This window comes from Xenopus tropicalis, chromosome 3 (genome assembly GCF_000004195.4).
Source record: "Xenopus tropicalis strain Nigerian chromosome 3, UCB_Xtro_10.0, whole genome shotgun sequence".
Lineage (NCBI taxonomy): Eukaryota > Metazoa > Chordata > Amphibia > Anura > Pipidae > Xenopus > Xenopus tropicalis.
This window is the reverse complement of record NC_030679.2, coordinates 57,026,167-57,139,627: the sequence shown is the minus strand read 5'-3', so window position 1 is coordinate 57,139,627 and position 113,461 is coordinate 57,026,167. Positions and strand designations below refer to the sequence as shown.

At 38.2% G+C, this 113,461-nt stretch overlaps 6 protein-coding genes across 13 annotated transcripts; 3 read left to right on the top strand and 3 right to left on the bottom strand.

Moving 5' to 3' along the window:
* The first annotated feature begins 15,694 nt into the window (after window positions 1-15,694).
* On the top strand, window positions 15,695-30,519 carry hal.1 (histidine ammonia-lyase, gene 1). Of its 2 annotated transcripts, NM_001127093.1 has the most exon segments (20): window positions 15,695-15,977; window positions 16,784-16,844; window positions 16,952-16,979; window positions 18,246-18,320; window positions 18,406-18,478; window positions 18,573-18,639; window positions 19,393-19,430; window positions 20,285-20,410; window positions 20,978-21,117; window positions 23,065-23,112; window positions 23,215-23,362; window positions 23,785-23,880; window positions 24,297-24,355; window positions 24,704-24,784; window positions 25,499-25,564; window positions 25,654-25,819; window positions 26,389-26,523; window positions 28,389-28,497; window positions 28,580-28,649; window positions 29,777-30,514. In NM_001127093.1, coding segments are annotated over 20 exon segments (1,974 nt in total). In that variant the 5' UTR covers window positions 15,695-15,730; the 3' UTR covers window positions 29,918-30,514.
* A 490-nt stretch (window positions 30,520-31,009) lies between these two features.
* rxylt1 (ribitol xylosyltransferase 1) lies at window positions 31,010-38,864 on the bottom strand. 3 transcript variants are annotated; one of them, NM_001126976.1, is given in 7 exon segments: window positions 31,010-32,013; window positions 33,432-33,602; window positions 35,119-35,208; window positions 35,211-35,433; window positions 37,413-37,515; window positions 37,898-38,071; window positions 38,582-38,808. In NM_001126976.1, coding segments are annotated over 5 exon segments (720 nt in total). In that variant the 5' UTR covers window positions 38,766-38,808; the 3' UTR covers window positions 31,010-32,013; window positions 33,432-33,602; window positions 35,119-35,172.
* A 5,528-nt stretch (window positions 38,865-44,392) lies between these two features.
* On the top strand, window positions 44,393-58,599 carry hal.2 (histidine ammonia-lyase, gene 2). 3 transcript variants are annotated; one of them, NM_001278528.1, is made up of 21 exons: window positions 44,393-44,462; window positions 48,880-49,173; window positions 50,109-50,169; window positions 50,278-50,305; window positions 50,989-51,063; window positions 51,153-51,225; window positions 51,432-51,498; window positions 51,898-51,935; window positions 52,183-52,308; window positions 52,965-53,104; window positions 53,369-53,416; window positions 53,981-54,128; window positions 54,204-54,299; window positions 55,463-55,521; window positions 55,947-56,027; window positions 56,533-56,598; window positions 56,676-56,841; window positions 57,434-57,568; window positions 57,767-57,875; window positions 57,970-58,039; window positions 58,196-58,599. In NM_001278528.1, the coding sequence occupies exons 2-21, from the start codon at window positions 48,927-48,929 to the stop codon at window positions 58,355-58,357; spliced, it is 1,995 nt and encodes a 664-aa protein (NP_001265457.1). In that variant the 5' UTR covers window positions 44,393-44,462; window positions 48,880-48,926; the 3' UTR covers window positions 58,358-58,599. The 3 variants fall into 3 exon arrangements, with proteins under 3 accessions (NP_001265457.1, XP_012814301.1, NP_001006832.2); XM_012958847.3 differs by lacking the exon at window positions 44,393-44,462 and adding an exon at window positions 47,625-47,781; NM_001006831.2 differs by lacking the exon at window positions 44,393-44,462 and having other exon boundaries at window positions 48,829-49,173.
* Window positions 58,600-66,301: 7,702 nt separating this feature from the next.
* amdhd1 (amidohydrolase domain containing 1) lies at window positions 66,302-76,315 on the bottom strand. Of its 3 annotated transcripts, none has more exons than XM_012958873.3 (10): window positions 76,213-76,315; window positions 75,468-75,640; window positions 73,733-73,839; window positions 73,027-73,091; window positions 72,517-72,794; window positions 70,518-70,743; window positions 69,251-69,375; window positions 68,649-68,742; window positions 67,642-67,802; window positions 66,302-66,649 (listed from the first exon to the last, which is right to left on the bottom strand). In XM_012958873.3, exons 2-10 carry the CDS (start codon window positions 75,602-75,604, stop codon window positions 66,544-66,546), a joined length of 1,299 nt encoding a protein of 432 aa, XP_012814327.1. In that variant the 5' UTR covers window positions 75,605-75,640; window positions 76,213-76,315; the 3' UTR covers window positions 66,302-66,543.
* A 7,977-nt stretch (window positions 76,316-84,292) lies between these two features.
* On the top strand, window positions 84,293-100,306 carry ccdc38 (coiled-coil domain containing 38). Its single transcript, XM_031898914.1, has 14 exons — window positions 84,293-84,354; window positions 85,201-85,271; window positions 86,727-86,892; window positions 87,475-87,542; window positions 88,761-88,924; window positions 89,015-89,095; window positions 90,662-90,840; window positions 91,850-91,937; window positions 93,618-93,672; window positions 94,747-94,898; window positions 95,682-95,802; window positions 95,892-96,094; window positions 97,073-97,166; window positions 100,114-100,306. Exons 1-14 carry the CDS (start codon window positions 84,306-84,308, stop codon window positions 100,219-100,221), a joined length of 1,599 nt encoding a protein of 532 aa, XP_031754774.1. The 5' UTR covers window positions 84,293-84,305; the 3' UTR covers window positions 100,222-100,306.
* Window positions 100,307-100,626: 320 nt separating this feature from the next.
* snrpf (small nuclear ribonucleoprotein polypeptide F) lies at window positions 100,627-103,679 on the bottom strand. The gene is given in 4 exon segments (NM_001005083.1): window positions 100,627-100,871; window positions 101,494-101,558; window positions 102,554-102,679; window positions 103,549-103,679. Coding segments are annotated over 4 exon segments (261 nt in total). The 5' UTR covers window positions 103,552-103,679; the 3' UTR covers window positions 100,627-100,804.
* Window positions 103,680-113,461: the final 9,782 nt, after the last annotated feature.

The following is a 113,461-nucleotide window of genomic DNA, read 5'->3' as shown; positions in this document are numbered from 1 at the left end:
ACCATTAATGTGGGTATAGTCTTAAAAGCTCTTGTGTTAACATGGGTGTGGTTTAAGTGGGTGTAGTTTACAAAGGGGGAGTGGTCAGACTACTGCCCTCTACTGCATTGGCCAGAAAAATTCCGGCCCTTGGTACCACAGGAGTTGGACAGCACTAAAATAGATGATACATAATTTAATGACTTATAGTATGTGGTCCTAGGAAACATTTATTGATCATTCCTTTGTATATCAGTAGATTCCATTATGCTTACTACAGTTGTGTTCCAACAATACCAGTCTAACCGTGCCTTAACTAGCATACAGTAGACATCACAACCATGGGGGTCTGAGAAGATATGTGTCTGATTAAGATTTGCACTATAGGGTGTACTGGACAGATTCGGTCATTTGGCCCAAGACTGAATCACAGGGCGCGAATGCTGACAAATACTGCATTCACATCCTTATGTGATGATCAGCATGCAATGTTTTCTACCTTGCTGAATTGATATCAGTTAGTTTCCAAACATATATTGCATTTTTCAGTCCCTCTAAATGCAGGGATAGTTGAAAACTGCCAAATCAATAAATATACTACTGTGTGTTTGGCCAACTTCTGAGGTCAGTTATATTACAATGAATATAAGTGAATATTACATTAAAAAAAAAGAGTCAAAACCAGAGACAGTTCTTTCATATCAGGGACATTTGAAAGCCTTGAGAATAGAGCTTTTATGGCTGAAAATATTTTGTCTCTTAATAATATTAATCCAGTGTGTGTGATACAATATTATTAGAGGCACTCTCTGATATTTACTTTATACTTTGGAAGGCTGATTAGCTTTTAAACCGATATTTTATCAACATTTTTTTATGAATTCGCAGTCTAGCTCTTATTAAATCTGTTGCTACCATCAAACCAAGTCCCACATCTATATGAGCCTTGGAATAAGTTTTTTTTGCTAGTCATTTCACTTTCCTGAAGGGTAATTTTAGTTTGCCTGGGAAAACTAGGCAAAGTGTCTGTGTAATTCCACTTCTGTAACAAAATTTAAGGGTCTAAATACCAACAAAAATAAATACTATTTTGTATAATATGGGGATATATATCACAAAAATTATTTAGAAATCTGCATGTTTCATGAATGTGCCAATACCAAATAGTATAGTTTTATGGATCTTTATGACATGTATGCGTCAAAAACTCAGTAGATTCACCCCAGGAAACCATATATTTTTGAAAAGTATATATAAGGAGCCCAAAATGGGTAAATATGGCTTTCTATTTCAAACTTCCAAACCACAAAGCTTTCCTTCATTTGGGGTCTTGAAATGCAACATGGATTTCAACTAGGAACATGCACACAGTGTCAAACTGGTGTATTTGGGGGCTCATGGGAAGAAGTTAATCAAGGGCCCACCCCCTGCACTACTCTACCACTGCACTACATCTCTGCCCCCCACTGATTACCAGTCAACAGCAATTCAGCTCCCCCAGCAAAATGCCTGGTTAAAAGGGGCCCAACAGGACTAGGGCTCACTAGGTTTTTACCACAACCAAAACTGCAGGCATTTGTGGATCCCATGAACAGGCTTGTATAAAAGAATTGCAAACTTTATTGTAGGCCAACAGAAGACATAGCCTCACAAGTTTTGTGCATAAAGCACTTAATCATAGGCTTACTAGGTTTTTTCCCAGTGCTCTGTTGGGTTGAGTCCAACCTTGAATTTACACTTCCCCAATATCCAAGTTTGGGTGCCAGTGTGCATGTGCTGCTTGCTGATCACCAAGATGGCGGCTGGGAACAGAAGGGGTACAGCTAAGGTGGTGACCAGTGCTGCCAAGCAGCTCTGTAGTTTTGGACATGCTATGGGGGCTCAGATAAGTTAGGGCAAGTATCAGTGAATTGATTAAAGAGGGGGCACTGCTGCTAAAACTAGAACATTTGCCTAAGAGGCTTTACTTTTCCTTAAATAAAGATTTATACAATATATTCACTCAGAAAGTTATTATTGCCTCATTCTTTAAGCTACTAGCATAATAATCCAAATGTGAATTAAAAACTGTTTATATACAAAATTGCATAAATTACACTTTTTTCTTTAATCAATGTTTTACTTGTTTATAAAAATGTTAATGAGGCTTTTTGCACCTATTGTTCTAGGGTTAGACAGAGATTTGTCTCCTGATAAAAGACTGCTAATCTCCACTATTATGCTAATGATCCCCCAAAAGGTGCCCCTACACAAGATGTGAATTGAAGACTGGGTGAAACAAAGCAAAACAGAAGAGCTTTGAAATGATCTGACAGATTTACTCTGAGCTTTACTCCTTTTTGAAAATGTCAGGAAATGGTGTTTAAAACGTTGTTTATAAGACAGATTCACAAAAGTGTCTGTAAATTGTCTTTCTTTCACCAAAAACTGAAAAGTGGCAGTTGAGTTAAACTTTAGGCAGATTTCTGATTGTAAATATGGAGAAAGTGTTTTTCACCAGTTTTACCACCACTTTTACTCCAAAAAAAAAAATTACTTTTATGAATTCCCACCAATATGTATTTTTCTAAGAAACCATGCTTTTCTTAAAGTGACAAAAAAGAAAAAGACTGGGTATTAAAGGGACAGTATATTAAAGGGGCAGTATATTTGTTTGTCAATAAGTAAGGATTGTACTAAGCATCATTTTTGCCTATTGTTTTAATTATGAAGAATCTATGGTTCTTGTTATTTATTGAGATATGCAGTGCAAGAAATTAAAGCTCCTCCATGTTTGGTCTTCGTGCAAGGCAGGTAATTAAATTACTAGTGTACAGATAATGCCTCTGCATTTTGGCTTTCTGCTTTTTTATTAAGCGTGAAGACACACGGAAATACTTAGTAGCCGCTACTTGTAACGGCTACTAAATGCCAGAAAATACTCTGCCATAAACAAACAGCGCCGGATTTGATTTTGGGGACAGGATTTGCTGAAGTATTTTGCACGTCCTATCCCCAGTGCTCTGTACGTGAGCAAATTTTATTGCGGCTGGATGGCATGCTGCCCATAAATTTATACCATCCAAGTCACTCCCTGGCCACTCTCCTACCTGGGAGCTGGCGTGGAGCGGAGGTTTACTCTATTGTTATGCCACTGTATTCATATAAGGATTTTGGTAAAGATTTTGTCATTGTCTGAGGTCTAAACATTAGAGTCTACGAGGTTCCTTGAGTTTTTTAAACAAAAAAAAATCATATTTATTTTTCCAGATACTGTAATCCACTGTTTTTTTTATGTTCAGCTAAATGTAATATCCCAGTCAAATGTGACATTTTTATTATGGCCTTTGCTATCTTTTTATTTTTACCGTAACTTGATAAGTGTCACTTAGCCAGCAAGAATACACATCTAGAAAAAAAACAGAAAAACTGACAAGAAAATGACATATACTTATCTGCTTAGTGTTCCACTATTGGTTTCTAGTGCTGTAATTACCATACACATTTTATGAATGTTGGAGCTCTCTCTAGTGGACATCTTTGTTAGACCTTACTGCTTAAACTGTGTATGGAACATTTCTAAGCTATAAATATCTCAAATAACCCTAATTTTTAAAAATATATACATAATAGGGCACATTTATTTACCTTGATGAATGTGCAAATTTCAAGCACAATCACCATTTTTTCCCCCAAAGTGCCACACTTTCCATAAAATTCTGATGACATTGCAGATGTTATTCTTATGATGCAATTGCACTGAGCCTACCACAGCTGTGTCTGAATTAAAACCAAAATGGATGTGACTGTGTATGCATGTCATCACAAATCTGGTGTGGTTGTACTGAATACTGAATTACTGGTGTCATTTCTGGTGTTTGGCGTGCAAGTGACATGTGCGCCTTGTTCTTTCAAAGTAAGTTCGCTGTGCCTATTTACACTGTGCTTTGGAAGAACCCTGGAGCTACCACCAGGTCAGGAGGTGGTAATAGCTCCAGGCTTCCCATGCCTCAATAGGTGCAACAACACCTGATTCATAACGGAAGGTGCAAACAACTGGCGCCAAACACAAGGATATGGAAGTACAAGGAGGGAATTTTGACACAAGTACCTTGAGGGTTTTACACTATGTGCAGCTGACTACAGGGAAAAGAACAAGCTGCCCACTGCACTTGTGGATGTAAATGAGCCTTATTGGTGCCATCTGGGCACCTATTGGTTGCTAACAGGGCACACATTCTCTGTCAGGGTACCCACCAAGGGCCAACTCAACTGCATGCCATTTCAGTTTTCACATAACAGCATTTTCTCTGTCTCATTCAGGTACTCTCTACTTGGGCAAACAAATATGGACATTGTGCTCTGGGATAAGGAAAGCGGGCTGGCTAGTAAGTTGTATTTGGGAGAACTTATGTGAAAATGGGGCAGCAGCCAAGACAGTATTGTGAGCTGTTTGGCAGACAGTAACAATTTCAGAGGTAATTAATGAACTTATATTTTAAAAATCTAAATACATAAAGCATAATGTACATATAATTTAAAGAGACATTACCAGAATGAAAGATCCAGAGACAAACATAGAACTAAATCTGACTACTTTTCTTAAAATTTTAGGTAATTATTTAATATAAAAGCCAATAATTGTTCTCTTACAGAACCACTAGTCGTTTAAGTATGAAAAGTATTCCTGTCCTGCAGTGCTTTGTTTTGTTTTTTATTTTTAAGTTCTTTGTTTTTGTCCTCCAAATGGTTCCCAAGTGTTTTGGCTGTGACAGATTTCATTCTACTTGAAAGCAACTTCCTTCTTTTTACTTCTAGACTTGTTTTGTGAAAGGTTTCAAAGCAACTTGGTTCTTTGTACCAAACCACAGATGGCCTTGCACTGCAAATACCGCTGTGTTCAAAGGGAGTAATGGACAAATCATTCAATTTTTCCACAAGCAATCAGTTCTCTGTGCCAAATACTATGTTACATGACAGGCAATGTACTATTTAAAAACTTCTGCTGTTGAGAAACAGTAATATTGAAAGCATGGAAAGTAAATTGCTGATGGATAGTTGTATGTTGTTGTTAGTTAATTGTAATCATAAACAGTTCTGGTTGGTTTTCAGTGTGTTAGCACTACAGAGGGTAAAACAAAGCAGAATTACCCATGCCCTTTCAACTTTGTTCACAGAATTTGGTCAGAACTTTTGCCATCTTAACTTAAATAACTTATTACATTTCATAGATCCATCAACAGCATCTTTGCCTAGGGTGCTGAATGTTTTTTAATAAAAACCTTGAGGAAAATGAAACTCTAAGGGCTCATGTATGTATACAAGTGCAGTGAGCAAAGTGCAATTCTTAACGCAAGCTCCATGTTTCTTTCTCAACAATTTAGGGTTTTTCTCAGAATTCCAATGTTATTGCGGTTGCAAAAGAGTGATGCTCTTGGTGCAATTTTCTGCACCTAGTACAAGTGCATCTGATTCAACATAATGAATGCAACTGCATATGCAAATCAGGCACACATCGAATATGTTCTGTCTGGTGTCATTTTCAGTGTTTGCATGTGTTATTTACAGTGTTCAGCATGCAAATGATGTGTGACATGCGAGAGCTCACATTTTAGAGCCAATATCATCCGGATGTGACTGTAACCGGGCAGACACAGTGGTTCCAGGTACAGGCATGGTAGGAGGCTGATTCCAGCCGAGGTGTTGATTCAGACCCTTGTGGCATCAACCCATCTTAATGTTGTAACCAATATTACTAGACAGTGACATAATTACAGTGCTCAACCCCCTCTCTCAAAAAAATCTTTATGTGGGGCTCGGCATGCACAGCAAACCCACCCCTACTGCTCCTTTTCCTGCCTGCTTGCTCTTTTCAGTAGGAGAGTGGCTGGGGGGATTTCTATACCCTGTGGTCTGGGCCCCCTGTCCCCCAGGCCCCCTCAGTACTGCGGTCTACTTTCTCTATAAATACTTCAGTTTAAACAGGTGAAATAGTTTTGAAATTAGCCAGAACATGCCTTTAAAAGTTGCCAGAAACCAGAGATCATTATAGCCTTTCCCCCAAAACCATTTGCTATATTTTCTTGCTAGTGAATGGTTGGAGAAGGGGCTGCCAGTTTCAGAATGGTTTAAACCACAGAACTGTTATTTACATTTTTATACTGACCAAAGATATAGCTGTAAAAGGAACAATTGTTCTGTATTGAAAATATAAAATAACATTTGCTGTATTTAGCAGCGTAACTTGCCCCCCGCAAAAAAATCTTCTGAGGGGGCCTGGAGCGATCAGTCCCTCCTTCCCTGCCCACCACCCTCCCTTTCCTGCTGCACCTCCCATGCCTGAAAGTGCTGCTATTTTAAAGGTATGAGTGGAGCTGGGGCACTATGGTTCAGCAGACTGGGCCCCAGTTGCTTGGGACCCCCCCGCAACTGTGGGGTCTGGTGTATTGATAGTTACACCACTGGCTATACTCACATTTCCCTGCAGGAGAGAACATTACAACTTCTATTAAGAAGGAGAAGGGCTACTGCAAGATGCGCTTGGGCCTTGAAAGGAAACGAGTTATAAAAATACTGGTTTATTGAAACAAGGTGGAAGAAAAGTGAGTGAAAGTGAGCCACTCCTAACAGGGAGCAAGTGGGTTCATTTTTATCTGCACGGCTTTTATTTGCCATATACATATAAGAATTGGTACCATTAGGCTGTTGGCTATTGTTTATTCTAAGAAAATATTTTGTTTTGTCACCCGCTTTGACTCACCAACTTTAAAAGATTTGACAATTGCAGTATAGGAGTATTGAAGCCAGGGGCAGGCCAAAGCACCTTGCCCCTGCACCATAACCCCCATGTGTGTGCACGAGCGCACATGCGCAATGCTGTTGTGGGGGGGGGTCATTGCCCCATGCTGCGCAATGACAAGCGGCGGAGGCAATGACAAGGGAGAGCTGACTAGGGGTAGGCAGGAGAGGAACCTGTCTGCACCTCCCATTGTTGCACCCTAGGCTCGTGCCTCTTCTACCTACTCCTAATTCTGGCCCTGATTAAAGCATTTTATTACAATTTCAGGGATTTTTATAATTTTTCAAAATATTTTAGATAAATGAACTGAATGCTGTTTGTTTATCTTTAACAATGAGCCCCGATCTAATGTTCCTAAGGAATATGGCCAAAAGGCCATAATTTTGGATGCTTTTAATGTCACATTTTTAAAAAGCTTAAACATGTCTTTCTGAGCGCTAAAACTAGCCCTTGCAGCATTACCCTAAGGCCAATATATCATTATTCTTTTTAAAGGAGAACTATACCCCCGGGTGCAAAAAGCACCCATAATTATCACTGCTAAGACCCCCTTACCTCATCCTTATCGCATTGTTCTTAAGTTTAATGTCTGTCCCTATCACTAACCGCTAGTTAAAAATGCAGAGAAGTGCAGCCGTGTACCTCGCAGATATCTTCTTACCAACTGCAGACACTTTGGGTCTCTCCGCCGATACGAACCTGCTGGTTAGGTGTCGGCGGTGAGACCAGAAGTGTCTTCAGTCATTGAGAAGATGCCAGGCAGGTAGGCGATAAGGGAGAGGTAAGAGGGGTCTAGGCAGTAAAGGTTATGGGTGCTTTTTGGGGTATAGTTCTCCTTTAAAGAGCCATTAACATCAAGTGTAAAATTCTCTCTTTCTCTCTCTCTCTTTGTATATATTTATTTATATAAAACAAATGCTTTGGTTTTATGTAGGGAAATCTGAATAATATTTGAGCCTCTTATTCAATAGTTAAACCACGTTATTCTAAATAGCTCCTCTGCTAATTGCTGTAACTGCTGTAATTGCCGCAACTACACTGCCTACCCACCTGCCTGGCAACCTGCCTGCCTGACGCTCCTTGTCTCCTGCACGTGCATGCTTGCCCACCCCCTACTTTGTTTGTTCTTTTACTCGCTGGGAATTAGGGACTCCTGCTTGTACAGTGCTCCAAACACAGATGCCGTTGGGGGGCATGCCACCCCTAGTTTTGTGCCACCCTTGGTTTGGGCCTTTGTAGCCTTCCTACAAATCAGGGCCTGTGTATGAAGTGGGCCCTGTAGCTCTGCTTTCACCCTGTTAAAAAAGAAGCATTTACAAAAAGAAGCCAACAAAATGTACTCTAAATAATACTGGTTACATCTTGACTGCACTATAAATTTTATTAAACCAAAAGCTGCTGTATTTCTAATGCATATTTTGCAATAGTTGTAGTACTAGAGGGTATTATAACTTGCAGATGCAGAATGTTGCATTATTAGCAAATTCTGAGGATATAAAAACACTGTTATTAGATTACAGGCACTATGTACTGTCAGAAAAATGCCTGAGAATTAGATTTCTGTGACAAGAAGCTGACTTTAACACCAGATTATTAGCAGTCTGACATATTCTACCGGCTAATAGAGAAATATGTCTGTGGTTATTAGCACAATATTACATTATAGTCTTTCTGTGCTATTGAGTATTAAAGTAATGCATATTTATTGCAGATTTCATTGCACCTTTCTATAGAATTTGGAATTCTCCCTCTGTTTTGGTATATTTTATTTATAGAATATCTTATTTATATAAGGTGCTTAATGCCTACAGTCGCTAACTTGACAGACAATAAAATATAATTGTCTGGGGATATATAAACACTATTAGAGGACATCAGTCAACTAGGTGATAATTTACTGTGTATTCGCCTGATCTCTTGTGTGCAGCTGCCAGGAAGGGAGGTTAACTCTTTAAATTCTGACATATTTAGTACAGTTTGTTGTGGAATATCAAATGCTGGCATGCAAACACACACACATGTGCAACATTTACCCACTCGACTTTTCCAAATTCTACAAGGCATATCTGCAAGGCATCTACAAGTCAGAAATTTCAGAGCCCCTTGCTCACTTTTAGCACAGAGGTATACTGAATGAAAAAAAAGAATGTATTTATAGATAAGAAAGCTGGCACTCACATCTAATAAGTGTAAACAAGCCTGAGTGCAGTTTACTGCAGGAGACTGACATTTCAGGTAGCTCACCTAGCCTTTTTCATAGTGAATGTCAAACAAGGAAAGTGCCTAATAAACACTCAGTGGCGGGAAAAGTACTGAGAGCACGTCATTGTGAAAAGACAATATACAGCAACATAAAGGTGGCCACACACGTAGCGATCTGATGATGTTTCGCACGAAACATCGTCAGATCCGCCACACACCGTTCAGGGCTGAAACAGCAGATAAGGAGGTAGAAACAATAGGATTTCTACCTCCTTCTGCCGATTCAGCCCTGGCGGCAGATTTTGGTCAGGCGCCTTCTATGGCGCCTGATCAAAATTTTCTAACCTGGCCGATCGGCGAGTCGTCCGATTTCAGCAGCTTCCTGCGATATCGGTCGACTCGCCGACATGCCATACACGCACCGAATATCATATGAAACGAGGTTTCGTACAATATTATCGGTGCGTGTATGGCCAGCTTAAGAAAGAATCAATCGTGTCAAAATGTGAACAAATGCAATGTAAAATATAATACGAGATAATAGCAGCAACAAATAAAACAGTGTTACAATGTATCTGCACAGTCTGTTAGTTAAACATCATATCTGGGTAGTAGTGATGTATTTGACCCACACCTGACCCTAACCCACCCACTTTCAACCCATACCCAACCAGCCTGTAAATCTGCATCTACTTATATACCCGCCCTGCCCCACCTCTGACAGGGAGCAGACATGCACCTAGAAATAAACGATACTGGGAGCAGAAGTGAAGCACAGTTAGGTCATGGGCGGGGAGGGCAGCAGGAAGAGCTCAGCTTGAACCTGCCCGTCACCCAAATATGTTTTGTGAGTGCCCAAACCTGTGCAGCCTGGGTAAACCCTTGGGTCCTGACAATTTCGGCCCAACCTGCACATCACTACTTGGCAGATATGAATGTCACTAGTTAGTCCAAATGGTTATCTAACATGGAATGTAAAATGGACATTCTGCATATAAAAGCTAGCTTTATATAAAAAACTGCAGTGCTATCCTTTATGGCACAAAACTAAAATCTCCCCTGAATGCTTTACCACTGCAATAAAGTGAATTGCCAGTGGCAAAACATATGGGGGGCTCAGTTTTCTAAAGTAGCCTGAAGTTTCCTCATCTGATGGGAAAGCATCCAGGGGAGAATTTTTGCCTGCAGTAGCCCAGATTTAAATGTGGGCGACAAATCTCCCCATAAGCCATCAGCCTAAAATCTCCCTTTTGTCCAGCACCATAAGAGTAATACATGCTGAACAACTAGGCTCCCCCACTATGAGCAACTTTTTTTTTTTTTTTTTTAAAGTCTCAGTATTGTAGTTGAATATGTAGTTCTGATGGCATTACAACCCACCACATACCACATATTTGGAATGTGTTCCTACGATGTTATAGTTTTCCCTACACCCCAATTTTCAATATTTTCAATATGAGGCACATGTGGGCAGAGCCAGATTAAAACTAAAAGGGGCCCTAAGCAGGGTTAGTGCTTTTGGGGGCCCCACTTTTATAACTGCTTTGAAGCATTAGATAGCATCCACCTCATACCCAGTCAGAGTAAGGTTACCAGATTAAAATTTTAGACAGGGTAAGAATGGCAGTGTGCAGAGCGTGCCTCAGCAAAATTTTAGACCTCATCCACTTTGGGAGACAAGCCCCCAATAAACACCTCCCCACTGAATATATATAGATATCTTAACATCGATTTTAGCTTTTCATTAACCACAAATCTCAGCATTCTTAAACAAAATCCACTGGTCGTCAATTTCATTTAGTAAGATGAACCCAGTGGAATGTAAAACACCCCAGAACTCATAGAAGGATGAATGCAGTGGAATTTCATATAAATAAACCTGTAAAACTCATCAGGATAAACGTAGTGGCAATTTCATATAAAATACCCTGAGCCAGCAGCCCCAATGCCATGCGTTCTCTCCCGCTTTTGAGCTGAATTTTAATTTTACTGTCCCTGGTAAGTGGCTGCTCCCTGCCGCCTGAGGCAAAGTTCTTACCTTGCCTCATGGAAGGAGTGGGCCCTGCCTCAGAACTAATAGCTGCACAACACAGTGGCAATGCCATGTATAATACCCCCAAACGCATAGCATGACAACACAGTGGCAATCTCATGTAAAATACCACCAAGCAATTTGCTCAGTTGTAGTCTTGGGGGGAGATTATTAGTGGCATTGGCAAGTGTGGCAGATCTAAAATAAGTGATGTTCCAGTTATGTTTGAGCGCATGTGCTTTTTATTTGGCTTGCCCCTCCCCAACATCATGTTGTATATACGTGCAGCATCATTTGTGTCAGAATAAAGGGAAGGGTAGGCCAGCACAGCTGGAAAGTCAGTATCAGTGAGGGTAATGCTTAAAATAATGTAGTGCAGAGAATCTCTTGCCTTTCTCTAAAATGGAAAAGAGAGCATAATAATAATAATAAAATAATAACGTATAAAGGAGAAACTATAAAGGTGGTTAAAGCTGGCCATGCAAGAGCCAACATGGTCATCCAATTTGATCAGTTTGGCATACTGCCTCTTCCAATGTAGCAGTCATATCAGTTATTTTCCCAAAATGGATAACCTGGTTGGCCACTGGCAACTAATCATAGAGTGTATAGGGCTGCATTTTTCAAGTGATCCTAAAGTTCTGATCATTGTGATTTGTCCACCTGCATCTCTCTAAAACAAAGATTATTGTTAATTGGCTTTTATCAGTCTAAAATAAAAGTAGCAGTAAATAGCGTATGATAAACAATGCCATCTAGTGGTTGTTTAGATGTAGCTCAATGTGATAGCTGTGAAGAGTTTGTAGGGACTGGAAAACACCCCCAGGTGAGTCTGGGCCCGCGGAGCCCACGTGGGGACAGGGCCAACCCAGTCCCACCCTGACCCCCCTTAAAATTACAATAGGCAAGATTCTAAATCAAATCTTGGTCAGACGGCTGATAACCATTATTACTTCCCTTAAAAATTCTTGACGTAGAGCAGGGATCCCCAACCTTTTATTTCCGTGAGCCACATTCAAATGGAAAAAGTGTTGGGGAGCAACACAAGCATGGAAAAACTTTTTTGGGGCTGCCAGTAAGGGCTATAATTGGCTATTTGGTAGCTCCTATTTGGACTGGCAGCCTACAGACAGCTCTATTTGGCAATTATACTTGTTTTTTATGCAACCAAAACTTGCCTCCTTACCAGAAATTCAATAATGGACACCAACTTTGAGGCCACTGAGAGCAACATCCAAGGGGTTGGTGAGCAACATGTTGCTCAGGAACCACTGGTTGGGGATCACTGCCATAGAGGGTGTGTGTGCACGTGCAAATGTGCAACACAAAGTAAATGTACACACCCTGAGGTCTGAGGTTGGGAGAAGAAAGAAAGAAGTGCACACTTCTAGAAGATTTATCATGCGTTTTTAAAAAAAATTGCAACTGTGAATATACTGTGGAATATTTTTTAATAATGGAATGGGAATTGTCCAGTAAAAGTTTTTTTATTAGATTGCAGCGGGCACACACATTTTCTAGCTGTAGAGTGGCTATAGAAAAAGCAGATCCCATGGTCCAGGCTCCCCTATGCCCTTTCCCCCTCCATAAGGGGGTCTGCTTTCTCCGTAGTTATACCACTAGATTAGGTGCATTAGAAAACATAAGGAAAAATATAATTTCCAGATCATTTAAAAATTAGGATTTTTTATACAGTATTACATAAAGATACTGATGCCTAGAAATAAAAATAGAAATCCCTCTTTGGCAGAATATTTGCAAGGTCAACACCCCAATACAAAAAATATTCCCCTACAGTCCCGGGTGCACCCATATTCAGGTTCAAATGCAAAATAACTGAACAGTTATGTCCCATATTGCCCCCTCCCCTCAAGTCACTGGTTGGTTACTTCAGCTTAGAGAGCTGTAAAGGTACCTGCATGCAGAGCTTACAACAATATTGTCACTAGAGCCAAACCCCAAATATGTTGCAGCACACTATGGATTGTAGCTAAGTAACAGCTAGAGTCACATAGTTTGGCCATGATTGCTCTATGGGCTTCTAGTAAAGGAAGCAAGGATTTGAAGATCTTGACCTTAACTTGAAAGTCCATAGCCTGTTAGCAGTCTGATGTCTTTCTTCACCTGTCTAGGCATGGGCTGGCACACTGCAGATGTCTTTGCTGGCAATGACAACACTCTGCAACTTCTGTTTAGGTGAGATAAAAAAATGAATAGATATAGGATCCGTTACCCAGAAACCCATTATCCTGAAAATTGCTAAGGGCTGTGACACACAGGGAGATTAATCGCGCTGTGACAAATCTCTGTTGTATCAGGCGACTAATCTCCCCACAGTGCCATTTCACTGGCTAGAATGTAAATCGCCAGTGGGATGGGATACGCGGCATCGCGATTTGCCAAAGTCGCTGAAGTTTCCTCTCAAGGCTTAAGTTTCCTCTCACGGCGCCGCGTATGCCATCCTACCAGCGATTTACATTCTAGCCGGTGGGATGGCATTGCAGGGAGATTAGTCACCCACAACAACGGAGATTTACCGCAGCGTGACTAATCTCCCTGTGTGCACGACCCTAATTACAGAAAGGCCATTTTCTATAGACTCCATTAATATCAATTTTTTTTAAAAAAAAAATATGATTTCCTCTTTCTCTGTAATAATAGAACTAACTACTTATTTGCTGCAAAACCATTGGATTTATTTAATGTTAATATGATTTTTAGTAGAATTATAGCATACAGTTATGGAAACATCCCTTATCCAAAAAAAAACTAGCATACTGGATAACAGGTCGCAAACCTGTACCATGAAATTGTGCTCTCTTTACAAGAAAAATATCAGAAGTTTATTCATCGAAACAAATATATAGTTCTATTCTAGCTGCAATACACTTAAACTGGCATTTGCCATGCCTAAACTGCTAATTTGTGGATTCTGGAAAATGCCAGAGGGGTTGCTGTATGGTGCTATAGACAGTTACTGCTTATTGGGCTGGGGCACTGTTTGGGCCTCTGCATACTTATGCCAGGATCCCTGGTGCAAAGCTTTATCGACCTAGTACAAATGATTGCATAACTGATCATCTATCTGCCTCAGACAAAGTAGTAGAGATATTTTTAGGTAGGAAAATGTACAATGTTTATATAAACATAGGTAGGAAAATGTCCATGTTTATATAATAACCAATTCTTACCCCTTTATTCGTGGTCCAAGAAAGGGTGACTGCCCTGAACCTGACTTGTAGAACACATATATTGTAGCAATGGGAAAGGTGGCTGTGATATAACATGTATGGTAGGCAGGGACTTATTAACTCTATAGGGCCTGTGGGTAAAGGCCTAGGATGGGAATTTCAGAAAGGAGACACCACAAAAGGGGGAAAAAATGTCTGTTTACTCAAATGCTTGCTGCAGCCTACTACCTGGAAATTTGCATCTCTGCCAAGGGCTTGGTGCATATGTAATATGGCATTTGTACTAGGGGTAGGCAGATGAGGCATTTGCCTAGGGCACAACGATGGGGGGGCGCTGGGCAAGTACCTCTTCTGCTTGTGCTCCACTAGTTTGGGCACTGGAAGATCTAATATGCAAGATGATAAGATATGTCCAACAACTCACCACTAAGGAAGAGAGGCTCAGCTCCCTATGATTACGTGTGAACACGAAATGCGTAAGGCAATTATGGCAGAATTCTGCCTGAAGATTTGCTCAGTGAGTACCTGCTCTGCAAAAAAAACTGCAAGATCTAATGCAGGATCTTTTGGTGAAGCCCTGCACTCTCTTACCCTTTTTCCTGCTCACCTGTGTGCATGTGCCCGCTTGCGCACAAGAGGGGGGGTGTGCACTGGTTGCCTAGGGTGCCCGCTTGACTTGACCTGGCCCTGAATACACATCCTGTCTTTTGTTTTAGTTATTTTTGATGTCATTATTTTGCTTTCACAGTTATCTTACCATTCATTAGTTAATTAGTTTAATTAGATATAATGAATTCATTCTGTCTTTGTTGAGACTATTTTTGGCTTACAGATAAGAAGTAATTTATGCAAGGGTTTATTCTATGCACTTGTAATCTAATTATCTACCTTGCAAGGGCCAAATATAGGGTAGCTTTAGTTTCCCTGTTTAGCTCAAGAAATAACAATCTCCATAGAATTTTTCTGATTAAAATTGATGTAAAAGACTTGAATCACCAGCTGAAATGTTCCCGTGTATGGCCACCTATAGGCACCTTGGTTTTAACTACAGAAGAGCATAACGGTTTGAACTGGTACATAAGTTGTGATGCCTGGGAGCTCACCTCATATCTTTGCTGCATCCAAAATCTCAGTCACAGGCAACACTATATAGGATTTTATAGGCACAAAATATTTTTTTTACATATATTGATAAAATTCAAACAAAAAATCTTTAACACATAAAAATTCATTTACTCCTTGCATACCTCCCCCCCCCCCGCCATCCCATATATGACCTCTAAAACAGATGAGCTAGTATGCCTCCAAGTTTAATTGTAACTGGGACAGATTTAAAAAAGGAGGGATTCTGGGAAGGAGGCCATGCCTTGCCCCAGAACAGTCCATTTTCATTCAAATAAGGTGGGACTTTTTACAAGTGTGCTATTAGGGCGGATCTACAGTTCTAGCTGAGCCTTACCTTCCCATAGTACTTAAGACTGATTCCTAAACCAGTTTGCTACATAGCACACAATCTTGTAATCAAGAGAGGTATTCATTCCAGAGAGAATGCCAAGATACACAGTGCACGTGCGAGGAGAATGGTTAACCATTCCATGTAAAGATGCGTGTGAAACCATTAAATGGCTTGGTAAAGAAGCTTTGAGACGTTACATTAAGAACAAGCCTGATAATGAATTTCTTAGCTGTGTTGAGGATGTTAAGTTCTGTGTCCGGAGGTGTAAAGGTCTGGGCTTGCTTGATCTTGATGATGCAATAGAAGATGTTTTGGAGAATGATGAATTTCTTGAAGTTGGTAAGTAAATCAGATGTAAAACTTATCCTATTTAAAAATGCTTGATCTAGAGAAAAAATGCTTTTTCTTAATTTTGCCTGTGCACTGTATTACTTTTGTTACCCCAAATGTTATAATACTACCCAAAGCATCCCCAGTATTTGTATTCATTACAGAAAATTATTCTAACCAATTGTAGATTATGAAAACATAAACTTGAAAACATGAAATCAATAACATTCTTTATTGAGAAATACCTATGGAATTCCTATGGAATTTTTAGAAGTATATTTATCAACGTAAAAGTTAAAGTTCACTATTTAATAAATACACTTCTAAAATTCCCATAGGAATGAATAGAAAGTAGTTGAGTTTTTCCATGGTAAACTCTAATCTCATGTTTTGATAAATCTGCCCACGTCTGCCTGAGCAGAATAACATAGTGCACGAATGCTAGTAGTATTTGATTAGTTTTACTAGACCTGTTCTATACAAATAAAGCAAAATGAAAAACTACTGGTTAATGTGGTTTATTTTCCTTAAAAGGGCAAAAAAAAGCATTTTACCCCAATCCCACTTTAACAACGCTACACTGCCCCCAAGAAAGCAAAGTACACAACTTTGGAACTTGAGTAATCAAAAAATAAAGTATGAAAGCAAAGGGATGCGGTGCGTCTGGCTGGTCTGAATGTTGTAGATTTACCCACCAAAAAAGAGAGATAAAAGTTTCTGATATGATATTTTTATGTCCTGTGTTTGGGTTTGATGATGACTGAAACATAAAGTGTTATAAAGTGTTATAAGTCAGTTTTGTTTGTTTTTTACAGTTGTAGAAGATGATGTTACATCACCAGATTTCATTCCATCACAACCAGAAGGCTCCCATCTGTATCCTTTCAAACAAAGTACTTAGATAAGCAAAATATTCTAGTTTTATAATTGGTTATTGTATAAAGCTTTTGTTGTTATTTTAGTTTTCTTTAACATCTGTATAGATACAGTAAATACCAAGAGCCAAGTGAGGTAGGTGGCTTTTCTTTCTCATTATCCTTTAACATGTTAAATAGGGTGGTTATTCAGTTTACATAAGAGTGTTTTCATGTAAATATGTTGTGAGTCTAAATGTGTACAAACTGCTGACTCCCTCTGGTCTGTCAAGTTTCACAAATTAAGTTCTATAGAAACTTCTTTATAACACATTCTCATTGAAATTGCTTCCTGGGGGTTGACAGTAGGCACAGGTTGGTCCTGTTTTAAAGATAGTATGCAACAAGCTAGGTTAGTGCATTAGTAAACAATAAATAATGAAAACAGGAATCCAAGCCCTAGTTTCCATTATTACTCCATTCGCCTATATATTTATTTATTTACTGTTTATGTCTCTTGATCTCAGTATTCTCAGCCTGATCAAATTGTGTCCACTGTTCCACCCGTCGTCTTTGAGTAAAATTTCATTAGTTTTCTGCCTATTGTCATGTCTCTTACCTTGTCTCCATTTAGTCAGTATTGTGTTTCTACCACCTGTGGTTTGCTACCAGCCCTGTCTTGTGAATAGACCAATTATCTCTATTATGTTTCTACTTTAGCAGGATGTTTTATAATGCCCTTAAAGAGTCTCTTAGTTTGCAAACACTATAAAATTGTCTGAATTGCTTCTTACAAAAATACTATTTAGTTTAATCCACTCAAGTTCAATAATGATATTACAGTTGACAAAAAATACAAGATGAATATACAAGCTTACAGTTAGTACTGTAACATAGAGTACTTGTAGCCTAGAGTAGTCAGAGGGTCTGTTAGGTCTTTATCATGGCTATTCAACTTGGAAAGGGAGGCCAGTCTCCCACCAAGGTTAGGTGCCATTAAGTATTTTTTAAGTTTTAAAAGGGCAATTATTTTGTCAACCAAGAGGACCAGGAGTATATTGTTGGTGAAGTATTATCTATCTAGTGTATGGCAAAATTATTTTTTTATAGTTATTACTACATAGGAAAAAAAAGTACAATTATATGCTTAAAATGGACTCTATGGGAGTACTTTCTGGATAATGGGTTTCCAGATAATGGATGGTGAATTTTGGGCACAACCATATACAGTGGAAGAAATAAGCTTTTATATAAATACAGCTGGGACTCTTAAAAAAAAAGATAGTTTTTTTCTCAAAATGCATATGGTATAGAGCGTAAAGCTGGTTAAAACAAGTGTTCTTAGTCTGGGAGATGTTGCATTTTATTTTGTTTTATTTAAGTTTAATCATTATCAACTGAATGGTTATTTTTCTTTTTTCAGTATATATATGTAGATGGAGAGAGTTTGACACCCCAAGATGTGTTCAATTTGGGAAAAGGGCTCTACAAAATAAAGGTGAACACTTTTGCTATATAAGTATGATCCCTATTTATACTCAAAGGTCATAAACTCAAATCTATGCATTATTGTTTCTAAACAGCTTAGCCCAGAAGCTGAATTTAAAGTGAAGCAATCCAGGCTTTTAATTGAAAGTATCATCCAAGAGCATAAAGGTATTTGATACGTTTACTTTAGAAGGTTTTTCTTTTGGCCCACTGAATGCTTGCAGTGCTGGTCTAACCTTGCCTGTTTCCTTCCTTTAATCAGTGGTATATGGAATCAATACAGGATTTGGAAAGTTTGCTCGCACAGTCATTCCAGAGTGTAAACTCAAGTAAGTTTTTGTTGCACACACATTTTTCTCTCAATACAAAAAAGATTTGTAGGGAAGTAATAAAAATGCCCATTTTTAGTATGTGTTTTCTTCCTACCATTACAATGTTCCTCTAGTTTTATTCTGCTTTCTAAATTCAGTGACTGGCTTTACTTGGTCAACAAAATGTCATGAATTGCTCTATCTGCAATTACACTTGGGTTAGTTCACTTAAACAAATCATTGGGTACCTGGATTACCCTTTACAAGCTGTACCAATGTGTACTGCTTGTAAAAAAAAGGTTAACATTTTTTTTTAAATGTCACTATTTATTTTACATATAAATCCTTTCTCTCCCCAAATGTGATTTTCCCTGGGGAGAAAGGATCTGGGTAAGCCATATTGCTCAGCACAGCTGCTTATCAGTTTTCTGTGCTTCCCTCTCCACTAAACAGAATGGAGTTCAACTGCTCAAAAAAGTAGAACTCATTTTAAAAAATTGACACTGGTATCAGCTTTAATAAATGTGTTTATTGATTTAAATCTTAACTGAATGTCAGAAAAAGGAAATGTAAAATTTTGATTGAACTGTTATGAATTCTTCTGATCTATAAATCTGCCCCTCATTGTTTTCAAATACCACACAACAAATAATGCATTTTTTCCAATGGTTTTGTTTCTTTTTTTTAAGAGTACAAATGCTCTTAAAATAAGAAATTGTCTTATTTAATAATGTCAGTACTGCTTCTCATTTTTAACTTTTTTCTGTTTAGGGAACTTCAAGAAAATCTTGTACGATCTCATTCAGCAGGTAAAACTATCATTCATAAAAGGGTCATTTACTACCCCAAGTGAAGCTGAGGGCTTGCAAAGTTCACTCCTTGTACTTTCTTATAGTTGCGCTCAGCACTCCTGCCTTTGTCCTGCCTCCTGTTTTAAATCAATGATGCTGCATCTATTTAGTGCTGAACTGGCCCACCAGGATACCAGGAAAACTCCCAGTAGGCCCAGTTGTCAGTGGGCCGTCATGCTTACCCAACCATTTGCCTTGTATACCTGCTGTATATTATGGCCATAACTCAATTCTATATGACAAGAAATGGAGGAAAGGATAGATAATATTATGTAAAAAGAAGTAATTAAGAGACTAAAGAAAGTGAGTGAACATAGAAGGGGAAAGTGGGCCTAAGGTCTAAGGTTTTCTGGTGGGCCCTTGGCACCCCAGTCCGACACTGTATCTATTGATGCAGGGTAACCTTGGAACTACCACCACCTCCAAACCAGGGGGTTACGCTAGGGTTCTTACAGTCTTACATCAATTGGCTTAGCCCTGGTGCACCAAAAGAAACAGGCGCACACATCACTCTAATTCCAAACACTCAAAATAATGGAAACTAGACTTGGAAAACTTTCAGCACAATTGTGTCTGATTTGTATAGTAAGTGCATGCAAATCACTGGCCACAACTGTGTCAGACTCAGTGCCTCCTGGCAAGCATAACAACACTGGAATTCTGGTGGGGGGGAATGTTGCATTGTGGGGGAAAAACATGGTGATTCCGAAAGCACACTTTGCACACTGTGTCTCTGGTAAGTAAATGACCCTTATAATCTCAAAGATTTTTTTGCCACTCTTCTTATCCATACTGTTATCATATTATGGCAGGTGTTGGGAAACCTCTGAGTCCTGAGCGCACACGCATGCTTTTTGCATTACGGATTAATGTTTTGGCAAAAGGGTACAGTGGTATATCCCTGGAAACATTACAACAAGCCATTGATGCTTTTAATGGTAAGAAAATGTTGTCTTACATTATAAAAATACCCCTCAATATTATTATTTCTTTAAAAAAAATACAGAGAGGGAAAACATACAGATAAACATAAAATTTTATATATATATATGTATCTCGCTTTGGGGTCTGGGTATAAAAATTTCACATTTCTGCATTGGAGGAAGGTATCAGTAAGATTCTTGCTATGAATATAGTGGCTCAGTGAAAGGGGAAAGAATATATAATGTTTATGTGCATGAGATAAAGCATGCATCAAGTTGGTACAGGAATTTTAACCTATGGGTCTGGACCTAAATATAATCCATCACATTGCATGCTATCAGATCTGTTTTAATAAAGTAAGTGAATGTAAACCGGATTAAATACAACAGTTGGATAAATTAAGCTCAGTTATGGAAGGGATATGTGTTAGTCTATAGCTTGAACAGCCCAAATATGTGAATGAGCACTAATAATAATACTGTAACAAATAACCACATCAGGTTAACTGCTGTTTACATTATGCTTACACTGCCCTATAATTTAATACAAAATAACGTGATTAAATGTGTTTTGTTTTCCAGCAAGTTGTTTGCCATATGTCCCAGAGAAAGGGACAGTTGGAGCTAGTGGAGATCTTGCACCTCTCTCTCATCTTGCATTGGGTCTAATTGGAGAAGGCAAAATGTGGTCACCCAAGAGTGGCTGGGCTGATGCCAAATATGTAAGATCAATTTGATAATATCTGACAATATTTGACTGCCTCTTTCAGTCTAGCGATAGTATTCCCCCTGGTTTAACGTGAATTCAAACAATAGAACTTGTGCTAAACATACTTTTAGCATATTTTAAGCACAAGAAAAATGAAGGCTTTTGTTATCGCTTAAGCATAATAGGCAGATGGGGAGACTGAAGCTACTCAATGTTTAGTAATTGTGAAATAAATAACAAGATTACCAGCATAGAACCTCCTCCCTAAACCCTTCATTGTGACTGTTTTGTTAACAGCAGTTTATAATACAATGGCCCCTTTATTGGAGCTCCCTATAGATCCTATCACTTCTCTGTCCAGTGTGAAATGGAGAGTGGGCGTGTCCTAACGGTCCCTGCCAGAAGCACAGTAGGAGGGGGAGAGCCAATCACAGCCCTGCACTCACACAAGCAAAGACAGGCTTCAGTTCCCTATCAGGTCAGCCTAGCTGCTGATTGGTTCCTATTCTACAGAGCAGTGTACTGAGGGCCGCCGGCTCCCCAGCTCATCCAGAGAATTCAGCCAGCAAGAAGTGGAACAGATGGGCGGGGCTAATGGGGTTTTTGTGGAATTTCTCAATAAATCAGTCTGACACACAACTTTTTAAGCACAATCCTTCTATATTTAGAAGAGTATAATTCACTAGTACATTCATAATTTGTATATGATATGTCTCCTTTAAAATACAAATAATATAATACACAAGCAATCATTTAAAAATATATATTTATAAAGCCAGAAGAAAAATTGTGCAGTCACTGCTTTGCAATAACCCAAAAAAGGTACAGATTTCTGCATTATTTAATTATGGCTTCATTGCTTCCCAGATCGATCTAGCTATCTTTCTTTTGCCAGTCCCTGTATTTAGGCCCTGTATTACACTTGTACCTTGGGACCTGTTATCCCAAATGCTTGGGACCTAGGGATTTTCTAAATAGATGTCTATCTGTAATTTTGATCTCCATACTTACTACTATTAAAAAATAAATTAATCATGAAATAAAACAAATAGGGTATTTATGCCTTCGATCAGGACTAATTATATCTTAGTTAGGATCAAGTACAAGGAACTGTTTTTTATTACAGAGAAAAAGAAAATAATTTCTTATGATTACATTTATTTGATTCAAATAAATAAAAATGGGAGATAGCCTTCCCATAATTTGGAACTTTCTGGATGATGGGTGTCCAGATAATAGATCCCATACCTGTACATTTATTTTCCCCATGTCATTTTTACTTTTTTAGTTGTAACCCCTGTAGATATATGCTGTAAACTCAAAGAATTACAAGAATTACAAAGAATTACAGACAACTTTTTTAAAACAACCAATCCTTTTGGAAAGATTTTCTTACTTAGTTGCATAGTTCCATAGGGTTGAAAAAAGACCAGAGTCCATCCCTTCCAAGTAAACCCAGCACACACAAACCTATACTTACCTATCTATACACTTGCATACATAAAACATATATATCAACATCAATACTAACTGTAGATATTAGTATTATAGGCATTAACAGAATCAGCCATCACAACCTCACTGCCCACTACTTGTTTTTTTAACTAAACACTAATTAAAAGGCAAAACATGAATGTCTACTGATTTTAAAATATTGACAACGGAGCATATTTATTATAGTGTATAAGACAACATGCCCATAGCAACCAATCAACAATTCAAATTCAATGGTCACCTAAAAGATCTAAAGTTGCTATGGGCAGCTTTACTGATGATGGTAGCTTACACACTATAATAAATATGCCACTTTGTGTTATTTACATAGCTGAGAGAAGTTAGAAAGTTCTGGAAGAATATATAGGAATTATGAAAGAGAAGTCACTTAGAAAAGTCTGCTGTCTACTGACTCAAATATTTTATTATGCTTTTATTTTAAATTTTACATTAAATGTCATTTTAGGTTCTGAAAGCTCATAAACTAAAGCCGGTCTCCTTAAAGCCAAAAGAGGTAATGGCACTGTGTTTTGAATTTAGGCTCTTTAGCTGATTTGGGGTTATGATGTAATAGTTGACACACAAAACACATTTGTCTCTGTTCATTTTCATACAGGGCCTGGCATTAATAAATGGGACTCAGTTGATCACATCCCTGGGATGTGAAGCTGTTGAAAGAGCCAATGCTATTGCCAAACAAGCTGACATTGTTGCTGCCCTCACACTTGAAGTCCTCAAGGGCACAGTAAAAGCCTTTGATGCTGGTTAGTATTTAATGTCCGCCTGCTCCATAGCTTGACAATAATGCTATATAAACATACCCTGTGTACAAATAAAATTTTGTATTTTTTTTAGCTAATTTGTTTTGCAGTATTTCATGTCCTTTGAAATTGACTTTCCCTATTAATTAGATATTATTATTTTGTACATTGTGGTCATACATGTGGATGGCCAAACATAATTGATTTTCTTGTTAAAGCAATGGGCCAAACAATAACATCTCAGTCCAATGGTATTACAGGACATTCTGTTTTTGCCCCTAACAAAACCATTGATGCAGACTATTTAATAGTAAGACTAGAACTGCTAAACTGGCTTCCTATCACTCTTTGATTTGCCAATGCAAGTGTTGTTGGTGTGCAGGATTTGTTCCTTTTTCCAAATGCTAAAATATAATTGTTTTTAGATATTCACAGAATCAGGCCCCATCCTGGACAAGAAGAGGTTGCTTTCCGTTTTCGATCACTTTTGGATTCCGATCATCACCCTTCTGAGATTGCAGGTATTTGAAAAAGAGAAGCATATGGTAGCACATCTTTATACATACATTTAACCTACTTATTTAATCAAGTTTGTATTTATGTGTCAAGAAATACATAAATGACAGGGTGCAAGCCTTAATAGACATGTAATAAATAGCACCTATTCAGAGCCTGTTAAACACCTGAGATGCAGCTCTTTGTGCTCCTATAATAAAGGTACTGCAATTAGTACTGTGCTATGCATCTTGTACTAGATTTGCAAACTCTGTGCTCTGTGCATGGGCTAAAAAAATAGTATCAAAGTATCAAAAATAACATAGGATATTATGAAATCTAAATCCCCCATAACAAACCAATGTCTAACCATTAGCTAGCTTTTTGGTGTAAAAATGTTGTAGCGTGTTAGTTCTTGAACTGTATGTGTTCTTAATTGCAGAAAGCCATCGATTTTGCAATAAAGTCCAGGACCCATACACATTACGCTGTTGTCCTCAGGTAAGACATATAAATGAACAAAATTTGCCATGTTTACTCTTTATACACAGTAATGTGACTGGTTTTATGGCTTCTGTTGCAAATACTTCTGATTTTTCTCAAATAACATAACAATTTTGAAATATTTAAACACAGGTAAAATGTGGCTCCAGTTTTAGAGCACTTTGTATATTTCCAAGCAGGTCTCAATGACCACAGAGTAGACCAAGATAAAGCGGCACTGTGACACAACTGCTACACAAACTGTTCCAACCATACTGGGTCTCTGAACCTTACCTGCAGCCTTATCCACTCTTAGCTCTGTATATCACTACAGGATCCCTAATTTATTCTTGTATTATTTTTCAGGTACATGGGGTAGTGAATGACACAATCGCCTTTGTGAAGAACATAATCATGACTGAAGTTAACAGTGCAACAGACAATCCTGTATCCTGTTCTGTGAAATATTAATATTTTGCTTCCCAAGTAGCATGACCAAAGTCAAGACATAAGCAAGGATAAAATCACATCACATAAAATGTAACATGGGGTCTACCCGCTTGGTCAAATTATGCCATCAGGGTGTGCATGGCCAGCTTAAGGATTTTCTTCCTGACACAGCACTGTATATCCACAGGAAATTAATTTGAATGTTAAAGCCTAGAACCTAACAAATGATTGCTGAAACCAGTCCCATCTGGCAATCCTTGGATGCTGACAAATGCTAGAGGGGCTGCAGTAAGATGCCTTAAACACTCACTATTTATTGGGAGGGTGGGGGGGATGTTTGGTCCTCTGTGTACCTAAAATACCAGGGCCTAAACAGGCATAAATATTCCTGAAAGAATTTAAAGCTACAGGATTAGTGCAGTCTGTCAGGTTGTTCTAGGACTTGGGGGCACAATAAAAAAATTAGGAGAATTCTTTCTGGTGCTTGGAATTTAAAGTTGCCTGGGGAAAGAAAAACAAAGGTCAGTGTTATAGATATTTATATGGATTAAATGTAATTGAGACAGTTGGACAGTCTATGAATAAAGCAGATAAGTAGTATTTACCTAGATAGCTACAGATACAAACAAAAAAATAGCTACTGGAAAAACTTTATTTAAAAAATACATAATTACATCATAAAACCACATTTTTCTTAACTATTCCTCAAAGATGGTCTTTTCAGAACGAGGAGAGATAATTTCAGGTGGAAACTTCCATGGGGAATATCCAGCAAAGGTAATACTGTATGTGGTGATGTGTCCTCTAATTTTACCAACTGACCCAATCACTGAGGCATACAAACAGGCTTGTGTTTTTCCTTTCAGGCTTTGGATTATCTTGCTATTGGGGTGCATGAACTTGCTGCCATCAGTGAAAGGAGGATTGAAAGACTGTGCAACCCCTCACTCAGTGAGCTGCCAGCATTCCTAGTGACAGAGGGAGGCTTAAACTCTGGCTTCATGATCGCTCACTGCACTGCTGCTGCTCTTGGTAACTGCTTTTATATTTATGGACCTTTATCCCAATATATAGCTCCTTAGGTAAGACCCTGATAAAGAAGATAAATGTATAGTATAGGGGCATATGTTTATGACAAATATTTAAATAGGCCAGAAATTTTTGGGGCATAGTTGGATCCTATAATCTGAATGCGGATGAAATGGTTGAATGGCTTTTTTTTTACATAGTTTCTTCCATGTGTTGCTTTCCTGGGAATATAAAATGTAGCTAGTCAGCAGACATTTACACACTGTTCAGTCTGTGCTAAAATACAGTACTGTGATTTCTTCTAACAGAAGCATTGTATTTTCTTTTATGTTTCATGTTATAGTTCATTAGTATGCTTCCTCAGCCTAACATTGTTTCCCTACAACATAACTGCTGTTCCTTGGTAGTGCATTGCAAATGGCTGACACGTGTTGGAATTTCACTTAAGAAGATGTTTGTATACATACATTCAGTGTTATAGTTCTGAGAACAATCAAGCCCTACATTATTCTGGTTAGTTTCTGTTCTGTTGTAACTAAGCTTCTCTTTTGTTTTTTGTTTTTTTGTTCAAGTGTCAGAAAACAAAGTTTTGTGCCATCCTTCATCTGTGGATTCCATCTCAACCAGTGCAGCTACAGAAGACCATGTGTCCATGGGAGGGTGGGCAGCCAGGAAAGCTCTGAAAGTCATTGAGCATGTAGAATATGGTATGATGGGGAAAACAAATAATACTGTATATTTAAGGGATCCTAAGTCCAAAATAAGTAGTGTGCGTATGCAATAGCTATGGTGGGTTTGAGTATCACTGCTCTCACCAAGTGCTTCTTCTGGTTCTGTTGTTTTTTTTTTTACTCCTTTACTTTCATTGCATGAAACCCTCCAAAACATTAAGGGTGTGATTTTTCAATGTTCAAATTCAAACTTTTTTGCACTAAAACTCCCAATATTCAAAATATGGTTAAAAAACTTGAATGTTTCATATTTATTAAGTGCAAAAAATTAGAACTTGAATGTAAGACTTTATATAGAAGTCAATGGGAATTGTTCTAGGATATATTCAAGCCATTTTTTCAATTCTAGATTTATGAGTTTTTCAATAATTTTTTCCAAGACTATAAACTTACAAATTTGATGTATTTCTTTTTAATTATTCAGACTTTTAATAAATAAGCAAACATTTTTTTTATTTAAAGTAAAAGAAAACTCTAGAATTCACAAACTTGTAAATTGATAAATAAGCCCATAAGGCATGCTCTCTTTGTAGGTGGCCACTCATGCTAATCTTTCATATGAAGATTGAATTTGCTGTATAACCATAATGTTGTGCACAGATGAGTTAAGTATAGAGATAGGTCTTTAAAGAGAGACTATACACCCCTTATCAACACAAGCTTATGAATAGGGCTTATAATTAGTGCTGACCAGTTTTTGTCTATTCTTTTAATTAAGAAATATCTACTATCTGTGATATTTCTGGCACTAAACAAGAATATGGAGCCAGTTTCACTTTAGCACTTCCTGTCCTAAAGAACTTAAGGAGTTAATTAAACTAATTACTGTACCAGTTTATTGAGAAGCCCCTAATAATGAGCTTCAAACTGTTGCTTTGATAGCTGAATGTCAATTTTTTTAAATTAAAGAATGTAATTTTAACACAAGTCTTATTTAATGTGCTAATTTCTAGGTGTATACTGTCCCTTTAATAAGCAATTCTGATTATTAGATTGACAAGAACAGTTTAGGTAGAAACAAGGGTAGATTATGTAAGGAATAAAGTAACAGAGGTATAATGCAAATGAAAAAAAAAAAATATGCCACATATTTCTTACCCATTAGTCACTAAGAGGCTATAACAGTGGGAGGCCAATGAAGTGTATTATATCATACACAGTAATGTTTAATCATAGGCAAAGTATATTACTCGGTTTACTTACAGCAAAAAGCATTTTTATCTAACAATTCTGCTTACACAACACAGAGGCCTATTTATTAAAATTCATATTTGTGTAATATTCATATTTTTTTTGCTTTAAATAACCCCAAAACATGAATGTTACAGAATTTATGAAAAAATCTGAATTAAAAAACATGAGTGAATAAAACTGTAGAGAGAAAAATAGTGAATACCTTGAATTCATGATTTTCATGTCATTTTTAATGGGTTGCAAAGCTTGAAAAAAAAAAATCAAAAACCTCTAACTTAATAGTTTAAATTTTGGCTAGGACAGCTTTGACTTCTACATGATCTCAGATGTAAACAGTTTTTTTTCTAATTTTTTTTGCATAGTAAATATCTTTCTTTTTTTTTTAAAACCAAAATTTATATTAATGATAATTAATGGAAACTTAAATCGTGAAAAAAATGTGATTGTTGATAAAAAAAAAAACCATAGTGTAAGTAGTATTTAATGCAAATTAAAGTTGCTCATGTGCAAGAACCTGTACATCTTGTTCATTTGCTACAAAACTGCCAATATAACCCCCGTCCATCATAAACATTAACTCCATAACCTTTTTTTTTTTTTATTGCTTTTCAAACTATTGCTGACCATGTTATTATCCAACTTTTCAGTGGTGGCCATTGAGCTGCTTGCCGCATGTCAGGGGATGGAATTTCGGCGCCCACTCCAAACCACAACTCCACTGGAAAAGGTGTATGAGCTTGTGCGCTCAGCTGTGAGGTAAAAAACTGTTCTCAGCCTTTGGTGTTTTTCATGAGAGCTTTTCAGTGTTGACCAATGTCCATTATTTACTCTGCTTCAGGCCTTGGATGAAAGACCGTTTTATGGCTCCAGATATAGAAAGAGTGCACAGATTGCTTTTGGACCAAAAGGTAAGTTTTTTCCTCTGCATTTAAAAAGGCCTAAATGACTTTTTTTAGATCTAAAAAATTCTCTAGCTCAGATATGTAAAGTACCTGTCTCATGTGTATGTTACTCCTAATGCTGATCCTAATTTGTAAGACAACAAGGTTAGAATTTTATTATAGTGCTCTACTTTGTAAGGCGCATATGAAAATCACTCATTTATCCATTTATACTTAATGTATTGATCATTCCTTTAACACACAAACTACAAGCTTTAAAGGTACATCCTACAACAGCAGGTATTACACTACTGTTCTCTATGAACTGAGGGAGCTGTTTTTGTGGATGCAAAACATAGCTGCTCTACTGCTAAAACATGTACTGTAGAACCCAGATTCTAAATTTTCCTTCAAAACAATCTAAATTCTGTGGAACTGCTCAATCTACATTTTCTTGCAAAACAGCACTGTGAAACTGTTAAATCTGGGAAAGAAAAAATGCAGTTTGCCTATGTGGGATCGGAAAAAAATCCACTCCAAAACACATTAAATCCAGGAGTGTAAAATCAGGGTTCTACTGTTTTTTTAACATTTCTTAAAAAAATCTAGTGAATGTAAACCCTGGCTTCCACTTGGAAATAGTATATTGCCCCTTTAAACTTTGCTCGCCAAGGGTGCATTTTTTTTGCAGTTTAATGCATGATGTGGTCAGCTTACTGTATATGGTTACAGCCTGTGTATCACAGTGTGTACTAGCTATTAAAAATTAAACATGTTACTGCCATTCATGGTTACTTTATATATACTTATTTATGTACATATCTATATATAATACTCTAGAGTTGAGTCTTTCCATTCTCTTCAATATTACGTATACTGTACTAATTCTAGCCTTATGCTTACAGCAACTTTGGTGACTGACACTTCTGCACGTTAACTGTATAATTCAGATTTGTATAAATAAAACATTTCTTGTTTCAATAAAGCCAAATAGATAAGTTTACATATAAGCATTTGTGGAAGGAATGACCTATGAATAGTCTCAGAGGAGAGTATCAGGCAACAACAGATTTGCATTTAGACTGGCTAAAGCCTTCTATTACATTTTTTTACATTATTAGAAGTTTTACTGATTTCCTTGCTTTGTTCTATAGGTTTGGGAGGTAGCAGAACCCTATATTGAAAAATATAGAAAAGAGCACAGTCTTGCATCAAGATCTCTCTCTTCCCTGGCTTCTTCACTGGACTGCATCTCACTGAGTAACTTCAATCTACATGATAATGAGTCTTCATGAGAACCTTACAGACAATATTGTAAATGAGATCTACTACATGCAGCCAACTTGTCGAAGTGTTTAACATTAGAAACTTTAGAGACAGCTGAAAAATATTCAGCTGAGACCTGCATTTAGCTTGCTATTGTGTATTCTTACCAAGCTTCACTTTATTCAAAGTGGAAATGGATTTCTAGCAATGAATGCAGCATTTAATAAATGTTTTGTGTATCACATTTCCCTGAGATATTTACACATTAAAATAAGGATTATGCACCACCCTCAGGGATGTTCAAGCTGCAGCCCTCCAGCTATTGCTGCACTGCAACTCCCAGAATCCTGCAGACAACAGAAGGCCATGAGGGAATTATGGGCATTTTAATTAAACAACCGGAGGACCACAGGATGGACATCCCTGCGCTTAAAAACAGCAGTGTCATGTAACGGCAAAAGTGCAGAAACTACCATAGTATGGTGCTACTCTATAATTCAGCAAGAATTCAAAGTAATGAAGGAACAGGAAATATACAGATCCTATGGAAAATGCTAAAAATATACTGTTAAAAAATATACATTTGACAGCCAATAGTATTTAAATAAAAATGCTTTGTTTTCTTATTGGCAAACAATTTCTTCCAGACTTTGGTTACATTAAAACCTTGTTTAGCCGACAATACACATGAATATTTGCTCAGTTGACAAGGCTGTATAATGGAATGTGCTCCAATCCAAGTTTTATTCACCTCAGACCAATGACTAGACTATAAGATGGTCTGTGCACACCCGTCAGCTGGGGACCAAATCCATTGCTCATTACAGTCCTCTGATAAAATTCTGTAGCCTACCCTCAGGTACCTGCAGAGTTCTCAAGCAAAAATAATAATTTACGAAGTGCAGCTTAATTACAGGTAAATTGCAGACTGGATTGTAGACATAGTATGTCTTAACATAGTATTTCTTAACAAATTTCTGAAGTTTTAATTTATATTATTCAGGACTTCACTCAATTCTTTCCTTCTCAATAAATGACCCATCAAAGATCTATTTCAAAATGCCCCAACCAGCAGGGAATGCATACATAAAACACACAAGTACAATACAAAACAGCAGCCATTCATTTATAAATTCAAGTTTATATTTTTGAAATGTGAATGAACTGCATGGGTGATATTGTAAAGTGGGCAGTCCACCTATAAATACGTTTCTAGTATCCTTCCATTCTTATGGTAATGGCATTCACCTGTGGGTGCACACATGGAAGAAGTGATTATCATTCAAAATGCATTTCTGTTGCACTGGTGTAACTGTTGAGCTGTAGCCCACATTTAAGAGTCTGGTCAAGGATAATTCTATTACAGGTATCGGACCCCTTATCCAGAAATTAATTATCCAGAAAGTTCCGAATTACGGAAAGGCCATCTCCCATAGACTCAATTTTAATGAAATAATTCACATTTTTAAAAATGTTTTCCTTTTTTTCCTGTAATAATAAAACAGTACCTTGTATTTGATCCCAACTAAGATATAATGAATCCTTATTGGAACCAAATCAATCCTATTGGGTTTAATTACTGTTTAAATATATTTTTTAGTAGATTTAAGGTAGGAGATTCGAATTACGGAAAGACCCCTTATCCAGAATACCCCAGGCCCCGAGCATTCTGGATAACTGGTCCCATACCTGTAACACATTTTACTGTACATTTTGATCTCTGTGTAGAAATCTCTCTTTAAGTGCTCGCAGAAATTTTTCCTTTAGCTGTATTCTGAACTTCTGATACCATTTTATAATTGTTGCTCTACGCTGAACCTTTTCCTGGTAGGTCATATTTTTCTCTTGTTCTAAAATAGCAGGAAGTTCTGTCCATGATTTAATAAAAATAAATGGTGCCCCCATAGATTTTAGTAGACTTAAAGGGGCATTGCTGCTCATAGAGGAGTTCCCACAATTTCCTGGTGTCATTACATCCTCCACAACAGGAACAGACCCATAAGAACAGGCCTCATAAATTCTGTAGCATTCTGTATTGATGCCAACTGGGCTTAAAGTCAGGTCACTTTGAAGTAATGCATCATGATAAAACTTAGAACTCTCATTTGTTTCCTGTGGTTGCCACCTGTGAAGAAAAAAATACAATAGCTGTGATACATATTCTCTCATTTTAAAGGAGAGTCTATCATTAAAAAATTCTGCCTTACAATAAACAACAATCTTTAAAACAGCCTTAAAGGGGGCATTAAACTTTCAACCTATTGTAATTATACACCAGTACAAAGTGATCTTAGTAATATATCCCTAACTTCCATTCCTTCCTACTAATTTAGCTTAATTTTAAATTTTCAGTGAGCCCAATCTGCTTCCCCTATTTTCTCTTCTAAAACATATATAGTACAGGCAGCCCAGGGACCAAACATAGACAGTGCAGCCCTTCTATCAGTATATGGTGGAAGGACACTGCAGTGGCGTACCTATGCTATGGCAGAACCCCTTCCCAGTAAAGGGCCCATCCGACCCTCCAAAACTGCCCAATGGATGTATGCACACGGAGGAGTGGTAGGCTTATCGAAGGTAACATGATGTGGGAGGAAAAGTATTTTGTGTGTATGCAGCTCTCCATATTGTTTGCAGTTCCTTGTCTGGATCTCTGTCTCCCAAACCTAATTTCACTTCTGGAAAGAGCTCTATATTAAGCATTTAACTAAATGTCTGTCTGTCCTTTGGTAGCATGGACCTAGGAGTAAAAGGTCAAAGAGATTGTTGGTTGTGAATCAGGAGTAAGATTCCTGTGACTTGATTTCATGTCCGATTTATACAATAAACAAGTCATTGCTTTCCTTTTCTATATAATAGACAGTACCTTGAATTTGATGATAACTAAGCTAGAATAAATCCATATTGATGGCAAAACTTTTTTTTTTTTTAATACTGAAACTGAATTTTTAGTAGCTTTAAAGGAGAAGGAAAGTCATGTTGTCATTTTACTGCCACTAGATTTACCACATTTGTGCCACCAAGAATGCTATATTTATTCTGCAGAAAGCAGTACCATACCTAAGTAAACAGCCTTAGAAGCTTTCTCTGTTTGTTTACGATTGCATCTGCCATTCCTGCTTGTAGCTCTAGCCATTATTGATCAGATCACTCATTTCTAAGGGCAGGGGAGTGAGTTTATGAATTCTTATGGGAGGGGGAGCAGAAGAAGGGAGAAAGGAGACCCTCAGACTCTGGCCCTGGATATGAAGGATTTTTCTGAAAGAGGAAGTCTGATACAGAATAACATGTTTACAAAAAAGGAGACAAGAAATCCTGTGGTTCTTTTGATAGAGGACTCAGTGCAGAGTTTCTGTGAGTGTTTATGGCTTGTATTTACATAGACCTTTCTGATAAAGCTTACTTAGTTTTAACCTTTCCTTTTCCTTTAAGGCATGGTGCTTCAAATTAAGGAAAAAGTTAAAAACCCCAGATAACAAGCAAATAAATAACAGACAATTACATCTGAAAACAATTATCAGAATTAAGCTAAAGAACACTTACTGTTCTCTGGGTAAGATCCAGCAAAGTTGACCAAGATTATCTTTTTTAACAACATCCATAAGTATCTCTCTGGATGAATTCTGATAAACAGTTCCTAAAAAGTTACATGAGTATGGCCGCAAATCCTGAACCAATAACCAATTTGGTTCCACAACTGGAAAGTTTCTGTATCTGTAAACATTTATTAAATATGTATGTTTAAATATTTTTGATTTACTTTACAATAAGTGTACCAAAAAATATGCTAAACATATTTTAAATAAGGAATCGAGTAATGCTCCAGTTAGTTTATGCCTTGCAGTATCAGCATTTGTAAATCAGTGGGGGTTGTGGGGCGTTTTAATTTCATATTGGTTGCCCGAGATTTACAGGGGCAGGTGATAAACACCTTTTATTTTGTTTTATGATGAGCTCAAAATGTATCTCTGCATTCTGGAATCTTTAATATAACACCCAGTAGGAGGACACCTGATCTGGCAGCTGCAGACAAACTTACACATTAAAAAAAGTCAAGGGCACTGAATGTACAGTTATCTTCTATTTTGTAAAAATAAATCAACATTAATAGGGTAGTTCTCCATTAAATACACATTTAGAATGATATAGACTGACAATTTGCAATTGGTCTTTATTTTTATGGGTTTTTGAACTATTTTGCTTTCTGTTCAGCAGCTGTCTGGTCTGGAATTTTAGCATCTAATTGGCAGGAGTTAATTTACCCAAGCAAGCAGGTGGTGGTTGTACCATTATGGTGCAAGTTTTTTGGCTGCTGGGATCAGTGACACACATAAAAAGTGTGTAAAAATAAGTAAATAACTGAAAACATACTAAAAGTTACTTTAAAAGTTAAAACCCTTTTAGCAATTTATGCAACCAAAATTCATATGGAAGGATATTTTATTTATAACTCCAGACAGACAAAGTAGGGTGCAAATGTCTAAAAAAAAGTAGAATCCAATGGATCTCTTAGCTACACAGAGGGTCAGAGAACTCAAGGGGGCTGATTTACTTACCCACGAACGGGTCGAATGGAGTCCGATTGCGTTTTTTTCGTAATGATCGGTACTTTGCGATTTTTTCATATGTTTTGCGATTTTTTCGGATTCTGTACGAATTTTTCGGATCCAATACGATTTTTGCGTAAAAACGCGAGTTTTCCTATCCATTACGAAAGTTGCGTAAAAAGTTGCGCATTTTGCGTAGCGTTAAAACTTACGCGAAAAGTTGCGCATTTTTCGTAGCGTTAAGTTTTAACGCTACGAAAAATGCGCAACTTTTCGCGTAAGTTTTAACGCTACGCAAAATGCGCAACTTTTTACGCAACTTTCGTAATGGATACGAAAAACTCGCGTTTTTACGCAAAAATCGTATTGGATCCGAAAAATTCGTACAGAATCCGAAAAAATCGCAAAACATACGAAAAAGTCGCAAAATATTCGTTTTCAAGTCGGAACTTTTCCAATTCGGGTCGGATTCGTGGGTTAGTAAATCAGCCCCAAGGAGTTGCCAATATTGCATACATTATATATTATTAGGCAGCAAGTGCAGACAGTGACACCTTGTATTTGAGGATTGAGGTGGCAAACTTCAGTCAGCTGAGGGTATAATAAGAACAAGGAAAGGTAAAGCATAATTATGCAAAAATAATTCGAGAAAACTGAAAATCAGCTATAAAATAGAGACTTACGTAGCAACTCCCAGAGGCCACTGGTACACATCGTCCTCATTGATCCAAGTACTGTCATAGACAACAAAAAGAAGATCCACAGTCCCTCCATTTTTTTTTAGGTAGGGACGTATCCAGTCATTATTGCACTGTTCATTTCCCAACAGCACAACAGCTAAGTGCTTAAGCTTGTGGCTTTCTATCAGGGTCTTTGTGTAATAAAGCCACTGGACAGCAAAGGAAATCTTTGCTTCTTCTCGTCCATTAAGTACAAGAACCACATTCTCTGATTCAACAGAGAAGTAGCCAGGAACAACTGCAGGGCCAGTAATAAAACTGCAAAAAAAAACAGCATGAAGAAACAAAAATTATAAAGTTTTAAAATTCGCCAGAATAGAAATATGTATTAAATTTTTTAGTACACGTGAAATGTAAAGAGGTTGCTCACCTCCCAATGATGTTTTCAGTATAGTCGTTTTCATATAGTTTATCCACTTTTTCCTCTGCCTTTGTTTAGAGGCAGTCAAAGAAACAATCTGGTGTGGCATTAGCCTTAGTGAACATTTTCATTGCCTGACATTACTGGACCTTATCCAAGGTCGGACTGGCCTGCTGGGACACCGGGAAAAAAATCCAGTGGGCCCCGTCCTTGGTGGGCCCCTAGGTCCTCTAGTTAATTTGGCGCAGTGCATCCTGTCCGCATAATAAAACATTTTCTACCATCTGGTCTGTTTGGGTGAACTATACACTGCCGGCAGCCCCCCAGGTTGAATATTCAGAAAGTGATGCGAGCAGGAGCAGTCCAAGCTGAGGACCCTGCTCACGTGATCAGTGGACTTGGCCCTCTGTGAGTGACTCTGGTGACTGGCCTGCACGGCTGCACCTAAACGTAAATGCTACGTTTCTGACAGCAGGCAGCAGTCTTAGCCCATCACCCAGCATGTAGTGCGGCTCTGGAGTCACAGAACGGATCAGTAGTCACCCCACCCCCCCTTCAGTCCCATCTCAGAGTTATTGCTGCCGCACAGTAAATGGTCAGTGTCAGGGCCAGAGTTCAGCTACAGATGCGCTCAGCTCTGTACAGGGTCATATAAAGGCAGTGTTTTTTATTTGCTACATAGGTCACACTACGTTGAAAGCATGCCAGGTCTGGAGAAGAATGCACAGTTAAAAAAGTACTAGGGTAATTCTAGGCACAACCAAGTGGTCTTTGTTGATGCTGGGTAGTGGGAGAAATACAAGGAATTATGCTTAGTACAGGGAAAATGAGAGATATGTGGCATATTAGGGATAAAAGGAGATACAGGTTTAGGGAAAATAATATATATATATTTTTTTTTTGCAGTGAGTGTTAAAATCTTCTTGGGGGAATGGGCACCAGCTGAGGGGCTTGCCTGGGGTGCTAGAATACTTGGTTCCAAAACTGGGGGTGGGGGCCCCTGAGGTGACAGTCCTGGTGGGCACCGGACACCCCAGTCTGTCACTGAGCTTATCTAGTTTTTTTTTCCCATTCTTTTAGAAGTAGTCAAGATTTATTTAGACTTTAGTGGATATTGAGCCTAGATGTATGGATATTTTTACAGTGACTTTAGCAAGTCCTTACTTCTAGTTCCCCAACATTATAAAACCATTTTTTATTAGGCAATGTAAGCTGCTGATTGTTGTATGCAGCATTCTACAGCAAGAAACATCTGGATAACTAAATACCAGTCATGAAGTACTTAAAAAAGGATGTATAAAGCCACTAGGATATTGGAAACTAAGAGTTATTTAAACTCTCTCTCTCTCTAATATATATATATATATACACACACACATTTTTTTACCAGTATGAATTTTGTTTACCAGTGTTTTAAAGAGATACTGACACCAGAAATTAAACCTTTTTTTTACATGTATCATAACATTGTCTTTGCATGACCTTCATTTTTGCCATAAAAGTATTTACCCAATGCTTTTATATTACCTGTCTGATCCCCCATGTTCTCCTATAAGGGGGCTGCCATATTTGTCCAGCAGTAGTCTGTTAGCATTAGAAGCTATAACTGACAGGCTGAGAAGGGACAGTCAGGTTGGCAAAAGTCAGGTTTAGGAACTTCAAGTAACAATTATTTACAAAAGCAAATCTCTCAGCGAAAATCAATCAACATGACCTATAGGCAACTTTTTATGTACATTCATATTTTGAGGAGTCATTTTTTAGTGTCAGTATCACTTTAACTATAATATGCCAGGTTAGAGCTATATGATGCATTTCCCATTCAATCCTGTGATAAACAACTTTATGTAACAGAGTAAAGTGTGGACGAAGTCACCTTAAGTCAATACTTCCTTCCCTTATCTTCCCTTCTCTCCATGGAGCAGTAACATCAACAGGCTCAAGAGGTCCTCCCAAAATATGCTGCCAAAGGTACAGCCCTGTTTAGAAAAAAAAAAATAGAATTGTGTTAGTAATAACACAGCAAGAGGCTAATTTATACAGATCGCATTATTTCTCTTTAAAGCAAGTTTCTTGATACTTGGGAATGCCTTATGCTAAAAACAAAGAAATGATAGGTTTCAATTAAAGGGATAGACAAAACACATTGTCGGTACACAACCTATTTGGCACATGTTGAACATATGGATGCATTGCTCTTTTCAGTAGCTTTCACTGTGTACATGTGTATATATGATTCATTCACTGCTTCACAAATAAATGTAATTGTAATATTTGTGGGTGCATTAAAAATGTCCCCCATAACTCAAAATCTATTCTAAATAACTTGCAAATAGCAAAAAATAAGTTGCAGACACCCACCTATGGCAGCCTTGCCCCAAATCTGTACTGACAGCTCTGTCTTTGTAGGTGGAGATGGCTGATTTTTTTGTAAACTTTTCTGGTATTTTTCAATGATCTTCACATGTAAATCCTGTGCACTCTTTTCATCCTCTTCCCAGGGGTTCCATTCATCTTCAATTTTATTAGCAGACACTAATTTTCCACAAAAGAAAGTCAAGGTTTTTTTTTAATAGATAAAAACTGCAAATTATTTGTTCACATGATGGTAATGCTTGGATAACTGTTTATTCAGAGTTATTTAAAGGTATTACTGATATGCTGTTACTTCTCCAACAGAGGTTTCTATAACAACCTGTGTGAAATGGATAGTAGCCAGCTTTACTGTTCTAGTAAAAATACCACTTATCCATTCTTTATATATTTTTCTGTATTAATAACAACCAGATATATGTTTTCCTTTCTTTCCCTTTGAAATATCAACCAGGTAACAAGCCCATACATAAAATTTGTTCAGCAACACTTCCACATAAATACAGACTATCTTATATCTAATGGGGTGATATAAATGATAAAGACCAAGAAGAAATACTAATAGAATGAATGTACTGGATATTAGAACTACAGATACAAAGCGCTACAAAAACTTCCCAGTTTGTTTCTAACCCATATCTTGGTATAAGTAATAGCCTAAATCAAAACTACCTCTACTGCCTCCTCCCTGGTTGCCCCTTGGACTGAGCAACCGATGCAGCTGAGAGGATTTAACCACCTTGTGAACGTGTGTCACCTTCGGGGCCCTAAAGAAAACACTGTATAAAGCATAGCAAGAGAACACACAATACAGGAATATTGCAACGTAACAGAAGCGCTTGTAAGTAATTCTCATGCTGCCTCTCTCTGCTCCATTCCCTCCTGTATTGTTCTAGTTCTGCGCACCGACATAATCAAATCGGAGCCACAATGAAACGAGCAATCTGATTGGGCAGGGGCACTTCCTGTAAGCGAATCATTGGTACGGTGTCCATTGTAAGACATACTTGTAAAGTTTTAATGGAGCGCTGCTCCTGTCATACCTACTCCCTCCAATTTATTTATGTTACTTTTCCCAGCCGGTGCGCAGATTTGGTCAGCACGTTACTTCATCTGGGTTAGCCCTAATAATACTCTCAGGGGGATATAGTTAAACGTATACAGCCCCACCTGCATTACTTGGCCAATTTACATTTTCAGGTTATGGTCCTTAGGGTAAATTTAAGTGCAAATTTACAGGGCACGAAAAAATATATTGCAAACATTTTCCTTTTCTGCCACCTGTACATCAAGATAATTAAAATGGCAGAAGGTACATGTAGCCTGTTTGTAGATCTCCTCAGGATTATAATTTCTACACACAGTATAGGGGTTACTCTATCTCTAAGGGCTCTGGCACACGGGGAGATTAGTCGCCCGCGGCAAAACTCCCTGTTCGCGGGCGACTAATCTCCCCGAGTTGCCTTCCCCCTGCCATCCCACCGGCGAACATGTAAGTCACCGGTGGGATGGCAGGCGGGGCGATTTCGGGACTCGCAAGTCTTTTTCGGCGATTTGCGCGAAATCGCGCCGCCGCGTCTGCCATCCCACCGGCGACTTACATGTTCGCCGGTGGGATGGCAGGGGGAAGGCAACTCGGGGAGATTAGTCGCCTGCGAACAGGGAGTTTTGCCGCGGGCGACTAATCTCCCCGTGTGCCAGAGCCCTTAGAGATAGAGTAACCCCTAAACTGTGTGTAGAAATTATAATCCTGAGGAGATCTACAAACAGGCTACATGTACCTTCTGCCATTTTAATTATCTTGATATACAGGTGGCAGAAAAGGAAAATGTTTGCAATATATTTTTTCGTGCTATGGTACAGGTATGGGACCTGTTATCCAGAATGCTCGGGACCTCGGGTTTTCCGGATAAGTTGATCTTTCCATAATTTGGATCTCCATAACTTAAGTCTGCTAAAGATCATTTAAATATTGAATAAACCCAATAGGGTTGTTTTGCTTACAGTAAGGATTAAATATATATCAGTTGGGATCAAGTACAAGGTACTGTTTTATAATTACAGAGAAAAAGGGAATCATTTTTAAAAATTAGAATTATTTACTTATAATGGAGTCTATGGGAGATGGCCTTTCCGTAATTCGGAACTTTCTGGATAACGGGTTTCCAGATAAGGGATCCTATAGCTGTACTCAGGGTCGGACTGGAGGGTGAAGGGCCCACCAGGGCCCCGCGCCCATAGCCTCTGCCCCCCTGGAGGGGCCCCCTAACCCCCCTCGCAGGGCCCCCCACCCGACGTCCTTCCCCGAGTGCGTAAATTTAACGCGTCAGGGCAGGAGCGGTCGGGCAGGGGGAGCGCCGCAAGGGTCGGGTCTGGGCTGCCAGGGCCCACCGGGATTTTTCCTGGCGGCCCAGTCCGACCCTGCCTGTACTAACATTTTGGCTAAAATCAGGAAGTCACAAAAGATTTTATTATGATTTCTGATATAGTTCCAGATGATGCCTCACATAATTGGACTGTTGACCTTTGTAGAAACCATGCAGTCCAGAGATGTTTAGAAAGCTTGATATTGAGGATGGATGGGATTTTTTAAAAAAAAGGATTTATTTTGCTTTTTATACAAACAGATAAACAAGACAACACTTTTGGGGCTGGCAAAGTCTATTTTGCTATTTTTGCAATAAACAGTGAAGATCAGGGAAACTGAAGAAATGTATATTCAGTGTTGGACTGGGACCCCAGGGGCCCACCAGAAAACCTTAGACCAAAACTATTTTTCCTCCTTTCCTGACTAAACCTCTTTATTCTTCTAGTCTCTTTTATTTACATGCTAGCATCTGTTACCGCTTGCCTCCAAAATCTTAGAGCGCATTGTCTTCTCCCGTATAACTAACTTCCTTAATGCACATAATTTACTGGACCCGCTGCAATCTAGCTTTCGGCCTGCGCACTCTACTGAGACAGCGTTGTGCAGAGTTATGAATGATCTTCAGGTTGCCAAAGCCAGTGGTCACTTTTCTGTACTAATCCTCGGTTGACCACTCCCTCCTAATGCAAATTCTGCATTCGATTGGTCTCCGTAGTCAGGCTGCATCCTGGATCTCTTCCTACCTCTCTAACCGTTCATTCACTGTCTCCTATGCTAACAAAATCTCATCTCCAGTTCCTGTTAATGTGGGGGTACCCCAAGGCTCTGTACTTGGGCCGTTGTTGTTCTCCCTTTACACGCTGTCTTTGGGAGATCTTATCCGTTCATTTGGTTTTAAATATCATCTGTATGCTGATGATACCCAAATTTACTTTTCGACCCCTTCATTAACAGTTGAAACTGAGACTCAAATCTCTAACTGCCTCCAATTGGATGAACCAACGCCACCTCAAACTGAACCTAACAAAAACTGAACTAATGATCTTTCCGCCTAAGCCTGGTCCTACTCCCCCCTTTTCTATCTCTATTGAAGGCACCCTCATCAACCCTGTCAATTCCATGCGTTGCTTGGGGGTGATCTTTGACTCCAGTCTCTCCTTCTCTGACCATACTAACACCACTGTCAAAACCTGTCACTTTTTCTTACGCAATATTGCCAAAATCCGTTCCTTTCTTTCTACTGTAACAGCAAGGCTGCTCATGCACACGCTCATCCTATCCCGACTTGACTACTGTAACCTGCTGCTAATCGGCCTCCCTAACTCCCATCTTTCCCCCCTACAGTCTATATTAAACACCGCTGCCAGAATTCTCCTCCTCTCATCCAGGAGAGTTCAGGCCCTTCCCCTGCTAAAGGCCTTATCGTGGCTTCCTGTTAAACAAAGAATAGTTTACAAACTCCTTCTCTTAACCTTCAAAGCCCTCCATTCCTCTGCTCCTCACTACATCTCTTCCCTTGTGTCTCCGTAAGTTCCTGGCCGACTCCTTCGTTCCTCGCAGAGCAACCGTTTGGTTGCGCCCCCAACTAGTACTGCTGTTTCCCGCCTTAAACCCTTCTGCCTTGCTGCCCCTACAGCACTTACATTTGCCCATTTGTGTCTGTTAGTTACCCCTCCCATATAGATTGTAAGCTCTACGGGGCAGGGACCTCCTTCATCTTGTGTTTCTGACTCTTATTGCAACTGTACCTTGTATTTATTGTTGTACTTTGTATTTATCCATTATCTTTAACCCCCTGTTTGCATTAATGTATTCTACTGTACAGCGCTGCGTACATAAGTAGCGCTTTATAAATAAAGATATACATACATACATACTTGTCATTTATAATAACGCCAGTAGGGTGCATAACATGTCAGCTAATACATAAGGCTGATGCCACAGCAGGCATATGGCGTATATTTCGGCAAGCTGAAAAATGCTTGCCGAAAATATGCGCCATACGCTGCAACCTGTACCTGCACCGGAATGAATGGAGCACAAATGGTTTTTATCACAAATTCATTCTAATCAATAGACGTTTTTTCACGGCTACCTCATGGCTTTTTTTTTTACATCTACACCTTTTTTTCTCACTCCAAATACATCAAAGGCAATGGGCATTTTTCTCAAGTTTTTTCATACTCCAAATGCATTAAAGTCAATGGGTGTTTTTTCTCACTACTACTGCGCGTAGTAGTAGTTTTTGTTGTGGCAAATTTTTGCATCAGTTTTGTGAAAAAATGCTGAATTTTGCTGTGAATCCATGCCCGCCCAAAAAATTCGCTCATCACAAGTCACATATGATTCTAAAATGCCAATGTTTCTCTAATTTGAAGCCAAGGAACATTATGTATGATGAATATCTGCCAATAATTCATAGGCAATACCTCAGTCTGTACACCACCAAACCCCTGTTTAGAAAACACCATAGAAATAGGGAAAGTTGGTCAGTATGTTAGCTTTTTTTTTTTTTGTATTTATACTTACAACCTAATGCCTAAGCTGAACTATTTCTGCTTTACCTCTGAAATTCCTTGTAGGAGTCTGTCTTAAACTGCTGAAAATTCCCTATGTGCATTAATGATTATTCAGCACTTTTAAGCTTATGGGAAAAAAAACAACAGTGGAGGGAGCTATTTGACTTCACTTTAAGGTTATTTACACTTCATTTGGTTTGAGATATGTTTCTTTTTATACTAGTTTAAAAAGATCCCAGGTGGAACTAATCTATGGAAAGTTGTATCTTCATTGGTCAACTAAGGAGGAGTGGTGTGATAATATTTAACATCCAAGCAATTATTCAACTTTAAGAATAAGTCTGTATATCAGTACAAGTGAATAAAGCTTATTAAACCTGAATCTCATATAAAGTGATGATTTATACATGTCAGGAAACAACCTAAGCACCATAAGCATCAGATATCAGTTACAGTTCTTTATTAGTTTTTGAGATTTCCAAATGCTAAGGGCAGTAATGCATTTGCTATTTCAGGGAACAATGTACATTTGCACACAACTTATTGATCACACAGTGTAGTCAAAGACACAATATAAATATGTGGGGCATTCCACATTTAACTGGCCTTAATCTGCATTCTGTTCTTATTTATCTTATACCACAGATACATTTTCAGTGTATAAGTTGTGCTTCCTCTTCTTACTTTAATGAATACATGCACATGTCTGATATTGATATTTTATTCCATGGTATCTGTTGAAAGCATATTTTTGTACATGTAAACCTGGCCATCCAAAGGGAGATATTGGTATTTAGGTGAAGTTGCCTATCTATTGCCTGAATTGTGATTGACCATTTTGGTATGGTCATTTGCCTCCCAGGGCAGCATTTGGATCACTAGGTGATCTGTGCAGATCCCTGGACAAGGACATGTCCACAAGTGAATGCTATTCTTGGACATATATAAAGCCGTAATAATCTTAACATTATTGTATAGGATGGCATCAAAAAGGAGCTTTGACATCCAAAAGGGCTAACTAGCCCTCATAAAGCTTCTGAGCCGAGAGAAGCTGAGAGCAAAAGAATTATTTTGCTTCCCCTCAAAGCCTCACTAAAGTTCTGTCTAAGGCAGGTGTCTCCCGTGCATATGCATAGCCTTTTTATGAAACACTTTTTTTTTAATGGTAAAATTGCACATCCAATTTTTTAGACTTTTTCCTGGAGTTATTTTTACTAAATAAACCAGGGTTGGGCAAAATGTTAATCGCGGTCCACCAGTCCATCCCCAGTGGATTTCTGGTGGACCGCGTCAAAGCCAGTATATGTGGAAGTGTGGCGGTTTTGCGCATTTATTGGGTATGTGTACGTACCCTGCGTCGTGTACGTACACGGAGAAGAGCCAAAAGTCAATCGCTGGTGGAAAAAGTCTGGGTACCCCTGAAATAAACAAACTAAAAGCATACTATGCTGACAAACAAAGACTTTGGACCAAGTTACTTTAAGGGTTATCCTATTCCAAATATATTTGTACATGGGCCACAGCAGTTAGCTTAACCTCACTGTTTGCTTAAACACAGTGGGCTGGAATACCAATGACATGTCAGCAGTCCTCTGTTTCTTAACTTTAAAGCAGGTTTATCCAAAGCAAGAGGAGCTTCAGGTTAGCGAAGGGAATCTTTACCCAGGTAAAATGTTTAACTGAATCTAGTTTTATCTTTTTATCACATCTGACCTGGTATTTTCATATTTTGTGGGTGTAGGTAGATGGGGGGGGGGGGGGGGGGGGGGGGTTGGCCTGAAAGGCACCTTTGTACACACTGTATTATGAGAAACTCTGGTTCATCCTAAACAATTTCTATTTAAAATGTCTGCGCTTGATCAACTTTTTGTTTAAAAAGTATAACTTTTTTCAATTGTATTCAAAACGTAACATAAGTATTATATGCACAAAATTCACAGTTGCAGTTGAACTGATTTAAGCAAAATACTATTCCCACTAACCTGTAGTGTAATCAGATGCATCTGGAAATTATATGACCAATTAGCAGACTAAATTTACAGTGTGCATGACAGTAAGGCAAGTCAGTGGATTTATATGCTTATAGTGGAGGGATATCTGACATTATTATCTTGTTTATTGTGCCTGTTAGGCTTGTCATATACTGAAAGATCCACTCATTTTGGTGAGATCACCAAAGGAAAACCTCTTTTCCTGATAGATATCTCCAGCTGGGATATGTGTTCAGTCAGCCTAAGGGCTCTGGCACACGGGGGAGATTAGTCGCCCGCGACAAAAATCCCTGTTCGCGGGCGACTAATCTCCCCGAGTTGCCTACCCCTGCCATCCCACCGGCGAGCATGTAAGTCGCCGGCGGGATGGCAGACGCGGCGGCGCGGTTTTGCGCAAATCGCCCCGCCGTGTGTGCCATCCCGCTGGCAACTTACATGTTCGCCGGCGGGATGGCGGGTCATGGCAACTCGGGGAGATTAGTCGCCCGCGAACAGGGAGTTTTGTCGCGGGCGACTAATCTCCCCCGTGTGCCAGAGCCCTTAGTGAAGACATTTCAGTTTAGTGTTGTGTTGTTGGCACAGTGCATTGAACCACTAATAGTGCACTACCCTGTATACAGGTAGCCCAAAAATGGGAGCACCTAAAATATATGTATGTAAAAAAGTGAGTATAAAAGTTGAACTTAAAAGAGAAAGAGATGAATGCAGTCCATTGCACACTTATGTATTGTAAGCCTGAGGGACTGCAATATGCACTGGACTAAAAACTATGTAGAGATTAAAACCAAGTAAAACATGATTTTTCACACCAAGGTTGATATTGCACAGATTGCCTGTGGCAGTGCGGGTCAGGGAGGCCTGATTTATAGCTGCGCATTTATTATCAGGTTTGGTAATGCTTTAGTATTGCTTGACACTGTGTATCTAAATAAATGCAACATGAATTGCAACCTCAGGTGACCTGTCTGGTTGGGCTGTTTGTTGTCTTGTCAAGAAGTTAATGATTACCATTGTTCTGTTTACTAATGGAACATCATACTTAAAAAACTTTGATAATTATAATTGTTTGTATGTCTCCCTTTTTTAGAGAGGTGCTTATTTGAAAATCTTTGGTTGTTGAATTCCAGCATGCTTTCTACAGTTGTTAAGCATATCCAGTTGAGGGGGCTGCTTCATTTCTATGATACAATTTTAGGGGTAATTTACTTGTCCCCAGGCACAATGGTTTGATAGCTATGGGGCACTAGAGTGTGTCACTTAGTGCTTCACTACTTAACAAGCACTTGCTCCCAGGTGAATGTGCACTCTGTACTGAATGTCATATTAAAAATCCAGCGTTCAGTGCGGAAAGCATTATCAGGGGGCACAGGCCAGCCCTGTCCCTACCACCTGCCAGGGCAGACAGTAAGGAAAGGGCCCCATTGAGGCCCTGTGGTGCTCTTTGGTGAAAGTTAGGGGCAGGTGGTGGGACACTTTCATACCTCCTCCCTCTTTTAATATAGCACTGACTAACACAGTCAGGCCCTCCCCGCCAGGTCTCTGACCTGCAGCAATGCAAGAAGGGCAGAACACTGTGTGCTAAAAAATGGCAAATTGCTGCCTTTTTTGCACTTTGGAGTCTATGTTCTCTAAGGTAAACTATGCCTTTTTTCTTTTCATCAGAGGAAAATTACCATTTATTGTGAAAGGGAATTAGGTTTTAAAACCCAGGTCCATAAACTCCTTGATGACTTGATTGATTTGACATAGCCGATCTTAATACCATTGCATAGCCCTAAGGTGTGGGCAAGATGACTATAAACACAGCATGACATTTCTGTGGAGTAGTTACAGCTAGCTGGCCATACCAGCAAATGTTACCAAAAACACTTTGGGGGGGAATGTGGAAAAGTGATGTCACCTTTGACAATATATGCCAAAAATATCAATATAATCAACTATCATATTAACAGAACTGAGCAAGGACTTTGCAAATCTGACATTCTTATAGCAACAATTTGATGTTAAAACATTTTTTTACTCCAGTTTTACTTTACTCCACTTTTGTGAATTACCTACTGACAAGTACACGTCCACTATAATAATCTGTAATGCAACCTAGGGCTGAAAAGACTCACTTAGGCATCAGTCTAGGTACTTGCCTTCGAACAGCCCCCAGCCTACCTCCAAACACAGCGGCTGCATGATGTTGTTCCTAACATCTTCCTGTTTAGTGTTTCTATTAATTTATCCATTTAAAGGCAAGTTGACTATATTGCCAGTTAATGGAGACTTTAAGTTAATATGCATCCTGAATGGTAGTTATCTTCTCAGCCTATTTACTATTGAATACTGGAGCCTGTAGATACCTAAATGTGAACCATCCCCATGCCATTAGGACATTAATTATCCAGAGCATTTTGAGACCTCATTTCATATTAGCATTTATAATAAGGCATATTAGCATTTAGAATTATGTTTAAAAACAAGCCAGACAGGATCATTATCACCCTACTGACAAAAGTTTAGTTGATATTTGGAAATATTACAGCCAAGGAAATCCACATGAAAATGCATATTGGTCTGTCTGTTAATTGTATATTAACTGGAGGCTTGTGCCGATGAGTTTTTTTTCTGCACTTCCCTGCGGTGCTGTTCTCCTGTGTTCCACTGCAGGTTGCACAGGGAAAATCTAGAGCCCCTTATGGGGCAGTGACAGGGTTAAGTCTGTTGGCAGGTAAGAACACCTGCTTCCTCCCCCCCATTTATCTAGGTTGGACGATATCAGAAAAGCTCATTATCAGTACAGCTGCTGCTTCCCAAATTTCTCTGTTAGTTAAGTAAAACAATAAATTCCAGTCTTACACAAGGAAGATAAATATTAAAAAGTATCATTTTGGGTGGCTACTTTAATTATACGTCCCTTACACATACTAAGCAAAAATATGATGGGTCTCACTATCCAAATGGCTTCTTTTTATTTTCCTGGCATTGGCTACAACATTTGTGTTAATGGTGAGTACAGGCGCAATCTAAAATGAAAATGTAAACCAATTTAGTTTTGCTTTTTATAAAACATATGGGGCAATGGTCATTCTATACTTACTTTACATATGGCTTGAGCCAAATGTAGTGTTTTGAAATATTTAATTTGTTCGCTTTGTCATTCAATAATATCTGAAGCATATTTCCAGCATACAAATCTTTTACACAGCTAGAAAAAAAACCCAGAAATATCTAGCGCTATCCTTGGTTACTATAAAATACATTCATTATGATGTATTAATGTTGTATGTAGATTAACTGCTATGTGGTTCAATGCTAAAAAAGAAAATGCTTGCAAATTAGATTTAGCCTGTTCTTCTGTTTTGAAGGATTAGGAATAAAGCATTCTGCAGGGCTGCATATCCAGCAATCCAACCCTATACTGTGTAATTGTATTTATGACAATTGGATTGGCTCTAACTAATGTTACTGTGGATTCTGGCACAGTAGTATTTTAGGGTTTAGGGATACCACCTTACCCCTTTAAAATATTAAATCCACATCCCGTATGGCTAATCAGCAATTCATTTAGATGCACTCTGGAGGCAGCAAGGGTTTCAGTGTAGTTGTGCAGCATGCATTTTAACTAATAGCTCACTAGCCATTCAGCATAAGAAGTGATATGTTTAAAATGGTGAGGTGAGCAATCTTATATAAGGGATACCTACGCTTCATGCGCACATTGGTGTTTTTTGTGCTTGAATTGCATTGGATTTTTATGCTTACCACTTCCATAATTAGGTGTTAATATGGGTCTATTCCCAGTTGTTTTTGTTCTGCCTTTGCTGCTGGGTTTTTTTTCAAACTGACCACCCCCCCATGGCAACGCTGTATACTACAGCTCTGCCAATGTAATCAAACCTTTAGTTTCTGCTAATTACTGAAACACGCGTTTACTCAACCAAGGAGGAATGGGGGTGTGCACAGACATCTAAATGTAATTGGTCAGCTTTCCTCATTTATTAACTTTTAAAGGTGGCTTGTATACATACACTGTTTGTTGACTGGTTATGCTCATTTTTTTTACTGACAGAAATTTTGCTATAGACATTTGTCAATTTGTTGCAGAGCACCATATCTTTTGAATCAGTTGGAAGAGCCACAAAGTCAGAAGAATGCCAAGATACACAGTGCATGTGCGAGGAGAATGGTTAGCTGTGCCTTGTAAAGACGCTTCTGAAACTATACGATGGCTGGGCAAGGAAGCACTGAGACGGTACATTAAGAATAAGCCAGATAATGGGGGTTTTACTAGTGTTGAGGATGTGAAGTTCTACCTCCGGAGATGTAAAGGTCTGGGCTTACTTGACCTTGATGATAGAATAGAAGATTCTTTGGAGGATAATGAATTTGTTGAAGTTGGTAAGTAAAATAGAGCAGTAAAAAATGTAAGAAGTAAATCATTTAACCTAATTTAAAATAAAATCAAATAGTTATTTGTCTGCAAAAACTGACTTAAAATGCTACTATACATTTTTAGTGGGCCTGTATAAAACTGGGTAATGCCATTTCTAGGCCAGGGGTGCTCTGGGTGATTTGACCATTGTATGCATAGAACAGACCAAGAAAGAGAGATCAACAGCTATTTGTGGCCACTATCTTACTCCTAATATTAATATTTACTAATTGTAAATCATACATTAGTTGAGACATGTAGTAAATTAAATCTAATTTTACTTATGTAAATATGCAAAGACTAGATGCACTCTGTTGCTTTGGGCACAGGTGTAATAATGAGCACAATAACCATTAATTCCAAGGGTTCTTGTATGCCAAGCAAAGGAAGCAAATTTTGCCTTGCTTCTTAGACTTAAGCTGGTCATATATAGTCAATATTGGCTGACAGCCTGGCTACTCTTGACCAAGTCAGCACAATTACATTAGAGATTGGGCACAATTCCACTTATTTCATGCAGTTCAAGGCCAGACCTGTTACTAAATCCAAACTTTCCTGGACCGACAATGGGTGCCATCCCCTATATTCTGTTATCACCAGATTACTTATTTTTGAGAGGCCAGGTGTGCGTGTGCACTTACTTTGATCACATGGAAGACCTATACAGACAGAATCACATTTCAAGACACTAAGAAATGGCATTCAGCATATGTTACTCAAGTGTGCACAGTCATGGTTGCACTAACCCAAAAACTGATACAGAAACATCATTCACTGACTCCAATAAAACATACCTTCTGGTCTAACATGTAAAATAACAAAATATAAGCCAATTTATGTGTTTATGGACTTAGTATGTTGAGGTTGCTTATTTTCTGAGAGTTTCTGTTTTCTCATTTAGTTGTGGAAGGAGATGTGATGTCACCAGACTTCATACCCTCACAACCAGAAGGGGTTCATTTGTATCCTTTGCAAACATTTTGTATGGGGCAGTTTTTCTGATATTTGTTTTAAACTTGTTTTTTTTGTATGCAATTTGATTACCTTATGCTTCTTCAACTTTTGCACAGATATAGCAGATATAAAGAACCTGTTGAGGTATGCCTTTCAGTAATTCATATATGCTGTTTAGATGGAATGCTATCTATATGTGTTAACCCTTTAGTTGTGCTGTGTAAAGGTCACTGCAACTGCAAATAGCAAGGTGCACTAGTGGTGTCTTTTTTAAATGCAAGACTAACCTGATAGGTCAGGGAGAAATATTTTGTTATGCATCAGGTTCAGCCTTTGTGTCAAATGTTTTTTTTAATAGTAGGATCATTTTATGCCTGCTGGCATATTTCTCCCATGAAACACATGAAGCATTAATATACTATTGCTAAATCAATAAACTTGTTTTCTAAGCAGTATTTAGTAGCAGGAAATAACCTATAAACACAATATATTTTCATATATAAAGAAAATTGATCATTTGTGACCAATTGCTGTTTCCCCTTGACCTGGAAGTATTTGTACATTTTCTAGTTATGATTGCTACTAATGGTATCTATGTTCACTCTCGCTATTTACATTGGAGTTCTGGTGAATAAGGCAAACAAAAAATTTTGGCACACTGTTTGACATTTTTCCTTGCTTGCCTATTTTGGGTAATAATAATGGGTAATGGGTATTTTTACAATCTGGAACTCCATGCTTAAAGGCTACTAAATACATTTAAATATTAAAAGCAGGAATGTTTTACCATCATTAAAGGTTTAATTTATTCTATTTTTTTTTTACAGTATATTCTAATAGAAGGGGAGAGTTTGTCAACTCAGGACCTACTCAGTTTAGGCAAAGGGCTCTTCAAAATAAAGGTACATGGGGGCTTTTTTTTGCAGCGACTTGTTATAGTCCTGGTTCCTGGTATGAATGAATAATAATTATGTATTCTATTGTTTTCAAGCTGACTCCACAAGCTGAAAACAAAGTGCAGCAATCTAGGCTTCTAATAGACAGTATTGTCCAAGAACAAAAAGGTACTGCTACTTTCATTTGGTGTACAGTGTGCTGTTCCTTTGCTTCATGAAACTGTACATTCTGAAGTTTTTACACCTGTAAATTTGAATGTCTTTTTATATTCCCCCTCTTCTGATTTTTATCTTTGTGCATGTCTCACCTCTGCTGATTTTACTGTTGTTCTCTTTATCCATGTCTCATCTTTGCTGATTTTGCTCTCCTTTAGTGGTATATGGAATCACTACAGGGTTTGGCAAATTCGCTCGCACCGTAATCCCAATAACCAAGCTAAAGTAAGTTAATAATATAAAAGTGCTCCCTTTGCAGAGAGAAAACTCTGTTTTGGCAATAATTCTGATGACCCCCCCACCTCAAATGTCCAGGGATTATTTTTGTTATTAAATATGGTAGCATATGTTAGCGCAAATCAAATTAGAACCTATAGTTCTTCTTTTAACTGGTTTCCCTCTACTGCAAGATAAAAAGTATAAACTATGCATTTTATCATGAGCTGCTTTTGGAGTTGAGGTTCCCCAAACAACCCCTCAAATATGTCCAGCAAATTTAAAATTAGTTTAACTTTACTTTGTTGTTTGTTTTAAGTAACTTAACTCCCCCAATAGTATAGAACATACTCTTTCTTCCATGAAATTTTAATTTTTGTTTTTATTTGTATTTTTAATTGTTTTCAGAGAGCTTCAAGAAAATCTTGTCCGGTCTCATTCGGCAGGTAAAAGTCTATTTTATTAAAAAGGAATGTACATTATATCCTTCATATTATCCTCAGATTTATATGAGGGCAAAATATATATCTATGGTACAATATGTTGTGCTTTAACTTATAATAAATCATTTTCTTTGTTTGTATAGTTAGTTTTCCCTTGTTTTAGATAAAATGCTAGAAGCATGGCAGTAAACCTGGGTAGTAAGGCTACTAATATTCAAATGAAAATACTGCTTCATTCATGTGTTGGCAGGTGTCGGCAAGCCCCTAAGTCCTGAACGTACCCGTATGCTATTGGCTTTAAGGATCAATGTCTTAGCAAAAGGATACAGTGGTATTTCATTAGAAACTTTACATCAAGTCATCGAAGCTTTTAATGGTAGGCTTATAACCTAAAAAAACTCATATAAAATATGAATATACAGCAAGTAAACTTAAAGACGTTCTATATGGTATAGTGTGAATAAATCAGATGGGTAAAGTATAAAATATATGCAGACATAGATATTCTATCGTGTTACTTGCCTGATCAGAAACATACTAGTGTATAGTTAATAGACTTTACTAGAACAGCACACTATATTTTATCATGCTGTTTGCAGATATCTGTAGAGAATGTCTTGAGCAGTCCAGTCATGATTGAAGTCTGTCATATCAGGGAGGATAATTTCAACAACACTTTTTCTGGAATTCTGTGCTTAGCATAGACTTACCATGCATGGTTGGCTGCCAGCTCAGCCATTTTACAGCCAAAATTACTCTTTCCAACTGATGTCTGATCTAACAGATATTGGCTAGATATGCCGGCAAAGTCAGCTGAGTAAAGACTGCATTATCTCAGCCTAATTTGGCCCACAATGGTGGATGTCCAGTTCAATAAAAAAATTGAAAGTGACCTGATCTGTTTGTGTATTTACAGCTTCAATCATATTTCTATGTATGCAGCAAATAATACATTAGCCATTTGTACAGTAGTTTTGCTTTATTGAAATATCCTATAAACTCTACATTACTGAACATATTGTGGTTTTCCAGCAAGTTGTTTGCCATATGTCCCAGAGAAAGGGACAGTTGGAGCTAGTGGAGATCTTGCACCTCTCTCTCATCTTGCATTGGGTTTGATTGGAGAAGGCAAAATGTGGTCACCCAAGAGTGGCTGGGCGGATGCCAAATATGTAAGTTAAGTGTTTGCTTATTTATATTTTTGACTGTGTCTGCATCTGTTGCATTAAGTTGTTCAGAGCTTTAAAGTCAGATGTTCTCCATAATAGAGTCTATGGAGACCGTCTGCTTCAAAATTTGTCTTATCACTGATATCTGAAGCCTTTGCAGCAATGTAGTTTTCTTTGTATTTTAATTGATACTTTTTATGCTTTTCATTTTTACTGAATTCTCTATCCTGTTATTTGTATTTTTTTCATTATTTTCTTTTACTATAGGTACTGCAAGCTCATGGATTACAGCCAATTTCACTAAAGCCAAAAGAGGTAATAAGAGAATGTATCTGTATATGGAACTGATCAATGTGGATTTTTCTTGCCTTGAGGCATTGTAAATCTTACAACAAAGATAATTAAAGGAAATAGTATGGGTAAACACTGCAAAAGATTAACCATTGGTTTATGTCATTTTATACTGTTACCCTGTAGTTCAGATTTAACCCACCACATTTTGGTATACAGCATTCAATTAGTTTTGTTACTCTTGAAATTAATAGGTCAGTGGGTGGGTTTGGGCACCATCGAGTCTCAGCATGTACTAGGGCACTATATGCAAGGAGTTTGTTCTTCCTGCTTGTGTAGGTTTCCTCTAGAAGCCTGCTGCTGAGTTGGTTTGAAGGAGCCAAATCAAAACAATTGTAATACATTTTCCAAGGTGCAGCTACTCATAGCAACCGATGTTGTTTATAGTTGACCAGTAAATTCTACCTCCTTATTCAGTGGTATGGATTATTACACCTGGGCAAATTTACTGGGGCTCAACAGTATCCTCAAAAGATGAATAGCATGTACATTCCAGGTTTTTTTTATTCCCAAAAATTATCTGTTCAGGGCCTAGCCCTTATTAATGGAACACAGATGATTACATCCCTGGGTTGTGAGGCTGTGGAAAGAGCCAATGCCATCGCCAAGCAAGCTGATATTGTTGCTGCTCTCACACTTGAAGTCTTGAAGGGCACAACCAGGGCCTTTGACACAGGTTAGTAGATGTGCTCCCTGTTCCCCATAGCTGGCAAAATATTAATGTTGCTAAAAATCTATTTCTGATTTCAAGATATCCATGCTCTGAGACCCCATCCTGGACAAGTGGAGGTTGCCTTTCGTTTCCGATCATTATTGGATTCGGATCATCACCCCTCAGAGATTGCAGGTATTCCAGCGTTTGCTGTCGGTAGTATACACCTGAAGGTCTCTGTAATATAAACAGTATGGGTCACTTAACAATAACATTTATTGATTCCTCATCTAAATAAATGTAAGTGGTGATTCACTATACTGTTTATGCAAACAAAATAAAATCAAAGTAAAATATTGGCTGCTAATTATGGCATTAGAGATGTAGCGAACTGTTCGCCGGCGAACTAATTCGCGCGAACATCGGGTGTTCGCGTTCGCGCAAATTCGCGGACTATTGCCGATGTTCGCCACTTTGGGTTCGCCGCGTTTTTTCGCCTTGGTTTTTCCGCCGCGTTTTTTCGCTTCGTTTTATCGCCTATGCATATACATAGGAATAGTTTGCAGGTTTTTTTGGCATTATTTTTTGGCGTTTTTTTTTTGGCGTTTTTTTTTTGGCGTTTTTTTTACAAAGTATTTTTCAGAGAAGTTTTTGCCCTTGATCCCCCTCCTGCATGCCACTGTCCAGGTCGTGGCACCCTTTAAACAACTTTAAAATCAGTTTTCTGGCAGAAATAGCTTTTCTAGGTTTTAAAGTTCGCCTTCCCATTGAAGTCTATGGGGTTCGCAAAGTTCGCGAGTTTTGGCGAAAGTCCGCGAACGGGTTCGCGAACATTTTCGGCGATGTTCGCTACATCACTATATGGCATCATAGAATGCTTTTCGCTAGAGATTGTAAGGGTATTACCACACTAAAAGTATGAACTGAGTCTGCCTTTGGAACATCAACAACCCTGATTTGTGCAGTGTAAAAAATGGCAATGTTTCAAAGCCTACATAAACTCTGTAGAACATAAACCAAAACTAATGCTGACTCTCTTTATTGTTGCCCAAGAGTTATATTCCACTTATGTTTTTAAAGTATTAAATTATGCCCTTATTTCTAATAAAATTGTTACACTGAGAAAGCCACATTAACCATAACAACTGCTACACATCGGCATGAACACAAGCATACAGGAATATTCTGTTTACAAATCTAGAAGAAAGCCAAAATATAATACTATTAACTGAATATAACTCTTTGCCTAACACAGTTGCTAAAACTGAGAGAGTTATATATTTCCTCACATTTAGTACTGACATATATATAGTCTTTTAGTTCCTACATAATCCATCTTTTATTTTCCTCTTTTATAGAGAGTCACAGGTTTTGTGACAGAGTCCAGGATGCTTATACACTACGGTGCTGTCCTCAGGTAAATGGATTTAGGGTCAGGTTAACAAAAATACACTACTCTTGCTAATTCTTCATTCCCTGGGAACCCCAAACCCAAATCTTCTCTACTTTACCCCAGATAAAGTATTCTGCTCCTTGTCTCTAGTCTTAGTTTATCACTAAGGGATATGTCTAACAAATTAACAGTGGGGTTATTAAATGTAAGTTTACCTGCTGGTCTTTCTTGGAGAAACACCTCTTGGGCAATATTTCTTATTCCTTAACTTCCACTAGGGTCCCAAAAAGGGTATGCACACTGATATTTGTTATACAACTAAAAGTGTAAACATAGCACTTTTACAAATGATCTTAGATTATCTTGTGCAAATATATAGATGTGGCTTTTCAAAAAAAAGTGGAAAAACATTTTGCTAAATACTGTAAATTATGTATTTCTATATTCAGGTGCATGGAGTGGTAAATGATACAATCACCTTTGTGAAGAATATCATCACAACTGAAATTAACAGTGCAACAGACAATCCTGTATCTTTACTTGAAATGAATAGGCAAGTTGTTAGCTGGAGGCTTCTCCTGGCCTATTGCAGTTAGAATTCTGAAAGAAAATGGCTGAATGTTTTGCTGCTGGGTATAGGACCATAGTAGTATGTCATCCCATAAATATGTAACTTTTAATATGTACTTGGTATCTAGAGATGCATACTCTAAAGTTGAACGCGTATTCTGTCAGACGCCAGATTTGTTATATGGGCGCCCCGAGTCCGCCCCCATTGCCCCCCCTTCCCCCGCGCACATGCGCATTCATACGGAGTCTGAGAGAGGTCCCCATTGCTCTGTAACTGTTGGGGACTCCATTTCTCGTGCTAGTTTGATTTCTTTTTGTAACAAGCAAGTATTAAAATTCAGATGGAGCTGAAGATCCACAGATTGGATCTAATCTACGGCATCATTTTGGTACATTCCAGTCTTTGAATGTTTAAGTGAATGTCCTGGAATTCATGAATATAAAATTCTTAACTTCTTATACAAGATGGTTTTTTCGGAACGAGGTGAGACCATATCAGGTGGAAACTTCCATGGGGAATACCCTGCAAAGGTAATATTTGAATGTATTATACCAAACAAGCTATCTGCCTCTGCTCTTTAAACACACATGGAGGTTTTCCCTTTCAGGCTTTGGATTATCTTGCTATTGGGGTGCATGAACTTGCTGCCATCAGTGAAAGGAGGATTGAAAGACTGTGTAACCCCTCACTCAGTGAGCTGCCAGCATTCCTAGTGACAGAGGGAGGTTTAAACTCTGGCTTCATGATCGCTCACTGCACTGCTGCTGCTCTTGGTACTTGCCACTGACATTGTTGGAATCATTTCCAAAAGACCCCATATCCTTTAGACGTTACACTATACATAGTAAAGTAATATAGGTATGGGACCTGTTATTCAAAATGCTTGGTACCTGGGCTTTTCTGGATATTGGGTCTTTCTGTAATTTGGATCTCCATACTTGTGCTAAAAAATTATAGAAACATCAAATAGAAACTCAGTAGGATTGTTTTGTCTCCAATAAGGATTCATTATAAACTAATATCTTAGTTGGGATCAAGTACAAGGTACTGTTTTATTATTACAGAGAAAAGGGAATTTTCTTTTTTTTTTTTTTTTTTTTTTTTAAATGATTTGATTAAAATGGAGTCTGTAGGAGATGGCCATCCTATAATTCGGAGCTTTCTAGATAACGGGTTTCTGGATAAGGGATCACACACCTGTATATTAAAATAATATATTAGTTTCTCATTCAGCATATGCCTACTTTTATCCTGAGTGGATTCTTTTTTTTTTTTTTTTTTTTTTTTTTTAAATGAAGAAAATGTTTTTTATTTATACAAAGTACTTGACATGAACATATTTTATAATGCTACTTTCTGCTATAGTTTCAGAAAACAAGGCATTGTGTCATCCTTCATCTGTGGACTCCCTGTCCACTAGTGCAGCCACAGAAGACCATGTGTCCATGGGAGGATGGGCAGCCAGGAAAGCTTTAAAAGTCATTGAACATGTTGAACATGGTAAGATTTTGTTCTGTTCAATTTATTCAATAGGACCCTGGGAATCATTCAGTGGTTAAAATGCCAGTGCTAAACTGAATCTATGGAGCACTGCTCTCTTTACATTTCCTTTACTTTCTGAGCATTTTATAAAGGCTTGGTTTCATTGACATTCAGTTACAATTGAGTGCTAGTTATTCACTTCCTTTTTCTTCTTAGTGCTGGCTATTGAATTACTTGCAGCCTGTCAGGGGATTGAGTTCCTACGCCCACTTCGAACTACAACTCCATTGGAGAAAGTCTATGACCTTGTGCGCTCGGTTGTGAGGTAAACCTAAGTGATCATCCTCACTCTGTGCTTTCTTGTGCTTTGTTTTTTAATGGTTAATCATTTACAGCTATGTCATGTTTGTCTTTTTAAGGCCTTGGATGAAGGACCGTTTCATGGCTCCAGATATAGAAGCAGTTCACAGGTTGCTAGTTGACCTGAAGGCAAGTTGTGTTTATTATTGCAGATCTATTGCACATAAATGACTTGTAATAATATTAGGAGGATATTTGATACTGAATACTAAAAAAAAATGCTCTGTTATATAATGTGTAGATTCATTTTAAAAACGTGCCTAATTTTCTGTTTTGTGCTTCTAGATCTGGAATGTGGCAGAACCATATATTGAAAAATATAGAATGGAGCACATTCCCGAGTCAAGACCTTCCTCCCCTACATCCTTTTCATTGGACTCTGTGTCATTAAATAACTCATGTGCGCATGTTCACTGTGATTCTCTGCTCGATCTCGACGGGTCCTAATACAAAGTCTATATTCAATGGAAATGAATAAATCAGTTGCTTGTATTTTCATGGACAGTTGTCAAAGAACCATCCCGTGTATTCTTCAGTACTTGGTTTTGCCAAATAAGAAAGAAACAGGAAACATGTTTTGGGAATCACAAATTTACACACATTTCATTGCACTGGAGCTACAGATTTGTCTTGTAATATAAAACAAGAAAAAAATATCATGTCAATTAAAGTATTCTGGAAATTGTAAATTTATCTCTGGAACTTATATTGGAGGAAAAATATTTTAAAGGAAATGCAAAAGTGTCATATATGACATATAAGAACTGATACATCACTCAATGGGGCTCAAATTTGCCCATGGGCAGTAACCTATGGCAACTAATCAAATTGTTGCATTCATTGTTCTACCTGCAGCTGGCTGACAAAAACAATCAATGATTTGTTGCTATGGGTTACTGCCCATGGGCAAATTTGCCCAGTTTTATTTTCTGTTTAAAGGGAAAAGCAACATAATTCAATACAAATAATAAGTTTGTACTTACACACCAGCTATTCATATTGAATAGTAGTGAAAAATTCATGATTTTTCTCTAAATGTCATATGCATAACAATAGGTAGAACAACTTCTATGTAATGTACTACAGAACACATTGGAATTCTTGCCTTTAAGGTTTATGCAGTATTGTCATGATATTGATAAATATCCTCTCACGTAATGTAACTATATAGACTCCTAGTAACTAGAGTGTCCTACATTATATTGGTGTCTAAATACACAGGTAAAAAAGTGGTTTCTGGCTGATCGATGTCCACACCCTTGCATGACCAAATTGCACTAGCATATCAATTGTTGGCTACTTAGATACTGCTAAAGTAATTCCTCAGCAAATAGCTGCTAAAGGTTCCTGCTAGACCAAACCTTATTTTTTTAATTGTTTTGGTGGCTTACAACAGTCAGAGGAACATAAATGTTAAGGGCATCCAGGGAGCTGGAGTAGCCTAAAGTAGCCTAAAAGCACCCCCCATATTGTTTTATTGAATTCAACTGTCATGAGATTTTGCCAGCATTTATCGGGTATATTACATTGCAGGTCTATGGTACTGAGTTTGAACAATTTTTAGGATGTTAGGTGATTTCATTGCAGGTTCATGGATGGGGGTTTTGTGCAAATTTGAAACCCAAGTGCCATTACTCTAACCTTTTGTGAAAAACAGATAAGAGTCAATAGATCTTCAGTAAAAACAAAGTTCTTCAGGACTTTTGATCTCTAGAATTACTGAGAAAAAACAAAAGCCTCACTTGGATTGCATTGTCAAATAATTTTATTGCTAAAAGACTAACAGATGACTTGAGACTTTTTGGGTAATGGCACACCAGTCATTTTCCTAGCTAGCATAAATATGCCAGTCGGTTTAATGCAATTTGCTGCCTTTGCCCCTTGCATACATGTGCAGGCATGGGACCAGCCTTTCACACCGGAATCTGCTCTGTGTGAGATAACGGATTGATCCCATGCTTGCTAGTTCATACAAAGTGCCAGAAAAAGCACTATGGATATATCAGTTTAGGGATTGGAAAGGTATACAAATCTTATCTGCTAATGCACCATGTCATTCAGAGCATGGTGCATTGGCAGAGAAGAAAAGTGTTTTGATCATTTCTGCACATATTTTTTTAATAAGCATAGATACCATAACCACGTACTCACTCCATTTGCTGGAGACAGCGTCAGGGAGGAGGGCTCCTTATATCATATATTCTGGATCTGCTCTATACTACAAGTTTACTGGAAAGATGTATTAGCTTTCTTAAAACCTTTGACAGGGAGACAGCTGCTATGGTTAAACCCTGAGAAGTTTTTGTTGGGAGCTTCATTCCCAAACATACAGAACTGTCAGCAAAAACAGGTTAATCTGATTCTTACAGAAGCCAAATGCCTAATAGCCTGGTAAGGACACTGCTCTCAACTTTAATAATTCAGGACCTATAACTCATGAATGTTTGGCCCCTTCTATGCTCTCCATCTGTCCAGCGTGTGGGCCAATTGGACAGATAGAGCTCGCCGTTGCCACATGTATAGCTGCCTTTATAGATTTATATGCAAGAGGTAATGAATAAATGCTCTATAGAAAGCACTGTCTGCAAAATATGAAAGAAGACAACAGAGGCAGATGCTGATTTTTTTTTGTTTGTTTGCGGAGACTAAAAATTTTAAGTGTCCATATGCAAACACAGTCAACATGTTAAATCAGTGCTGCCCAACTTCTGAGGTACCGAGTGTCAGACTTTTTCTGGCCTACGTGGCGGAAGGCTGATAATGGAAGCCAGTTTTGACCACTCCCCTCATTTAAACTGCACACACTTAAAACCACACCCATGTTATCACAAGAGCTTTTAAGACTATACCCACATTAATGGTGGTAGTGCAGCAAAAACCCAAATGGTTGATGCTCACTACAGGAATATAACCCCTCGTTCATATTATGTTTACTATGTCTTATTAAGACATTCCGTTAAATCCATATGCCTCCCATGTGAATAGCACAGCAACCCCCAGCACATAATTACACACCTTAGGGACCATATAATAACTATTTCCACATGCTAACAAACTCCTGCCAGGTTTACCCCCCACAGGCAGCACAGGGCAGTTAGAGTATGGCACACACAGGCAGCCTAGGTCAGGCAGAGTATGGCACACACAGGCAGCCTAGGTCAGGCAGAGTATGGCACACACAGGCAGCCTAGGTCAGGCAGAGTATGGCACACACAGGCAGCATAGGGCAGACAGAGTATGGCACACACAGGCAGCATAGGGCAGGCAGAGTATGGCACACACAGGCAGCATAGGGCAGGCAAAGTATGACACACACAGGCAGCATAGGGCAGGCAGAGTATGGCACACACAGGCAGCATAGGGCAGGCAGAGTATGGCACACACAGGCAGCATAGGGCAGGCAAAGTATGGCACACACAGGCAGCATAGGGCAGGCAGAGTATGGCACATACAGGCAGTATAATCTAGGCAGAGTATGGCACCCACAGGCAGCATAGGGCAGGCAGAGTATGGTACACATAGGCAGCATAGGGCAGACAGAGTATGGCACAGACTGGCAAAATAGGCAGCATAGGGCAGGCAGAGCATGGCACACAGGCAGCATATGGCAGGCAGAGAATGGCACACAGGCAGTATGGGGCAGGCAGAGTATGACACACAGGCAGTATGGGGCAAGTTATATATAAATATTATTAAAAATCTGTGTATTTGTTGTATTATTAAATTGCACTCCACACCTTCTGCTTTCAGCTTTGCTTTCCAGGCTCAGTCATTTTAGGTACTTGTAGCCCCTCCACCTGCTCGGCAGGCTAATTTTGCACTGGGAAGGATGTCCGTGAAGAGCAGCAAAGTATGAACAAGAACTAAGGAAGATTGAACTAAGCCTGCAAAATGGAGTACATTAATAGTATATTATTATCTTACTCTTGAACCCCTTCATATCTCTACCCCCTCCCATCCCCTCAGATAACTGCTAGTGGCACGCTGATGTACGATTTTAACCTGCAGCCTTCCTCATGTTTAGTTAGAAACTTGTACAGCATGATGTTGCAGACATGTTTAGGTAGATTTACAAAATAATTAGGTTTTGACAGGCTTAGCCTCCCAAGCCTTCGTTAAAATCCACCTATGAAAGACAGCATAAAACAAAAATATTTTGTGGGCCCACACTCCCAAGACCTTTTGAAAAGGAGCCATTTTCAATTCATTTTTACATACATAAAGAATCATCCTTATGTATGTAAAATGGCTCCTTTTCAAAAGGTCTTGTATTTTGTATTTAATCATAAAGCACACAGACCAGACATTATATTTAATGAAGAAATTATCAGCACACACAGTCTGGACGGTCGGCAGGGGGTCAGTGAGGCTTGGGGCCCAAAGGGTTTTTTTTCCAGTGTCCTGCTGGCCCAGTCCAACCCTGCATGTGACCATGATGATTCATGATATCAGTCATGACATCATAGCACCAGCCTGCTGTGATGAATAGTGTGCAAGTGCATGCACTGACATGGCAGAACCCTATACAGAGGCATAAATATAGAAGAAGCAGACCTTGCACACTAGAGCAAGTACTTGCACACTATTCATCACACCAGGCTGGTGCAAGGAATATGTATCTATGCATGTACCTTTTTTAACAATGTTAAAACTTACTTAATTTTGCATCCATTGAATGGTGTCATGTATAAATCATCATGGTCACGCGACTATATTATCAGCCTTATTGGCTCCCACTGTCTGTTGAGATGAAATTAGAGTTGTTGGCATAATGCCCATTGTTGGAGGTTTAGTCTTTCCCATAGGCTTATATGAAAACAAGGAAAGTAGGCTATGGCCTGGTGCTCTCTGGGTTCCTAAGGTCATTATGTGTAAGCACTACCTCATTTTACCTTCTCTTATTTTCTATTCATCTGAAGCATGCCTCCATCACATTGTATTATGAAAGAGCTCTCTTAACAGCAATCTTCTGGCTACAATGTCCTCATATTTCTTTAGCAGCTAACAGTTCATTTGAAACTATTTTATTCTTCTCTACTGGGCTTAATCCCATGTTTACACTTTCTGTACATGTTAGATATTTGGATTTTTTCATTATTTATACCCTGCTATATTTCTCTGTAAAATATAAAAATGCCTACATACAATATATTAATAGTGTTAGTGTGTTGCTGAATTGTAATGCCAAATGTACTGTGTATATAAAAAGCTGAAGTTATGATGTGTTATTCTGAGGTGAGCTTTGAACCCTTCAACTATAATAGACAATTATTCTTGCAAACATACCAACACAAAAACCAGCTTAAAGGGGTCTGCCACCAAAAACTATTTAGCATACTGAAAGAAAATATATCTCTAAGCAACTTTCCAATATACTGTACATTAATTAAAAATGCTCCAGTTATCTGTATATTAAAAGCAGTACAGGGGTCCGATACCTGTATTTGTTTTGCAGTTTACATTCCCTGCTCTCCTGGCTCTGACTCCTGAATCAATGTTGCAAAGCAGATAATTAACAGACCTGAACAAATATTGACTCCTGTTACATTATATTATGAGTTAACCCAGATACACATTACTTTTACACATAACTTTAAAAACACTAAATAATGTTTACTTAACGTAAATTAGAAAAGTTGCTTAAAATTACTTTTCCTTTCAATAAGCAAAAGTAGTTACATAGTTACATAGGGTTGAAAAAAGACCAGAGTCCATCAAGTTCAACCCATCCAAGTAAACCCAGCACACCCAACCCACACCTACCAATCTATACACTCACATACATAAACTATATATACAACCACTAATACTAACTGTAGATATTAGTATCACAATAGCCTTGGATATTTTGATTGTTCAAGAACTCATCTAGGCCCCTCTTAAAGGCATTAACAGAATCTGCCATTACCACATCACTAGGAAGGGCATTCCCCAACCTCACTGCCCTCACCGTGAAAAACCACCTACACTGCTTCAAATGGAAGCTCCGTTCCTCTAATCTAAAGGGGTGACCTCTGGTGTGTTGATTGTTTTTATGGGAAAAAAGAACATCCCCCAACTGCCTATAATCCCCTCTAATGTACTTGTACAGAGTAATCATGTCCCCTCGCAAGCGCCTCTTTTCCAGAGAAAACAACCTCAACCTCGACAGTCTCACCTCATAGTTTAAATCTTCCATCCCCTTAACCAGTTTAGTTGCACGTCTCTGCACTCTCTCCAGCTCATTAATATCCTTCTTAAGGACTGGAGCCCAAAACTGCACTGCATACTCAAGGTGAGGCCTTACCAGGGACCTATAAAGGGGCAAAATTATGTTCTCATCCCTTGAGTCAATGCCCTTTTTTATACAAGACAGCACTTTATTTGCTTTAGTAGCCACAGAATGACACTGCCTGGAATTAGACAACTTGTTATCAACAAAAACCCCTAGATCCTTCTCCATTAAGGAAACCCCCAACACACTACCATTCAATAGATAGTTCGCGTTTATATTATTTCTACCAAAATGCATAACTTTGCACTTATCAACATTGAACCTCATTTTCCAGTTTGCTGCCCAGTTTTCCAATTTTGTCAAATCGCTCTGCAAAGCGGCAGCATCCTGCATGGAACTTATAGTTTTGCACAATTTTGTGTCATCAGCAAAAATAGAAACAGTACTGTCTATGCCCACCTCCAGGTCATTAATAAACAAGTTAAAAAGCAAAGGACCAAGGACTGACCCCTGCAGTACTCCACTAACCACGCTGGTCCAATTAGAAAATGTTCCATTTATTTAGTTATTGGGTTACTGATTGCAGGGTCCCATTAAAATGGCAAAAGACATGATACATGCTTAACACATATTCTGTAAGAATGGCTTACACCTATTGTATTTTACTATAGACACAGGTTATACTGCACAGAAGGTATTTATATAAATTGATTGTATGTGAGTAGTAGAAATCATATTAAACCTTTGAACATAACATCTCATAAGCTCAAGACTTTCATTGTTTAATCTGGTATCAATACACAATTTTTATCTTAATATGAAATAAATCTTTATCCTTTTAGATGTGTGTGTGGGAGTGAGTGTGCCTACACTGATCATGCTAAGATGAACCATAAAAAAGGTACGATGGAATAAATATTAAGGGGGTAATGTAATAAAAAGTCACAAAGTTTGCACTAGATCTAGTAATCCATAGCATTTAGCAGCAAACAGCATGTATTGCTCACTTGTATGAGATCAAAGGTCTCATTGATTTATGTGTTTTACTACACATAGTACAAACCTTAAAAAAATAGTAGCACTTGAATCTATAAATAGTTCAGATCAACAATTTTTTAAATTTGGGCTAAGCCAATTGTTGCATTTATAAAACTAATATTTTCCACAAAGCTTCACACAAGAAAGTGGATTAATACAAGCAAAAGAGATAATAAATACAGCCCTGCTCATTAGAACTTACATATAAAGGCCACACTGAAATAAGACAGACATGACGAGCAGGTATTTGACACAATACAACGATTAATTAGAGCTGATGCTAAATGGGACATGGGTGATTTGAAGTGGTTTATTATCTAGAGCAGAATGATTGGACATCCAATATTGTGTTTCTGCAAATAAAATTTTATTAAGAGAACCTGTAAAGGTTTTAAAACGGGATCAAACACTTTTGAATTCCAAAGCTAAGCTTGGAAAGAATACATAAAAGTAGGAATCACGCGTGAAAGCTTGGGATAAAGTTGCAAGCGTGGAAGGTTATTATGCTGTTGTAAATGCTAAGGGCAAATGGACACAGGGTTATTTTATCTGTAGGAACCCCTTAATACCCTTATGACAGACATGAGCAATTACTGCCTGAAAACCTTGCTAGCTTATCAAGGTATATATGGTTTATGTATGTGAGTGTATAGATAGGTCAGTATAGGTTTGTGTGTGCTGGGTTTACTTGGAAGGGTTGAACTTGATGTATGTAACTATATGTAACTTTGTAAGGTATCATCATACCGATGATTTCTGTTTTATTGGTGTACAGGCCGGCTCAGGGGCCAGGTGAGCTTGGGCTGGCCAAATGCTTTTTTTGTGGGTTGAGGGCAGGTTGCAGGCCAAACTTTGCCCAAGGCCCTCTCTGCCCGCACTAATTCCTCTTCTGCCCACCTGCCATCACTCTTTTATATACTTATGCCTTCCCAACAGACTTCAGTGACATCAGAGAAGGGGTGGGTCAGGTGTGGGTAGCTTGCCAGGTCCAGTAGGGTATGGGTTGGAAGAGGGTGGAGGATGGGTTAGGGTCGGTATGGGTTGACTTTTTGTCAACCTGTACTTCACTATTCCATTTGTATAATGGGAAGAAAGAGAGACATTCCTGGAATTTTGAAATTTTAAAAAAGAGTCCCATAGATTTTAAAATGCAAAAAAATTTATTTTGAGCTATTCCCTAAATAAATGACATAAATGTATTTTTCTATTGATTTAAATATTGAAAACTGATTTTACATTTGTAAGTCATTACTCATTATCATCATGGAATAATCTGGAATTCACTGTAGTGGGTTTATATGAAATTAGAAAAAATACTTTACACATTGATGTGAAAAATAAGGACATTGATCTAATAAAAGATTATTTTAGTATGTCCTTTCTACAGACAGAGAACATTTTCATTCTTGTATACTATTTTCCCTTTGATAACAACATATTCAATCAATTCCTGATGCCCACCGAACTGATAAATCACATGTTCCCACCTAAAATAGAAAAAAAAAAAGTTTCAAGTTGCTATAAATCATTACATTTACAAAATTTTAACTTTCACTAAGCAATTATAGCTTTTCTCTAATGCCCTCAAGATTTTCATAAAAGAGAGCTGTGTGAAAAGAACATCTAGAGGACCCAATCACCCAATATGCTGCACTACTTAGAGAACTAAACCCTAGCCACCCTCCAATTTCCCTCCCCGCAGCATCTATTCTTTTCAGAAGAGTCCCTGTGTCCTGACCTGCCATAAGTTTGCAGAGTTGCACAGCAGAGTTCAAAGGGGCCATTTTTCCCTGTCTAATGATCCTCTTCTGTTTGAGCAGCGTCACAGATCTTGGAGGATCATGTGCAGCCAAATCCAGGACTGAATCAGCTTCAATTGCACATTCTCCCACAAGATCCATATCGACAACTGACTGAAGAGGATCAGAAGACAGACAGAAGATGGCACTGTTAATCTCAGCACGCAACTCTGTAGATTTATAGCAGGTTAGCACACAAGGAGACTTCTAAACAGAATAGCTGTTGCAGGGAGGGAGCTTGGAAGGGGGTGGAGGGGAGGCTGAGAAAGGGGTAGGGTTTATTTCTTTTTTTTTTTAATGTCATATATATCTGTAAGCCCAACAAGACACGAACATTACAGTCATAATATGTACTAATAATTTATATATATATATATATATATATATATATATACTGTATTTACCTTATTCCAGATATTTCCCACAACAAATGAGCTGGTGCATTGCAAAAATTAAAATGTTGCTTCCATGATCAGTTAGACTGTGGCAATGTTTTTTTTTTTTATAGAAAAGAGACTTAGCTCAAGGGTTCTTATATACATTTTTGAAATGCTAGAGTTGCTACATACACCAAATTTAGTTGATCATTGAATGATCAGCTGCAATATATTTTTTCCCTGCCACTCATAGAATGAAAAAGTTGAATGAAACAAATTCTGGCGTGAACAATCAATACATACCGTGAGGCATTAATTACAACAACATCTCCCTGTTTTCCAACCTCCAGTGAGCCGTGAGTATGGGCACGTCCCAAAGCATACGCCGCGTTGATGGTAGCAGCAGCCAGAGCTTCCTTTAGTGACATCTTCATGTTGACGCAAGCCAAGTGCATCACCATAGGCTAAGATAGCAAATAATTGGAATAAACTACAATCAAAATCATGTTTATTTTTATTACCTATTTATTATATTATATAAGTAAGTAAGTAAGTATAACTTTATTTATAAAGCGCCACAAGGGTACGCAGCGCTGTACAATCTTACAGAATACAAAATTACACACAGGGAGGACAAGTGATATAATAAATAAATACAATAAATATATATATAAGTGCCATGCGGTATAAGACACAGTAGGAAGGGGGTCCCTGCCCCGTAGAGCTTACAATCTAAATATCTATTTTAGTATCTACTTATTAAGGTTTTACAAAGAAATTCAGTTTGGTGCTCTGTCTTTGATATACTATTAACTTTACTTTTTCAGTGTTAAAGGGGTTGTTCACCTTTAAGTTAACTGTAAGCATGATATAGAGAATAATATTCAGAGACAATTTGCAGTTAGTCATTTTTTTATTATTATTCTTGGTTTTGTAATAACTTCACTTTTTGTTCAGCAGCTCCAGTTTGACATTTTAGCAGTTATCTGGTTGCTAGGGTTAAAATTCCCTAAGCAATTAAGGAGTGGTTTGAATGAGAGACTGGTATATGAATAGGAGCTAATTTGAAAAGTACTTTATAAAATGTAACACTAATAATACATTTGTAGCCCCACAGGGCAATAGTTTTTTGGGTGCTGAAAGTTGGAAAGAGTCAGAAGGCGGCGGCTAATAATTGAAAAAATACTATAAAAATAAATAATTGAGACTAATTGAAAAGTGGTTTATAACCGACCATTCTATAACATACTAAAAGTTAACTTAATGGTGAATCACCCCTTTAATAAAAAAAATGACCAGGCAATGCTTACCATAGAAAAGCAATATGCATTGGGGTTAAAATCACTGCCAAGAGAAACAATGACTCCAGCTTTAAGCATATCCCTTGCTCTTGGCTGTTTGAGCCTAAAAAATAAGGAATAAATCCAGATATAAATCACACATAATAATAATAATAAATAATTTAATTAATAATTACATAGTTTGAGTCCAGGTTTACAATTTACTATGAACCTTATAATCATACCTAATACGCTGTATACAGTGTATAATTTCTTGTCTCACAAGGCTCTTCTTCAGGTCAAACTTGTTTACCAGATTCACTTGCTGACAAGGTTAGTTTACAGTCTAACTGCAACTTTGTAATAATTACTTTCTGAGTTTAAACAGGGTCACAAGGAAAAAACAGCAAAAAAAAATTCTTTTGAATTCTTTATGATACAAGACAATTATCTGTAACATATTTAATGCCATACTCTTCTCATGAAATCTTTTAAATGAACACTGATCAAAAATGAGACAAGAAACTATAAATTGCACTAATACACAGAAACATAAATAAGGTTAGTAAAATAAGGTAAGTTAATAAGTTAAAGCACATCGGTAAATAAAGATTCATTTGAAGATGCCTTACCTGAGGATATAGGCAGTTGTAGGGAGTAATACAGCAGAACATTTAGCTTTGGCCAATGCAGCAATCCCTTTATCACTTACTTCCTCCAGATGGCTTACAGCATGTGCTCCTAATTCTGCACCCAGCTAAAATTTCAAAATAAAAATTAATGTAAATTCATGAATTAAATCCCTATTTATAAATCAGATTAAGAATCTTCTCCTTCCCCTCACTCTTATGAGGTTTTCCCTTCTTTTTCCATACATATCCTCATGTGCATGAAGGGACTGAACACTCTATATGGATATTGCATGTGAATTTTAAAAACATGTACTTTTCACAGCACTCTTGAAAATAATTTGATGTTCTAAAATGAAATGTTTCTGGTTTTGTTGCCTACGCATTATTTGTGCTAATATCTATGTTTCTTTTTATGTGGCATCTTATTTTTAAGCTACTTCCTGGGCAATGTTCCCTCTAAGCTGTGTGGTTGTGCCAGCAAAAAAGGTTTTAAAAAGTGCATACAAATGAAATTTTTGGCGCACACAGCCAAGAGGGAGCATTGTTCCCGAGTCCTGTTTCTGTATCCAGCTACAGTATCATTTAGTACAGAAGTCCTAAAATGGTCCTAAAATCAAAGTAGGAACCATGGAAAGTTTTATCTGGCTTGTAATGAACTTACTCATGACTTAATATCTAGGTACAAAACTAAGTACTGACCATTTTTAAAGAAACCATTTCTACTTAACTTATCTATTCCTGCACAAATTCTCATTTCTTGAAGTACATTTACTTGGATTGTCAAGAAAAAATTTTTGTTCTGAAGGAAAGAAAAACAACAACATAGCATTCTAGCCTTTTCTTTTTCAAATAAAAAAGATGTTGTCTGAATGCCAATTTGTTTTAAGAATGATGTGAAAGTGGGTGCTTGGGACACACATTAGTTATGTGTCATGCCTATTTATTTATTACATTGCCTTCACACATCAGTAGGCATGTAAGAATACCAATATTAGTATCAAACTCCCAAAGTTCAAACATAAAGCATACAGAAAACCTGGTCCACCAACCAGGATTAACAACAAAATTAAGTATATAGCCAATATCCCAACGACTGGACATTATGTTATGGGCTTTACCCAGTGTCACTGAGAATCCCTCCTCCCACTATTGGCATGTTTGCTTTTCTCCATTTTGCCAAACCATACAAATTCAATAGGCACCATCACCCTGTGTGAAATACATCTCAACAGACAAACAAAGAAAATAAAGCCTAGGACTACAATACCTCTGCTGAATTCATTGGGTTAAGTTCATCCCCATGAAAATTTAGATTCAAACCAATTGCCTTTCCAGCTTGAAGAATTTTTCTGGTGGAATCTAAATCAAAGACTCCTTTTTCACAGAAGACATCAATGTTATCTACATGGATTTCCCCATTCAGGGCCATCTGTTTTAGCGCTGGTAGATGGTTAGCAATAATGTCATCAGTTGCCTCTTGAGCACTTTTTCCCCTGAAGTTGGGCAAAGGAAATACATTAGGACTCCTGACTGTTGTTTTATCAGGCAATGCAAACACAGAACATCAATAAACTAACTGTCTAATCAATCCCTAAGGTGGGCGATATCATTGTAATCTGAGCCAAATGATTGCATTACAATGAAGCCATTGAGCCATTTTTTGGCTAGATATTTGTAGGGGAGGCTGTCAGGTGCCCCAATGCAAGGGCAGATAAGCTGTTGAATTGATCTGAAAGACCTGAATTAGAAGTAGAACTAAAGGCATATTTTATATAATGAACTTATTGCACCAGCCTAAAGTTTCAGCATCTCAATAGCAGCTATGACCAGGACTTCAAACCTGTCACAGGAGTTCCCCAACTTGGAAAGTGTCTGCAGCAATAACATGCTGAGTGGGCTCTGAGCAGCTGTGTGAGAAGCTAAGCTTAGGGGTCGTTGCAAAATATCAAGCAGAAAATGAGATTTGCCTGTAATATAAACTGATGCTACAGGGCTGATTATTAAATTCTGATGTTAATTGCACTGGTTTCAGAGCTACCACTTAATCTGAATACATTACTAATCTGCTATATATAGCAACATTTATATTTTGTATATACAGTATATTGTGCGTTGGTCCCTAAGCTCAGTAACTGACAGCAGCACAGAGCATGTGCAGTGAATCAGCAGGAAAGATGATGGCTCTGGGGCTTGTTTAGTGGCACAGATCTTCACTGCTAAAAACATAACGTACAACATTTCTAGCCTACTTCTTTAGTTAAGTTTTGTTCCTCTTTAAATCTGCCCATGTATGTCGAAGTCTAACAGCTATTTACATAAAAGAAAAATATAGTTGAGCAAATCCCAATATACATGTTCTAAATTCAAGAAAATTATTTTCTATTGTATGCTTTTGTTTCCTTGAGCGTAAAAGTCTTGAAGTCCCACTCCTTTGAGGCACACACATTAGACTTTTTGTGCCACACTCTTACCTTATTCATATTATTTTAGATTAGAACCAGTGAAGTTACAGTCTTAAAAATGGGACAGACTATTATAAAGCAAAGAGTTGTGATTCTAAGATGTTAGCGAAATAAATCTGTAATACAGTATTCTGCACCAAAACCTCTTGGTTTTTTATAATTCGTTTTTTTTTGCCAGCTACTGGAAACTGCTATTCAAAATGTCTATTAAAGGAGACATATTGGATAAATTGGAAAAACCCTAATTTTGTAGGTAATTGTGAATAATATATGGTGCTGGTTTCCCTTTTGGCTAAACATTAATCCTATCTGTAACAATGGCCCCTTTATTGGAGCTCCCTATAAATCGTATCACTTCTCCGTCCAGTGTGAAATGAAGAGTGGGCGTGTCCTAACGGTCCCTGCCAGAAGCACAGTAGGAGTGGGATAGCCAATCACAGCCCTGCAGTCACACAAGCACAGACAGGCTTCAGTTCCCTATCAGGTCAGCCTAGCTGCTGATTGGTTCCTATCCTACAGTGCAGTGTACGGAGGGCCGCCGACTCCCTGCACGTTTAGAGAATTCAGCCAGCAGGAAGTGGAACAGATGGGCGGGGCTAGTGGGGTTTTTGTGGAATTTCTCGATAAATCAGTCAGAAACACAACATTTTTAAGCACAATCCTTCTATATCTAGAGGAGTATAGTTCACTAGTACATTCTTAATTTTGATATGATATGTCTCCTTTAAGATGTTAACCGACTACTTTGAGCATTTTGTAAACTACAATGCCATTGAACAATTTATTGAATACAATGAATCTTACTTGGGCACAGAATGAGCTCCACAGTAAGTAGATGAAACAGCAATGTCCAACTCCTGATGGGCTCTTTCAATCACTCTTAACATCTTCAGTTCTGTTTCAAGCTTCAGCCCATATCCACTCTTGCATTCAACCAATGTTGTTCCTGCTCTGAGCATTCTCTCTAGGCGATGTTTAAAGCTGCAAAACAGCTCTTCCTCTGAAGCAGTAGTGGTGTGTTCAACAGTATAATTAATTCCACCACCAGCCTTGTGGATGTCCATATATGTGGCACCTGCAAGCTACAAGTGAGGTATTAGCCATACATGCTAATTACACAACCCAACAATCATCTATGTACTTTCTATGGTTATTTAGTATGTACAGCTATAATAAAAGAGTATATATAATATTCTGAAGACCAGGCAGGTATTTCTGAAGAAAGAAAGGAAAGAAATATTAATAATACTAGTATGAAAAGTGGTATGTAAACTAATATGGCCTTCATAAAAGGCAACATTTTGTTCTACCAACCTTCATTGCAAACTCGTGCACCCTGTCCCCAGCCCACACAGGGTGAGTGTGTGCATCTACAAAGCCTGCAAAAACAATAAAATACACCTTTCAAACAATAAATTTTAGTGAAAATTAAAATCTAGGGTAATCACTAAGCGTTAACTTGATACCTACTTGGTCTAGCAGGTCATCTCAAGTAACTTTCTGATTGAACTTTATCATGCAAGACTTAAATGCACTGTATGCCCTTCAAACAGTTATAATGTGGTATGCTGACTGGTGATGTGCAGGCTGGCCCGATACCTGCAGGATCCACAGGTCGGGCGAGGTCAGGCTGACCTCTGCACTACATTTTTGGGTTGCGGGTTCTGTTTGAGCTCTTCTGCTTGCCCTCCCCGTCTGTGACCTAACACTGGTGGCTTTCTAATTTATAGGTGTGCAATGGGCAGGTCTGGCGCGGGTCTATAAATAGAGGGGCCTAGCCGGGTTGGGTAGGGTTTGGGCTGGGAGCGGGCAGGTTAGGGTTGAGTCCAGAAAAACTTGACCCACACATCACTAATGTTGACCAATGAGCAACAGACAATAGGAAGCAGTAGTGGACCATTCTGCAGTTGATCTCTAACTTCAATCATCATTGAATGATATTAACATAATTTAGTAACAAGTGGACAGCCAGGAATAGCATGAAATAATAAGGTTTTCAGACTAGGAATGTTCCACCCACCTGGAAGAACACATTTCCCTGAGCAGTCAATTATATTCTCAAATGAAGCATTAGAAAACTGGTTGCGGATGGTCTCAGCAGGTCCCACATCTTTTATGAATCCATCACTGAAACAACATAAAATATTTTTTTTACTGTGATTGGGGAACATCTTAGGCTCTTTATGTTTAAGATCTCCTAAAACTGGCTTGATTTAGACTGATGTGTTTACCACTATGCAGCAATAAATCCTGGAAACAGAATAGTGAAAGATAACAGTTCTCCATCCTCAGCTGTATCTTTAATGCCTTGTTAAACCAAAGTGAGTTGAAAGCAAAATTATAGATTTTCTGCATCTTGAAATAAGGTTTTATATGATACAGAGAGTTGTAGTACAAGTTTATTATTGGTCTACATATTTCAATTTTCAAATTTCAGTTTTAAGAATAAGTAAGAGACTGAATGAGGTATAGAATTGGGCCTGAACAGCAGTAGCGTAATGACACGTTGCCACTCCCCTAACCCCCCCCCACGTGCACGCTTATGTGCGCACATTTTCAGTAGCTATAAATGAAGTGCGCACATTTTCAGTAGCTATAAAGAAAGCAGACTGGGGTCTGCTTCCTCTGTAGTTACACCACTGAGTGGTAGCTATCTGATTGCTACAGCCCAAATTAACCTACCAACCAGAAGGTGATTTGATTGAGAGACTGAAAGATTTATGGGAGAGTTCCTGAATATAAAGATGAGTAATTAGAAAAACAACAAATATGATTGTAACCTCACAGAGCAATCGTTTTTTTGACTGTCAGAGTAAGTGACTCTTATTTGAAAAACTGAAAGAGGAAGAGGAAAAGGCAAATAATTTAACTATAACAAATAAAGACCTGTTGAAAAGTTGCTAAGTATAAGACTTAAACGTAATCTACCCCTTTAAATATAACTAGATGTAATTAGATACACAGTCCAGCTTTCTATACTGCTATATAGGCTGCAAGTACAATGTCATACACTCAGGTTGTGCAACTAAAGCAAGAATGAAATTGCTGGAGTGAATAATTGTGCTACAACAAATGACTTAAAACACAGCTTAAAAATCTATTTCAGATGCAAACAATTCAGTTCTGGACTGGCCCACCAGGAAAATTCCTAAATGGCCTACCTGCTCACCCAACCATTTTGTTATGTTTTCCTATATCTTTGTCATTCATCTTTTCTGTATGAGAACAAAAAGAAGAAATGAAAAACATGCTAGGTAATAGTAGGTAAAGAGAACAGACTAGGAGAATAAGAACAATGAGGAAAGAGATGAGGAAAAATATGGGGATAGAGGACATATAGTGTCAAGTTTTCTGGTGGCTCAGTTCATCATTGAAACAATCGGTATGATTTTTGGCACAGTTTGTAGAATTTTTCTATACTGATTAAAAAAATAAATTACATGCTGTGACGAAAAAAATTCTTGATTTTAATAATATTTGGAAGTGTAGGAGAGTCTGAAGTTGAAATCAAAGAGGAGGCGATATCCTCAAGCTCCAAATTTACTGAAACTCAGAATGAAAGCGTAAACAAAACTGGAGACACTATTTTGTGCAAACAACCACCGTACAACAATGTTTTGCCATATTTATTCCTTACTCCAGTTTAGTTTTACTTTACCTTTGTGAATTTAGCCCTGCACCTTTATGTATTATTAATGTATATTGGCATCTGTTTGCCTTGACAAGAGTTATAAGAATTGCCCTGTCAAACTTACTTTCCAATCACCAGGCTGGCTTTTTCCAGTATTGCCAAATGTTGCATTCCATCTTCAAGCAGATATTCTTCCTCTTTACTGCAGACGACTACAATCTGCTCAGCGTTTTCCAAGAGCAATCTAAATTTGCAGGCCATTGTAGCAGCAAGTAGCTAGCAGCACGGTTGCTTCTTCTCTAGTGAGACACATGAGAAAGTTAAAGCGACTGCAGGAAGCAGTTTGATCACTGGCATTTGCACAGTGAAGCAGTGCTTATGGGAGGACAGGTCAGACTTTATGACCACCTCTGTTTTTTTTTTGTGTTGCTTGTGTTTTATAAATCCCATTTACATTTTACTGCCACAAAATGCAACCAGTGTCAGATAATGCCATTTTTTTCATTATTTTTGCTTTTAGTTAGGGGAATTATAATTCTGAAGGTAAAATGTGTTTGTGTTTCTGACTATCCCAGAAATGTTTACAAAGAGTGCCCTCTACTGGGATTTTACTCCAGCTGCAATATGTGCTAAGCATATGTGTGAATTTATTTTACAAATGAACAGTTTAAAAAGAAAGTTTAACTTACAAATTAACTTCTTTTTTATATAACTTTTCTGCTCTGAAACTCTCCATTCTAACATTTTTCTGGTTTCCATTCTCATCACCTAGCATCACATGTATTTATTTGCATGAATGAAGCATGAAAAAAAAGAGATCTGGAATACAAAGATAAACAGAAATGGTACTAATAGCAAAAGAGCCTCACAATGAGTCTGCTTTCTTGGTTACTGGATATAGCTGCCATTTAATTTCAATGCTTAATTTATAAGCATTCTGCCCACTTCACTGGTTTCTGTACACCTCTGAAGCACAATCAGGTAACCTTGTACTGACAGGTGTTTTTATCTGTGTTCCACTGCCTTAAACATTCTCGTTTAACCCCTTCAGGGCTATTGCACTGACATGGAAATGCTGGTGATGTAGTATCATTCCATTCCCACACAAGGGAGGGGGGATTCACAAAAGTGGTTTAAACTAAAATTGGAGTTAGAGATATTAGGGTTGATTCACTAAAGTGCAATAACGCTTATCGCATGCTTTTTGCGTTAAAATTGACGCGCCAAAAAATGCGATTCGCTAAAGTATTATTGCATGCGTTAAGTCGCATATCACGTGCGTTAAATAGCGCACAACCGCATGCGTTAATTTTACCACATTGCGTTAATTCTCGCGCAGAAATAATACTAACGCATGATTCACAAACAATTAGACGTGCTAAATATCGCATTAGTCTGTGCGAAAATTAAAAACTACTTGGGGCAGGCGGTAATTATAGAAAAGTACAGTTCATGAGCTTTTGGCAACACAATATGGACATTGCAGTGTGATTTATTCAAGTATGCGTTGGCCCTAATGTAATGTAGCCTCCAGTTTGCAGGGAAATGGTCATTTTGCAAAAAAAGTAGTTTTACGAATGTAATGGTGTGTATGGCTAATATGGCATGCACGCGATAAGTAGCGCATGTGCGTTAATTAGCGCACGACAAGTAGCGCAATGCGTTAGCGCGTGTTGCGTCAAATACCGCACGAAAATAGTCTTTGCGACTTAAATAACGCAAACAGCATCATGTCTAAATTAACGCAAATATCCTTTTAGTGAATCGTGCGTTAAGACGCGAAAAATAAGCAGCGATAAAATTTTTAGCGCATGCTATAAATAGTGCTCGTTTTATCGCACTTTAGTGTATCAACCCTATTATGTGCATAAGCATGCATGCGTGAGCACCTGTCTGTACAGAAGATGGGGTGGGTGGTAATACAAGCAGTGGTGGAACATGCGGCCACTGGGGGCTCAAGGACCCAAACTAGGGTTAGGTGAAGAAGGTACGTGCCTAGCGCTCCCCCCACAGTTGCGCCCTTGGCACATGCCTCTTCTGCCTACCCCTAGTTCCTGCCCTGATGCACAGTTATGCACCATTTATCAGAAGGGACAGGATGAATGCATTGCCAACTATGTGAAAGTGCATGTTTGGGTGCAAATAAAATAATTTTTTTAGCATATTACCGTAATTGTTGATTCCTGGTTACTATGGGCAGCATTCACACCTCATCTTTTAACTTGCTAAGTTATTTGGATGCATATGACAATTCATCTGCTTAGGGTAGCAACTAAAGCTGCTTGTCCTTTCTTACTACCCCCCGGAATCACAAATAATCAGATTTTCTCCAGTCCTTAGATCTAGACAGATTAGTTGAGATAAATCTGACCAGATCTAAACGGTGCCATGTTTTCTCCTGCTCAGATGAAGGTTCCAGAAAAAAGCTGGTCAAGTAGATTTGTGATTCACAAGAAAGGTAGAAACAACTTTTGGCAGGTATCCTGGAACCGAACTTAATGATGATGAGGCTGAATAACACTGAAAGGCGGATCTGATGATAAAGCCTGCAAATCACTGACTTGCCTAGATGAAGAAAAAGAGCATTCATTTTTAGCATTATTTCAGATATTTCCTTAATGGACTTGAAAGGTTTTTCTTGTAAGAGCCTGAAACACCAAGGGGTCAATCCCATGTAGGTCTGAGATGTAACACACCAGCCATAAACTTGGATATGTTTTAAAACGCAGGCCAGTGCACTCCTGGAAAAGCTGAAATGGCTGAGACCTGAAGTTTTAAAGTTCTTAAACTTAGGCCTTGTCAAATCCTGCTTGTAGAAAATCCAAGACCAGTGACACAGAAATCTGCTCCACACTCAATTGCTTAGAGTAAAGCCAGTCTGAAAACATTTTACAGATTCTATCATAAGTTTAATTTGTTAAAAAATTGTCTGGCGGACAGCATAGTATTTATCGCTGATATAATCTGACTCTCTTTGCTCAAACTTTTCCTTTCAAATTCCAAGCTGTAAGGCAAAAAATGTGTGGGTTAGGATGCTTTAATGGACCCTTAACTCAAAAGTTTTACTCTCTGTGGCAGTACTAGTACTATGCTCATTGATCTGAGCAATGGGTACCAACTTTTCCTTAGCTACTCTGGGATGATTGCAATAACATTTGCCATGTCTGTCTTGATATCACTCAATATCTAAGGAATTAGTGGCACTGGTGGGAAAATGTAAAGAAAACCTGAACTCCAATCCTGCTAAAGAGCATCTATTGCCAATGCTTGAGTACAGTGAAACTAGGAAGAAAACCTTTTTACCTTCCTGTTGCTTGGGATGGTCATCAAATCCACACTTGAAAGACCCCACACCTTCACAGTTTGAACAAACACTGAGAAAATTTGTTGCTTTATTTGATTTTCTTGGTAGATGAAGGGCTGATATCTCTTGCAAATTGCAACACATAATTGGGTATAATTCTGCTTTGAGACTTTGACTTCATTATGTAAGAGACTGCTGCTATGTTGTCCATCCTCAATAATAATGATGTTTCCTTCAAAAGGTGACTGTAACACTGAATTGCCCTCCATACTGCCCTTAATTCCAACATTTTGGCAGAAAACATCTGTTCTTCCTTCACCCAAAGACCCTGACAATACTTTCTTCTTAAGAGGGCTTCCCATCGTAATGGACTTAAATCTGTTGTCAAAATCTCCCAACTGTTCTCTGTCAATGAATGACACCTTATTAGGTTCTCTTCCATTAACCCCCATTTCAGCTCCTTCCTGACCTGGGTCTCCATAAAAATCTTCCGATTTCTATTCTGTGCCACTGAATCCTATTAATTTAAAAACATTCTCTTTATTGGTCTGACATGCCACCTTGCCCACTTCAGCATTGTAAATGTTGAAATTAGCAGACCTAAAACACTGGTCACTTCTGTGGTGGAAGTGTAGGATCTGTTACTCTAAGTTTCTTCTGGCAGATCCACTAAATCTTGGTCCATTAAAAATCTTCTTAAAGATTAAATCTTGTCAAGGAAGCAGTTGACTCTTTTACAGATTCAAGACCCATCCATGGTGCAAAAGAATCTCAATAACACCATTCCTCTGATGGATCAAAACAGATGATGATGAAATGTCTGAATGGATGAAAGTCCCCGTCTTCTTTATCAACATAAATAGAACTAAATAGATTCCTGCTCCTTGGAACCTGAGAGGAACGGACAAAATGGCCCCATCTCTCAGCAGCTGTTGAACATATTGTATCATGATCTTTCTGTGTTCTGACTAACTGGGAATCTCTGATATTACTAAATAATTGTGAATAGGAGTCCTCTTGAATTCCAAATAATAACCTTGTCTAAATGTCTGTAATACCAATTGATCCTTGATTGACTTTGTCCAGACTTCCACAAAATGTGAAAGTTTTCTGGGTATCCCTTAAGTCTGAACTGCCAAAAGAAGCCTTGTTCCATGAAGACCTATATGTACCTATATGTACCAAAAAATACGCTTTTGCCTACTGTTATCTAACAAAAGAAAAATATTTAACCACAAATGTTCACAAAAAAGCAAAGACAGTGGGCTAGGGAGGGAGGGAGATCTTATAAGGTTGTTAATTAAATTAATTATGTTCTGTCCTATCAGTAAGTGGGGATGGTGAATTACCCAATGGTGTGAAGGTTGTCATAGTAACTAGGGCTCATTTGTAAATGGCATGCACCTTTACCATTCATATGAATGTAAATCAGCTGTCAGCAGGCACATGTGCATTATTTGGGGACGTTCTCTTTGACAGGACACTGGTTTAGTCAGTATTTGGTATTATGAATCTGAATGGGTCTGGCCATATGATGGAGCTGACCACACTTGTCCTTGACTGTGGGGGTTTATAAGCTCTTCGGGTTTTGTACACAGTTGATTGGGCACCTGATGAAAGATCAGTTGTATTCGAAACATGTTGTGCAGTACACAATAAACATATGACTGGATAAGTGACCTGGTTCTTCAGAGTGACTTTTTCATCACATTTTGTATAAGGTTACAATACAGTGGTTACTGCTTCATACCCAAAATGGCTGCCCCTTGCTAATAATTATGCAGTACATGGTAAAAAGATGCTTACAGAGAAAGCTGTTTTCGTATAGAGATCATGTCAGTCCCTTTAAAAATACTTATAAAACGGGAGAAGAATCTGGTCAATCCCTTATTCCCTGCCCTGTAGCAGCTAGACTAATGGCTGTCCCAGCCAGTCCTGTGGACACTTCCACTTACAGGTGGTTCAGGGGTTCAGGAATACCATAAGTGTGTGCAATGGTAGGGGTCTCAACTTTTATTTATTGTGTGAGAGAAGTTTGAATCATATTTTGCTGTGACACATGGCAAATACATTCCCCACACCCGGGGAATTGGTGATGGGAATTACTTATGAACTGGGATTGTCATCTGCAACCTGAGAAATCATTACCGTACTACACTGCCCCCCTCCTTAATATACCCAGTTGTAACACACATAGCATATCTGTCAGTTACCAGAGTTTTTATCCATTTTGAATTCACCCAGGACATTTATAGCTGTTTGCAGTTTGCTATGATGGAGACAACACAGGTACAGTGCTGGCCTGTAAACTTAAAAAGCGGATATTCTGTAACACACATTTTATAGATTTTTATGTACCAAGACTGCTCAGGGTCTCCATATATTTCCTTGCGTGTTTTATAGGAAATACAGCCTTTTGTATATTTTTGCCAGTACATTGAACTAATGTTCAAACAATCTGCTAGTACACATTTGCAGATACTGCATTATTTAGAACCAATGTGCTATTTATGAAACAGGTATGTCTTTTTGGGGAGTTATTTATGAAACAGGCTTCTTTTACTCATTATGATGGGGTTTATGGACTGTATGCAACCTTTTTTAGACTTTAGCTTTGGCTTGAATATATTGGAATGCCACATGTCTCCACATTGTTTCCAGCCAGTTACTTTATACTACATCTGATCCATCAGTTCAATAACACGCTGACTACTATTCACATAAAGGGGCTTTGATACAACTGACTGGCCTACATCACATTGCAATTATAGGGCTCTTGGTATATTGTGGCCTGCCTTCTCAGCTCCTGACCATTATACTGTATATCAGCTGCAGGATAAAAAGGTGGGCTGCAGCCCACTGTAAATCCAGTGTGTAGCCAAACCTTATTATATAGCATGGGACGTTAGAAGCTGGAAATTGAGAGAGTATACTCACATATTGGTCCCATATTGGTTTTAGTAACCCCCCACACACATGTATTGTAAATATCAGATCCATGTCACACAGAATTGATTCTCCCTGAGAGAATTTGTATAATAAAAACTTGTCATGGGCCTTAGGGACCACAGCTCTCTGCTCTAGGTAACAGCAACTAAGGGCCACAAGTCTGACATCCATATGCTTTACCCTACCACACTAAAAACACAATGGTTCTTACTTGCTAAGCAACCACAGCACACTTATTGGCTCAAAGCATGAGGCTACTAGTTATATTTGAAAAACCCAAATATAAGCCACCTCACTTGGGCAAACTTATCATATATAGTTAATAATGTACCTTCTATTGTAAAATATCAGGATATTATAAGTAACCAAGTTTCATGACCATTAAAAGGCATGAGACCGAAGGCTGAGTGCTTTTATCCAGGTCATGGAAGTCGGGGTATATATATTATTATATTATATATTTATATATATAAGTATATATAAATATATATATATACCATCCCATAGGAAGCACTCATGGTAGTATAAGATAAAAAACAGTTTATTTAAACATAATGTCTATGCATTTCGATCCATATAGGATCGTCATCAGGATCCTATATGGATCGAAATGCGTAGACATTATGTTTAAATAAACTGTTTTTTATCTTATACTACCGTGAGTGCTTCCTATGGGATGGTATGCAGTTTAATGGTTAGCACCCGGTTGTGATCTGTCGTTTTGGTGAGTGCCGATGCTGGGACATTATATATATATATATATATATATATATACAGTGGTGTGAAAAACTATTTGCCCCCTTCCTGATTTCTTATTCTTTTGCATGTTTGTCACACTTAAATGTTTCTGCTCATCAAAAACCGTTAACTATTAGTCAAAGATAACATAATTGAACACAAAATGCAGTTTTTAAATGAAGGTTTACGTTATTAAGGGAGAAAAAAAACTCAAAATCTACATGGCCCTGTGTGAAAAAGTGATTGCCCCCCTGGTTAAAAAATAACTTAACTGTAGTTTATCACACCTGAGTTCAATTTCTGTAGTCACCCCCAGGCCTGATTACTGCCACACCTGTTTCAATCAAGAAATCACTTAAATAGGAGCTACCTGACACAGAGAAGTAGACCAAAAGCACCTCAAAAGCTAGACATCATGCCAAGATCCAAAGAAATTCAGGAACAAATGAGAACAAAAGTAATTGAGATCTATCAGTCTGGTAAAGGTTATAAAGCCATTTCTAAAGCTTTGGGACTCCAGCGAACCACAGTGAGAGCCATTATCCACAAATGGCAAAAACATGGAACAGTGGTGAACCTTCCCAGGAGTGGCCGGCCGACCAAAATTACCCCAAGAGCGCAGAGACAACTCATCCGAGAGGCCACAAAAGACCCCAGGACAACATCTAAAGAACTGCAGGCCTCACTTGCCTCAATTAAGGTCAGTGTTCACGACTCCACCATAAGAAAGAGACTGGGCAAAAACGGCCTGCATGGCAGATTTCCAAGGCACAAACCACTTTTAAGCAAAAAGAACATTATGGCTCGTCTCAATTTTGCTAAAAAACATCTCAATGATTGCCAAGACTTTTGAGAAAATACCTTGTGGACCGACGAGACAAAAGTTGAACTTTTTGGAAGGTGCGTGTCCCGTTACATCTGGCGTAAAAGTAACACAGCATTTCAGAAAAAGAACATCATACCAACAGTAAAATATGGTGGTGGTAGTGTGATGGTCTGGGGTTGTTTTGCTGCTTCAGGACCTGGAAGGCTTGCTGTGATAGATGGAACCATGAATTCTACTGTCTACCAAAAAATCCTGAAGGAGAATGTCCGGCCATCTGTTCGTCAACTCAAGCTGAAGCGATCTTGGGTGCTGCAGCAGGACAATGACCCAAAACACACCAGCAAATCCACCTCTGAATGGCTGAAGAAAAACAAAATGAAGACTTTGGAGTGGCCTAGTCAAAGTCCTGACCTGAATCCTATTGAGATGTTGTGGCATGACCTTAAAAAGGCGGTTCATGCTAGAAAACCCTCAAATAAAGCTGAATTACAACAATTCTGCAAAGATGAGTGGGCCAAAATTCCTCCAGAGCGCTGTAAAAGACTCGTTGCAAGTTATCGCAAACGCTTGATTGCAGTTATTGCTGCTAAGGGTGGCCCAACCAGTTATTAGGTTCAGGGGGCAATTACTTTTTCACACAGGGCCATGTAGGTTTGGATTTTTTTTCTCCCTAAATAATAAAAACCCTCATTTAAAAACTGCATTTTGTGTTTACTTGTGTTATCTTTGACTAATAGTTAAATGTGTTTGATGATCAGAAACATTTTGTGTGACAAACATGCAAAAGAATAAGAAATCAGGAAGGGGGCAAATAGTTTTTCACACCACTGTATATATTGTCCATATAAAATGATATCTAAATTTAATAGGTTTCAAAGGAGATTTTACATAGTAGGTTAGGGGTCGCATGATATTGTGGAGTAAAGTGGCACAGGGTTCTTGTAATGCCTTTCCATTACAGGATTCAGGGGCGTAACTACCAGTGGTGGGTGGGGTGCGACTGAACCTGGGCTCAAACCCCCACTGGCCTGCTGGAGAAGAAAGAACTACACTACACATGCACCACTGCATATTGTAAGGTTGTAAGATATTTGTGTAGTTCACAGCAGCTAAAAATATACTGTATATTTTTAGAATGAAGCATAATGGCTGGATATGAAGAGAAGTCACTAATAATGTCTGAAGAGAATTCAGGTACTGATTTAAGCATATTTGAAATTGTGGGAAAATCAATAAACATTTGCCTGTGGAGGAACTTTGAAACTTTAAAGCAGTGGTTCTCAACCTGGGGGTCGAAAGACCCTTTCACAGGGGTTGCCTAGGACCATTGGAAACACATATTCCCAATGGTTTTAGGAATAATTTTATGGTTGGGGGTCACCACAACATGAGGAACTGTACTAAAGGGTCGTGACATTAGGAAGGTTGAGAACCACTGCCTTAAAGGGACAAATCAGAATGTTATGTTTGTGCCTAAAACCAGCATGTGAAGTTTGGTAGAGAATGAATTGGTAGAGTGAATATTCCTTGTCAATGTTTGAACTTTAAAAATGTTAAGGTTCTAACAGTCACACACACAGATGTCCCCTTGCCACCTCCCATTCACTTGAATGGAGGTCCCTGAATGCACCACTACATGGTTGAGCTAATGTGTTGGATCAATCTTGGGTACCACCAGCCAGTTCTGTGATGTTGCAGTGTCCAGTGTGGGAAGCCTTGCAAGCTCATAAAGGGAACATCATGGAGGTACCTTGGTACACCTTTGATTTGTATACACCTGCAATATTAAGAGTTGAATATCTCCATTGCTTTATGTTACACTTTTATTGCATGTGTTCTATTAAGCAGAAAAAAACAAAACAGCCACTGGCTGAAGCCTTTAGCTCTCTTTAGGTCACTATATCACTGTGGAATCTAGGACATCATGTGTCCCAGATGTAATTAACCTTTAACGTGGTATTCTAAATGAAATCTTTGCATACAAGTCCTTAAAACATAGAAAGTAGTATTAATTTCATCTATTTCTTTTTATTTTCCAAGGTTGCAACCAGGAGCTGCATGACAATCTCCAAAACCCTTTTATTTGCCCAAATGACTTTGAAAACAACAAGGTGCGTACAAACAAGAATTAAATGAAGGTTAACATAAAAGAAATTAGCCCTAGTAGAAAAGTTCAGCAGACAATGGCAGTTCATATTGGTGCCCTGTTTATTAATAGATTCTCTTTATGTATGAACATTTTTATTTGTAAAGAGCTACTTGCCCATGAAGAGCACAGTAGTCATACTAAAATGGACACATATAGAAAATAGAAATGAAAATTCACCACACCACTGGGGGTTGGGGATGATTCTTGGGATTCTGTACAGGGAGAAATAGGGTTGCCAGATGTCTGATTTTCACCTTGACAGCCTGGTTTTCAAATGGCTGTCTGCATGGAAACTGCCTGTCCAGATTTCCAAATTAGAAATCTTCAGAAGACTCTTAAAAGAATGACATGGCGATCAACCAATCACTGATTGCTGCCTCATAGTCCCCTCATAGACCCATCCACTAAATGGCCCTAGCAGCCACTATCTGACATCACCCACCCCACCTATAATGTCACCTTCCCCCTGCCCACATTACACAAGCTCAAATGGTGGCAGCCCTATGGGGGAAGCATGTGGAGAAGAATGAAGCATGGTAATTCTTGTGACTCCGCCATTAGCCCAATGCCCCTTGGGGAGAATAGTTTTAACTATTTCACTCAATTACAACACCACTTGGCTAAGATATATGGAAACTCTTTTGTCTCTTTAAAAAACATTGTTTTTACATGCGGTTACAGGAATACTATTATTGAGATTTAAAATTTAATTATGCAGATATTTGGCATCTCTATTCACTTTTTGGGCCTTTCTTACTGATATATACACAAATATGGAAATAATGCATCTTTAGCATGTGCGTGGGTGGTGTTTTGCTTTGGCCACATGCCTGGACTTCTCATACATTAAAATCCTTAAAATAATACACAAAAGAATAGTAATACATGAGGAAAATGCAGTTAGTTGGGGGTACCCAACTAAAATGTATAGAGAGAAACAGGATTCAGGCTTTATAACCATATGAGAAATGTAAGAGAAATGCCTATTAGTTCACAATAGACAATTTCAAGTCTATTTGACTTGTATTTTGTCTTTTATGGATGCAAACTGCAATACAGTCTAATTAACAAATCCTACAGAGATAAGTTAGATGCTTCATCTGTAGATAAATTCTTTGGTAAATAATCCATTTTTCTAGGACTGCATTAACCTAACCTACTGTATGCAAACTGATATTTCCAAGTGGTTACAGCACAACTTAGCAGCTATGGGAAGTGTTTGTTCCTGTGACCTACTCTTACTAGGCTGTACTGTAGACAAGATCTTTGAAAATCCCTGCTCTGATGTAGCTAAGCTAAATATTGGCACTTTAAAGAAGTCACATTTAGCGGGTGGAGAAGGGCTAAATACACACAAGTTAAATCAGTACATGATATTGAAAGAACAGTAATATAAATGCTATTTCCTTAACTACAGGAGAAACACTGGAAGTTGAAAGCCTGTGATAAAAGCACTTTGGCTTCCCGAGAGAAAGCTCAGCTACGCACAAAGAAACAAACCGCCTTAGAAACTGATATATCGGTTGAAGAATGTCAGATATCAACAAAAAGTGATCACAGCTGGACTCCTCCTGTTCCAAGAAGTGAGAGTTTTGCTAAGAGTAAATGGTGATAACATGGAAAACGGGTGGCTTTCATACTTCCCAGTACTTGTATGTAATTCTGGGCAGTGTTGTTCTGTATCTGAATTTACAGGTGTATTGGAATTATGTATGGACAAAATCAGCCTCATGATTTTCAGAATGCTAAAAGAAGTCATGTAGCTAATCAAATATATGTATTTATGGGTCTACAAAAAGGCATAGTGCTCCCTTTGCTTTGTTTTTTTTTAATACTATACAAGTTTTATAATTAATAATAATTAATTAATAATATTATAGGGGGAGACACATTTCAGCTTCCACAATAAAGAAGCACCCACTTTTGATCATTTGTGCACACCCATACACTTTTACATATTTACGTGCTATTTGGAGACAAGCACAGAGTTCACACAACAAGGATTCCGCCATTGCATGACAACCACATTTTCATACTCATATATGCACAATATACAATCTACACAAGTCTCTTTATTACCCTTAAAAAAATCTACAAATCCTACTGCATAAAAGAGGAGCCTGGAAATGAATATATTGAATAACTATGCTCTATTATTTGTGCAGATTTCTGCATTGAAAAGGAGTCTTTGCATAGTTACATACTTCAGAACAGACAGATGTTTCGTGAGCAGGTATTTCTTGTTAATCTTTTTCTATCAATCTCTCTCCAACTAGATAGATAGATTATAAATAGATTTCAGTAGCTCCATTAATATTTGCCACAGTGATCTCAGCATTTCATCACAGTAATATATGGCACCGCCAAAATGTAGGGGTTCCAGAATTTCATGACACAGTGGCCCTAGCAACATATGGCACAATTACTCCAGCATTTTGGTCTTAGAATTTCAATAAAAAGTAGCCCCAGCATATTATGAGACAGTCGCACCAGCATTTCATAGCTCAATGGTCCCAGCATATTAGAACAAGCATTTAAATGAGGCAATGGCCTAAGAAGCTTCAGCATACCATTTCCCCTCATTATCCTGCTACTTGTGTAATTCTGTCACTAGACAGAGCAAAGTGTGTGATTAAAAGTCACATTTTCCACTCTGTTCTGTCAAGTCCAAAATTGGAGTATTTTGTTAAATGTGTGTCCAGGTTAGATACCTAATGATACGCTGGTGCTGGTAAATGTAAATTAAATATTTAGATTTTTTTTAAATGGATTGGGAGTTTTTTATTTATACATAATTATATAGCACTTGTATATTATGCATTCCTCTACTGTTCAATACATTAACAAATACATTGGTATGGCACATACTCTTTTGTCCTTTTATTAAAGGACACATAAGTCTTTATATACCTGCCACTCAGTTAAAAGGTTAATATCAAGGCTGCAGCATCCTCTTAATTATTGAGAATTCTTTCTCCTGCTGCAACTCACTCAGCCCCCCTTATGAATTTGCTTTGGCTGTTGGCTAACTAAGCATGCTCAGTTCTTTCCAACTCTGCTCTAGCTGTGCACTCTGCTGGAGAAACATGTTTTTTCACCTATCCTTGTCTCATGAGCCCAGTTTAATTGATACAGTGCTCAATCAATGCAGAACTTTGTATCAAAGTAAGTTATGCCTGTGTAAGCCTGCATTCTACATTGCATAAACTTTACAGCACACATGTGCGGTTTGCAGATCTAAATGTCACTGAAGATTCCAGAGGGAAAATGGCTGCCAGGTGAAAGCTGCTATTTGTTTTGAATATATGCAGCACAAATGGTGTGGTTTGTGTGGGGGAGATATGCCCAACTACAAGGTAGGAAAATGTAGGTTTATATAACCTCTAAGGAATGTTTGTGGGTAAAATATATTGTGGAATTTCCCACTAACTCTATGTTACTTTTGTCCCAGTTTGCCGCAGATGTTAAAAAAAATGTCATCAAATCAATGGAAACAGCAGTTTTAAAAGAAGAGGAAAATGTAAAGTATGCTGAAAAAAGACTTGAGGAGCATGCTGCATTTTATGAAGATTATCTAGAAAAAAATAAGAGAAATAAAGTGGAAGCTTTTAAAATGTAAGAGCCGGTAACTGTTTTTGACATGTGCTTGTACCCCTGTTTATAATTTATATAATTTTGTTTATAATTTACCCTTGTGACTTTTAGAGCAAATCAAGAAATCAAAGCCATGCTAGAAACACATGCAGAAATACGGGGAAAAAATGCAGAACTTATGGCAATTAAGAGGTAAGCATAGAAATATTGGGAACATTCATTTATAGCTGTTTCATATTTAAATATTTATTTGTCATATTGGTGGACATGATTCTAAAAATTCTTAAAATTATGTTTTCTTATTGAGAAGAGCTGTTTGGAAGTTTTCACATACAGTTATGGGACCTGTTATCCAAAATGCACCGGACCTGGTGTTTTCCAAATAATGGGTCTTTTTATCATATCTACATCATAAGTCTACTAAAAAATCATTTAAACATTAAATAAACCCAATAGGATGGTTTTGTCTCCAATAAGGATTAATTATGTCAAGTACAAGTTATTGTTTATTACTACAGAGACAAAGAAATCATTTAAAACAAATCTTTAAGAATTTGAATTATTTTATTAAAATTGAGTTTATGGAAGATGCCCTTTAAAGCTCTCTGGATACAGGTTTGCAATTATCTGCCTATATAAACCAAATACCTGAATAAAACACCTATGTTCCTAATGGGAGCCTTCCAGATTACCCAGAAACTGTAAATATCATAAGCAGGTCTATAATATAGCCAATGAGACCAGGTGCTTCTATGGCACTGCAGGTTTATTTGCATACTTTGAATCAAAACATTTTAAAATAAAGTAAAAATACCTATTTAAATATAAAATAAAAATAATTAATTGTGCAATTACCAATAGCAGTCAAAAGTAATTCTTGCCACATATGATGCCTTTGTTAAGAATTAAAGTTGCAGGGTACATTTGCATTTAACATAAGCCTAACAAATGCAGCAAATGAAAAATCTTGCTCTTACTATTATTATTCTGCCTATAAGACAGAGCTTAAATTAGAACTAACTTTCAGTTTAATTGCATTGCTTTTATAAATGTGGAATATCTAGTTAATTTATTCATCTCCTGTTTAAAAAATATTGGTGTTAACAAATGCGCTACTATACTACAAAAATGTGCAATGTGTGTTTAAATCATGCTGTTGACTTTTTACATTAAACATTAACTTGTGCAGAAGAATAAAGAACTTAGAGCCAGAGTTGCTAATTTAGTGAATATATAGAATGCAGTAACTCTAATACTTCAGTGTAACAATGAAACTGGGTAAAATAGATAGACTGTGCAAAATAAAAAATGTTTTCAATATAGTTAGTTAGGCGAAATTGTAATCTATAAAGGCTGGAATGAGCAGATGTCTAACATAATAGCCAGAACTCTACTTCCTCCTTTACAGCTCTCTAAAGTCAGTAACCAATCAGTGACTAGAGGGGGGGGCCATATGGGACATAAATGTTCTGTTTGTTTGCATTTGAATCTGACCTGTGTGCTCACAAACTAACTGAACAGTTATTGTCCCATGAGCCCCCCCCCCTAAAGTCACTGACTAAGAGGTTAGAGAGCTGTAAGCAGGAAGTAGTGTTATGGCCATTAGCCTTCATAGATTACATTTTTGCCTAACTAACTATATTAGAAATATTTTTTATTTTGCGCAGTCTATCCATTTTACACTAAATTGTTCCTTTTTGATACACTGGTATACAAAAATGGGGGGGTCTGATGTGATTACACATACTATCTGTTCAGTGACATTATGCAATGTGAAGAGTCATTAAAGGAATACAAGCTGTATGAAGAATTCCTCAGACTTTTTGCCCCACCTGAATGGCAAGAAAGTGAAAATCAAAGGCGATTAAGTAGGCAACAGGCTAAAAAAGAAGAAAAAGAAAAAAGACTCTCTCTGGTATTGCCGCCAATACAAAAGGGTAAGTGATTAATCTATAATTTTAATTAAAAAAAGGCATAAAAAAGACTTGAAATAATGGCCTTAACATATGAATTAAAGAAAGGGTAGGATAATAACTCTGTACTAAAATGAAGTTGGTACTAGGCATAACAAATATACAAAGTTGCTAGAAATGCCACTTTCCAATTCACAAGTCAACAAGGAAAGACATAAATCTATCAATAGTGAAATTGTTTTAAATATCCGAATATGCCCCCAGTTGCTCCCCATCTTCTTTTCTGTTGATTCCCTAAACATGCTCTGTGCTACTGTCAGTTACTGAGCTTAGGGACCAACTCACAATATCCTGGATATACTGGATATCACGATATAAGGCTGATTAGTAATTAATTCAGATCCTCATTATATGGCAGCTCTGAAATCCGTGCAATTATCATTCTAAGTTAATAACCTGCCCTTTAGCATCAGCATATATGACAGAGGAAGCTCATTTTCTGCTTAATGATTTGTGACAACCCCTAAGCTTAGCTTCTCAATAGCTGCCCAGAGTTCACTGAGCATGTGCGTGTCGCTGAGACTTCTACCAGAATCCAAAATAGTGATCCTAAGTAGGCAACTGTAGCAACCAATAAGCACAAGATAATGCACACACATTACATACTGGGTGTCTTGTGTGTAGTCTCTGACTCACTGCTAGATAAAGCTGGTAAAGCTAAGATGATTTGACTCTTTGTAAGCCATAAAAATATGAGGGAGACATATAGATTAATAAACGATTAGGTGACTAAATATTAGCAAAACCAAGAATAAATATAATTAAAATTTACAAGTTAGTTCATTGTAGAATTATAATGTAACACTATGTTCCATAGTGTTTTATTACATAGACTATGGAAATGATTGGAAGTGTGTGTATTTTTTTTTTACATTACCTTTTTACATTACCTGTCTACATTATAAATCTGACCTTTCACAGCTGGGTTAGTATTTTGTTCTGTAAAGGTATAACGGCATTTCCATCCCTTTAGAAACAATGAGCAGAAAATTAATGAGAAAATATAGTTCAAGGAGCCACCATAACACCCGCATCTCCAACACCGAGAGACAGCCTCCAAGGTAGTTGTACAATAGCTCTTGTAAACTTTCTCCTTTGCCCTGTAAAACATCTGCTTTATTGCAAGCAAAACACTTGCTATACATTTTCTTTTTCTGGCTCTACATCTCTGACTTTGTTCTAGAAGCTGCTTTCACTATGGTTGGGTTTCCGTCACTCATAATATGGCACTGCTCTCTTCTGATTTACACTTTTAATCCACTCTCCCATCCCTTCTTTTAGTTTGGCTGTATCACTTTGCTTCCTAGCACTAATATTGGCCAGAAAACAGATAAGTAGATGAATGAAGCTGCATCTCCACTTTACTGTAATGGCCTCTCATACAGTATCCTTCTAATTGGCCACAGGCCAATCAGTCATATACCATGCAGGATTATTTAATGTATGGCTGCCATAGGGACCAAATCTTATGTTCTAACCCATGGGTTACAAACCATTATGGGGAGATTTAATAAAACTATTTTTTTCAGATTTATATTTGTTTGAAACCATGTAAAAACTCATTTCCAGGAATGGCAGATTTATAAAAAAATCAGAACTGAAAAACCACAAACGAAAAGTCTGGGAAAAGTCGCAAAAGCACACAAAAGCCAGCATAAAAAAACCTGAAAACCTCTAAAACCATGAAGAAAAATTGGGGTTTTCATCAACAAAAGCCTGATCCGAAAAAGTCACGTTTAGGTTTAGCAAATGCCAGGGATGCACTGCATCCAGGATTCAGCCAAGATTTTGCCTTTTTCAGCAGGATTCGGCTAAATCCATGCCTCTGGCCAAACCGAATCCAAATTCTTAAAATCGCGTTACTTGTGTCACATAAACATGAAAGTTGAACATTTTCTCTTTAGCCCTTCCTTATCCCAATTTACATATGCAAATTAGGATTTGATTTGGTATTCGGCCAAATCTTTTGCAAAGGATTTGGGAATTGGCCGGATCCTTAAATAGCAGCATCCATACTAGCCTCCCTAGTAAGTGCCCCCTTAAAGGAGAAGGAAAGGCTAATAAAGAGTTAATCCCAAGCTGCAGGCATACCTTCAGTTCTCTCAATAGTGCCCTTAAGTCTCCCCATACTTCACCCCTTCAGAAGATCAGAAGCCAAACAGAGAAAAAAAACGCTGAGCTGGGTAGAGAAGATTCCCATAATCCATCACTCCTCCAAGACTTAGAGACTTGTTACTGCAGGCGGCGCATGCGCAGAGGGCAGAAGCGCCCGGTTGCCATGGCGACGCAGCATCGCTGAGCTCTGTGACAAGCAGGAGGGGGAAGCGGGGGGGGCAGGTGCTGCGAGCGGCGAGGGTTTGTGGCAGGAGTGGGGGTTTGTGGAGCTTGGGGGGGTTTGTGGCAGGAGCGGGGAGGAGCGGTGAGGTTTGTGGAGCTGCAGAAACTTTGTGACAGGAGCAGGGAGCTGGCTTGTGCTTTTCAGCCCATACAGACACGCTGGACAAGATGGCGGCGCCGTTCACTGAAACAAGTATGTAGTTTCTAGTATGTGTATCTCTGTAAATCTTTCATTAGGCAAGCCAGGAATATAGCGTTTTTACACAGCAATAGTAGTACTATTTAATATTGTGCTTAATAAATTTTGCCTTTCCTTCTCCTTTAAGTTAGAAGAAAAGTACATTAATCCTTTGCTAAGAAATTATAACACCCTAGTGATTTTGTCAAATTATCTTTTGGTCTAGGACTCCATATCAGATCTTTACAGATGACACAAATGAGGATTTACACACTGATGAGGTAATTCTTGAATACAACTATACATAGGAAAATGTACATAATCTATCTGTACAACTAGCCCGGTTATTCTACAGCAGGGCATAGGCTTTATCCCATGAAGACAATGCATTTTACCATTTTGTGGCTTTAGGGTGAAGACACCCAGAGCTACTAGTAGCAGTTACTTGTCGTGGCTACAAATATAGACAATGCTGCTCATTTACTGATAATTGTCCCTGTGCGTATTTTAGCAGAGGCAATTCTAAGTATTGTCTATGGCAGGGTATTTTCTGGTGTTTAGTAGCTGTAAAAAAGTAGCTGTGTGTGTCTTCACCCTTAGGGGCACATTTACGAATCCACGAATCCGAATCACAAATGGGAAAAAATCATATTGGAAACGAAAATTTCGGAAGATCGCAAATATCACTAAAATGCTTACGAAAAAATCGTATTAGTCACGATAATATCGTACTGGCGATCCGAAAGTCACAAAATTTTCGTACCAAACAATTGTAAACAGCGGTAAAACCTTTCCGATTTTTTCGTGCAAACGTCCGAAAAAGTCGTGTGGACGCCCGAAAAAATCGGCAAAAATACGATCGGATCGTTCGCATGAACGCTCGAGCGTTCGTGCTTTTTTAAATGTGCCCCTTAGTGTATCAGACTACTACTAGATTTTGTTCATACAACAGCAATATGTCACTATGTGTTTCTGATGGCAAATATATGATGTTCATATAAAAGCTATATATATGAGGTTCATAACCAGAATGACAAGATCCCAGGTTCTTTGCTTTCACCTTGCCCACCCCTTGCTTTTCAAGCCACCCCTTCATCATTTAATCAAGCCTCAAACCATCTTCAGTCTCCTTACATAATACATATCTTCCTTTTTTCCATATTCTCCTCTTCCATCACATTTTATTCATAATCTCTCAATGCCCTTACTCTTCCTCTCTTCTATTCCTTCTGCCATTGATATGATTATGCTGATAAACATTTTTGTGAATATTTATGCTCAGGCCCAGCACCTAAGAGACACCCTATATTCTGTATTTGTTAGGTATACATAACTCAAACATTCCTGTTTCTTAGGAACCAGAGTTGTATTTTACACATCCACAGCAACTTCTTCAATTGTATGCAGAACTAGAAGATGAATATATTGCTCTAAGTAGAAACTTTCAGGAATTTGATGAAAGTGTCCAAGAACCCCAGGAACAGGTTCTACACATGCAGGAAAAAATGTGAGTTGATTTACTTTAGGGTTGTAAACCCTGATCATGCTACTATTAGATACAAAAAGGATAGAAGTAAACAGGTTTATGCCATATATACAGTACCTTGCAAAAGAATTTGCTGATGCTACAATGTTGTGTTATTTATTTATTACAAAGGACTGAAACTTAAAATTAGTTTTTTTAATTTTAGATTGTTTAAGGTTCCAAAAAAAACTTATGAAAAAAGGCATGCATTTTGCATAATTGTTCAATCCCTATTATAATATTTTGTAGCATCACCTTTTGCAGTGAAATAGTTTTGATTCCAGTGCCTGCTGAAGATGGGCAGGCCCACAGAATGATTCCACCACTGCCATACTTAGCTAGATGTATTTGTATAACAGCACAGAAAGCAGCATACTCTGCATAAGAATTAATAATCAGCCCTCTAGCCTCAGTTTCTATGACAGATGTAACCTCACATTTTACTGTTTTCCTACCAACCCCTGAGCTGCTCCCAATCATAATAGATGACCAAACATGATCATAAGATGAGCAGTTGCTGTGGACATTTTTAAAGGCATATAAATACAAGAGTACAAACCCAACAGAAATACAGAATTTGTGAATTCATGGTTCATTATTGTTATAGGGTTGTAAAGCTTTTAGGGAGGTAAAGTAAACTCAGTATTTAAATGTATTTATTTAAAATACAGAATTTCTATATTGCCACATATATTGGACTTTAGTTCTCCTTTACACAGTTTTCTCAACTACAGTTAGGTATAATAATTAATTCTTGACCTTTAGGAATAAAACAATCTATACTGCCACAAACCGGAAGGCTTTGCTTATTGAGGCCTGTACCAGAGAAGAGGAAAAAATCAAAGATTTAGAACATAAAGTTGAGATATTTTCCTGCAGAGAACAGGTAAATCCTGTCTAATTAATAGGAAATACTTGGTTTCAAGAAATAGTACCATCATTACATCACAAGAATGAATTATTTTTAAAAAACAGGACAGAATGTTAGCAACGCTGAATACAAAGGTTTCAGAGGTGTACAGAATATGCTTTGGGGATATGGAAGATACTCTAAGCACACTGCATATGTTAGCAAATATTGAGCTCTATGCGGGGGAACTGTGTGATAAATTAGAATCCATGCCAAAGGCTACTGTCCATGCTGAAAAAAAAACCAAACGAAAGGAACGTATAATGAGGTAACTATAAGCATGTCAAGATCATTGTCCTGAATGTAATGGGCTTATTTATCAATTTTGAGTTTCTTCATTCGAGCTTGTTTTTCTAAAGCAAATGAACTTGCATATCGAATGGTTGCTTATTTATTAATAAGGAAAACGTGTTTGAATAAAAAACTGGAGTATCTCAAATTTTACAAGCTCGAATTTGAGAATATGCCTATGACAACTCCCACTAACTTCTATAGAAACTCACAAGCTTTCAGATGGCATATTTTGACATACAAGTTATTGGGTCTTTTGCAATTAGTAAATACCAGACATTAGAGTTTCCAAACCATAACTCAAATTTAAAAAAAAAAAAACTTGATTCAAAACTTGAATCAAGAAAAAGAAATCAAACTCAACCGTTGATAAATCACATCCTTATTAGCTGCACGTTCCCATGTACGGCCAGCTTTACCCACAGCAATCACCCTCCAATCCACTACATTTCATAGCTTTCCTTAAAAGTGCAAGTTTCATTTAACTTAAAGGAACAGTAACACCAAAAAATGAAAGTGTTTTAAAGTAATTGAAATATAACGTACTGTGGCCTTGCACTGGTAAAACTGGCGTGTTTGCTTCAGGAATACTACTATAGTTTATATAAATACGCTGCTGAGTAGCCATGGGGGCAGCCATTGAAGCTGGAAAAAAGGAGAAAAGGCACAGGTTACATAGCAAATAACAGATAAGACACCATTATATTCTACAGGGTTTATCTGTTAGCTGCTATATAACCTGTGCCTTTTCTTCTTTTGAATGGCTGCCCCCATGGCTACACACCAGGGTTTATATAAACTCTAGTAATGTTTCTGAAGCAAACACACAACTTTTACCAGTGCAGGGCAGCAGTACATTATAGTTTAATTTCTTTGAAATATATACATTTTTTGGTGTTACTGTTCCTTTAAGATCTCTCACTTGTGTTGTGTTATACTGGTTGAATTGATACAGGGCCCAAGATGAGAAATGTAGACTACAAATGCAAACTCAGGAAATGCACATACGCCGTGCCATAGGGAGAGCGATGACAGAGTCAAAGAAAAAGGTATGAAATATTGTATTTGCTATCATGTTTTAATTAGGACACTGAAATATAGTAAAGAATCCCCGATTTTAAAGGAATACGGTCATGGGAAAACATTTTTTCAAAACGCACCAGTTAATAGAGCTTCTCCAGAATTGAAATCTGTTTTTCAAAAACACAGATTTTTTTTATATTTAATTTTGAAATGTCACATGGGGCTAGCTATATTCTTTACTTCCCAGGGTGCCACAGCAATGTGACCTGTGCTCTGATAAACTTCATATCACCCCTCCTCTCTTTCCCAGTAGCAGTTCTAATGTGTACCGCTGGCTCCTTCTGAAAGCTCAGGCACAATGCACTGAGATGGCTGCCTACACACCAATATTACAACTAAAAATACATTTGTTGGTTCAAGAATAACATTTTAAATGGTAGAGTGAATTATTTGCAATGTAAACAGTGAAATTTAGAAAATAAAAAGTACACCATAAAAATCATGACAAATCCCATTAAAAAAAATAAAGTAAATCCACAATGAAAATTTCTGGATACAATTTTTGCTTTAGTGTCAGCTTCCAATTTCTTTGAGCTTGCACCTAGGTGGCATTAATCTTATGTCTGCTATAGTAAAGGGGTTGTGAAGTAAACCAGCTTTTGAGTGGATGTTTTAACCTGTGCATGATGTTGCTGGAGGGAGGGGGTCATACAAATCTGCTATCTGTGAGAAGTAGTATAGCACCCCTATGTATTAGTACAGGTACTGGATCCCTTATCCAGAAACCCGTTATCTAGAAAGTTCAGAATTATAGAGACCATCTTCCATAGACTCCATTAAAGGAAAATTATTCTAATTTTTAAAAATGATTTCCTTTTTCTCTGTAATAATAAAAGAGTACCTTGTACTTGATCCCAACTGAGATATAATTAATCCTTATTGGAGGCAAAACAAGCCTATTGGGTTTATTAATTATTTAAATGATTTTTAGCAAATTGCAAAGATCCAAATTACAGAAAGATCCCTTATCCGGAAAACCCCAGGTCCCGAGCATTCTGGATAACAGGTCCCATACATGTACTAACAAAAAACCTAAAGATCTCACTTCAGCTTTAGTATTCAGCAAATGCTATGTCCCAGTGATGTAGGAGAGTGTCCGATAACCGTGTGAGAGCTAAACGAATTGGCTAGAGAGCATACAAATAAGCTTACACCAATATAACAAAAGTCTCAAACCAACCCCATATTTATGGATGTGGTATAGATATATTTACCTAAAGTAAAAAGCTCTTAGATGTAATTTGCTCCAAACAACTAGAAATCATCCTTGCAGCAAAATGTCAACTTGTAAGCCAGCAACCTTTCCTATACAGGAAAAGCACATTTGCACTTCAGAATTTCTAAGCCCTAGGATATATGATTTTTTTATTCTAGCAGTAAGGCTCGGATCTCATTAAAGACCCTTTGTATGAGTAAGGCAGACAACAGAAAAGGGACAAACCGTAAAGAAGAGCGCATATATTTAATCATCTTCCACTGTTCACAGTAATCTAGTTTGCAGAGTGGGACTTAGTAAGAACATTGCATCTCTTTTCTGTTAAGATGTGATGAATAAAGGCGGCCTTACACGGTAAGATTTGCTTGTTTGGCGAGGATGCCAAACAAGCAAATCTTTCCCGATATGCCCACCTTGGGTGGGTGATATTGTGCTAATGCGATCGTTTGGCCCTAGGACCAACAATCACATTGCAACAACAGGGACAGTAAAAGTCAGAGCGAAGATGGCATCAAAGAGCTGATGCTGACTCTGAGGCCTGTCAAAGGGCCCCATATACAGGCAGATTAGCTGCTAATTCGAACTTAAGGACCCAAATCGGCAGCAGAAATCTGCCCGTGTTTGGCAACCTTAAAGGGATATGGTCATGATTTTTATGGTATACTTTTTATTTCTAAATTACACTGTTTAGATAGCAATGAATTCACTCATTGTACCAGAATCAGAGATTTCAGTAGCCAGCACTACACATTAGATAACCTATTGTTTCTCCTACTCCCATGTAACTGGAGGGGGCCCAAGCCAGACTTGGATTTCTTACTATTGAGTGCTATTCTGTTATCTACTGGGAGCTGCTGTCTTGCTACCTTCCCATTGTTCTGCTGATCGGCTGCTGGGAGGGGGGTGATATCACTCCAACTTGCAGCTCAGCAGTAAAGTGTGACTGAAGTTTATCAGTACAGGTCACATGGCTGTGGCACCCTGGGAAATAAAGAATATGGCTAGCCTTGTGAAATTTCAAAATTAAATATAAAAAAAATCAGTTTGTTTTTAAAGAACAGATTTCAATGCAGGCTTCTGTTGGAGAAGCTCTATTAACTGATGTGTTTTGAAAAAAAAAAAAAACATGTTTTCCCATGACAGTATTACTTTAAGTTCCTGCTCTATCCGTAAAGCTAATTACTGCAAAAGATAATCAATTTCTGTATCTGTCTATAGTGACTAGTGTTTTTCAAGCACATAAATGTTAAATAACAGTACTTGGGTAAAGGGGGATGCATCAGAAAGGCACATGAATGTTTAGTAGAGAGAAGGAGAAAATTACATTCTGGCCATTAAAGATAGCGGCTGCTATAGCTTGCCTGATTTGGAAGAACCTAGGGAGGTGAGTGCAGTGCTACAAATACACATTGATAAACTATAACAGTGGTTCAGGAGATGGGGTGAAGAGCAGTGACTGGACAGTTACTCTATATACAAGGGTTATTTTAGTTTTCCTTTAAATACAACCTGCTTTATATGGTAAAATCTTGAAAAAAATGTCTTAGTTCAGTAATCCAAAGCAAACAATCAGCAGTTCGCATTTACAGGCTTGCTGCAGTTAGAATATGAAAGTTCCTGGTTTGTTGCTGAAAGCACCATAACACACAAAGCAGCAATTGGATATGTACCGCAAATAACTTTTCCCCTTTCAACAGATAGGAAGAAAGTTAATGAAGCGTTCTGAGCCTCCATCAAGTAAAGTGATTAGAAGTGATGTTGCTAATGCAAAAATTCTAGAAGAACAACTGTATTTCTTCTCATAGGCTACCTAGCAATTATTCCAACAATAATGGATGGTTTCATTACTGACATTTGTTGTACCTAAAATAAAGGGCTGTTGTATGCAAAGCTTTATTACCATTATCTGTGCAAAGGTCTCAGCAAATAAACTAAGTAGCAAGTTGCTGTACTTATTGAAAAGAGGTGTAATTAACGGTAATGGTTTAGTAAAACCATTTAAAACAAATGTACAGTGCTGAAAGGTAATTCAGGTTAATTCTTGGTGTTTGGCTATTTAAGGAATAACTCAGGGTTTATAAAAATTTCCATGAGTCCCATTACTTTAAGTGCACTCTTGGCTAATTAAGTTTCAAATTCAAGCAGATTGCCACTGCCCAATTAATTTTAGCTTGTGTTTAGACTACAGCCACACAAACACCACATTATTACAATGCAATTATCTTTTATTGTTCTAACACAATAAAGTACATTTCAAAGAACAAACACTGAATGCAGTGTAAACAACTATAAAAAAAAAAGAAAAATGCTGTAAAAAATGCCTTCATAATAAATGAAGTTATCCTTTTCTTCATGAAACTATACAAAGGGTTTTCCAAATAATTCCAATTACTCTCTCATCTCTCCATCTTCCTCCTCCTCTTCTACCCCACGTATATATAACACATTGTTGCATCTGTATAAAAAAGGAATACAATAGTTAAACAGTTTAGCAGAGAAAAGGTAGCAGTCACATTGTTTTTCTAGAGAAGGGATACAATTCTTGCTACTAGGTAGTTATCAAGAAAAAAAAGGGCAATCTACTCACGCCTCCTTGGAGGTTGTGCTTTAAAGAGAATATTTAAAAGGACAATTTGTTGCCTTTTTAAATAATTGTTAAATTACACAGTTTAGATAAGAAACTATTTAAAAAGTACATTTTTTTTTTTTACAGAATATACTTTACATTTTTCACTGGTTCACATGTATGTATATATATTTTTATTTATAAAGCGCTACTTATGTACACAGCGCTGTACAGTAGAATACATTAATACAAATAGGGGGTTAATAAGATAATAGATAAATACAAAGTATAACAATAAATACAAATACATACAAGATACAGTTACAGTTGCAATAAGTTAAGAGTCAAAGACACAAGAGGATGGAGGTCCCTGCCCCGTAGAGCTTACAATCTATATGGCACATGCAGTTGCCTTAACATGCTGACAAGAGTTTGCTTTCTATTTCAGAAAAGCAGACATATATGCTGTAATGTGACCACCTACAAAGCATCCCCAGTGCACAATTCTTACCTTATCAAAACTTCTCCAAGATGTCCAGACAATGCACCATCAATATATTCTTCTGTGTTTGCAAGCTGCAATAATATATATAAATGAATTAACCAACAGAAAAAGCTTCTCACACATCACAGCAACCTTGGATAATGGACACTCATTACTTTCTCAACCATCATTACTATAAAAAAAAAAAACTCTGCAATACAGAAATATTAATATTAATTGTTACTTATGTTTTAAAAGCAATTAAGCTGGCTAATTGGTGCTAATGCTACTAGGGTTAGCAATGGTACTATAAAGTGTCACAACACTCTGGCAAGCACTCCAGCTAATTGCATGCAACCTTAAGCAGCACTTAAAGGAACAGTAACACCAAAAAATAAAAGAGCTTTAAAGTAATGAAAATATAATGCACTGTTGCCCTGCACTGGTAAAATTGGTGTGTTTGCTACAGTAACACTACTATAATTTATATAATAAGCTGCTGTGTAGCCACGGGGGCAGCCATTCAAGCTGGAAAAAAGGAGAAAAGGCACAGGTTACATAGCAGATAACAGATAAGTTCTGTAGAGTACAATAGTGTTTTATCTGTTATCTGCTATGTGCCTGTGCCTTTTCTCCTTTGAATGGCTGCCCCCATGGCTACACAGCAGCTTATTTATATAAATTATAGAAGACTTTCTGAAGTAAACACACAACTTTTACCAGTGCAGGGCAGCAGCACATTATATTTTAGTTAGTTTTTTACACTTTAATTTTTTGGTGTTACTGTTCCTTTAATGTATTTCATTGCCAGCAATGGGCTGCTGATGCCCAAAACCATTTTACTTGTGCAATTTCCTAGTGTTAACTAGAGACAGAGGCAATCCAATCCAAATGTCTCATACACTGCTCTAAAATGGCAACAGGAAAGCCCAGATACAATTCTGGCACAATATAAAGGGAATATAATATAAATTATATATACACATGCATACAATATATATTTTTTTTTATTAAATAATCTAATAAATTAACTTATAACAGCAAGTAACCAACTATAATATCTGACATGTTCAGTGCTATTACTTACCTGCATGTTCATGTATCCATCCACTGATACCAAGTAGCCTTTGTACTCCATCCCCCATTTCAGCTTTACCATAACTGGCTTACCAGTGAGGCCATTAAGGAAGGGTTTTGGATTCAGTGGTAAACTCTGAAAATATAATCATTTATAATATAAATATTCAATAGGTCTTGTGATTAAAACGTCAACTCATGCAATAACCTGAAGTAATCATATGCATACATTTTCAATACTATATCTCTGCCTTTATTTGTCCTCAGTTTTCTCATGCTCCCTTCCAAGAAACCAAAAGGGGACACCTGCCTAATAATGATACTTGGGGCACGGCCAGCAACAACAACCACAAATCCATATCTAATAGAAATCATCCTTTCTTTGGTAGGAGGCTATATATTATTACACTACCACAGTAAAATGAAAAAGGGGCATTTATTTATTCTTCCTGATAGTTGAAAGTGCAGTTCAATAGCTGGAGGGCCACAAGGCTGCACATCACTGCTGGCTGAGGGCAGTCACAGTACAAACAGTATAACATGCCATTTGTAGCATTACCACTTGAGATATGATAGGCAGAGGAACACATGGCCTTTAGGAAATTATCAACTCCCATGTGCCACCGCTTTAAGAACAGACGCAAACATCCCATGTTCGCGGCTCATCCCCAGTAGAGATAGTACCATCCCACGCTGCATGGCTACTTATATTTCAGCGCAGCCTACACCGCGCCTTACATACAGGCTCTTTCCGTGCAACGTGCCCTTAGCGAGTACACACGCTGCAAAGATAACACGTTACGCCTTTCCACACAGGCCTAACAATAAAGCAACCAAACAAACCCGAACCAACTGCATAACCCATTCTGTAAATCCGGCGGGATAAGCTGCTACTCGGGATAATGAACAGCCCCACACACCATGCTGCCTGCACTCCCCCCCATCCCTACACACTGACACCCCCTGTCCCGCCAGGCCTGGAACTCGCACACCTCCAGTACTTACCATGGTGCGACCGCAGCCTCACAACAAACTGCAGATCAATAAAAAAAATTCCTCCCCGGAGCGTCCCGTAGAACACACCGCTGGAGCAAAGCGGGAAATGGCTGCCAAGGCCCGGAAGCGACAGGAGAAAAGACCATAGAGAGCCGACACGCGTTGAATGGCTAACTGCTCCCTCTAGTGGCTGGAGTTGGATTTCCAACATGACTCCAACAATCGCCAGTGGAGGCGGGATTATTTCACAATGGTGTTGTATTGTACAAGGCTCACCCTCTGTGCTGACTCCGGGCCGCCTCAGTACTACTAGTACTACAGGGCCTTCCCCCAGGAACCGCAATTAGGCATTTCTAATAAATGCAAGTTGCTATACTGCGCTGACTGCAATTACAACAAATACAAACATTGCGTCCCGTCTATTTGTATTTCGTACCTTGTTTTGATTATTTGTTAACGCTATGTAATTATATTCACTATTATGCACAACAGTCCAGATTTAGAAGCCTTGATTTTCCGAGGACTTGGTGGCACTTGGAGGGTAAAATTAGAATGGGTAAAGGAATACTGTCATGAGAAAAGGTTTTTTTTCAAAATGCATCGGTTAATAGAACTTCAACAGGTTTTTTTTTATATTTAATTTTAAAAGTTCACATGGGGCTAGCCATATTCTTCATATCCCAGGGTGCTACAGCCATGTGACTGATAAACTTCAGTCACACTTTACTGCTGCGCTGCAAGTTGGAGTGATATCACCCAGGAGTACCTGATTCCACAGGTAGAAAGAAAACCATGATAGTTTTCTCTGTGCTCTTTAGCACATTTGTCTCCCAATGTAATGCAAGCTGTCCCCCTTTATACCAGAATCTGTGCGCTTTTTACAAAGAAAGAAAAAGTGAGAGAGGGGTTGCATTACACTGTGACCCTAAGTGGGTTGCATACCCCCCAACTGTCCCGCTTTTCGCAGGACAGTCCCGGTTTTTACAGCGCATCCCGCTGTCCCGGATTGTTCAATGAATGTCCCGCATTACGGAAATGCAGAACATTCATTAAACTATCCAGGCCAGCGGGATGCGCTGACTGCAGCCAGCACTCCGGCTCCGTCTCGTCCTGTGGCTCCTGCTTCTTATTCGGCTCCTCGTACGGCGGCGACAGGCCCTTTTATAAGGTTGCGCCCATGCGTACGTGTGATGTCACACGTACGCACGGGGCGCAACCTTATAAAAGGTCCTGTCGCCGCCGTAGAAGGAGCCGCATAAGGAGCAGGAGCCACAAGAAGCAGCGTCAATGGGGGGCACTGTGTATGGGGGGCATTTTCTATTGGAGGTACTCTCTATGGGGGCAATTGGGGGCTACTGTGTATGGGGGGTGTTTTCTATTGGGGGTACTCTCTATGGGAGCAATTGGGGGTACTCTCTATGGGGGCAATTTTCTATTGGGGGTACTCTCTATGGGGCAATTGGGGGCTACTGTGTATGGGGACATTTTCTATTGGGGGTACTCTCCATGGGGGCAATTGGGGGCTACTGTGTATGGGGGGCTACTGTGTATGGGAGGATACTGTATGGGGGGCTACTGTGTATGGGAGGAAATGTGTATGGGGGCAATTGGGGACACTTTCTGTGGGGGCATTGTGTATGGAGGGTACTTTCTATGAGGGCACGGTCTATGGGGGCGTATGGGGGGGCACTGTCTATGGGGGTGCTGTCTATTGGGCCATTGGGGGCACTATTTTAAAAATGAATTTTAAAAATGGGGTGTGGTAATTGGGGCGTGGCCACAAAGTGGGCGTGGTCAAAAAAATTTGTCCCTCTTTTCATTTTTCAAATGTTGGGAGGTATGGGGTTGTGAACTGTTCCCAGGGAAGTGCTGATATAACTGTCGTGATTTTTAATCTTGGTGCTTTTCCTGATGGGGTGTAGCCGACTCACAGTTGTTCACATTTTCACAGCAATGTAAACAGACCCTTCCCCTAGAAGAGTTCAGTCCCCTGGCACAACAGTAGCACAGCCTGTGGGGATGTATATGTTTGTGTATTGAACATTTATGTTTGTCTCTGCTTTAAAAAAGGAGCACATAACTGTGCCAAAAAAATCAGCAGTTAAAAATGTAATGTGTGCCTTGGTAAATGCTGCAGAAAATAAGAATACAACAACAAACAATTTTTGTTAGTTGATTTGCAAAACAGTAGGGAATCTAATATTTAGCCTGTATTTCATAATCCCAGAAATTCATAAATACTATACACCATTTTTGTTAACCCTTTTTTTTAGCGATGGAGTTGTCCCTTTGTAAATTGCACAAAATCTTTCCTCACTCTTTGGCTCAAATGTGTGAAATTACATTACATGTATTGAGAAATACCATCTTGTGTGCCAGAGTTTACTGAGTTGTATCCAGTGAGGGGTTTGTGATCAATCAATCAATGTTACTAACAATGTAAGTAGCATCGGTTGGTTGATCTACTTTACCAGGATATACTGAAATTAGGGCTTTGCTGGGCCCTCTAAACTCCTGGGCAATATTTCCTACTTTTTTTGTTTGCCATTAGGGCCTCTCTTGGTGTTTGCAAAATACTTCTCTAGTCTGATTTGTCAGTTAAAATAAAAATAGTTACATTTGTGGTATAAGAAGTTATGAAAACTAAAACAGAACATTATTTCTGTGTGGCACATTCAATTAATGGGTTACACTTCCTTCCCCTGCTATATGTATGTGCAGCTCAAGTTTTCTGAAAAGATTGCATGGCTAATGCCTTGCCAGGTGACTAGGGTGCACAGCATTAGTTTATAAGTCTGTTTGCTGAAATAATTTCTTGGTTGCGTAGGAGAAATGAAAATGCTATAATTTCTGGACACTAGGTGGCACTGTGCCACAATAATACAATTTGAATTCCTAGCCATAATCATAACAGCGTTTAAAATGTTATGATTTTACACCATCCATTACCATATCTGAAATTATTAGGAGTAATCAATTACACAAAGATATATAATTTATATTGTTTAGTATTTTGGTTTACTCTAGATATTGAAACCATTATTTTACTCCACTTTAGACCTATGTAACCTATTAAAGTGATTCTGTAATTATTTTATGGTGTACTTTTTATTTCTAACATTACACTGTGTACATTGCAAAAAATTCACTCTAGCATTTCAAATTTTATTCTTGAACCAACAATGTATTTTTTAGGATGTAATATTGGTGTGTAGGCAGCCATCTTAGTGCACCGTGCCTGATTCTGAGCTTTCAGAAGGAACCAGCACTACACAATAGAACTGCTTTCAGTTAAGCTATTGCTTTTCCTACTTAATTTAAGTAGAGTAACCATGGCTTGGGTGAGCCAGATTTGGCAGCAACCCATGGCAACCAATCAGATATTTGCTTTCATTGCTCTACCTGCAGCTGGATGAAAAGGGCTAATCACTGATTGGTTGCTATAGGTTACAACCCAGGTAAATTGCCCAGTCTTTATAAATGACCCCTGTTCATTCATACTGATTTAAGTACTGTTGGAATGCATGGCCATCTTTAATTGTGGGAAGAGAAAGGTGTGGTTCTTTTTAAACCATGTCTAGAACCCACAACTGAATTCTAGGAAAATGAAAATGCAACCCACTTATAGTATGGAAAGTGTGGAATTATTATGGCAACAACTTGTGTGGCACACCAGAATGAATATGTGACAGGTCTGTGTTTTTAAAAAAAAAAAAAAATAAACAGTGCATTTAGCAAACATTTATGAATATTCTGGTTCTGGACACTCAGGTAATGGTTTAGATTCTAAGCACTGTATTTAATAAGCATTTAAAGAGGCATGATGGAATGTCAGACTTCACCATTTCGTGTTAGTACATAATTATGTAAATTTACTTTTGGCTAACCAACATTAATATTTGTGTCTTAATGCAGGTGCTGAAGTAATTACTGTCTGTTTTGATAATAATATGCTTGGTTTGTATAGCTGCCAAAGATATGGATGCTTTGCGTGTAACATGTGGAATAAACACTGAATTGAGCTTTGTTCTACCTAAACCTGGCTCTGCTCCCACTTTTACTACTACTACTGCTGCTCCATAACCCTGGTGACTCAGCACACTGCCTTGGGGTAATCTTTGAATATTCCTTTTCTAGTCACATTAACACCACTGTAAAAACGTTGTCAGAATGCCAGTGGCTGCTCCTTTCTTTTTTGAGAAATAATTGAAACACTTATCAATACCCATTTCCTATCTCATAGAAACCTATAGGAACCTTCTTATAAGTGGCCTCCAAGTCTGCCACTCATCTAAAAAGCTCAGCTCAGTTTCTGATTCAATATTGACACTTATAGGCCAGTTCCCCAAGCATTGTAAACTGTAGTATTTACTCAGCTCCCAAACTTGTGCAACATAATTTTTAGCAGGAAAAAAAAAAACCTGTTATAGAATTGCCACAGGGCAAATGCTGAAGACTTTCTGAAGATATATAGCAAATGCCTGTTTTATTCTTTATCTACTTAAAAAAATACAACAGAATGAGGTCAGATCAAACCTACTTAATTAACCCTTTTTTTTTTAACTGATTTTGCATACTTCTAACATTTAGTTGTTAAGGGCAACATAACTTGCCCTTATTATTGAAACATTTTATGGCTCATTTATGACAACAAGCCCTAAAATGAATGCAAAGTTGTGCCAGATGCCACATACAGCATGTGCCTGCAGTGAAGATGGAATTCTACGATAAACCATATTGTGGGGTAGGGAGAGGGGAATGGTGATGTGCATCCAAATAGTACACTTTGCAGAACGTGCAGCAGAAGTGTTAGACTTGCTACCTGGTACTATTTTAGTGGCCCACATGGGCAGATCAGTGTGATATCCCTCAGATATGCCTGATTCTGACCAGCTAATTGATGCTGAACGCAGGTAAAATGCAATATGCTGCATTTGACACTTACATGCTCCTGCATGAGTACAGCACGATCGGATAGGGCTGCACTTCGCCCTGAATTCCCCTGCAGGGTCAGACTGGGCCAAAGGGCACCAGGAAAAAACCCAGTGGGCCCAGACCCGATCCCTGCTGGGCTCTTCCCGGGTTGTCTCCCTCCGTCGACACACTGAAGGTAAGTTTAATTTATGCCCACTCAGGGGAGGGGGTCAGGCGCGTGGTGGGGGCCATCTGTATGAGCCCTTACAGTTCTACCTTTTAGCCATTCATGTTTTTACCACTTACTCTACATCATGTTTTTCTTGACTTTTCCTTATCTGGCCCCAATTTAATCATAATAATGATAATGACATAATAATGACAACCAGATGTCAATAAGATTCAGATGAATAAGCAGACATTACAATAAAATAAAACACTGCTGGATGTAAATAGTTATATGAACAAGCTGTTGAGTATCTGGGCAAATACTCTGCTGTTATCTGGTAGTTCTATCATGCATAACGGAAATGCACAGATGTGCAGCACATCTACAAATTGCATTGAATCTTGTGGGGCCAACTATATATTTCTATTTAGTTTTTGTCTCTGTATTATAGCCTAATAATAAAAATGTGGCAACAGTATATTTATTCAAACAAATTCACTATATTTTGTGGCCTTGTGTTTTGAGATCATAGTATGTAAAGTGGCCAAATGCATTGCCATAGAAGGTAGCAGTGCTGTTGAATATACTGTAACTCAGTGCTGTCTAACTTTTGTGGTACCGAGGGCTGGAATTTTTCTGGCCTACATGGTGGAGGGTCAATAATGGCAGCCAGTTTTAACCACTCCCCTTTTTTAAACTGCACCCACTTCAAACCACACCCATGTTATGATATACATGTTCACATGATATGTGAAAAAAGTTAATTACAGGCAGTATAGGGCAGGCAAAGTATGGCACACACAGGCAGCATAGGGCAGGACGAGTATGGCACACATGGGCAGCATAGGGCAGGCAGAGTATGGCACACACAGGCAGCTTTGGGCAGGCAGTACATACAGTGACACAATTCTGGCACTGTTCACTGAACAGGTGAACAATGTCGGCGCTTACAGACTGAGCCTGAGGTGTGAACAATACAGTGGGTGAACAATGCAGGGACTAAAAGTTGTGAAAATTAGATGGAATAACATGTTTAAACAAAACAAGAATTTACACTCTGAATCTGAGGTGTGAACAATGCAGGGGGCAGTTAATCTCAATACTGAAACACATTAAATCTTACACAAAGGTGTAAGCAGTCACAGAAGCCAGACAGAGAGTAAGGTGGGGGTCACACGAGAGGCTGCAGGCCCCTAGTTGGACAACACTAATGTAATTTGTTTTTATTGATTGCCACCATTTTACGTACTAAAACATACTGGGGTTGATTTACTAAAGTCCAATAAGCGCTATTGCATGGTTTTTTTGCATTCAAATTGACACGATAAATAACGACCGATTCGGCAAAGTAATTTTGCATGTGTTAAATTGCGCGCTACTGCAATGCGTTAATTCGCGCGTAGAAATAATACTAACGCATGATTCACAAACACATATGAAGCGTTAAACGCGCTAAATATGGCATTAGTCTGTGTGAAGATTAACACCTACTTGGGGCAGGCGGAAAATTGTGGTTGGTGAGCTTTTGGCAACACAACATGGACTTTGCAATGGGATTTTTTCAAGTATGTGTTGGCCCTAGAGTCATGCATCCTCCAGTTTTCAGGGAAATGGTCATTTTCAGAAAAGTATTTTTACGAACGTAAAATCGTTAAATCGTGCACTAATATAGCAAGCGGCGAAACATATTGCGCGCAGCAGGAATTAACGCACGCACGGAAAATAACACAAGAAAAACACTCATCGCGACTTAAATAACGCAAACAGCATCGCGTCTAAATTAACGCAAGCATCCTTTTAGTGCATTGTGCGTTAAGTCGCAAAAAATAAGAAGCGATAAAATTTTTAATGCATGCTATAAATAGCACTCGTTTTAACGCACTTTAGTGAATCAACCCCATAGACAGATACTCCTGAAATAAGGAGTCCGTTTTCATAATATCAGAGAAAATCTAGTGTTCATTCTGTTTTTAAACTCTGCTAAATATAATCTTGGTCTTTTGATAAACATTCTCACTGTTTCCTCCTAAATCCCCTTATATTCTGGCCAAGAAATTTCATGCGTGTTTGCCTACTGAAAATCCTGTCTATAATGTCTAAGATCTTTGATGACCAGGTGTTTTGATCCCCTGTCTCTAATTTCTGTTTCGTAATAGGGAGAATTAATTGGTCAAAAACTGAACTTTGGACTTAAGGATTTTCTTTTTTTAGAAATAATGACATGTTAGGAGAAGATAAAATGTCTCATCAATCAGTGTTCATCAGCCCAGTCCAGTCTTGGAGGAGTCATGTGAGCTATGTCCGCATGTCTGTGGTTGCCTTTGTGCCCCCTGGATATTATGACAAGAGAGTAAGTACACTAATAAGTGATTAAATCCTTACCTAAATAAGCCATTATCATGAATGATGATTTACTAGTGTTTGACTGGAAATGAAAAATAAAAGTTTTTTTTACGATCAAGGATTATTCACATTTTGCAGCATTTTATGGTGGATGCTATTTGTAGGAGATGACTTTTAAGTAAGCACTGTCATATACTTACTAATATGGAAGTATCAACAACATGGGACTATTAATGGTCCTCTTTTTTTATTTATTGAACTATTGTAGAGTGGAATAACTTTGCTGCTTAGATTTATTGTCTTGTTCATGATATTGGCAGATATATGTACCATCTAATGTTGTGGTAAGTTATAATGCTACATTTGTACACTTTTGACTGGTCCTGCCAATGCTTGGCCACTTGGCTTTTTGTGAATGAATTAGAGGACAACAGGGGACATAGGATATAAGAATCAAACCTAAGAACTAAGGTCTGTAAGGTAGCAATGTGTCAGGATCTGTGTTTCTGGGGTTACTCCACACAGACTCCAAGCTGCTGGTCACTCACCAGTGGCCAGTCCTGACACAATTGGAATCACTGTGCACTTTATTATACTGGTAAACTGTATGGGGAAGCATACAAGTCATAAGACATCTAACCAAGTGGGTCAGAACTCTCCTTCGGTTACCAAGAACATCTAAGCATTCAAAAAACAGGTACCTGCTGATGCCTCTAGCAAATGATTCATTGAGGTCAGGGCCATTTTAAGGCCTTGGTGGGCCCTGGTCAAAGATCCAACTGGTGGCCAAAAATGTTTTAAAGCCACACCAACTTTTTGGCCACACCCATTCTAACAAAAAATAACACAGACATGCCAGATTAATTACTAAAGAAAATGGATAATGAGCATATTAACTGCAGACATGTAAACACTTAAATAGCATAATGGGCATATTAACCTTAGTAGTGCCAGTATAAGTATTACAGCAAATTAATAATCAGCATATTAACCCCAGATGTGCCGGTATAATTGAGATAGAAATTAGATAAGTAGCATATTAATGAGAACTAATGGGCTTTTGCACTTGAAGCAGGGGTAGTAATAAATGACCAATACAAATTTTATCTTTAACTATTTTTGTTTCTATAAAATTAAAAAAAAAAATCTTTTTAAATTCACAGTAATACCTTAGCATGCCATAACTCTTCTGACTCTAACAACTAGTTTTCTATTCTTTTTATGTACTTACATATAGTTTTAGAGGCATTCTTTTAATGAACAGCAAATGTATATGGTCTGAATAGAAAGGAGGGTAAGCTCTTTAGTATTAAAGGAGAAGGAAAGGCTAGTTAAGAGTTAATCTCAAGCTGCAGGCATACCTTCAGTTGTCTCAATAGTGCCCTTAAGTCTCCCCATATTTCAATCATTCAGATGATCAGAAGCCAAACAGGAAGAAGAAACGCTGAGCTGGGTAGAGAAGATTCCTATACTGCAGTGCTCCTGCACAGACACTTCGACCAAGACTGTAGGTGGCGCATGCGCACAAGCAGGAGCACTTCCCCTAGCGTCTGGTTGCTATGGAGATGGCCACCCTTATAGAAAGTGGATGCAGCGGCAGCTGGGGCCATAACAAGAGGTCGCAGCCGGGAGGTGGGTGCTGGGGGAGAGGGGAGCGGGGGGGGGGGTGACGACGAGTTGGTGTGTGAGCTGGACGAGTTGGTGTGTGAGCTGGGGGGGGAGACACAGCAGGACGCAGCTGCTGGGGGGGGGAGACAGAAGGACGCAGGAGGGAGTGGGGGGCCGCAGGGAGGATGTGGAGGATGTTGGGGACGCATGCGCAGTAGAGACAGTGAGGGAAAGGGAGTGGGCATCCCTTGTTAAAGATGGCGGAGCCGTTCACTAAAACAAGTATGTAGAATGTAGTAGGTATATCTCTGTAAATCGTTCATTAGGCAAGCCAGGAATATAGCGTTTTTACACAGCAATAGTAGTACTATTTAATAGTGTGCTTAATAGATTTTGACTTTCTTTGTCCTTTAAGAGTGGGAGTGCTGTATACTTCTTTGTTGCAAATCTCTGTTATCTAAAATAAATTTGGCTTGGCTACCTTTTCCTTTTTATCTCCACAATATGATGTAGAGAGCTGAGAATAAATTGGTTAGCACATTTAGGGCTAAGCTCAATGGGAGATTTTGATCAGATTTTGTGGGTCAGATCTTAAATGACCTTGTCGTGCAATACCATGCCACAGCCCCAGATTTTGCAGGATCCTACAAAATCAGATCTCCATCAGTTTTAATGTAAAGTCGGATCAGATAAAGTTGGATGGTGTGTTTTGTTCCTGAATCTACTGACAATGTATTTCAATGAGGAAAAAAAGTCTGTCAGATGCCATGAGATTTTCTTGTTGGATAAGGGCGCAGCATGTAGAATTCCCTTCATACATGTGTGTCATGTTGGGTGGCAATCATGTAGTTCACACATCAGATTTTTGTATCAGTCCCATTATATTTT

Coding starts and splice junctions, on each gene's coding strand:
- hal.1 (XM_031897652.1), top strand. CDS start 16,793: ATGATGTTACATCACCAGATTTCATTCCATCACAACCAGAAGGCTCCC. Junction 19,431..20,284: donor TGTACGATCTCATTCAGCAG/GTAAAACTATCA, acceptor ATATTATGGCAG/GTGTTGGGAAACCTCTGAGT. Junction 21,118..23,064: donor GCTGGGCTGATGCCAAATAT/GTAAGATCAATT, acceptor ATGTCATTTTAG/GTTCTGAAAGCTCATAAACT.
- rxylt1 (XM_012958589.3), bottom strand. CDS start 38,765: ATGAGAATTACTTACAAGCGCTTCTGTTACGTTGCAATATTCCTGTAT. Junction 33,603..35,118: donor TGGCCTCTGGGAGTTGCTAC/GTAAGTCTCTAT, acceptor AAATGTTTACAG/ATACAGAAACTTTCCAGTTG. Junction 32,014..33,431: donor TGGATCTTACCCAGAGAACA/GTAAGTGTTCTT, acceptor TTTTCTTCACAG/GTGGCAACCACAGGAAACAA.
- hal.2 (NM_001278528.1), top strand. CDS start 48,927: ATGCCAAGATACACAGTGCATGTGCGAGGAGAATGGTTAGCTGTGCCT. Junction 53,105..53,368: donor GCTGGGCGGATGCCAAATAT/GTAAGTTAAGTG, acceptor CTTTTACTATAG/GTACTGCAAGCTCATGGATT. Junction 56,842..57,433: donor CTGCACTGCTGCTGCTCTTG/GTACTTGCCACT, acceptor TTTCTGCTATAG/TTTCAGAAAACAAGGCATTG.
- amdhd1 (XM_012958873.3), bottom strand. CDS start 75,604: ATGGCCTGCAAATTTAGATTGCTCTTGGAAAACGCTGAGCAGATTGTA. Junction 72,795..73,026: donor TGCACGAGTTTGCAATGAAG/GTTGGTAGAACA, acceptor CCTCACTTGTAG/CTTGCAGGTGCCACATATAT. Junction 67,803..68,648: donor ATGCATATTGCTTTTCTATG/GTAAGCATTGCC, acceptor TTGCTATCTTAG/CCTATGGTGATGCACTTGGC.
- ccdc38 (XM_031898914.1), top strand. CDS start 84,306: ATGGCTGGATATGAAGAGAAGTCACTAATAATGTCTGAAGAGAATTCA. Junction 93,673..94,746: donor AGGATTTACACACTGATGAG/GTAATTCTTGAA, acceptor CCTGTTTCTTAG/GAACCAGAGTTGTATTTTAC. Junction 97,167..100,113: donor TGACAGAGTCAAAGAAAAAG/GTATGAAATATT, acceptor CCCTTTCAACAG/ATAGGAAGAAAGTTAATGAA.